At 45.0% G+C, this 144,179-nt stretch overlaps 1 protein-coding gene across 1 annotated transcript; it reads left to right on the top strand.

The window, feature by feature from the left end:
* The first annotated feature begins 37,766 nt into the window (after positions 1-37,766).
* NCMAP (non-compact myelin associated protein) lies at positions 37,767-109,646 on the top strand. The gene is made up of 4 exons (XM_088460577.1): positions 37,767-38,117; positions 103,918-104,007; positions 106,683-106,767; positions 107,776-109,646. Exons 2-4 carry the CDS (start codon positions 103,923-103,925, stop codon positions 107,915-107,917), a joined length of 312 nt encoding a protein of 103 aa, XP_088316703.1. The 5' UTR covers positions 37,767-38,117; positions 103,918-103,922; the 3' UTR covers positions 107,918-109,646.
* The last annotated feature ends 34,533 nt before the right edge of the window (positions 109,647-144,179 follow it).

Raw genomic sequence — 144,179 nt, 5'->3', positions numbered from 1 at the left:
GTCACTTACCGTCAGGTGTCTTCCCCAGCGCTGATATTGCCTCCTGTAACTGCCGGTATCTGCTTCTCCTCACTGGAGAGGCAGGAAGTGCTTGTTGTCATTTTCAAGTTTGTTGATCAAGTTTTTACAAAATAAAAAACTCACTGCTGCAGCTGCATCAGGCCGGGATGGTGAGTCACAAACAGGGCTGTCAGGGGAAAGGGGTCTCAGCTGTTACCGCAGAGGCAGTGGCGTCACAAGGCGGGTGCGGGGGGTGCGGCCCGCACCCGGGTGTCACCCGCCGAGGGGTGACACCAAGGTGCAGGATCCCCCTCAGAGACAGGAGCCGGGTGCTGCACTATAGCATTAAGTGCAGCACTCGGCTCCTGTCAGTGAGGGAGCCGGCACTGCCCATGCCCGCACCTCCTGCACCCCCCGCCGGCACCACCCCATTAATACCTAATGTATCATTTTGTTAACCACGGCCACGGGCCGGGTTCGCGCCGCGAGGCCACGCCCCTCCCGAAGGCCCGATATGAGAGGCCACGCCCCCGACACAACCCCTCCGACGACCACGCCCCCATTTCGGCAGGTGCCGCGCGCATGGCGTCCCTCCCCGCACCGGGTGTCACCGTGGGGAGGGACGCCACTGCGCAGAGGGAGTGACTTAAGCTGGGTACACACTGAGCAATGTGTACCCAGCCGAAATGTCGGCCCGACAGACCGACATATCGGATCTGTGGTACACATCAGAACGAGGTAATAAATGACGGACTTATGCCTCGTTCAGTCCTTCATTACCTGAAATGGGACCACTTGCGATATTGTCCAGTTGGACGTGCAGCACGGCTGACCGAATGATGTCACAAGCGCCCGCGGAAGTGCGCATATTGGCCATACACACTGAGCGATGCGGCCGAAATGTCTGATGGCACATGGATGCTACACCTCTGCGTCCGCGGGAACAGGATCTGGGGTGTAAGGAGGGGGGGCCCTGTCAGTTAATTTGTACTGGGCCCAGGCTTGGACTGGGCTGCCGGGGAATCAGGTCATTCCCCGGTGGGCCCCACTATGTTGTGGCCATGCCCCTTTCTGTGAGGGGGTGGGGCTTAGCAGGGCACGAACGGGGTTTACACTGCTGGGTTAACAACTATGCAGCAGGAGTGCCACTGCTCCAGACTGCTGTGCCCTTCCAATTCAGCCCCCGGCAGTCCTAAGTCTCACCCATGGCCAATTATGCCCTGTCCACTCGCGGGAGGCCGAAGCTCCTACTGTTTACCCCCCACAGTCTTCCATCTGCAAATGAGCTGGCAGTTGGAGACTTCAGTTGGCTCTAAAATTATGAAAAAAATATGGACATGGGTCATCCGAGCAGAGTAATACAGAATACCACATGCATCCCCACAGGTAATTGTAATATCTTATGCTGCACTCTGCCCGCTCTGTGTGAGATTTCTCTGGGGCTGTGTGTGTGTATGTGTATACATATATACAGTCAGGTCCATAAATATTGGGACATTGACAGAATTTTCATATTTTGGCCTCTATTTACCACCACAATGGTTTTGAAATGAAACAAACAAGATGTGCTTTAACTGCAGACTTTCAGATTTAATTTGAGGGTAATTACATCCAAATCGGGTGAACGGTGTAGGAATTACAACAGTTTCAATATGTGCCTCCCATTTTCTAAGGGGCCAAAAGTAATGGGACTATCAACTCAAAAACTATTTCATGGACAGGTGTGGGCTATTCCCTCGTTATTTCATTATCAATTAAGCAGGTAAAAGGTCTGGAGTTGATTCTAGGTGTGACATTTGCATTTGGAATCAGTTGCTGTCAACTCTCAATATGAGATCCAAAGAGCTGTCACTATCAGTGAAGCAAGCCATCATTAGGCTGAAAAATCAAAACAAACCCATCAGAGAGATAGCAAAAACATTAGGTGCGGCCAAATCAACTGTTTGGAACATTCTTAAAAAGAAAGAATGCACCGGACAGCTCAGCAACACCAAAAGACCCGGAAGACCACGGAAAACAACTGTGGTGGATGACAAAAGAATTATTTCCCTGGTGAAGAAAAATCCCTTCACAACAGTTGGCCAAATCAAGAACACTCTCCAGGAGGTAGATGTATATGTGTCAAAGTCAACAATCAAGAGAAGACTTCACAAGAGTGAATATAGAGGGTTCACCACAAGATGCAAACCATTGGTGAGCCACACAAACAGGAAGACCAGATTAGAGTTTGCCAAACAACATCTAAAAAAGCCATTACAGTTCTGGAACAACATCCTATGGACAGATGAGACAAAGATCAACTTGTACCAGAGTGATGGGAAGAGAAGAGAAGGAAAGGAACTGCTCATGATCCAAAACATACCAACTCATCAGTGAAGCATGGTGGTGGTAGTGTCGTGGCATGGGCATACATGGCTGCCAATGGAACTGGTTCCCTTGTATTTATTGATGATGTGACTGCTGACAAAAGCAGCAGAATGAATTCTGAAGTGTTTCGGGCAATATTATATGCTCATATTCAGTCAAATGCTTCAGAACTCATTGGACGGCGCTTCACAGTGCAGATGGACAATGACCCGAAGCATACTGCAAAAGCAATCAAAGAGTTTTTTAAGGCTAAAAAGTTGAATGTTATGCAATGGCCAAGTCAATCCCCTGACCTGAATCCGATTGAGCATGCATTTCACTTGATGAAGACAAAACTGAAGGGAAAATGCCCCAAGAACAAGCAGGAACTGAAGACATTTGCAGTAGAGGCCTGGCAGAGCATCACCAGGGATGAAACCCAGCATCTGGTGATGTCTATGCGTTCCAGACTTCAGGCTGTAATTGCCTGCAAAGGATTTGCAACAAAGTATTAAAAAGTGAAAGGTAGATTTAGGATTGTTTAGTTTGTCCCATTACTTTTGGCCCCTTAAAAAGTGGGAGGCACATATAGAAACCGTTGTAATTCCTACACCGTTCACCTGATTTGGATGTAATTACCCTCAAATTAAATCTGAAAGTCTGCAGTTAAATCACATCTTGTTTGTTTAATTTCAAAGCCATTGTGGTGGTGAATAGAGCCCAAAATATGAAAATTCTGTCAATGTCCCAATATTTATGGACCTGACTTTAGTTTATATATATATAGATATAGATATATATATATATATATAATATATATATACACTGACCACCCTCCCACTACTCACAAAGGGCCTAATCAATGAATTTTATCATTCACAACAAGTGATAAAACTTCCTGTATATGATAATGGTTCTCCAGCCTATCAGCTCCTAACTGTCATCTGTTTGAATGAGTTTTATCACTTGTTGTGAATTATAACAGCCGCTGAAGTATGATTTTGTGCTACACAGAACACAGAATCAGCGGCAGCCAGCACAGTCTCTGAAGCGCTGAAAGTTACTGACTTGTGTTTAAATCATACATGCCTACTCTCCCGGGAATCGCGGGAGGCTCCCGATTTTTCGGGTAACCCCCCGCGATCCCGGAGGAGTAGGCATATCTCCCACATCCCGCCCACTTCCTAGTGAAGTGGGCAGGATGGGGAGATTTTACCTGAAATTATCGTGTCCGTCGGGAAGGGGCGGGGCTAAATTAGGCAAATCGCGTCATTTAGCCCCGACCCCTCCTCACGGACCCGCGAATCACGGGGTTTTCTGTAAAGGGGCAGGGCCTAATGCCGTCTATTGTCTGGCCCCGCCCCCCGAAGAGGAGAGCAGCAGGTCCCCTCCTGCTGCTCCCGGAAAGCTGCCCAGCAATGTAGGTAAGTATGGTTTAAATAGATTGCATATTTTCAATAAATCATTCCACGCAGCAGCATCATGGGACACTTGTGGGTAGAGGGTCTGATTAAGCCCAGATCGCAATTGCAATAGTGTTCGCAGATCGAGCAATTGTTATCCACTGCGAATGCGTAGTGTTTTTCTGACCACTCCTCCATCACCACCCCCAAACTTCATTGCTGTGCGCATGCGCTGCGATCGCACTGCGATTATGCATGCAGAGTGGAGTTCATCGCAGATCGAGTAACAGGCAGTCAGCGTTTGGGAGTGGTAATGGAGGAGTGGCCAGAAAAACACAGGCATGTCTGTCTGTTTGAACACTTTTGCATGGGCGTTCATAAATTAGCCACTGCAACGGCATACGCAGCTTCTGTACTCATTGCGTGTGACGAGGCTCTCAGTTTTTGTGGCAGGTCAGAGCTGTTGTCAATGTGCGTGGCGGACTGATTGTACCGATATTTGCGCAGAAGTGTGAAGTTGTACAGATGTGTGAAAGCAGAAGTGGGCGTCTTTATGCTGGCTGAGTTGTGGTAGGTATTAGCATTTTTTCCACAGCTGCGTTGCGTACGAATTTATAGCAATCGCAATTTCGCTCCGCACTGAATCAGGCGCAGAGTCCAGAAGAAGGCGGAAGGAACAGAACAGACACAGGTGGCAGAGAAAAACCAGTGTCTCAAGTTTAATTAGAGTTGAATACTAAGGTAATTATTAAGACCTGCCCAGTACATACAAATATTCCACTTTCAAATTTCTCATACTCAGTATTATTGTTATTGAAATAAGAATTGACAACACAATGTATAATTTTGGGCTATTTTGACTTTTATTGTGTCAACTCTTTCTTTGTGATACCAAGCTGTCAATTCAGAAGTCTATGGGGTTAATCCAATTATACGCGATGTACTCGCTGGTGATGCGACCTTGCCAACTGAAGCACTGCTGCAGGGGCATTTCTAGAGAGGAGGGGGCCTGTGTGCAGTCTCCGACACGGGCCCCCTCCTCTCCGCCCGGCGGCCAGCAGCGCACTGAGCTGTGCGCGGCCAGCGATGGAGTTATAGACTCTGGGCACTAGAGTGTTCCCAGTGTCTATAATGAATGCACGTCACTGGGAAAATGGCCACGGCGGCCATTTTCCCTGTACTGCGCATGCGTAAACGACGTTTTACAGCGCCGGACCCCCATACCGACGTGGGACTCCGGAGAGGTAAGTAATATTATGGGTGCAGGTTGTGCGGTGCGGGGCCCCCCTGGACCCAGGGGCCCGTGTTCCCCGCACACCCTGCTCCCATTATAGATACGCCCCTGCACTGCTGGCTGCAGTCGCATCACATGTAACATCGCCAGTTAAGGGGTTAATATCCGTGCTGTGCTTTAAGCTTAAGCTGCTTATCCACTAGGTGAGAAAAATGAGCGACTGAACGATTACGACATCGTAATCATTCACTTGCTCATTAATCGTTCATTAATCGTGCAGTTAAATGTCGGAAACAACCAGCGATGCACGCTCCCGCTGGTCGTTTTCAACATCTATCATCACCTCAACATGCAGGCCGATAACGTCAGGTTGTGCATGTTCAGGGGTAAGGGAGGGTCCCTGCACTGAACGACATATCGGTTAGTGTGGGCACATGGGCCCTCATTCAGAGCCACTCGCTAGCGGCAGTACGCTCGTTCCGAGCGATGTTCGCACATCTGCGCATGCGTACGGATCGTTATACGCATGCGCGAACCAGTCAGTGCGGCCGAAATTCATGTGCTCGCAATATAGCGAATGCCTGCTATTTTGAGTGACAGAATGAGGCGTATGTGGGTGGTAACAGGGGAAGGTGCTTGAAAACGGGGAGTGGAGATCAGAACGCAGGCGTGCTTAAAGGTCAAAACGGGCGTTTTATGGGTGTGTATAATTAATACAGCAGCGTCATTGACCACGTCACTGGGTTATTTTATAGCCAGAACTGCTCGCAAGATTGTGGTAGCAAAAACCAACCACAAGAATAGCGAGCAGTTCATACGCTGGTCGATGTACTCGATTAATCTAATAAATAGCGGACATGACGTATGGTGCGAGCGGCCAGGGGGCGTTTTTAACAAATAAACGAGCGTATGTTTTGCTCGCTCGTTCAGACTTAGAGGTGTGAACAGACTGCAATTTGCGAACGGCAATCGTTCATCACCCCTTGTTTTTGAACGAACGACCGCAAATAGCGAACGGCTCTGAATCAGGCCCATTATCCACTGCACAGGGTGATGAACGATTGCACGATTACAGTGTTGTTATCGTACAGTCGTTCCACTCTCGTGTAGTGGATACACACATTTAGTGTCCTGAAACCCTTTGACTGTGACTTCTACTCTATCTGTGGGCTGCAGCTGCCTGCATCAGTTTATGATTCTATGTCAGTGTCCAAGGGTTGGTATAACGATATTATAAGACAATGGGCTCTATTTACTACAATCCGCATATTGAATGCGGATTGTAGTGTGATATTACCGAGTGAATTCGCATTGCGAATTCAGGAAATATCACAGGGATTTACTATAAATCCCTTGCAGGGACAGAGCTTGCGATAAAGCTCTGTCCCTGCAGATCCCATCCGCACTCTAGTCGTGGTATTTTTGGAAAAAATACCGCGACTAAGAGCCCGCGCATGCGCCGACCCACCGTCGCTGCTACCCCCCACGACGCTAAGCCCCACCCCCCGCGATCGCCGACCCCGCAACCTCCCCCTCACTTCATTACACTTACCTGCATCCTCCTGGCCTCCGGTGATCTTCTCCGGGCTTCCCGATCAGGTGATCTCCCATACTGCACTGGGACCCGATCACCTGATGACCGGGCCGCAGTGCACTATGGGAGACCAGCTGACCGGAGAGGAGCCATCACCGGAGGCCCGATCACCGGTCCCTGGATTCAGGTAAGTAAAAAAAAAATGTTTCAATTTTTTTTTTCTTTTTTTTACAGCAATCAGCTTGCGGTCTGTTTAGACCACATTGCTGATTACTGGTACCGGCTCCCGCCTCTGCTCTCCCCGTTAGAGCAGAGTTGGAGCCCGGTAACCGGGGGAGACCCTGGATAACGCCACCTCCAGGTGGCGTTATTATCACAGGGCTTCCCCCGGTATTTTTTTACAATTTATTTTTAGTAACTCTGGTCGGATCACATTTCCCATTACAATTATGGGAAATGCGATCTGCTTTACTAAAAATAAGTGATACTTAGGGCTTGGAGTAGAATTTTACTAATTCTACTCCAATTGCCCTGTAATAACTACAGGTGAAACTAAAATAATGTGAAAAGGGTGTGAAAACACCCTTTTTCACTTTATTTTAGTAAAAATTTTAATAAATAGAGCCCTATAAGAGGCATAGTTATCACAATCCGCATCTCAGATTGTGTGTAATTGAATCTGCTCCTATAAATTAAAGTAGTTGAAGGTAGGCGCAAGCTATACCCCCCCATGGCACACACCACACACCCTGTGCTGACCACACCCAAACAGCACTGGTCACGCTCCCACATCAGTCACACCTCCACACAATAGGCCCTTAATAAATGTCAGCTCCAGGCCCATGTGTACCTTAATTTGGCACTGATCAGGACAACCCTTTCTCTTGTATTTTAGGACTATCGGTCTATCGCAAGTTAACTCCTCCTTCATCTATTTGCACTAACACCCACTTTGGCAGATGGTTCCACACCTTCAGCGGGGCCCTACTATTGCAATTAGTTATTAGCCCTTCATGCCCCAGTACAACACTGACTGGGCCCCACAATTATAATGGCAGCCCTGGTTGGAACAATGTGCACTATATTTCAATAGCTTCTGGCAGATTATATATCTATAATATATAATATACATATATGTATGTGTATGCTGGTTTAACTAGAAAACATATTTAAAAAATATAATGGAGGGGTGAACTTGCCGTGTGCACAGGGTTATGCTATAGCAGCCAATTATAAATATGTTCTGGATTGGATAGGGAATGGTAGTAATTTAGCACATAGGGAATTGGATCAAGCCTTTAGTCCTGAATGCAATTTGGTCAGTTTATTGCATACATCATCACGTCACATTGCCTCTGCTATTAAACTTAATCCTCTTTTGAAAACTCCCTGTTCTGCTTGGCGACTTCTCTCACACATGGGGTCTTTGTTTAAACCAATTTTTTCTGATATTACTTTTCAAGGTGATGTTTCTGATAAGATATTTCGTGACTGGCATCTCCGGGCCCTTAGTTTGGTGTATCAATTTCTAGACGAAGATTGTTCTACCATATTACCTTTATCTACTATTAAAGAGCGTTACCCCAATATTCACTTTCCATTGTATGCATATTTTCAAGTACGAAGTTATATTTTAAAATTATAATTTAAAATTATTGACCAGTCGGATAAAACTAATACTTTGGATGCTATTGTGAGGAGTGGGATGGGCAGGCCATGTTCTACTTCTGTACTTTATGATTATACACGAAGACGGTTAGACCTTTCCAAAATTGATACAGGCTTGGCCAAATGGAAAGATGCATTTCCAGAATTAACGCTCCAATATGTCATTACGTCCTGCACTACACTAAAAAAACAATTGGTCTCTTCCAAATATGCAGAGATGCATTATAAAATATTACACAGAGCATATTATACACCAAAACTTCGACACTTAACAGGAGTATCAGACAACTCTAATTGTTTTAAGTGCTTAAGCCCCAATGCTGATATCATACATTGTTTGTGGTCCTGTGAAATTGTTCAGACATTTTGGAAAGAAGTTCAGTCCTACATAAATAATATATTACATATTTCTTTTAAGATATCTATGGCGTGGGCACTGTGGAATCATTATTCTCCCACAACCCACCTGAGAATATCGAGGGGAAAACACTTGCTATTAGCTAGAGTTGCAGGAACAGCAAAAAAAACGATCTTGTGACAGTGGATCGATTCTAATTCTATTTCTTTAACACTTATGTTACCAAAATTAATGTATCTTTATCAGATGGACTGGGTGGCAAGCTCGCTTGATATTGAAAATAGTGCAAAAAGTTTTTTTGAGATATGGCTCCCATATATTTGCACCTTACCACCATCTACCAAAGAAAGGATACGTAAATTAGTAAATATGACCACTTGGTAAAATACGGAGATACTTGAAAAGGGCCACCCACCATTCTGACGGCAAATCTTACTATTTATAGAATTTACATTATATGGAATGGAGGTATTTGAGGTGTTGTGCAGGATTGTTTATGTGTCCTTCAACCACTATTTGATCTATGTCATGTTCTGGGTACTACCTTTATAGGTTACTGGCTACTAAGTGGAGAATCTGTCTTTTATTGTATGTCACACATCTTTTCTTTTCTTAATGTTACTATGTCATTGAATTATTATATTCTTGTATGCTATGTGGAGAAGTGTATTCTCTGTTTAAATTGTATAATAAAAATATTATTAAAAAAATATATATATTTACATTTTGATGGTTTATTCAAACGCTAACATACCAAAATGTAAACAAAACCTAATTTAAAAACAAATAACAGTCGATTAAACATAATTTACAAAAGTATAGAATATCATTTTATTTTATAAACTTTTTTTAACAATAAGTGGAAGATTATTAAAGTGTGGTTTTATCAAACTGCATTATTTTTGCTATTTCTAAAGCTAGGTACACTCTATAAGATTATCTGTCCAACCTGACTGGTTGGAAGGAAAATTTGGTAATGTATGGAATGACAATACACTATTTCTTCCCAAACACTGGAAAACAGACAAAAATTGGCGTTTAGACAAATTGATTAAATCCGTTTGATGTAACCAATTTGTCCGAACTACCGTATTTGTCCGTTTTCCTAACATGTTACATCTGATGGATCCCTAATATTTGTGGGTACCCCTGGAAAATGGCTGTTTTTGACGGATATCCTGCAATTATTGTTTAATAAATATGCCCCTTAATCTGGTCTTCATTCTTTTTAATCGGGCATATTTCTTGTCTGTTTTATTTTACTCTTTTATGTTGGAAAGGAAATATATCCTTCAAGGATGGACATTATGGGGCCAATCAGGGGCGGGCTGGGCCGGGGGGCAGGGTGCAATCTTAACACTCTGGGGCCGCAGGCAGCCTGTGGTCAAACACCACCCACACATTGTTGGCGGCTGGGAAGCTGGCATGGGATGTTCCCCGGCCGCTCGTGTTGTATCACGCTACATTAAATTAGCAGGGGCGGTGGATGTGTATCTGTATTAAAGGCTGCTGCGCTGTGGCAGCCCAGGCAGGCCTTGCTTTCTCTTAACCAGCAGCAGCGTCGGGCTAGCAGCCAGCCCCTGCTGCTCGCTGAGATCCCTCCCACTGCCGTTGGTGGAGGAAGTGGCCTGTACACAGGCGGCGGCTTGCGCCCTCTATAGTCACCAGTTTGGGTGGTCCGTCCCCTTACTGTTGTCAGACATTCAGGCTATGCCCCCTCCTCACCTTGGACGGCCCGTGACGAGCAGCATGGAAGGCCGGGGAGCACCACCACATCCTGTGCATCTTCTTTGTCCTTGACTAGTGATGGGAGTGGCCACATGTGGGAGGGCTGTCAGGCTTCTGTCCCGATTTCCTCAGTGCGGTGGTCCCGGTACCCAGTGCTGAGGTAAGATGGCGGATGCTTCTGCCGGTGTCTGCAGGCACCGCGGTTACCGGCCCCGACCCTCGCCGCGCCACCACAGTAACCTGCACCATCACCAGGCCCTCTCCTGCCCTGTTCCCATAGGGAAACTGAAGGGGTTCTATACCTTTCCATAGGAGTGACTGTGCAGTCACCGTGTCCTGGGCATTGGCTGATCTCCTACCACACTCCAGCCTCCCTGCCTGAGGTGATGATTATTATGTGATGGGGCAGGACTATGATACCCTGTGGGAGGGAAGGGAGATGGGGCAGGTTACCCTATGTGAGGGAAGGGAGACCTGCCAAGTTACCCTATGGGAGGAAGGGGAGACAGGGCAGGTTACCCTATGGGAGGGAAGGGAGATGGGGCAGGTTACCCTATGGGAGGGAAGGGAGATGGGGCAGGTTACCCTATGGGAGGGAAGGGAGATGGGGCAGGTTACCCTATGGAATGGAAAGGAGACAGGGCAAGTTACCCTATGGGAGGGAAAGGAGATGGTGAAGGTTACCCTATGGGAGAGAAGGGAGACGGTGCAGGATACCCTAGGGGAGGGAAGGGAGATGGGACAGGTTTCACTATGGGGACGAATGGAGATGGGGCAGGTTACCCAATGGGAGGGAAGGGAGACGGTGCAGGATACCCTATGGGAGGGAAGGGAGATGGGACAGGTTACCCTATGAGAGGGAAGGGAGATGGGGCAGGTTACCCTATGTGAGGGAAGGGAGATGTGGCAAGTTACCCTATGGGAGGGAAGGGAGATGGGGCAGGTTACCCTATGGGAGGGAACGGAGATGGGGCAAGTTACCCTATGGGAGGAAAGGGTGATGGGGCAGCTTACCCTATGAGAGGGAAGGGAGATGGGCAGGTTACCTTATGGGAAGGAAGGGAGATGGGAAACACTTGTTCAGAGGTACCGGGAGCGGAGCCTGAGCGTCTGATATCAGTAAGGGCAGGCCATGCACCATGGAGTTGTGGGTAGGGGTGGCTGCCTCTCCCAGCAGCAGAGCCTGTTTGAGACCTGAGCCCTTACAATTTTTGCTATGGGATCCTCAAAATTCTAGTTACACCCCTGCCTAAGGTTAGTACTTCATGGAAAACAGTGGGGGTGGTAGAGAGAACTGGGCTACAGAGGTGTGTGTGGTTCTCTGTGTGAGGTTTCCATTCCAGCAAAAGAAGAGCAATATCTGGTGGTGCTAATTGGGAAGTCCTTAATAATTGGTAGCAGGAAAGTACTTTATTTGTCAGATGAACCCAACATGATATATGAATATCTAAAAGTTAACTTTTTAATAGGTATGCATTCAATAATGGAGGTCACACTTGCATTGTTCCTATCTGGCTGCTATTTCACTTATGTGGTATGATAAACACCATATAACTTACCAAATACTGTATACTGTCCCTGTGACTTACCGGCATATTAGAGGAATCTTTCACATTTATAAAAGAGTGCTTCGGGAAATCTGTCAGTTTGCATGCACACAGTGTCAGTTTCCGGAGCTGGCCAGGGGCTGCAGGCGAGGAATCGTGAAATATCTCTCCTGCAAATAAGCCTCCATGGCATAGAGCGGTTTACACTGTCTGAGGATGGTGTGAACCAAAGGGGCCAAATTTCCGAAATGGTACATAAGAGTAAGATCATAGTCCTCATTGATAATAATGAGGACTACGGTCTGCAGTGTTAATAAGCCTTCTGCAGGAGACTTCTGTAAAATTTCCTGCATTAGGCTATTAGTCCATAGCAGAAATTTATAGGCAGGTGCAAGTGGACGTGATGGTGGACTGTCTGGAACCACCTACTGTGCTAATGTGCACAGAGGTCCAGAAAGTGGGCGTCTCAGGGCTTGCACATTCTGGTTCAGGTATGTGCAGCGGAGGAAGACTGAAACTAGCATTTGCATATTATTGCTGGTACGACGCCACATTCCAACGCAAGTGCGACACAGCAGTCTCCACCTCTGGATTAGGCCCAATATATTTTTCCTTTTTCCGAATTGTACTCTTACACCATAAGTGAACTATATATGGTTAGTGAAACCCTTGAGAAGCTCCACTTTGTGATACCAAATTTAATTATGTTACTGTGACACCTATGCTTATGATGTGAAATGATAGTGCTTACCTATTTAAAGATGTGACGTTCATGTGTGTGCTGAGAGAGAAGAGGACAGAGAGAAACGGGGGTGCTGGGTGGTCTAAGTGTAAAGAGATGGGAAGAGCTAAGCAGCTGTGGGGCAAAGCAGCCAGGTTCCTTTATATACACACACACGTAATAAGTCTTTTTGGGTTAAGCAACACTAGGCCTCGTTTTTTTAAAAAATGTATAAATATTTATTGTACTGAAAACCCCCATAAAAGAATGGGCCGTTACATATGGGCCAGTGCTCTGGATTGCCCCCGCAGGCTAAAAGTTGCCAGCCAGCCCCTGGGGCCAATTCAATTAAATGCAATGTACTGCCAAACATCATATATGTCTATTACTTCATCAACATTGCAAGTTTTCCTGTGCATCTATGGGATGTATCACGTTTAATTATATTCTCTAAGACTTTGTTATAAACCATCTGGGTCTAGTGTGAGGGTGGCTTAATTTACAGTACTGATAGTAACACTGACAAATTGTGATTGGTTTTACCTTACTGTCTTATGCTAATGCAGGAATCCACTGATGTATGCCATCTGTGTGTATGCATGTGGGGGTCTATCCTGCCCACTGATTTTACGTCCACAGCCGCAGCCATCATCATTAGTATCTGGACTTCCACCCACCCCATGCTGGGAGCAACCCCCACCTCCCAGAGGCTGCAGTCACCTCGCACCCTCCTAAGGTGTGAGCAGTAATCTGCATAAAGTAGCAGCATCCCCGGCACTTTAAACAGTACAGGTTATTAGCGGATTGTTAATTGAAAAGTCAAATGGTGTCAGCAACATAGCGTATAATAATAAGTAGTGCAATCTAATACTGGGCCTGATTCAGACCTGGTCGCAAGCGCTGAGCGCTCGCAACCGGGTCGATGTTTGCCCACTGGTCATGCGCGCAATGGAGCCGGCTCCGTCGCTCCGGGTCTCGCACCAAAGGGGGCGAGCTGTCGATGGTGATTGACGATGGGGGCGGCACCACTGACATCACCAGTGATGTCAGTGGGAGAGCTTCCAGCTCTATTAGAGCCAGAAGCTCTCTGGGGCTTGCGGCCACGAGACCCTACCACAAGGGTCTCATCGCAAGCCCGATGGTCGCGATGGTCTTGACCATCGCGACCATCAACCTGGCCGCTCGCAATAGCTGTGGGTGGTCACCCACAGCTATGCGAGCGGCCAGGATACCGAACAAAAAAAAACAAAAACGCCCTGATTCAGAGCTAGCGCTCGTTCAGAGCATCCGGCTCTGAATCAGACCCTCTGTCCATAAGTCTGCTAAACATCTGAGCATCAGTAGCAAGGGTCAGGCAGAAGCAATTCCAAGTGTCTGCGACATGTACGGGTAAACAGAGCGAATGGAAACCTTATAGCCAGTTCGGGAGTCACTGGAGTAGGCTGGTGTAGTGATTATCAGTAAGCTAAACAACTCAGGCTAGAAAATCACCTACCATTGTGTGCTAGGTCCGGACATCTTTTATACCCCATGTAGACAGGAAAAAGTTGCAAGAGACTGTAAGCAGCTTTGTGCAAGTGAAGTCTACTCTCACTGTATAAGTATTTCTTGTCTTCAGCCTGTGGGCAATATTATAATCATGCTTACCTACTTTGCAGGGCACCTTTCCGGGAGCCACCGGAGAGGACCTGCTGCTCTCATCTTCGGGGGCAGGGCCAGACTATAGCCATCATTAGGCCCCACCCCATTACAGGAAAATGTGTGTCCGTGAGGAGGAGGCAGGGCTAAATGAGGTGAATCACATTATTTAACCCCGCCCCCTTCCTACTGACCTGCTAATTTCTCAGAAAATCTCCCCATCCTGCCCACTTCACTCTTTCGGGAGTGCAGGGGGGTTACTCGAAAAATCGGGAGCCTCTCGAGAGAGTAGGCAAGTATGATTATAATTTATTTGCGAGCTAAATCACCCTGCCAGCCTAGCAAAGTAAGGGGTAAGCTATTTGAAGTTGCTGACCGGACCAATTTAATCCACATATTTAATCCATTGGGGGAGATGTATTATAGAGGCAACTAACGTGCCACTATATTGCTTCTTGCTTCGCCTCTTTACCGAGGCAAAGCTGGAAGCACTAACGATGAGATGTAAGAACATCTCATCGGCCGGAGCGGGGGAGCATTAACTCCCCCCTCCGGCGATCCCCGCTAGAGACCACAGCACATCAGCCTAGTGATGTGTCTCAGTCCCGGCCGGCCCCACTGAGCATGCGCTGGATCTCGCAAGTTTCGGGAGATTCCCGCGTTCAGCCCTGGAGCCGGTAGCCACCTCAGCAGGGACAGCGCTGTCCCTGCTGTGGGGATAGGGCATCACCAGGCTGTAGCAGTCGATAGTGACAGCTACAGCGAGAGGAACGGTCAGGCGATCTGACCGTTCATACATGGCCCAGGCTATCGGCGCTGCTAGCTGCTATCTACAAGATAATGATGCATAGCACCCCTGTCATTTACCGCCAAACCCCCCTATCATACATTGGGGAGAAGCAGTATCAGTGCACATAACGTGCGCTGATACCACTTCAGCGCTTCTTACATCTCCCCCATTGTCTCCTGGACTGAACAGCCTTAAGGTGGGTACACACTATAGCGATATATCTGCAGATCGAGTGATCTGCAGATATATCTGCAGATGATGGTCGTTCATACCCACTGAACGACCATCATCTGCATGCTGCAGCGGGTCGGGCCGATCCTGGGGGCGGGTATGGGAATGGCCTAATTGCAAAACTCGTGGCCACGCCCCCTTCAGAAAAAAACACGCACAAAAAACCCTGAAAAAAACAATTGGGTAGTGGCACTGCGAGCTGGGGAGAGATGCGCTGTGTGCCCCTCAGCCCGGCACATAGCCAATGGGGGGCGCGATCAGCATGATTGCTCCCCCCCTTTGGCATAGGAGACTCTCCAGCTGCTGCAGCCTCGGACAGTCTTCCAGTGCAGCCCAGCACACAGCAGCGTGTGCTAGGCTGCTGATGGATGGGGAGCGGTGTCGGACCCGGGTAATTAGTACCCGCTCGCGGCTCCCCCCCCTCTCGGCGCCCCTGTGCACAAGCGATTGGCTGATTGCCCGTACACACTTGCCGATGGACAGATGTGTCTGCAGACGTATGCAATATGTCTGTGGACACATATCGTCTACACCGGCCGACGGGGGCACGATATATTGGCTGATCAATTGATCGGCCAATATATCGGCCAGTGTGTACCCAGCATTACTCTTGCTAATGTTATCATAAAAGTTAATAACAAAAGATTTCTCTCTGCATGTTTTAAAAGGTCTATTAGACTTAATAATCTTGATAATCTTATCACATTGAAACTTCATGAAGCTTAGTTTCCATGACAGCTTCCCCAACTTTAAATTTTATTTTTCTCAAAATCAATTCTAAACCAATTACAGAGGCCCTGATTCAGAGCCGGACGCTCTGACAGAGCGCTCGCTCTGAATCAGGGCGTCTTTTTTTTTTCTTCTATGGAGCGGCCTCCTGGCCGCTCGTATTGCTATGGGTTGTTGCCACTCACAGCTAATGCGAGCGGCCAGGATGATGGTCGCGATGGTCAAGACCATCGCGACCATCGGGCTTGCGACGAGACCCTTGTGGTAGGGTCTCGTGGCCGCAAGCCGCAGAGAGCTTTCGGCTCTAGCAGAGCCGAAAGCTCTCCCACTGACATCACTTGTGATGTCAGTGGGGCCGCCCCGAGATGGTAGGCGTTCTCATGGGAACGCCTCCGTCTGGGCAGCCACCCCCCTGGCCCGCCCACCAAAGGGGGCGTGCTGTCACTCAACATCGACAGCACGCCCCCTTTGGTGCGAGACCCGGAGCGACGGATTGCCCGTCGCTATCCGGGTCTCGCACATACGCACGATGGAGCCGGCTCCCTCGTGCGCTTGCGCTCTGGGCCACCATCGACCCGGTTGCGAGCGCTCAGCGATTGCGACCGGGTCTGAATCAGGCCCAGAGTACTTGATTTTTCTTGGGGTTTAGTTTTTATCAAGAAAACTCAAACCTTTTAAAATTTCCTTCATTCTTTAATTTTTCCAAAAATAAAAAGTCAACCGAATTTAAATGAAAAGTCAATGAGTATCATATTCATACTTGCCTAGCTTTTGTTTCTCCCTCCCTAGAAAGTGGGCAGAATGTGGGAGAAGTGCCTACCCTTCCATGGGTGCGGGGGTTACCCGAAAAATCGGAAGCCTCTTGCCAATGCCGAGAGGGTAGGCATGTATGATTCATATTCCATTCCTTAACAAAGTTCTCACTATTCAGGCTAAGGGGCCTATTTACTTTGCAGTGGGTTTATCAAAACCCTCGTTTTATATAGATATTGCCTGCTAGAGTTAAAAGGGCAAAAATACTAAATGCAAAACAAGCCTGATCTGGAAGCGAAGCCGTGAGTTGTTACTCACAGCTCTGCTGCAAAGGCCCATGGGAGGTGTGGCCATCTTGGCCCGTAGACAGAATGAGCTGCTATGCAGAAGCTCATTCAAGAGCCAGGCGGATGCGGATCCCAGTCACATGACCGGGCTGGCCATCCGCTGCGCTGCCCGATCGGAGAGCTCTGATCGTGGCAGCACGCTGGGGAGAGAGCGGGTAGCAGCGCCGGCTCCTGGGTTGACTGACATTGCGGTAGGTGGGAGCGGCGGCTAGCAACAGGCGGCGGAGGGTGGGGGGGGACAGAAAGACAGAGCCCTGGAATGCCACTAGCATTCTGAGTCGCCCCTAGGCATTTGCTTATAATGCCTATGCCTAACGATATCGTTATCGTTCATATCGTGCATTTTTCAGTGCCTCCAACCCACCAACGACCTGCGATGCGCGGGCACATATGGACGATAAAAATATCATCCATCGACGTGCATGCAGGCCAACCTGGTCGATATCGACCAGGTTACTATAGGGACCCACGATCATTGATTGCGGGTCGCTGGCTGTCGTTGGTGGGTTTGTGGTGTGCTGGATGATCGATATTGATCATCCAGCACACTCTGGAGATCGTTCAGCGATATCGTTATCGCTGAAGGTCGTCCCGTGTGTATGTACCATTAAAGCTGTTCAGTTTGCTACATAAGTGTCAGATCATAGCCAGTGGCGTAGGGAGTTTGGTTCCACTGAATCGCGAGCTTCAGGCGCCGTAGTTGCCAGAGGGCGCCCTGAAGTCGGACTCCAGAGCAGCTGTCAAGTAGCTGACAGCCTGCCTGGTACGCAGCAGAGACTCCGTGGTCAGAGGAGCTTGTGCTCAGGCCTGATTGGTGGAGCTCAGCACATGTTCATCTGACCCCAGCAGGGGGCGGGACTACAGCAGCATGTCGATAAGGAAGAAGCTGCAGGGTCCACATTAAGGTGAGAGAAGTAACCCAGTTATGTTTATCACCCTCCCTGCCTGTATGTGTGTATCACACTTGCCATCTCTCTCTCATTGTCAGGGAGACTCCCTGAAATAGCAGCAATCTACCTGTCTCCCTGAAGAGTATAGCAATCTCCCTGATTCCACCTTGCCATTATGAAGCTGTTATATAAAAAAAAAACAGAGATAAATACATTCAAATGGGATCATTAGTATCATTTCACTGCATTGGTTATAAGGCACAATGGGCCTGATTCAGACCCACTCGCGAGCGGCTGTCCGCTCGCAAGTGGGTCGATGTTCTGGACTGAGCATGCGCACGACGGAGGGAGCTCCGTCGTGCGCATGCGCCAGACGCGACGAGCGAAGGAAAGTCCTTCGCTCGTTGTGTCTGATCAAAAGGGGCGTGCTGTCGATGTTGATTGACAGCACACCCCCTTTGGTGGGCGTGCCGGGGGCGTGCCTCCCTGACGGGGGCGTTCCCACGGGAACGCCTCCCGTCAGAAGCCGGCCCACTGACATCACTAGTGATGTCAGTGGGAGTGATTTTGGCTCTGATAGAGCCAAAATCACTCTGGAGCTTGCGGTTGAAAACCTCAACCGCAGGCTCCGGCTCGCAATTTCGATGGTCGCGATGGTCACGACCATCGCGGCCATCAAAATGCACGCTCGTATAGCCTGTGGGTGGTGACCCACAGCTATACAAGCGTCCAGGAGGACGCTCCATTTTCATGGAGCCCGGCCCTCATTCAGAGCGTGCGCTCTGCTCAGAGCGTACGGCTCTGAATGAGGGCCAATGATCCCTATGGCTACTTGTATTTTCTGAAAAGTTCTATTGTGTTTTCATAAAAAAAAAAATAGACTTTACTAACTGCTTTGGGGCTCGTTTACATTAGGATATAATATTAGAATATTATTGTAGCAGTACATGCCCACCGCAGCGCTCATAAGTGTTGCTATCACAATCTCCCTGAAATGCTTTTTTCAAAAGTAGGCAAGTATGGTTGTGTATGTGTGACCCTTCCTGCCTGTATGTGTGTGTGTATGTATGTATGTGACCCTGCCTGTTTGTGTATGTACTGTATGTATGAATGTGTGACCCTGCCTGTACAGTATGTGTATGTATGACCCTGCCTGTCTGTATGTACAGTGCATCTGGAAAGTATTCACAGCGCTTCACTTTTTCCACATTTTGTTATGTTACAGCCTTATTCCAAAATGGAATAAATTATTTTTTGTCCTCAAAATTCTACACACAATACCCCATAATGACAACATCTAAAAAGTTTTTTTGAGATTTTTGCAAATTTAAGAAATCACATGTACATAAGTCTTCACAGCCTTTGTCATGAAGCTCAAAATTGAGCTCAGGTGCATCCTGTTTCCACTGATCACCCTTGAGATGTTCCTACCGCTTAATTGGAGTCCACCTGTGGTAAATTCAGTTGATTGGACATGATTTTGAAAGGCATACACCTGTCTATATAAGGTCATACACTTGACAGTGCATGCCAGAGCACAAACCAAGCATGAAGTCCAAGGAATTGTCTGTAGACCTCCGAGACAGGATTCTCTCGAGGCACAAATCTGGGGAAGGGTACAGAAAAATATCTGCTGCTTTGAAGATCCCAATGAGAACAGTGGCCTCCATCATCCGTAAATGGAAGAAGTTTGGAACCACCAGGACTCTTCCTAGAGTTGGCCAACCGTCTAAACTGAGCAATCGGGGGGAGAAGGGTCCTAGTCTGGGAGGTGACCAAGAACCTGATGGTCACTCTGTCAGAGCTACAGCATTCCTCTGTGGAAAGAGGAGAACCGTCCAGAAGAACAACCATCTCTGCAGCAATCCACCAATCAGGCCTGTATGGTAGAGTGGCCAGACGAAAGCCACTCCTTAGTAAAAAGCACATGGCAGCTCGCCTGGAGTTTGCCAAAATGCACCTGAAGGACTCTCAGACCATGAGAAACAAAATTCTCTGGTCTGATGAGACACAGATTGAACTCTTGGGCGTGAATGCCAGGCGTTATGTTTGGAGGAAACCAAGCACTGCTCATCACCGGGCCAATACCATCCCTACAGTGAAGCATGGTGGTGGCAGCATCATGCTGTGGGGATGTTTTTCAGCGGCAGGAACTGGGAGACTAGTCAGAATAGAGGGAAAGATGGATTCAGCAATGTACAGAGACATCCAGGATGAAAACCTGCTCCAGAGCGCTCTTGACCTCAGCCTGGGGCAACGGTTCATCTTTCAGCAGGACAACGACCCTAAGCACACAGCCAAGATGTCAACGGAGTGGCTTCAGGACAACTCTGTTAATGTCCTTGAGTGGCCCAGCCAGAGCCCAGACTTGAATCCGATTGAACATCTCTGGAGAGATCTGAAAATGACTGTGCACCAACGCTTCCTATCCGACCTGATGGACCTTAAGAGGTGCTGCTAAAAGGAAAGGGCGAAACTGCCCAAAGATAGGTGTGCCAAGCTTGTGGCATCATATTCAAAAAGACTTGAGGCTGTAATTGCTGCCAAAGGTGCATCAACAAAGTATTGAGCAAAGGCTGTGAATACTTATGTACATATGATTTCTTAGTTGTTGTTTTTAAATTAAATTTGAAAAAAATCTCAAAAAAACTTTTTACAATTTGTCATTATGGGGTATTGTGTGTAGAATTTTGAGGACAAAATTAATTTATTCCATTTTGGAATAAGGCTGTAACATAACAAAATGTTGAAAAAGTGAATAGCTGTGAAAACTCTCTGGATGCACTGTATATATTTACATACATATATATATATATATATATATATATATATATATATGTATGTGTGATCCTGCCTGTATGTGTGACCCTGTCTGCCTAAATGTATGAATGCATGTGTGATTCTGCCTGTATGTGTATGTTTGTATGTATACATGTATGTAAGTATATATGTATGACCCTGCCTGTATGTATGACCCTGCCATGTATGTATGTGTATATATATATAGCGGTTATATTATATAGCACACACTTTTTTGGGGGGGGCGCGGTAGCGCGCTCGTGCTCCTGGCACCCTGGCCCCATGCTGCACCTCTGATCATAGTCTCCATTTATGATAATGGGGACTGTTATCTGCAGTGCAGAACAACCCCGGGGGCCCCACTCCCAAACGCCCCCAAAATAATTATTGCTACATAATATTAGCAGTGCACCCACTCTGGGTCATATAATTACAAATTAGTGTACAAGCACCTGTGGTATGTCATTAAGCTGATTTGAGCAACTACCATATTTTTTGTTTACAGCCTACAAAATGTAAGGTAAAAGCTGATTGGTTGGTGATTTATATTTCACAATTTTCTCTCTCATCAAGCTTTGATACATAGCCCTTAATCCTGTATTATCCAACCAATAATCTAGTGAAATTACCTCCCTTTGTATCTACAGGCAAATCTCTGAATCTATCAGGAACATTATTGCATTTTATTTACATGTTTTCTTCATATCAGATACACGGAAAGCCATGATAGTACAACTCTGGGAAATCGACTTAGGCTCTACAAACTCAATCATAATTTGCAATTGGTGAATTAACCATAAACCAATATATACATTAAACCAATATATAAAATTCAAATATTAACAGGTCATGCTGCTATTACTATAAAATGTAATTTTGTACACTAAAAGTAATAGCATTGCTCTTCTGTTTCTTCAAGTGTAATATCTTAAACATACATTAATAGCATTACACATATTTAATGATTATAGAATTTTGAAAGTGACCCAATAATGATGACGGGTATCCAAATAGAGCAGCTGCACTGAGGACCTGATTCAGACACGCTCACTTGATGCGTATGCAAATTCAGCAAGGCAGGCAATCGCATGGTAAGGCATTAGTACACCCACTATGTCTTGCCGTGCGATCGCATTGTGTATGCAGACGCCCACCAGCCTGTCTTAATACTCCCCCCTTGCGCACATCATCTCCAGGAAGTGTATGCAACCATCGGTAACATCGATTACCATCGGATGAGATTGCAGCAATTGTGGTTGACCATGCCCTGCCGCAAGCACTGCGAGAGCTTCAGTGTAAATTTCAGCCAAGTGACGTGTACTATGGCGCTGCCTCTTAATTATGCATGCCTCTGAAACGGCGTTGGGACACTCAGGCACACTTGCGTTCGCACCTCCATTCCCCTGTTTCTAGCGGCCAGCCCCTATCACCACCCACAAACATCTTCTCCTGTCACTCACTCTGCTGGGCAGTCTATGCGCAGCGAGCGAATGCTTTCCGATCTCTCGCAGTGGTTTGCGCACTGCGATGTGTACGCATGCACACAATGCGAACCATCGGCAGCTACGCATCTTAGCGAGCGGGTCTGAATCAGGTCCTAAGTTCCTCCAAGATCTTCAGCTTCCTTGTGTTTTATTACTTTCTTTTCATGTGAGAAACTGTCTCCAAAAGGTGCAATCAAAACGTTTTATTTGAAACCTCAGCGTAAAGTAAAATAATCACATACAGATCAATAGCAGGTTCTCATCAATATATAGAATATATAGGTGATGTAGTCAGGATCCCACGGTCAGCAGCATCCTGATGGTCACAATCCTGACAGATTCTGATGGTAAATATTAGGGTTAGGCACCAGGGGGAGGGTTAGGCTGTGGGAGGGGTGGGTTAGGGTTAGGCTGCGGGAGGCGTGGGTTAGGGTTAGGCTGCAGAAGGGGCGGGTCAGGGTTAAGATTTGGGTTAAAATACTTACCAAAATTTATTGGGATTTTGATTGTCGGAGTCCTGACTGTCAGGATCCCGTACCCAACCCATATATAGAGCTTCTACAGTACACACCATCGTTGAAGTGGGCCTGTAAACAAAGGGCCTGATTCAGAGCCGGACGCAATTAGCGCTCGCTCGTCCAGAAAATAGGGGTGGCTATTCAAATGAACCGTTCGCTCTTTGCGGTCTGTTCACGCCTCTAGGTCTGAACGAGCAAACAAAACTTGCAGTCGTTTTTTGGAAAACTACGCCCCCTGGCCGCTCGCATCCTACGTCATGTCCGCTATTTATTAGATTAATCGAGTACATCGACCAGCGTATGAACTGCTCGCTATTCTTGTGGTTGGTTTTTGCTACCACAATTTTGCGAGCAGTTCTGGCTAAAAAATAACCCAGTGACGTGGTCAACGACGCTCCTGTATTAATTATGCACACCCTTAAAACGCCCGTTTTGACCTTTAAGCACGCCTGCGTTCGGATCTCCACTCCCCGTTTTCAAGCACCTTCCCCTGTTACCACCCACATACGCCTCCTCCTGTCACTCAAAATAGCAGGCATTCACTGTTTAGTGAACAAACGAATTTTGGCCGCACTGACTGGTTCGCGTATGCGTATAACGATCCGTACGCATGCGCAGTTGGGCAAACATCGCTCGGAGCGAACGAGCGGCTCTGAATCAGGCCCTAAGTTTCTACCATAGCTTCAATTGTAATCACTGTGACTATTTAATTTCCACTCCCATCACTGAATGTATGTTTAGGTGTATACAGAGCTATTTATATTTTTGTGTGAGATTGTTGTTTTGTGTGCGTATGTATACTAACACTGCCTACCCATTGTTACCGAATGATTAGTAATTTTATCCAATGATACTGATTCGACGATTAAAGTAATATGTGGATGAGGTCTCTCTCACCTGGTTGTCAGTAAGATCAGTCAGTCTGTCTGCTTAGAGCGTGCAGGCAGTGTGGTGACCACCCCTTAGTCCTTTCCTGCACTGGGGTCCTCCAGAGAATGCCAATCACAAGCTCTGCCCACCAGATTACACGAGGACTTGTAAATTATCTCTGTAATGGCTTCCTAATGAGGAGAAAGTATTGGTGTGTGTGTGTGTGGCCTAATTTACTCGGAGGATCTCAGGGAACATTTCAGTGAAAACCCAATCAAAATCGGTACAGTATTTCTCGAGTTTATTGCAAACATACATACAAACTAACGATTGTAGATAGACAGATAGATAGATAGATAGATATGAGATAGATAGATATGAGAAAGACAGATAGATAGATAGATAGATAGATAGATAGATAGATAGATAGATAGATAGATAGATAGATAGATAGATAGATATGAGATAGATAGATATGAGATAGATAGATAGATAGATAGATAGATAGATAGATAGATAGATAGATAGATAGATAGATAGATATGAGATAGATAGATATGAGATAGATAGATAAATAGATATGAGATACATAGATAGATAGATAGATAGATAGATAGATAGATAGATAGATAGATAGATAGATAGATAGATAGATAGATAGATATAGATGCATCACAGTGGCTTTGAAATGAAACAAACAAGATGTGCTTTAACTGCAGAGTTTCAGATTTAATTTGAGGGTAATTATATCCAAATCAGGTGAACAGTGTAGGAATTACAACGGTTTCTATATGTGCCTCCCACTTTTTAAGGGACCAAAAGTAATGGGACAAACTAAACAATCCTAAATCTATCTTTCACTTTTTAATACTTTGTTGCAAATCCTTTGCAGGCAATTACAGCCTGAAGTCTGGAAAGCATAGACATCACCAGACGCTGGGTTTCATCTCTGGTGATGCTCTGCCAGGCCTCTACTGCAAATGTCTTCAGTTCCTGCTTGTTCTTGGGGCATTTTCCCTTCAGTTTTGTCTTCATCAAGTGAAATGCATGCTCAATCGGATTCAGGTCAGGGGATTGACCTGGCCATTGCATAATATTCCACTTTTTAGCCTTAAAAATCTCTTTGGTTGCTTTTGCAGTATGCTTCGGGTCATTGTCCATCTGCACTGTGAAGCGCCGTCCAATGAGTTCTGAAGCATTTGACTGAATATGAGCATATAATATTGCCCGAAACACTTCAGAATTCATTCTGCTGCTTTTGTCAGCAGTCACATCATCAATAAATACAAGGGAACCAGTTCCATTGGCAGCCATACATGCCCACGCCATGACACTACCACCACCATGCTTCACTGATGAGGTGGTATGTTTTGGATCATGAGCAGTTCCTTTCCTTCTCCATACTCTTCTCTTCCCATCACTCTGGTACAAGTTGATCTTTGTCTCATCTGTCCATAGGATGTTGTTCCAGAACTGTAATGGCTTTTTTAGATGTTGTTTGGCAAACTCTAATCTGGTCTTCCTGTTTTTGTGGCTCACCAATGGTTTACATCTTGTGGTGAACCCTCTATATTCACTCTTGTGAAGTCTTCTCTTGATTGTTGACTTTGACACATATACACCTACCTCCTGGAGAGTGTTCTTGATTTAGCCAACTGTTGTGAAGAGGTTTTTCTTCACCAGGGAAATAATTCTTCTGTCATCCACCACAGTTGTTTTCCATGGTCTTCCGGGTCTTTTGGTGTTGCTGAGCTCTCCGGTGCGTTCTTTCTTTTTAAGAATGTTCCAAACAGTTGATTTGGCCACACCTAATGTTTTTGCTATCTCTCTGATGGGTTTGTTTTGATTTTTCAGCCTAATGATGGCTTGCTTCACTGGTAGTGACAGCTCTTTGGATCTCATATTGAAAGTCAACAGCAAATGATTCCAAATGCAAATGTCACACCTAGAATCAACTCCAGACCTTTTACCTGCTTAATTGATAATGAAATAATGAGGGAATAGCCCACACCTGTCCATGAAATAGCTTTTCAGTTGATAGTCCCATTACTTTTGGCCCCTTAAAAAGTGGGAGGCACATATAGAAACCGTTGTAATTCCTAACCGTTCACCTGATTTGGATGTAATTACCCTCAAATTAAATCTGAAAGTCTGCAGTTAAAGCACATCTTTTTTGTTTCATGTCAAAGCCATTGTGGTGGTGAATAGAGGCCAAAATATGAAAATTCTGTCAATGTCCCAATATTTATGCACCTGACTGTAGATTGATATGAGATAGATAGATAGATAGATAGATAGATAGACAGATAGGTAAATAGATAGTTATGAGGTAGATAGATAGATAAATAGTTATGAGATAGATAAAACGATAGATAGATAGATAGATAGATAGATAGATAGATAGATAGATAGATAGATAGATATGAGATAGATAGATAGATAGACAGATATGAGATAGATAGATAGATAGATAGATAGATAGATATGAGATAGATAGATATGAGATATATAAATAGATAAATAAATAGATGCAAGATAGATAGATAGATAGATAGATAGATAGATAGATAGATAGATAGATAGATAGATAGAAATCTTTTTCAATTTTACAAAGTGGAAAAATACAACATTTTAAGTGTAATTTTAGGTTTCTCTTATTTATTTGTTGGTACCCTTTTAAAGAATTTACATTCCCCTATCCACAGATTTTGGAACTAAATATTTTTTTTCACAGAATCCTTGAATAGTGTTCTTACTAAGGGCCTGATTCAGCAAGGATCACAACTGGGAATACGCACACGATCCCAGAGGTTATGCAGACCCATTGCAGAGTGATTGACAGGAAGTTGATGGTAAAGGGGGGGTGGTCGTGCGAACACAGACGTGCCAGTGAGTTTCAACGCCATTGCATGGGCATGCATAAATTATCCACTGCGTGGCCATACGCAGACTGAGGTCTCATAGCGTGCGTGGCTGTTAGAAATTTCTGAGTGAGGTCAGGGCTTGTGCAAGTGTGGGTATGGGTCCGATGTTACTCGATGTTACCGATGGTTTTGCTATTCTGCTTAGTATTACGGATGTGCGTATGCTAAAGTGGGCATCCTTATGTAGTGCTGAGTTTGCATTGCTATCGCAGTTGAACTGCGTGCGTACGAAGTATTGCGATCGAAGCTGATTCAGGCCCTAAATTAGTAGGCAATCTGCTTATTAGTTAGGGCTGCAGACAGCTCTGAATAAAGAAAATGTTGTACATACTGTAGAGAGAATATACAACGGGCCTTTGATCCTTCACATCAATCTAGCCAGCTGCAATGGGATTCTCACAAGATTAAATTTCCAAACTATTGCCAGATACACTTTCTGGGGCAGTTCCAAACAAGCCAAAGGTTAAACACAGATAACGAGAAAAGGAGTTCACAGGAGCTTTGGCTCAGAGACTAGGTCAAAAATTGTCAATGTGCTGCTGAAAGCTGCTTTACAGATGTGCCCACATACAAGCCTCCGTGCACTACAAGTCGCGTCACACATAACGCGGGAGTTCAGTGTGACTCGGTAGCGCTAAGCGTCTTTTTGTGTGTCTTTTTACCTTCAATGCGTCTTATTCGCACAATGATGAGACTAGATAGCACAAGCAGCTTCTGCTGATTAAAATTATATGCAGCATGCCCATATTCTGTGTGTGACCGCAAAATGCTACGTTACAGTGTTACAGCCACTGACACTGTAATGGTGCATACACACGGTCAGACTTGCTAGATCAACGATGAATGATGAACGATTTGAACGATTTTACAAATGATCTCATGAACGATGAACGATTTCTGACAGTATTTAAGTGAATGAACGTCCAAATCTGGCTGCAAACAGTCGATTTCAGATATCGGTATCTGACATGCGGGCACGCGCATCGTTCGTCGATGCATGTCAAACATGTCAAGGATATGAACGATGTAACGATTTTTAGAATCGTTATCGTTCATATCTTCCAGAAAATCTGACCGTGTGTACCCTCCATAACATAGCGTTTCGCATGCAAATACACCGGCATTCGCTCACAGACCAGAGGCATGCTGCATATCATTTTAATCAGAAGAAGCTGCTTGTGCTATCTAGTCGCATAGTTGTGCAAATAAAATGCATTTCAAGGTAAAAAGAGCACAAAAAGACGCCCGGCACTACCGAGTCACGCCACGGCATGGTGTGACTAGAAAGGCTGTTTACTGCGGAAGGAGGCTAGATGTATGTGGACCCATCTGTATCTAGGCCTGAGGTTAGGACAGCAAGCATCAGGTGTTTTAGATCATTGCATTCAGAGACATCCAGCTCTGCACCAGTATAACAGTCCTGTAGTGGTGTCATTAATTTTCCTGCATCTATGTCAAGCTGGGTACACATTAGACGACTTGTGTACCCAGCGATGCAACCGGTGACCCCCCCAACGACAGGCCGACATATCGGGCGGGCGGTACACACTAGACGATCCGGTGCCCCTACCGCATTCTACTGCATGGTGTCGTCAGCCGCATCGTCAGGTTGAGTTGTATGTAGTGACGGCCTGACAATATGGCTGATGACCAAATGGGAGTGCGCAACATCTGACATAGTGGGTACACACTAGACGATTTTGAACAAGTTGCCATTCCGATCTGTCATTTAATAAATCGTCTAAAGCCACTTCCAGTAAAGCCAGTGCACGGACTCACTGAAGGTTGTAGACTTTAATGGGGGAGGGGGGGGGGGTGGCACTGGTTATAGCCCTCCCAGTTGACAAGTTATTAGGAGCCCAGGATATCTTCTATATTATATTTCGACTGTCCTTGCACTTATACTGTTGATGGTGCTCATGTGAGACTTTAGTGAAGAATGTGCAGGTTTGAGTAAAGTTACATGAAATACAGTATGTATAGTAGGTGTATTAATTGAACAGAGTGAGATAATATATGTTGAACATTTACATTGGAAGTTCTTAATGACTTGAAATGCCGTAGATCAGGGCCGGCAACAGAAATCATGTAGCCCGGTACAACCATGGAGCCCCGTACACCCTTACAGTGTCTGTTCATGCCCTCACAGTGTCTCTCCATGCCTCCACAGTGTTCTTCCATGCCCCCACAGTGTTCCTCCATTGCCTCACAGTGTCCATCCATACTCCACACTTACCTTATTCTATGTCTGCCTGACACACCTCCTCTGCTTGGGTGTCTTTCAGTGGTGCGTCACGCATGACTGCGCTGCAACAAACAAAAAAAAAACTTTACTGCCGGACGAACCCCAAACCACTGCTTGCGTTGCTGCCAGGGGCTGGCTGGCAACTTGTGACGGAAAAATAATATGTGTGTATGTCCTGCTGGGACCTTACCTGCTCTGCCGACCTTGGCAGACTCAGGGCTATCCTCTGCGCTGGCTTGACTCCGCCGCCTACCTGATTCTCGGCATACTTAACCCAAACAGTATGGGGGCTGGTATTAGCTCATTTGTCTATATATATATATATATATATATATATTTATATAGTGTTCACTCTAGCTTCGGGGGCAGGCAGAGTGTGGCCATTGAAAAGGGGGCGTGTCTATAAGACGCGTCACCCTTTTCATCACTCTTGGGGGCGTGCCCAGACCATGCAGACACACCGGGCAGCCCCCAAGTGCTGCTGACAGGGTCACCGCACATTTTCCCTTCCGCGGGACACTGCAACCCGCGGGTGAGGACGGCACCCGCAGGCTTTTTTTTGTCCTGAAGGAGGGCAGGGCGCCACGTCCTGCTAAAACAGACTAGCGGGAACGCTAGATATATATATATGTATATATAGACCAGGTATTTCCTTAGGAGCTATTCAAGCCCCATAGAAAATAAATAGGCGGCACTGCGTTTGTAGAAAATAAATTTGTATCAAACGAGTAACATGGTCTGTATGCTAACAGAGGGAAGGCATCCACTCAACTATACATCGATACTGCGAGTGCCAAACTAAAAGCAACTTATAAATATATATATATATATATATATATCATCAATTAGACAAACTGCACACACTTCACCAGATAAGAGCACAACAGTGCCAGGCACATACAAAATGTTGCAAAGTAATAAATATATATTTTACTCACAAACATAGACATGTGCTCCCCATCCCACACTGTGCTTCCATATCCTGTGCTCCCCAATCTAACACTACTCTCTCATACCTCATCCCACAATGTGCTCTCCTATCCCCCACTGTGCTCACCCATCTAACACTACTCTCTCATACCTCATCCCACAATGTGCTCTCCTATCCCCCACTGTGCTCACCCATCACCCATCCAACACTGTGCCCTCCCATCCCTATCCCAGACTGTGACTGTGCTCTTCCATCCCCCATCCCATACTATGCTCTCCCATCCCCCATTAAACACTGTGCTCTCCTATCTCCCACTGTGCTCCCCAACCCTATACCACATTTTGTGTTCCCCCCAGTCTGCACTTACATACAAGGCCTGCCAGTAAAGAAAGAGCCCTGGGTAGTCTCTTGTGTTCTTCACCGAATCAGAGAGAGTCCTGTTCACTGGCAGCTGACTCCTCTGAGTCTGACTACAGTCTGCTGTGATGCTGGAGGTTGCTGCCTTTGCCACACACACTCACTATTCTGCAGGCAGCTGCAGTGCTGCTGACTGCTGCTGGGCGGGACTGGAGAGACAGATCTCTACTTGAATCTCTCCAGTGATCCGAGGAGACAGTTTAACTTACATCAGGCTCCTCAGATCACTGGCTGTGAGACCAAAGGAGTCATCAGGCAGCAGCCCACCCCCACCCCAGTGCTGAGCTTCTCCAAGCCCCGGCGGCAGTGACAGAGACAGTAAAAGACAGGGCCAGCCCTGCAATAACATGTTTGAGCACTGCAGCTGCAATTAGCTAGCGGCCCACATGGCTTAAATTCTGCTGGCCCAGATGGCAGATGGCACCTGACCCTGACCCTGGCCTAAGCCACTAGACTTGCTGCTGCAGTAGTCAGCAGGGGCCCCGTACAGCCTACACCTTGCTGATCACTGCAGCAGCAGGGCAGGCAGCGGTTACACTCCGCGGCCCCCTGGGACAGTGGTACCCCTAGGACCCCGCTGTTGCTGAGCATTGCTTAATATAAAATATAGATATCCAACAGTTAAGGCATAGTGATACTGCCTCAAGACAAAGGGCTCTGTTCTATTAGCAGGAAGCTCTCTGGGGCTTGCGACGGACGAGACCCTACCACAAGGGTCTCGTCACAGGCCCGATGGTCGCGACCATCACCTGGCCGCCCGCAAAAGCTGTAGGTGGTCATCCACAGCTTAGCGAGCGGCCAGGAGGCCGCAACAACAACAAAAAAAAAATGCCTTGATTCAGAGTCAGCGCTCTTAAAGAGCGTCCGGCTCTGAATCAGGCCTAAAGACGCTTTATGTAATTTCTAGGTAGGGAGAAACAATCTGGCTTTACATACATCAGACACCCATCTACTTGTTTAATGATTTCATGGTAGTATTTAAGAAACTCAGGAAATAAGTGACACTTCCTTGTAGCTGTTTTGGTAAGACCCATAATAATCTATGGTGGCAGGAATAATTCCTTTAGGAAGAATGCATACCTCCCAACTCAGGGCCGCAACTAGGGGGGGGCTGGAGGTGCACGTGCACCGGGTGCACCGCTGCACCCGGCGTCAGTGTCCTCGAGCCCGGCGCTGCAGAGAGGCTCCAAGCCGGACGCCCGCTGAGATGTTATTACCAGCAGGCGCCCGGATCCTTCTCTTCAGTGATGCGGTGTAGCCGCAGCCGGAGGCTGGAGTTCTCTCCTGAACTCCAGCTTCCGGCTCTCCCAAGGGGCACTATGGGAGAGACATCATGATGTCTCCCCCATAGTTCCGAGGAGCAGCTGGGCGGAACGGATGTGACGCTGGATGCAGGAGCAGGGTTCAAGGTATTTTTTTTTTAATAAGCTGCACTACAGGGGCATTATTATGGGGGCATGGACATTACCACATGGGCATTACTATGGGGCATGGCGAATACAGGGGCATTACTGTATAGGCCCTATAGAGGCATTACTATTGGGGCATGGGCACTACAGGGGCATTACTATGGGGGCATGAGCACTACAGGAGCATTACTGTATGGGCACTATAGGGGTATTACTATGGGGGCATGGGCACTACAGGGGCATTACTTTGAGAGCATGGGCACTACAGGGGGATTATTATGGGGGCATGGGCATTTCCACAGGGGCATTACTATGGGGGCATAAGCACAACAGAGGCATTACCACAGGTACATTACTGTGGTGGCACTACAGGGGCACTACTATGGGAGCATGGGCACTACAGGGGCATTGCTATGAAAGCATGGGCTCTACAGGGGCATTACCACAAGGGCATTAATATGGGAGCATGGGCACTACAGGGGCATTACTGTGTGGTGGGCACTACAGGGGCATTACTTTATGGTGGGCACTACAGGGGCAATACTATCTGGGTATTAACATATGGGCATTACTAAGGGGGCATTACAATATGGGCACTACTACAGGGGCATTACTATATGGGCACTACTATAGGGGCATTACCTCAGGGGGCATTACTATAGGGGCACTGATGCAGAGGGGAATTACCAGGGGGGCGCCAAATTACTGTCTTGCCCCTGGTGACAAAAATCCTAGTTTCGGCCCTGCCCAACTGTCCAGACTTCAGCAGGACAGTCCCGTTTTACAGGCACTGTTCTGCTGTCCCACCCGTGGGCTGCAGTGTTCCGCGGGCGGGGGGAGGTTGGGGAGGACATGCTAACACCGCTGCTCTGCACAGCTGAGCAGCGGTGAATGGATGACGTGCGCATCCATCTATACTTGCAGGTAGAGCCGTAACTAGACTTTTTGGTGCCCTGTGCCAGAGAGAGCATTGGCGCCCCCCCTATTTTTTAAATAGGGCCATAAAATAGTGCACCTGAAAAAGGGCCATGGCCTCAAGGGAAAGGGCCAGGGAAGAGATAGGAGAGGCCAGGAGATGCTGGGGATAAAAGAAGAGGAAGCTACAAGTGAGAATAATAATAAACAGGAAAAATGACAGGCCCAAACAGCTCCCCTTGCCCTGCGGTGCCCTGTGCCATGGCACTGGTTGCACCACCCTAGTTATGGCCCTGCTTGCAGGCTCTGGAAGAGGCTTGTCCAGCAGCTCCCGGAGCGCTAAGCTAGCCCCCAGCATGACGAATATGGGTGCGTGGCTCGCGGGAACGGCATTTTCTGTGAGGCCACGCCCATATTGATAGGCCATGCCCCCTATTCATCAGGGCACGATCAAATGTCCCTCCTCAGCAGGATGAAATGTTGGGAGGTATGAGAATGTGTTCTGGTGAAGGGAGGGCTTCTGAAATGTTATCCTCATAATATGTCATATTAGATACTATACAACTCTAGAATATTTTCATGACAAGCTGTCTCAGTTAGGCTTATTTTCCAGTCTGCATTAGGAAATACTGTGTAGATGTATTATAGCGGCTCTTAACGTGCCACTATAACGCTTCCTGCTTCGCCTCTTTACCGAGGCGAAGCAGGAAGCACTAACGATGAGATGTATGAACATATGATCGGCCGGAGAGGGGAAGCGTTAACTCCTCCTTCCGGCGCTACCCGTTAGAGACCACAGCGCATCAGCCTAGTGCTGATGCACTGTGTGTCAGTCCCGGCCGGCTCCACTGAGCATGCGCGGTATCTCTCAAGTATCGCGAGATCCCCGCGCACAGCATGGAGCCGGTAGCCATCGCAGCAAGGACAGCGCTGTCCCTGCTGTGGAGATAGGGCAGCGCCAGGCTGTAGCTGTCGATAGCAACAGCTACAGCGGGCAGAACGGTCAGGCAATATGACCGTTCATACATGGCCCAGGCTAACGGCGCTGCTATCTTGTATATAGCAGCGCCGATAATGACAGGGGCACATGCTTGTTTGACACAATCTGTAAGGTCAGCTCCAGGAAGAAACCTTTTTATTTGGACAGCTCAAGTGAATGTAAATCTATCTACAGTATTTGTGAAAACTTTGCATACACAGGGGTCTATTCCGCAATGATTTTGTTACATAAAAAATACGGAAACTATGATTTCCGTATTTTTTATGTAACTCTCCTATTCAGCTATGGGATAATGGAGATAACGCAATTATCTTCTCCATTGATTCCCATCTCGCTGAGTACCGCACTGTAGGGATCAGCCATTGATCTCTACAGTGCTTTAACACTTTTTGCTATTTAGCAAAGCAAAAAGTGTTAAATCGCTCGATAAATATTTCCTTTATATAACGCCATTTCAGAATGGCGTTATATGAAGAAAATACTTAAATATCCCGAAAACTGCAGGGACAGAGGGAAATATTCCCATAAGTCCCTGCAGTATCTTGCAAGCCCGCCAAGTCGCCGTGCCTGCTTTCCGGTGATCGGCGGCAGGTAAGTCACTCAAGAGCCTTTTAAACCTCCCAAAATTGATTGTTATGTGTATACACACTTTTTACTAGCCTCTATACATGTATATTTATGTGCAATTATATATAACATTTATATATAAATGGTAAATATAAAAGCACATAAATATACATGTATACAGGCTAGTATAAAGCCTGTATACACATATCGATCAGTTTCAGCTGTACTTACCCGTCGGCGGTCAACGCAAGCAGGGACGGAGACTGTTCCCGAGTGCATGACTGAGCATGCGCAGAGGAATAAACAGAAGGGATTGTTTTCGGAATCCCAAAAACAATGCCTTCTGTGACATCGCAGGGACAGCGTGTTACCGCAACCGCTGTCCCTGCTCAAAATATTGCTGCATAGCTTCCATATTTTATCATAATTGAACAACTCTTGTGACGATGTTGCCCGATAATATTCTGGGCAACATCGTCACTGTCGCTGAATAGACCCCACAGCATTAGTTGCAGTATTTACTACTGCCTGATAGATACTGTGTAGGAGCTGCAAACCCTTAATGATTACAGTTACCTATAGAGGAATACAAGTTGTAATATGTACATGTAAATGCATTTTGCTATTTAACCATAATAATCATAACCATTTATTGTCTGCATATTTTGGAAGAATCTTACTTATGACTGAATTAGTGTTTTCTATCTATTGAGCTTCAGCATTTTATTGCAGCCTGATTGGGAGCAGTATATATCCATTCACCAGACATATTACAGTAGGGTGGTTTTTGGTGATCCTACAACCAGCATTATAATGACATACCTCCCAACTTTCCCTCATTCAGCAAGACTGTCCCGCTGTCCCACCCACGGACCGCAGTGTCCCGTGGTGGGGGGGAAGTTGGGGGAAGCATACACCGCTGCTCTGCTATGCAGAGCAGCGGGTAAGCAGAAGGAGAATAGATACCGTGTGCATGCACACAGCATCTGTTCTCTAGTGTAGAGAGAGGTTGGGGGCTGCCCAGCATCTCAGAGAGTGGTGGGTACGCCCTCACATTGATAGAAACGGTGGTGCCGTGAAGCTCCGCCCCGTTTATGATAGCCCCCTTTTTACAAGGAGCGACCTGTCCCTCCTTGCAAAACGAGAATGTTGGGCGGTATGTAATTGGATTGTTTAGCAAATCTACATACACAGGGCCTGATACATTACGGATCGCAATTACAACCACGTACGCAGATCGGTCGATAGTGTGTTCTGCACATGCATCGCAGTGCCCGTGTGTTAGTTAGCATTGCGATTGCTCTGCGATCACTTCCGCAGAAAGAAAGCCATCACAGAGTGAGTGATGGAAGGTCAGCATTTGGGGGTGACATGGGAGTGGTCGTAAAAATGCAGGCGTGCCTGTCCGTTTGAACGCCATTGCATGGGCGTGCATAAATTAGCCACTGCAACGGCATACGCAGCTTGAGTACTTACTGTGTGCAATGAGGTTAGGAATTCTGAATAAAGTCAGACCTGCTGTAAATGTGCGTGAGGGGCCAATGTTACTCGCTGTTAACGATGTATACGCAGGATTGTAAGGTATTACGGATGTGAGATAGCGGTAGTGGGTGTCTCTATGCTGGCAGTGTAACGGCTTTGCGATTGCATTCATTAGCATAGGTGTCAGGCACCCCCTTGCTGCATTTGCGATCCCAGCATTGCGACCGACATTGGAGAATGGAATCACCATCTCAACCAATGGTCGCTATGGTTGCTCCTTTGGTCAAGCTGAGATAGCTGAAGCTTCCAGCCGCCTGACCTAGTGCTGGTCACGTAAGAGGCCAGGATATGCGTCCATCGATGCAGACCCTGGCCTTGTTTCTCCCGGAAAATGGGGGCGACACACTCGTTTCCGGGAACAGTGACCAGCCACGCTCAGCTCCCCAAATGACACAGCATGGTGGGACAGAGATAGTGATAACTGTTGTCCCTGTGTGTTACATACCTGGAATTTTGAAGCAGTTTTGCACATGCGCACAGTGCCAGTTACTGGAGGCTGCAAGACAGGGATCGTAAAAACAGGGCCGGCTCTAGGGGTGTCTTCGACCTGAGCGGGCGAACAGGGGTGCCACCCGTAGAGGGCGCACCCTTCCCCAGCATCCTGCTGCTCCACCCGCGGGCCGAAGTGGCCCTACGGGTGGTCAAATCGGGGGGTTGGGGATCCCCACCGCCGCAGCTGTGCGACGGTGCCGGGACCCCGGAGTCTGAATGGATGCTGCGTGCATACGCGCGGCATCCATTCAGTGCCGTGAGAGGGCTGGGGGAAGTCCAGCTAGTGAGGCTCCCCCCAGCCTGATGTTATTTGGAGGCATGCCATGCAGGCACGCCCCTCAGATAATGTCACATCAGGAGGCGTGGCCTATGGTAATTAGGACATGCCCCCAATTTCACAGAGCACTCAGCCGACACAGGACGCTATTAGCCCTGGAGCCGGCCCTGAGTATGAACCATCTCCTGCAAATATAGGGCCTGATTCAGAGCCGTTCGCTATTTGCGGTCGTTCGTTCAAAAACAAGGGGTGGCTATTCAAATGATCCGTTCGCAAATTGCAGTCTGTTCACACCTCTAAGTCTGAACGAGCGAGCAAAACATACGCTCGTTTATTTGTTAAAAACGCCCCCTGGCCGCTCGCACCATACGTCATGTCCGCTATTTATTAGATTAATCGAGTACATCGACCAGCGTATGAACTGCTCGCTATTCTTGTGGTTGGTTTTTGCTACCACAATCTTGCGAGCAGTTCTGGCTATAAAATAACCCAGTGACGTGGTCAATGACGCTGCTGTATTAATTATGCACACCCATAAAACGCCCGTTTTGACCTTTAAGCACGCCTGCGTTCTGATCTCCACTCCCCGTTTTCAAGCACCTTCCCCTGTTACCACCCACATACGCCTCATTCTGTCACTCAAAATAGCAGGCATTCGCTATATTGCGAGCACATGAATTTCGGCCGCACTGACTGGTTCGCGCATGCGTATAACGATCCGTACGCATGCGCAGATGTGCGAACATCGCTCGGAACGAGCGTACTGCCGCTAGCGAGTGGCTCTGAATGAGGGCCATACATCCGTAAGCATGAAGCGGTTTATAGCATCTAAGGCTGGTGTAAACCAGCAGGGACAAACTCCAAAAAGCTTTGCATTTCTGAGTTTGGTACATAGTAGTAAGATCGTAGTCCCTATTGTTAACAATGGGAACTACGATCTTCTGCACCAATTAACCTTCTGCAGGAGATTTTTGTTCTGTTTTAGCGTTGATACATAAAGTTATGCAGAACCTGCAGTACAGAGTAATTTCGTTTTTTACTCCTAGCTGTTATTTTTAACAGTTTTCTTGGTATTCGTGTTTTTTTTGTTTTCTAAACCATGCTGGCTTATAAATCTGTGATTCTAATAAACACGATTCTATTTTTAATTCCGAAACAGTAGAGGTACTTGTTCAACCACTAGCCTGGAATTCTGCTGAACAAAATACAAATGCCAGAAATATCACAGTTTTATAGGAACAAAGCAGCATATTTATGATGTCACCTATTGTAGCAACTAAGATCTTTCGTGATGAAATATATAAACTCCTGTCTGCACAGTGAAGCAAGTAAACAGCACACATGTTAGTGACATTCGTGTCAGTGTAGCAATGTCAGAGTAAGCGGCACGGGGTGGGTCCGTGTGCTTGATGGCAATTACCCAGAGGGAGGTGGGAGTAGAATCAGCCGTCTGTCTGCAGCTACTGATTTACAGAACACACACCGGACAGGAGAGAAGGAGGAGGAGAGAGAGAGATTATTACAGAACAAAAAAAAGTCACAGTGCACCTGAACAAGGAGTGGTCGAGCCTGAAAAACAGGATCAACTTATAGTTTCAATATGGCGTTCTAACATACTGTAGTGGTAAAGCACTTCTAGATCTAGGATCTTGTACTTATATTCAGGGACTACTCTCATCCACGTAAGGGCTGAGCACTGGGGATCATCATGTTGAAAAGGAAGAAGTCGTGTTGAGTGGAAGCAAAAAATAATCTCTCCTTCTATAGAGAGAGGTGGGGAAATCAATACGCCTGCTAGCTGGAAGTGGAGGTAAGTTATATTCTGTACTTGTACTATTCATACTGTACTTATGTATGTAGCCTGCAGTAATTAGTATAGAGAACTTCAATGACTTTGTTAGACAAGCTAAATAGTAATATCTACTCATTACTCCTGAGACCACGGTGCCTGCTACACTGTAAACATGTCTTTACATCAAAGCTTCCTGGCTATTGTCTAGGGACATGTCCAGTCTTTCATCACTGTCTTATTACTATGAGGTTTTATGAGTACAGAACATTGAGATAGTAATTCACTGTAATGAATGGGTTGTACACATCACCCATGTATCTCCCATTCTGTGAGGCTGTACACATCACCCATGTATCCCATTATATGGAGAAAGTTACTAGTCTAGATAGTTGTCATTTAAAAATATGAATGACATAACGTTATAATAATTTATCACTGTGTGCATTGTAAAAATAATAATAGTAATAATTTGTTTTATCTAATAACCATATTGTTCAAATGTTTTTTACTTATTTAAAGACAAAAAAATGTATACTCATTTTTGTTTTTAATGCATGTTATTGTATATTATTTAAATACCAGTAATCCATTAGGCCTGAGACAATTGTGCTGTACATTTGTGATGTACTGCACCTGTTTAATTCTGCTCTCAGAATTGTTGGCTTAGCAAGTAAAGCTCATTTGGAAGAGGGTCCATACAGGAGCAGAGGCTATATTATTGGCTTTGTGCCTTTCCACAATCTTAATATACATATCACTGTGACATCGGATAATGAATTCAGATTTAGGGGTCTATGTACTAATAATCACAGTACTGCCACGATTATAATGTATCCAACTTGCAGGGGATATTTTCATTTTTAATGAAAATATCCTTCTATGTACCAAGGGGAACTCGCAGGGACGCGATTGCGGTAACCGCTGTCCCTGCGAGTTATATCCCCGACAAATTGTGGAAGTCTTTAACAGCAGTAAAAGACTCCCCCCGGGGAAGCTGTCACTGCGCATACACACAGCGCCAGCTTCAAGAACCTGCTGGGGGCTGCGGAAGAGAGATCTCAAGATCTCTCCTGCTCCTGAAGCCTCCATAGGCTAACATTAGTTTACACTATCTGAAGATGGTATAAACTACCGTGGCTAAACTCCGAAAAGCTTCGCTTTTTGTCCTATCTTGTCTGTTGTTTTGTGTTTCTGCCTAGGACTATTAGCGATGAGGCATACAGTTCTGGCTTTTATGCATGTGCAGTTGGATTTTATGCATGATGGACAGATCACATCTATAAGGACCTAGGATTTAGGAGCAACTGTCTCGTAGGAGTATAAAATTGCTAAAACAAGATTTTTTTCCCTTTGTTTGCTGAGGATTGATTAAATGAGGTACAAGCATACACTTCACTGATCTTCTTACTTTGCGCACAGGTGCGGAGAGAACCATGATTTGTCACTGTAAACTCAATCTCCGCACACAAGATCCTTTAGCTGGTGCTGCAGCAAAAAAAAAAATACTGTATGTAATATTACAAATTTGACACTTGAAATAAAGACTGTTATACCCCTTTTACACTTGCTCCAATAACCCGTTTTTTTGCACGTGAATGCGCAGCAACCCAGGTTACTGTGCAGTGTGAAAGGGCCAGGTTGAAATAAGCCGGGTCGAGTGACCCAGCATTTCAACCCTGGTCACGAGAAGGATTAAACGCATGTTTGCAGTGTGAACGTGTAACCTGGGGCGATGCGAGTCCCGTTCTCTGCATAGGCAGAGCCAGTGCTCGGAGATGAGATAATATCCAAGCGCCGGCTCATCAAGTGATGCAGATGACGTAATTGACCCGTCATTAATGCTGGGTCAGGCTGCCTGCCTGTAAGGGGTCTCAACCGGGTCACACCCAATGGGCGCGTGAACATAATCCCAGGTGCGACTCGGCAGTCAGATAAAAAAGAGGTATTACATTTTCCCTTTTACAAGCAGAACATATGCAGAATTCTGGACCTCATTCAGAGGCGGTCGTTAGTTGCAAGCGGTCGCTCTGAATCAGGGCAGCCGCTTGCATCCTGAACGACCGCCTCCTTGTCGATCGCTAAACTGTGGGTTAACACCCACAGCTCTAGCGACCGACATGGGTGATGGTCGTGATGGTCAAGACCATCGCGACCATCGGGGCTTACGACCAGACTCTAAGGTTGGGTCTGGGCACTCGTAAGCCCCAGGGAGCTTCCTGCTCTGATCGAGCAGGAAGCTACCCACTGACATCAGCAATGATGTCAGTGGGGCCGCCCCCACACGGCAAGTGTTCCGGCGGGAACGCCTCAGTTTGGGCAGGCATGCCCCCTGCCCGCCTCCCAAACGGGGCGAGGCGGGCAGGGGGCGACAGCTCGCCCCGTCTGCTGCGAGACCCCTAGCGACGGAGCGTCCGCCGCTAGCCGGGTCTCGCGCATGCACACAACGGAGCCGGCTCCGTCGTGCGCATGCCCAGTGGGGCAACATCGAGTCGGTTGCGAGCGCTCAGCGCTTGTGACCGACTCTGAATTACCCCCTCTGTCTTGAATATGTATATCTGCACTCTTATGCGGTATGCAGTCGGGACAGCCGGCATCCCGACTGTTTTATCCCGGTGAGGGTTAAATGACAGGCATCTAAATCTAGACTCCTGTCATTTTACCGACGCTGGGAGACCGGCGCCCAGCATCCCGATCGAAGAGATGCCGGGCTCGGACAGCTGCGGGGGGGGGTTAGGTGAGGAGCTCCCAGTGGGGACCTAGGGTTAGACATCCCCCCGGGAGGTTAGGGTTAGGCTAGGGGGAGGGAGGGTTAGGGTTAGGCACCCCCAGGGGGGGACTTAGGGCTAGGCATCCCCCGGGGGATAGGCAGGTTTAGGCAGCGGGGAAGGAGGGGTTAGGTTTAGGCACTTAGAGGGGGGGTTAGGTACTGGGGGGGGGAGTTAGGGTTAGGCACCCCAAAGGGAGTGTTAGGGGAGGGAATTAAGTTAGTTAGTACTTACCTTTAGATGATCAGGATTTCCACTGCTGCAGGCCTCCTGGTGTCGGGATGTCCGGCGGTAAATCATACCGATTCCCTCTTATGGAGATGTGGGCACAATGGCACTAATGGCAGGTACACACTAGACGATATGTTGTCCGATCTGGCCGAATCGGACACCATACCAGGCACATCGTCTAGTGTGTATCCTCAAATTTCACAGCATCATTAGCGGGGGCAATTTATTATTATTATTATCCTTTATTTATATGGCGCCACAAGGGTTCCGCAGTGCCTTACAATGTACATAAACAAATGAGCACACAAGAAAACAGTTATTAACAGTACAAACAATGCAGGAAAGATACATGATTAATACATTGCTGCATAACACTTAGATAACCAGCATGGTGTCGGCAACCTAGGGTGGGGTACTGTTGTATATTAAAGTATAATCAAGTGAAGGAGAAGCACATGAGGGAAGAGGGCCCTGCTCGATAACCCCTGTATATTTTAGCTATTGTGTCCTTAAGGCCTTGTAGTGGATACAGGGAGGTTAGCCTCTCTATTCGCGGATGAGTGAACGGACTCTTAGGGGCAAATTTACTAAGAATCGAGTCTGATCGAGTATTTTTTTTCAACTCGATTAGCGGCTTCTAAATATAGCGGCAGCTATATGTAAAGGGGCCTCTGATTGGCTACCGGGCCGTGGGATATCCCGAAGAGGCCCGTCTCCTGTCATTCACAAAGGGCACGATTCTATTCAACGCCATGTAAAAAGCGCCGGGAGATAGCTCCCGGAGCTATTCAATTCATCGCGATGTTAGGTTGGGGAAGGCTCGTTCTCGCGCCTTAAACAGGGTGTTTAGGCGCGATAACGGGCATTCCACGACCTAACTTCCAGGCGCGAGGCTGTTTTCCAGGCACGAAGGGCAGAAAACAGCCTCGCGCCGGGACTTTTGTCGTATTTCTTCTCTCATCCCCGGAGGGAACAGAACAGCTGGCAACAGGTAAGTATGTGTGAGTGAGGTAGTTATACTTTCTACGGTGTGTGAGTGTTGTGTTTTTTTTTTAAATTTTACAGCGGAAGTTCTGGTGCCGGCCGCCTGCTGGCATTTGTAGTTCCACAAGTGACAAAGGGCAGACCTGCTGGCACCTGTAGTTCCACGGTAAAAAACAATAGTTTCTTACTATTTACAATACTATGGTTGCGGGGAAGAGACCTGGGCTTTAGACTAAGCCTGGGGTGTCGGGAGAGGGGGGGCCCCTTTATTGGGGAGGTCCCCACCTCCCCTGAGTTCCCCGGCTTGGGCTGACCGTCTTGGGGTGCGAATGCTTTGGCTGGGGTGACCCGGTGATAGGGTCCCCTGGCTGTGGCATTACACCCCAGCCGGATTTGAGCTTAGTGCTGGTTTTAAATATAGGGGGAACCCTACGCAATTTTTCCCCCCCTATTTTTAAACCAGGACAGGCTCAGCAGCCAGGTGCTGGTTCCTAAAATATGGGGGCACCATATTAATTTTTCTCCCTTTATTTTTAGCTCCAGGACTGGCTGAGCAGCCTGGGGCTGGTTATGCTTTTGGAGGAGAGGACCCTACGTCATTATTTTTTTTTTTAAATAACCCTTTTTAGACTATTTACAGGCAGAAACATACATGGATCACACTGATCTGTGTATGTTTCTGCAGAACTCTCAGCTCACAGGCAGGTGAATTGATTTCACGAATTTTGACAGGAGTTTTGTCCGTTCTCATGAGAGTTTAGAAACTCTCATCTTGGTAATGTCCCGAATCCTATCTTCACTAGTGAAAAGTTACTTGAGTTTGCCGACAGTGAAGTGAAGAGAGTTTGCTAACTCTCCAGACTTTTCCTGTAGCAAAGGAGATTTCTTTCCCAAGTTTGACATTGACATTAATTTGCGAGTGGAAAAAATGTCTAAACTCTCCAGAGAATGCTAAATCGACCAAACTCGAATCTTAGTAAATTTACCCCTAACTACCATTAATCTGTGCCTTTATGTAGGTTTTGGGCTTTTTTTTTTTAGGGAAAATTGGTTTCCAAGAACAATTTTGTGTTCAGTGTCAATAAATATCCCTTAGAACATAACCTCACATTTCACAAAGGATTTTTATATGCAGGATGTGGTTTTCAAGAGTATCACACAGTTCACTTTATATCCCTTGCCATACAAGCTGTATTCCCACATTGACGCTGCCCCCTCCTCAGTTGGTCCTTACCTAATGAAAAACATGTTTCCTATAAAGATCTTCAGATGAATTGAGAGGCTTCTATAGGTTAAGGAAAATGGTTTGGGCATAATCAAAATCATTGCCAGCTGACAGATCTCTGGTCTATAAATGCCATTTTTAAGAGTGGTTATATTAAATGTACCCTCATGCCGAGATTAGAACCCTGCAGTATTGAGATTTTAACAACTGATGTAATTTATTTTCGTTTCAGAAATGTCGATGTTAGTATACGTGTACATATTGATGTTTTTTTCCTTGGTTGTAAATCTACTGTAAAAGCACTTTGATCCCAAGTGTTGCTATTGTGCAACAATAAAGATAAAACAAAATGGTTGCCTACTGTAGATCTGGAACTGCGCAGACACATTTAAAACTGCTCATTAGAATCTGTGAATTATAAGCTAAGCATGCCTAATATTGCTGTATTAGTGATATGTATGTTTTTCGTTTAATACAAAAGGAATGCAGAAAATATGACTTATTGTAATGTAGATGGATGAAAGTTCTTGGACTCAATTCTCCCTGCTTCACCTTCATCCTAAAAGTTTCCTTATCAGTGTATTTATTGCTTATATAAAGTCTCATTTAACTCCCAAATCTATCTGTTTGATTAAACATTTATAACCGCATTGAACCTATATAATATTAGGATACATTTGTACTCTTTGGGGTATATTTACCAAAGTGAGAGTTTCTAGAAGTGGAGATGTTGCCCATAGCAACCAATCAATTTCTACTTAAAACTTAATTAGCACCTTCTAGAACAGGGGTGGGGAACCTTTTTTTCTGGCAAGAGCCATTTGGTTATTTATAAAATCATTTGCGGGCCCGGTGCAGGCCACGCCCCCTCCACATGATGTCACATGGCCGGGCAGGGCCACAATCAACGGTTATTACAGCAACCGGCGCATGCTGGGGATGTTCCAGGGAGCTATAAAGGTAGTGGTGTGACCGTCTGAAGTGTCTTTGGAAGCTCCAGGCGGCACTGCTGCATAGATTTTGGCTGCAGGGTGCCATTCTAGGCAGAATCGATATGTAATGCCGGCTGTCGGGATGCCTCCTGTCAGAATACCGTCAGCAGCATCGCAACGGTTGGTATCCCGATGAGTCGGGTAAGTACACTTACCCTCACCACTTCTGCTCCTAACCCTCCCTTTTTGTAGCCTAACCCTCCCACCCTAAGCCTAACCCTCCACGTTAGTGCTTAAAACTGTCTCCCCCCTTCGTGCCTAAACCTAACCCTCCCTCTTTAGTGCCTAACCCTACCCCCCCCCTAGTGGTGCCTAGCCCTCCCCCCCAATACCTAACGCTAACTCCACTAAGCTACCTAAACCTAACCTTCCCCTCTGTGGCTAACAGCTAAGGGCGCCCCGGACTTAACTCATTCGGGCAGGTGTCCTTCTGGATTCCGGTGTCGGGATTAGGCATCGCGGCCACCAGTCTCATAACTACATCCCCTTCTAGGCACCCTGCTAGCCAGATAAGGCTAGCAGAAAAAAACCTCCTAGCGTTATTGATTTTCGAGTCCCGTCTGCGGTAGCCTTGGCAGGGCCAGACCAAGTGATTTCGCGGGCATTATACGGTCCATGGGCCGGACGTTCCCCACCCATGTTCTAGAAAATATTTGCTAGAATCTTATTGGTTGCTATGGGCAACTTCTAAAAACTATCACTTTATCTTTGTTTAGAACAATTTCATATTGCACCTTCTAACATTTCAGTATGGACTTCTAGGCATACAACCTTACATAAAACACAAAAATGTTTTGTTTTGTTGTAGTAATATAGCTTAATACAGTGGTTCCCAAACTTCGCTGTTTGTGGCACCCTTAAGGGTAAATTTACTAAGAATCGTGTCTGGCTGAGTTAGTATTCCCGTGAGAGTTTCCCCTGATTTTCAAACACGGAGATTTACTAATGGCAAACACTAATCTATCTGCAAAACACGGCTGAAAACACAAACAGAAGTCAATACACCATTGGCCAAACTCGCAAGTACTTTCCATAGACTGCAACACACAGGGATTTACCAAGATTCGGAAATGGCGCAAACTCGGGACAAAATAGAACTTTCAAATAGACCACCTCCTTAGCAGCGTGTTTAGCAGAGCATGCACAGATCAGCGTGATCTGTGCAGTGGTTCTGAGTGTTCTACAGTAATAAAAGGGTTAATTTAAAAACAAAGTGGTGTGGGGTCCCCCCCACAAGAGCATAACCAGCCCTGGACCTCTGAGCCCGGGCTGGTAGAGGAAAATCGTGGAGGAAAACAGACGTGGGGTTCCCCCTATTTCCCTCTATTCAGCAACAGGCGGAACTAGCCGGTGTGGTAATAGCACAGCAGAGACACACACAGAGTGGAGTCTACCTGCCAAACCATTATCCAGCCCCAATCTGGTCTGTCCAGAGCTGACAATCCTCGGAAAGTGGGGAGCCCCACAAAAATGGGGACCCCTCTCACGAGCATCAACCAGTAGCCCAGGGCTCTTCCCTGCACTCCTGGAGGTGGTGGGTGCAGGAGTAATGTTATAAAGATTAATATTGATTTGCACAGTGGGACTACTGTACATGTCCCAGACAGCCTGTCCTATGGCACTTGTAGAACTACACCATTACCCTGCACCCACCACTTCAGGGGTACAGGGACGAGCCCTGGGCAGTTAATGCTCGGGAAGGGGATCCCCATTTTCATGAGGTCCCCACTTTCCCAAGTTTGCCAGCCCTGGACTAACCCTGTGGGGTCCCCCTGCCGTAATGTAAACCAGCTCTAAACGACTGTTTTTCGCGGCACCCCTAAGCCAAGGGGCAGATTCAATTAGCTCTGAGGTTCTGTTGGCACTTCTCACGCTAATGTAACACTAGCAAAAGCAAGCAAGGTTCTCTTACAATAATAACCTTTTGTGTGCATAAGACATACATACATACTGTACATACATACACATACAGGCAGGGTCACACATACATACATACATACATACATACATACATACATACACACAGGCATGGTCACACATAGACACATACTGTACATCCATACACACGGACAGTGAGTGTCACACCTACATGGGAGAGTCACACATAGACACAACCAGACAGACAGACTGCCATACCTCTCACCTTGATGTGGATCCAGCAGCATCTCCTTCCTCCATTCTACCAGGACATGCTGCTGTAGTCCAGCCCTCTGCTATGGTCAGAGGAGCTCCGCCAATAAGGGCTCAGGGCACGCTCCACTGACCCCAGAGTCTGACCATAGAGCAGCAGGAAGGAAGGTCTGGAGTTGCTGCTGTGTATCCCAGCCCCAATCGGCCCTTCCCTAATGCAGATCTCCCAAAACCGGGAGAAGCACATGACCCCAGAGACTGGCTAGGGTAGAACTCATTGTTCTCCCTACAGTCTAATAAAAAAAAATGTTATAAAAAAAAGTCCTGTGACAGGCGGGTTTCCATGGCTACGTGAACTGTTTTATGGATAATCCGACCCTGCATAGCACCTCTCTAAGTGCACTGTGGCACTCCAGGATGCCGTACCACACCCAATGCCAATGTTCACGTAGTTGTGTGATTTTTTTGCAACTTTGCATGTGTGAATATTGTTAAAAAAAAACCAATACGGCTCATCTGTTACTCAGAGTCTACACACAAAGGTGCTGTTTCCATGAAGTCTCATGGTATGTTGTGGGAAAGTGATGGGCTTTCCTGGGGTCGGTGACTGGGAGTTGGCTAGTAATGCATGGAATAATGATCTTTTCAGTGGGCGTGTTATGAGAGTGTCACAGACCCACATCCACAGGCATAGGAGGCCATAGCCAGATGGAGAAACATTGCCGACATTGTGAATGTAGACAGCTGATTTTAGGGTTAGAGATAGGGTAAGGCTGTGGTTAGGGTTGGACTGTTGTCAGGGTTAGTTAAGACAACTATAGAAAACCGCATGGTCAATATGCAGACTTTCGACATTCTGGCAATGTCGACATAGGACATGTCGACCTCCTATCCATGTCGACCTTCCGAATGAGTTCAGAAAGGCACTGTCCTGCTAAAATCGGGATGGCTGGAAGGTATGCGATTATTATATATTTGTTAACTGTTGATCTGTGAAGTTTCTGTGATCATCTAGTCGTGAATACAGTGATAATGTTTCCATGGCAGGCTTTTTTTCTGGTAACATCAGTGTAACTTGCCATATTGTTGTTTGACATAGGTGTCAGCTGATAAGGTGAGCATCCATGTGTGTGACCAAATTGCACAATGATCCACCTGCTTAAGTTGATCCCCCATAATAATCTGTATATTTAAGATGAATTATAATGTTACACTATTAAATAATTGTTGAATGTACATGCAAACATGGAAGCACTTTTCCTGAACAACCAAAGAGAAAACTGATTACATGTTGATCTCTCTCTTACCCCTTTTCCACTGATTTGAAAATCCTGGGTTATTGCGTATGAACACTCAACAACACAGGATTTTTGTCAGTGGAAATGGCTCCACCCGGGTCCAGTCACCCGGTAATCCTTCCTGGGCACCTAGCAGGGTTTACACAGGAAGGACCTGGGTGAGCTGCAGCGTAAACGAGTAACCTGGGTCCCGTTTACAGGGGATCGGTATGATTTACCGCCGGCCGCATGGAAGCCTGGCAGTGAAGATCCCGACAGGTAAGTATATTTTCTATTTACTAACCTAGCCTCCCCCCCCTAACTCTCCCTTAGGGGTGCCTAACCCTTTCCTCCCCCCCAAGTGCCTAACCCTAACCTCCCTCCCAAGTGCCTAACCCTAACCCCCCTCTAAGTGCCTAAACCTAACCCCCCTTCCCTGCAGCCTAACCCTAAGTCTCCCGGGGGGGTGACTAACCCTAACCCCCCCCTTCCCCTAGCCTAACCCTAACCTCCCGGGGGGGTGCCTAACCCTAAGTCCCCCACCTGGGAGCCCCTAACCAAGCCTCTCCCCCCGTGGCTGTCCGCACATGGCTTACCTTCGATCGGTAAGCTGGGTGTCGGGTTCCCGGCATAGGTCTAATAACAGGCTTCGGGATTTCGACGCCTGTCATTAGACACTTGCCGGGATTAGACAGTCGGGAAGCCAGCGGGCGGGATTTCATCCATTGGCTTCCCGACTGCTTCCCGTTTACAGCACGGGGAGAGACATGTCTTCTCCAAGCGCCAGCACTGCACCTGTGTGCAGTGTGAACGGCACCGAACCAGGGATAACCCAGATCGATGCTACAGTGGAGTACATAAAGGGGTCTGTCCTGGGTCTGACCCGGTTTGGAACTGTGTTCCAAATCCCATGTCAGACACGGGACTTTGGTGGAAATGTGGTATAATTCAGTTGTGCTATATTTTTGCTAATTATTTTTATTATCATAGAATTGCATGTGACAATATATATTGTGCTTTATAATATATTTATATTTTATATTCTTCTTTTATGGAATCAAGCTTATTTCATTTAGAGGCCTATTCCTCATCCTAAAAGGGCCTGTTAAAAAAGCGTAAACGCTAATTTCTGCATGTTTTAAGAAAGGCCCATGCGTTATTAAGGGCCCTATAGGGCCGCCTAGAGTTCAGAAAACTGAACGTGTGCATGCTGGGCAACGCACTGATTCCTGAAGCTCTGCTCCTTCCTATGGGAAGGAGGTCTAGGTTTGCGAAAAGGGATCCGTGCGGATCCCTCCATCACCTCTGCACTGAATGCCCAGCAGCAGTGCACATGAGTGAAGTCGGGTAATGTGGGGGCAGCTGCCCCTACACCAGTACTGAATTGCTCCAGTATTTAAGTATCCAACACCGCAACTTGTAGCGATTTGGATGTTTATTCAATAGGCCCCTTAATGTATCAGATAATATCATCACTTGTTTTTTTGCGCTATACATACTCTGGGCTGTATAAAGCTTTTGAAACAATTGTGTGTATGGGGATTTATTTGAATGCTCTGTGTAACCAGTAAAATCTCCATTAGATATGTAATACTTGTGAATACACCCTAGTATATAATCTTGTTAAGAGATGATAATGTAGCTTAATCTAGTTTAACAACCGTAAGAAGGACAAAGATTGCATGTCCTTAGTATACCACTTTTGTATGATATATTGGGCTTTTATTAGCAAATCATTGTTACAGCTTAATTTCTACTGTTTCTATTATTTTTTTATACTAAGACTTTTGCAATTAAAAATATATTCCTAAAGTTATTTTATGAACACAAATAATGGATAAATCCAGGTTTAACATAAATTGCTCTCACAAACCATTACCTACCTTTACCTCTAGTTACAGCTAATATTGGGGGTGTCTCACAGGTGGATGCAGTTGCAGTAGCAGCTGTGACTTTTATCACAGCCGCTATTATGTCTTTGCTAATGCCATAGCCAAAGGGCGTCCTATTGTGACGCTCACCAGCAGCGGCGCCAATCCGCTGATGTGCATACAAAGACACACTATTGGCGTCTCATCGACTGCACCATCAGACATTGCACCATTGAATGTCCAAGTGACCATGGCCGTCAGAGTCAGTGCAACTGCGTCTAGACACTGACATGCCCGCAACTGTTAGCCGTCCCCGGTGACGTGCGGTGAGGTCAATGGCTGGGGAGGCACATGTATAAAAACTCTGGGGCATCACGAGAGTATGGTAGGGGAGGGAGCGTAAGGCTCTGCCCTCCCGACTGCATGTCCCTGGCCGCCCCCCAGTTACCCCCAGTAACACCCAGCAAAATTGCATAGTTCTCCATGCAATTTCAATCTGCATCTCTCGGAGGTCAACATCGAGATGCATGCTCAGATATAAAACAATGGGGGACACGCATGTGCAGTGAAGTCGTGTTTAGGGTGTCAGCTCTGGAACTGATCCAGAGCTGAGAGCAGAGTTAGAAATGTCTTCCCTGCACAGGCCCCACCCTCACAGGCCCGTGTTTGTCCGAGATGAAACACTGGTAGGAACGATCGTACACAGGTTTGTTATAAAAGAAATTAAGAAATTTACTAAGCTCCCGTGTTTGACGGGATTGTGTTTTCCAATGGTGTACAGTATGTGATCGTTCCTGACCATTTCCTCTAGCCCAACACTCCTGAACAAGCAGCCTGCACATATCAGTGAGATACGTGCAGGCTGCTTGTGTGTATTAATGTTATTAATAAAGGGTTACTTTAATTATAAAACCGCGTGGGGTCCCCCCAAAAATGCTGATTGGCCGTGAACCGCGTGGCTGTAACAGCCGCATGGCTGTGGCATTACACTCCGGCTAGTTTTAAAAATACGGGGAGCCCCTACACATTTTGTCCCCTGTATTTTTAGAACCAGGACTAACTACCGGAGCCGGTTATGCTTTTGGGGGGGAACCCCACGCCATTTTTTTTCTTAAATTTAAACTTTATTTTATTAATTAGTGGCAGAAACATACACGGATCACACTGATCTGTGTATGTTTCTGCAATACACGCTGCTCAGGAGGGGGTCTATTTAAAACTTCTATTTTTTAACCGAGTTTGCTTAAATTACACCTGTGTTTATAATCATGATTCTTGGTAAATTCCCGTGTTGTATTCCTGTCTATGGAAAGTGGTACCATGTTTAGACAATGGTGTATTCTTTTCTATTTGTATTTACGGGTGCATTTTAACTTCGGATTCCGGTGTGTTCACCTATGAAAATACAGAAAATACATCCGTTTTTGCCATAATAAATTTCCGCGTTTGAAAAAAATCTGATTCACAGCATCCTGATTCAGAGGAATATAATGTTGGGAGTTATGTTTTAATGCACACTGCAACCCCGGGATGTTTGGGCCCACTACCTGTAAACACCAGTGACAATATTAGCATGTTACTAGCTTGATTTTTACCTATAGTAATTTCTTTTGCTTAAAGCAAGTTGTGGTTACTTGTGTTCAGCTGCCTCTAGGATCTATTTACAAGTCCAAAAGTCCATTATACCCAGAAACCAAGCAAAACCAACAGGCACTGTACAGCATATGCCCTAGACATGTATTCGCTCATAACACCTTTCCCTACTAACAAGCTTGCCAATATCACCACGCCTAAGTATGGAAAGACATGCCACCATAAGCGCCTCATGTAATCACTCATTGCGCTCTCAAGCCATAAGAATAATGGAGGGCTTGGATGAGCCAGGAGTGGCTTAAACTAGAAGGCTGGGGGCTGGCTTGGGTGATCACATGCAGTCAGTTAACCAATTACACAGTTAGGGGTGTGTTTTTTTGCATGCAGAGTTTATTTAAGTTTTGGTTTGCAGGCTTTAGGCCTCTTTCCTGAAGAAAATGTAACCGCCCGCCCTTCCCTAGTGCTTGTTTGTTGTTAGCTATTGTTTTGGGCATGAAAGTAAGGCTTATCATCAGCCCGGGTGCAGTTGGTGTATTGGATGCACTCACCTTCTAGTAATTGTGGAAAAATACTGTACCACCTTTACAGGGGCAGTTTGGCCATCTCCTGATGGGATTGGGAGAGTTGAAGGTTTGTATTTAGTACCCAAGTGTTTGGTTTTTGCATCCATTGGGCGGACACCGCCCGCAATGCAGTGTTGTTTTGCATTGTCGGGCTGCTCTGTGTAGGGTCCGTCCTTTCTAGCCACCATACAATATTTTAAAATTAAAATGAAATTCTTCAAATAAATAGCTGTCCTTTTTACTTCCATTTCTGTCTCCGTGTGTTGATTTTAGATAAGTTTTGGTTATGTATGATGACTACACACCCACGACACACCACAACCGTTACTAGGTTTATCCTGAATCCATTGAGCTATCAGGTGCACCTCCAATGACAAGTCTATTGCCACAAATCTGAATGCAATGTATACACATTTTTTCATTGTGTTTCATTTTGGAAGAAATATAGCACTTATGAGCGTTGTGCTGTATTTTGGCATGAATAGTGCTTCATTTTTCTTATTCATTTCTCTCCACTTCCTTCTGTGGTAAGTGATAATAGATGTATTTACTGTACCCAAGATTTATTGTAACAAATGAGTCCCGAGTATGTTGGCAGAGTTCCTGTGTGATAACAGTCACAGGGCCATAAGGGATGATGTAATAAATTAATCAGAGCTGTCTGAAAGAGTTTCATTGTGTAATTCAGTCAGCAAAGGTCTGTTGCAATTCCTGGTGTAGAGAGCAGAAACGTGTAAACTTTTTTTCATAGGGTGCTGCATTTCATCCATAAGTAACAGTAGACAACTGAGGAACATTAATACCCAGTGTTGCTGTGGAAGTAGCCTATTCACAGTTTATGCACCCCCTTTCTACTCATTGCTGAACAGGCTTTTACTAAAGCTGGGTACACATTACGATTACGGATAGGCCATCCTAACTGACATGTGCCTGCCCAGTTGTGATGTCAGTTAGGAGGATTTGGAGGGGACAGTAGGGAAACAAGCCGGTGACTCCAAAGATGCAAGTAAAATAACATTAAGGAGAAAAGGAATGAAAGATGAGACTTAAAACAAATGTTTAAACTGAAAGGGAAAGCAGTAAAGTGAGAAAGAGGTAACATTACACTAATGATCGAAAAATGGAAAAAGCTGTTGTGCAAACAAGTTATAAGTGAAAACTTGTATTACAGACTCAGAAAAGGGAGGTTCCTCAGAGGTTGGCCTTAACGTCTATTCATAAGGATATCATCCAGTTCAGCCCGCGCTGCATGCTGACTACGCTTCTTTAGCATGCTGACCTTTCCCTCTGTATACTGGCCATGCACCTTCCACCAGAGGTACGAGAGGGCATAAGAGGCACTGTAGTTTGTGCTTGCTCTGGGCGCCATGGCTCAGTTGCTTTCTGTACTGTATAACAGTCGCTGGGTGCTCTCTGTAGTAGGTTGTGCGTCACCAGATCCGACGCAGACCCTGAAAAGGCGCAGCCTAGAATAAAGTGTGACTTATCGGGAAATTCCAATCACTCTAGAGGCGTGCCCAGGATTCCCGGAGATGCTGGGCTGCCCCCGGAGACTAGTGCCTGCACTTTCGGGTGTCACAGTGCAGCACCCGAGTCCTTTCACTGAGGAGAAACCAACATTTTGGTGTTACCCCCTCCGAGGGTGACACCAGGTGCGGCCCACACCCCCATAGTATCGCCACTGGCTAAAGCGCCTTGCAAACGTATTCACCCCCTTTGCATTTTTCATGGTTTGTTGCCTCAGAACCTGGAATTAAAATGGATTGTTTGAAGGTGTGCATCATTTAATTCACAGAACATGCCTACAAATGTGTAGTTGTGTTTTTTTTATATTGTGAATCAAACAACATGTAGGACAACATAACAGAAAACTTCAGTGTGCATAACTATTCACCCCCCTAAAGTCAGTACTTTGTCGAGCCACCTTTTGCGGCAATTACAGCTACAAGTCGCTTTGGATAAGTCTATGAGCTTGCCACATCTTGCCCCTGGGATTTTTGTCCATTCCTCAAGGCAAAACTGCTCCAGCTCCTTCATGTTGGATGATTTCCGCTTGTGAACAGCAATCTTCAAGTCTGACCACATTTTCTTAAGTGGATTGAGGTCTGGGCTTTGTCTAGGCCATTCCAACACATTTAAATGTTTCCCCTTAAACCACTCGAGTGTTGCTTTAGCAGTATGCTTCGGGTCATTGTCCTGCTGGAAGGGGAACCTCCATCCCAGTCTCAAATCACAGGCAGACTGAAACAGGTTTTGCTCAAGAATATCCCTGTATTTAGCACCATCCATCTTTTCCTCGACTCAAATCAGTTTCCCAGTCCCTGCTGCTGAAAAACATCCCCACAGCATGATGCTGCCACCACCATGTTTCACTGTGGTGACGGTGTTCTTGGGGTGATGGGATATGTTGGTTTTGCTCATCTGACCAGAGCACCTTCCTCCATACATTTGGGGAGTCGCCCACATGCCTTTTGGCAAACTCAAATCGTGTCTTATGTTTATCACTAAGTAATGGCTTTTTTCTGGCCACTCTTCCATAAAGCCCAGCTCTATGGAGTGTACGGCTTATTGTGGTCACATGCACAGATACACCAGTCTCTGCTGTGGAACTCTGCATCTCCTTCGGGGTTACCTTTGGTCTCCTTGCTGCCTCTCTGATTAATCCCCTCCTTGCCCGGTCTGTGAGTTTTGGTGGGCGGCCCTCTCTTGGCAGTTTGTTGTGGTACCATGTTCTTTCCATTTGATGATGATGGATTTGATGTTGCTCCAGGGGATCATCAAAGATTTGGATATATTTTTATAACCCAACCCAGATGTGTACTTCTCAACATATTTGTACCTGACTTGTTTGGAGAGCTAATTGGTCTTCATGGTGTGATGCCTCTTGCTTAGTGGCTCTAGGGCCTTTCAGAAAAGGTGTGTTTATACTGACAGATCATGTGACTCTTAGATTTCACACAGGTGGACTTCATTTCACTAATTATGTGACTTCTGAAGTTAATTGGTTGCACCAGAACTTTTGAGGGGCTTCATAGCAAAGGGGGTGATTACATATGCACATGCCAATTTTCTGAATTTTATTTATAAAGTTTCTTTTTTATATGTATATTTTTCTCATTCACTTCACCAAATTAGACTATTTTGTGCAGATCCATCACATAAAATTCAGATAAAAAAATAAATAAATTACAGGTTGTAATGTACCAAAAAAAGCTAAAAAGCCAAGGGGGTGAATACTTTTGCAAGGCACTGTATATTATGTTTGCACTATTGTACTTGGGTACATGTTAAATAAATATGCCTTTTATGATGGAATTCATCTGACTGCCCTTTAATATTTACCACTTACTTGTAGCGCTCTCCTTTATGATGGCACTTTGCTCTTAAATGCCACAGACCTCCATAAGTCTTAATCGAGCTGTAATGTTATCTATAGCTCTAAAAGCCATGGAATGTACATTGCTTCGAAATCCACATAAGAATGAGATTATTAGCTGTTGTACTTCTAAAGACACTCATATCTAAGAAAAGTCCATCTATCCACATAAGTGCAAAGATCAGTCTTGCTTTGCTTTGTTAATATTCCCTGAGCAGATTCTGCAAGCTGCTCATACAAAGTCAGATTGAGTAAAACATGAACATATGTGTGTTCAGTTCAGCCCCCACATAGATGAACGTATTGAACACATAACATGGGTCCCAAGTAGCACTTCTCAAATTTTCTGCCAGTCATTTTTGACTAATACGTGTAGCAATTTGTGGCTAATTTGTTCTTTTAAAATTACCAAATCACAGACCAAAATGACTGTGTGTGTGCTACTTAATACTAAAATAAAAAGTATGAAAAGTATTTTTTCTTCAGCATGTATACAGTATATTGAAAGGGGCAAAACATCTATGTATTGTTTGGTTCTTGGTGGTGTTTTAGAGCTCACTACTATTGCAAGCATTGGCTTCTTGTTAAATAGTTTAGTAGTTGGGGTGACGCTGAATTTAACAGTTGGTCTGGTAAGGTGCTCATGGCTATCTACATATTGCAGATCTTATTGTATATGTTTTATCATTGCTTATCTAACTGAGACTATGAAATTTACAATCCAGATACATTTGCAGAAAACAATGTGGGAAGTTAATATACAAGCTGGATATCTGTGCATATCTCATAGGAGCCATTACCACTGGGCACTGCAAATTAGAGCTGATTGTTGTGACTCATTAACCTGGTTGGATTTTGTACAGAGTCTAAACAGCAAACAGAAATTATGGCATCACAAATGGAAAGTGTATGATTATAGTGCAGGTCATGCACCATGGAAGGCTTAGAAAGTTCATCTACTTATCTATTTACAGCAGAATCTTTCAGAACGTGTAGAGTGCAGCAAGTCGCAAATACATTAATTAGCTTTTGCGTACATGTAAAAGAGACAGTTAGCTAAAGGTGGGTACATACTGGCAGATATTTTGGCCGATCAATTGTGTGCGTCGGCCAGAGGGCCTGATTCAGAGCCGCTCGCTCTGACAGAGCGCTCGCTCTGAATCAGGGCCGGGCTTTTTTTTTTTGGAACGGCCTCTTGGCCGCTCACATAGCTGTGGGTGACCACCCACAGCTATTGCGAGCGGCCAGGATGATGGTCGCGATGGTCAAGACCATCGCGACCATCGGGCTTGTGACGAGACCCTTGTGGTAGGGTCTCGTTCATCGCAAGCCCCAGAGAGCTTTCGGCTCTAACAGAGCCAGAAGCTCTCCACTGACATCACTCGTGATGTCAGTGGGGCCGCCCCCAAACGGCAAGCGTTCCCTCAGGAACGCCTCCGTTTGGGCAGCCACCCCCCCCGGCCCGCCCACCAGAGGGGGCGAGCTGTCACTCAATATCGACAGCTCGCCCCCTTTGGTGCGAGACCCGGAGCGACGGATTGTCGCTGTGGGCCACCATCTACCCGGTTGCAAGCGCTCAGCTGAATCAGGCCCAGTGTGTACAGACGATATGTCTGTGAACGACGTCTTTCACAGACCTATCGCGTCGGCTGTGCTGCACAGCCGATGCCCAATATGTCTGCAGACATATTGGGCATCGTGTTGTGTGTATGGCCGACCTGTCGACCATACTATTGGTTGGCCGTTCGGTGCCTTATCATGATTGGCCGGGTTATGCAAAGCCACTCCTGAGTCCTCGTCGTGGGAGCTGCAGTTTGCGTCAGCTTGGGATCATCCAGACCGGTGCCTCTGACAGGTGAGTTTGCGGTTGCACAGCCAGCAGGGGGACCGGACAATGTGGGAGGGTTGGTTACGTGCGATCCCCGGCCAGCGGAAGGGTGACATGTGGAGGCGTGGGTGGCTTTAGTGCTTTGTGGGGAAGCTACCTGCCTCCGACTGTGACTGCCAGGCTGTCACTGGAGGACAGCCCCTAAAAGCTAGCCGCAGCTTGTGCTTGTGTGGCTGGCTGCTCTGACAGTGTGCCGCCCATCCAACTCCCCGCTCCGCTGTCTCTCGCTCCCCGCACAGGACAGCCCCTCATACTGCGCACTGTGCACCTAGCTAGTAAAACAGCTGGGGAGGCGCTAATTGCCCACAGCCCACCCCTAACCTAGCTGATCCCTGGATCTCATCTTTACTGCTGGGGCCTTTTAATTGTTGGGCTTCCCCCCTCCCTACCACTACTTTTGTTGCCACTGGCTCCTACACTTCCCCCTGCTTCCATATATCTTCCCCTGCGACACCCTGACAGCGGTGAGTGCACTCTGTTAAAGTATTAACCCCCTTACTGCCAGAGCGTGCACAGGTTCTGCACATACATTCTGCACACACACATACATACTGCACACATGCCCATTGTACACATGCCCACTGCCTACTTACATACTGCCCACATACATACTGCCCATATACATACTGTCCACATACATACTGCACAGATGCCCTTTGTACACATACATATTGCACACATGTCCACTGCCCACATACATACTACAAATGCCCATTGTACCCATACATACTGCCCACATACATGCTGTAGTTATACATACTGCTCACATACCCATTGCACACATACATTTTTATTAAATTGTATTTTATTTTTTTTCCGTTAATCGTTTCCTTTTATGCTCTTAAGCTGGGTACACACTGATAGATATATCGCCTGTTCCATTGAACGGGCGATATATCTATAGTGCATCGCCATGTGTGTATAGCAGATGCGGCTGTGAACAATGTCGTTCACAGACCTAACCGATCTGCTGTGCAGCACATATCGGACATCTGCTGGTGTGTACGGGTGAACCGCAGATCGCTTATACACATATGCTTCAGGGACCCAGTGGTGATTGACAGCTCACCTGGGCGGGCAAATTAAATGCCCGCCCACTTGAGCTGTCTAGCCTGGCACAACGGGGTATACACTTACCAATCGTCAGGTTGGCGGGTCGACTGTCTGGCCGATTCGTCTACCTAGTGTTTACCCAGCTTTATTGCAAAGCTATGTAATGATTATTTTATTTTTAAAGACAATCCAGCAGTTTCTACCAGTGGCATAACAAGGGCGTGGTGAGCTGGTTACATTCCCTGGGTGCCAGAATGAGTGCATGGCTTGGTGGACATTACGAGACTCTAGCTTCCTACCAAGTACCGCATTATGCCCAAATTTCATAGTGCATGTGATAGGACAGCTCTCCCACACAGGACCTGCAAACAGTGTTTTAATGTGTAATAATAATGGCTGCTGCTATATTTCCCTTGTAAAGGCGTTCAAACGCACTGACATGCCTGCGTTTCGCGGACCACCCAGCCGTCAACACCCCAAACGGTAATTTCCTGTCAATCACTCTGCGATGGGTGTGCGTGGTCACTGTGATCACAGTGTGATCGCATTCTAGCCTTCGCACACTGCGATGCGATGCAACAATCGGCCGTCTGCGTAATCGCAGTTGCGATCCGTAAGGAATCTGGCCCTATGACACAGGTGCTGATACAGCAGCAGAGGATAACAGGAGAATAGAGAGCTTATTTCCTTTCCCTGTAGGCTCTTCAATAGGCAAGCCCACTATTTAAATTGCCACTGTGTACGGAGTAAAAGATTATTTGGCCAATGTCCTCACACCAGATATATCTTCAGATGACAGTGACGGTTGTTCAGTGTGTATGAACAACCATCATCTGCAGATATATCTTTCAGGTGTGTACCCAGGTTAAGACTTTGGGACTCATTTATCATTAAATATTTGAGGGTTATTCCTTGAAAACAACTGATTTTTGGGGTACCAGCAAATATTAGGGATCCCCCAGATGTACATTGGAGGGATTGTAGATATTCATTTTTGTCCACAAATGCAGCCCCCTGCACATCCCAGTAGGATAACGTCATCACCTATGGGCTACTCTATCACTCTGTTGGCCCCTGGGGACGCATGCACTGCCCGACAGCTGCACATGTGCATTGACTGCGGGGGTTTTGAACCAATGTGATAGCATTACACTGTCACACTGCTTCCAGCTCTTCCCCAGCACAGGCTCTGATCGGAGCCCATCGCCTGGCAAGAGATCATTGTTAAATTCACTTGAAAATATTCATTTTCACATTGCGAATTTATGTGAAAAATATTTATCACAACCGAATTAAAAATGCCCATTTATTCTGATTTCTCAGCAAGAGCGCCAGCATGTACATGGAGTATTTTATTGAACTCTTATCTCATAAGTCTGATGGTGCGTTTACATGAGTATTAACAGAACATTATATCATGTTGCATTCTGTATAAGAAGAAACAGAAGGAAATCTCTGATACTAATTCAGGCACTGAGGTTATTATACCTGAACGACGATGGCTGATATTGAGACAAAAGGCAGTGTAATTAAATCGAGAGAGAAATAGTGAGGATATGTGGGATTATAGTCAGGGTTCACCTTCCTGATCGGGAGGTTGTATTGTCCAGGGGTAGAGTGTTGAACCACTGCTAGTGTATTGAAGGGAAACGGTCAGTGTTGCACTCTGGAGGGGCGGCGCCCCGTGCCCTCCGGTCCGACAACTTACCCTTTCTTTCTGGACGCCGTACCTCCAGAGCGCAACACCCGGAACTATTTGCATTATCTTAATACCTGCTTAATCAGATCTCATATGAACCCTAGCCACTCACTTTCCGACTAGATAACTGTAGGAAACAGAGTGACTGGCCGTTTACCTTCAATACACTAACAGTGGTTCAACACTCTACCCCTGGACAATACAACCTCCGATCAGGAAGATGAACCCTGACTATAATCCCACATATCCTCACTATTTCTCTCTCCCCCTCCCCTCTCCCGTTTGCATTTTCCCACACACTGCAGATATAATAGGGATAAGATAGCATTGTGACTATCCTGGAACCTATAATTTATCTGCTATTTATCTACCCATATGTATTTTTAATAAATACCTTTGACATAACACTCTGGTTATTAGTGTACATCTCCATGTGAGCAAGATTTTCCAATACCCATAAAAGCGCAGGTATTTGAGATTTATTATTATTTATGGTGTACAATAGGGGAATTGGGATAGACCACTGAATACCAGCAGCTGTTACATCAGATCAAGTGTGCGCAGGTTCTAACGACTACTTATATGCTTCTTCTGTCTTCTCCAGGGCACTCCTTTTCAGGTTCTTGATGTTCCTTTCTCTGTGCAAGGCTCCTCTTCAGTCATCTGCCATTACAGAGCCTCCTGCTATCTTCTCTCAATAGTGCAGCACATCTGACATTCTCTGGGGCACATTCTCCTCTCACAGCACAGCTCCCCAGGCTCTCCCCTCACTGCACAGCACCCCTCAACCATCACACCACAGCACCTCTCTCCCAGCACAGCATCTCTCACCCAGCACCCATCTCATGGCACAGCATGTCAGCATCCCTAACCCAGCATCCCTCTCCCAGCATAGCACCCAGTACTCCTCACCCAGCACAGCTTGTCAGCACCCATTTCCCAGCACAGCTTGTCAGCACTCCTCACGCAGCATAGCTGGTCAGCACCCATTTCCCAGCACAGCATTTCAGCACCCCTTACCCAGCACACCACCCCTCACCCAGTCCCCCTCTCCCAGACAAGCATGCCAGCACCCCTTAACCAGCACAGTTCTCCCAGCACAGCACCCCTCTCACCGCACAGCATGCCAGCACCCATCTTCCAGCATGACATACCTGGCACCCATTTCCTAGCACAGAATGTCAGCACCCCTCACCCAGCATCCCTATCCCGGCACAGCATGTCAGCACCCCTCACCCAGCACCATAAGCCCTACATTTGTCAGTCAGTGCAGCGTGCTGGTCCTGGACTCCGCAAAGGCCCATGGGAGGAGGAGCTGCTGCAGCTGAATATGCGCAGTAGCCCTCCAATGGCCATTTTACTTGCTGTCTGCTGCCCACTCAATGCTCTTCGCTACCACTGCTGGCTGCCAGCCCGCTGCATTCCGAGCTGCCCGATCGGAGATGAGCTCCGATCATTGCAGCCAGAGCTGCACCACAGTCTGCCATAGGTGACTATGGATGAGGGGAGTGTCTGAGTCAGAGCTCAAATCTCCCATCTTCTACATACTTGTACAAGCTCTTACTCTACAGCAGTATTGTGGTGAAAGAGGTATCCGAGTGCTGCACTGCTGCCATATGGGTGGTCTGTTGAAAGCATTGGTGATGTTAATCAGTGGGAGCTACTGTACAAGGGAGAGATGAGAGTGTTGGGTAGGAGTGATGGATGCAGGGAGGGAGCGATGTTAAGGAGTGTGTGGGACTACAGTACATGTAGGCACCACTCATTGTTACAAATCAACATGGTGATGGACCTTTGCATCAATGTAGTGAGTCACCATGTAGGCATAGGTCAACCCCAGATCCGGGAGAGAGGTGTGTGAAGCAGGAACAATGAGTCGCATCTCATAACGATGTGGGGTGGAGGCTCAGTGTTTGTACAGCCCAGGAAAGAGCCACAGATCATCTTCATTGACCATTGTACATATTCAATGTTTCTGTTTTTAAACGGATGGTCTTGAGCCTTGTAAAACCAATATTTTAAGTTGTTCAGAGAAAATTTGTCTTTTGTTCAGTTAATGCTGCAATGATCAAATTGATTTACCCGGAATTGTAATGCAAGTGATGAGTATAGACGTATCCACGGTCCTTTATTACTCACACAATGACAGCATGTACATTGAATGTGTGACCATTTATATTATGCAATGATAATTGATTTAATGTTGTGTAAACCTGGTATGTAACAATGAAGCATAAAATGTAACAACAGAAAAGAACTTACAAATCCAGCTAGTCTGCTTTTTTTTTTTTTTTTTGTATTTTATATTTTAGATCATATTCTTAAAACAAGCCATGTGTTTGTCCTAGGAATTCTTTAACTCGGGTACTTCTTGAGTCTCATCCACAAGTGCGTGGAGGTTTAGTCCATGGATAAATCACCTTTTCTGTTAAAATGTTGCTCATTTCTTGTGGCAGGGGAAGAAACCTGGAATACATCGGCATAAATTGGCAGAGGTCGCATTGGCTTTCCTGATGTAGCTGCTTTTCAGCACTCTGGACCTCATTCAGAGACGGTCGAAGCGGCCGCACGGTTGTACGCCACCGATGTTCGCTATACTGTGCATGCATAAAGTACGCAATGCACGTGCGGAATCTAGCCGCTACGATCAGAAATTACTCTCTCCTTGAACACAGCCAGGTCGGTAGTTTGAGTGACAGAATGAGGCGTTTGTGGGTGGTAACGGGAAGGTGCTTGAAAACGGGGGAGTGGAGATCCGAACGCAGGCGTGCCTCATTATGCGAACGGCGTTTTATGGGAGTGCATACGGATTATGGGAGTGCATAATTAACAAAGTAGCGTCATGACACATGTGACATGGGAGGTTTTTACACTGACATGATCGTAGAGCTTAAGAGAGGGTATGGTCAACCTTAAGCTCTACGACCGATGGTCTCGATTAATCCTTATATGCCCGGAGATGACGTGCAATGCGTACGAGAAGGGGGCGTATTTTTTTGTCTTCCGACCGCTTCCTCCCCTTGGTCGGCCAGCTACCGATCCGAACTTAGGGACGCAACTTGCGAGCGAATAATTTGAATATCCGGTCCCTTTTCCCATACGACCGTGCGGCTGCTTCGACCGACTCTGAATGAGGTCCTCTGATCTATTCCGGTACACTTTGGGTTGGCTACTGCATCTACCTAATTTTGTAAACTTGGATTTAGTTTACTCCTATTCCCCTGTGGCTTTATTACAGTCACATAGATCCAGGTTCATACCGGCAATATTGCAGAATGTTATATTTCGGTATACATATTATACTTGGCTCCACATTAGCAAAACACATCAAAGACCCCACTTAGTACCCAAAATATATGAGTATAGAGTAACCCGAATTTTCTACCAGGCCTATCTAATGTCAACTATGGCCCTGATTCAGACCCACTCGCGAGCGGCTGTCCGCTCGCAAGTGGGTTGATGTTCTGCACTGAGCATGCGCACGACGGAGGGAGCTCCGTCGTGCGCATGCGCCAGACGCGACGAGCGAAGGAAAGTCCTTCGCTCGTTGTGTCTGATCAAAGGGGGTGTGCTGTCGATGTTGATTGACAGCACGCCCCCTTTGGTGGGCGTGCCAGGGGCGTGCCTCCCTGACGGGGACGTTCCCACGGGAACGCCTCCCATCAGAAGCCGGCCCACTGACATCACTAGTGATGTTAGTGGGAGTGATTTTGGCTCTGATAGAGCCAAAATCACTCCGGAGCTTGCGGTTGAAAACCTCAACCGCAGGCTCCGGCTCGCAGTTTCGATGGTCGCGATGGTCACGACCATCGCGGCCATCAAACTGCACGCTCGTATAGGCTGTGGGTGGTGACCCACAGCTATACGAGCGTCCAGGAGGACGCTCCATTTTTATGGAGGGCGGCCCTCATTCAGAGCGTGCGCTCTGCTCAGAGCGTACGGCTCTGAATGAGGGCCTATGTGCTCTAAAGAGACAAAAGTATAGCCTGGATCAGAGACGTGTTTGTCCCTGGGTTAACTCTATACACATTCCAACAGCTTAAAGAGAAATTTAAGTTGCCGCAATTCCACTTTTTTTTTATGTTTCTCCAGCTTAGACACTCAGCCATAACTTTGACCTCCAGTACTGTCAGATTACCAGATGCCTACATGTTAGACGATCTGCTGTAATTTTTACAAACAAATAAATATAAGATACAATTCTTATGAGGATCTCATTCAGGTAGTGCACTTATATGGTCCAAGACCTGTGAAGCATGGGGCTCATTGATCCCTGGTTTGACTGGCTCTGATGTCTTATTGAAATATCAGAATAAAACCTTGAAATATTTGTATTCCTCTACTTTACAAAAGGTACATATAAGGCTATATATCACGCTCTCAGAGGAAACTCTTTGTACCCAAATGAGTCGGGTTCCTGCTTGGAATGTAAACAAGGTGATTCTACTTTCCACCACTGTTTTGGACAGTACAAAAAAATGAACCATTTTTGGAATAAGGTCCTGGCATACAGTATATGATGATGATTACCGTGCAGAGTCTCCCTAACAATCTGTTAGCCATGTTGTTCTGTAACTTTGACAATTGGATTCCTGGGACCTGCACGCATTCTGTTCTTAAACTAATTATCCCTTTTGACATTCGCATCACCGAGTAATGCTTCACAAGTGGATATCTCCCTCCCCACCTTCACTGACCAAAGTAAAACAAAACCACCTAGACATTTTAGATTTTGAGAGAAGCTCTACATTCCCTGGCATTGAAAGAGTTTTGCAATTTTTTTTAGTAAATGGGGCTATTTGTTAAGAAACGTTGTTTTTCTTTATTGAAAAAAAAAATTATTCCTCATCTTACATTTTAATCTTCCTCATTTTTATGTGTCTTTTGGTTCTTCAGTATAAATCCATTTATTTGTTTAAATACTGCCTTCTTGGACTCTACTAATACTGTTGATTTATTTTAATGGTACACACTCTTAAGCTCTTTCCTGATAAATTTTGTTATGTGACTGGTGTGCCAACAAAAATCTCCTGCTTAATAGAGAGTAGAGATAAATTGTATACCGCTCAATATGCCATCTAAAATGCCTGATGCCCTGCTCCACACACAAAGCCATAACCCGAATCTTAAAAGGTAATACCAGCTACAGTTGCTATCAGATATAATTAGCATTTTACATAAATTCACAATAAAACAATAAAAAAAAAAAAAATAAAGACTCTACTACATACCCTCCATCTTCCCTTACATGCATTTATTCTGAAATGTGGTACAAATCTTGCAAAATTTAATTATTTACTTAAAAGTAGAATAATTGATTTTAAGAGCATTATAGAAAACTAATATGTTTTTTTACCACTTTAATAACAAAAGTGGAAGTTGTCAGTTTACTGTTCCATTCAGATATCTCAGTATTTCTACTGTTGAATAACAGACATCAATTGCCTATACCAACAGATTATTCAGTTTGAATAGGGGTGATTTTTTTCCTTGGGAAGCATAAACTTGATTTACAGGTAAAATATGTTGCTAGCTTGTTTACACTGTTACTGATTGTTCTAGAGAAATGTAAGAATTCTAGTCATCTCTCAAATTTTTAAGATAAATTACTTTCGGCTTTGAAAATGAATATTCAAGATTCAGTGGCTTCTGGTTGTCAGTGGTGTTTTAATTCTCCTTGCACCCATCTCAGATCAACTACTTAGAAATCACTCTCCAAAGATAAGGCTCAATTATTTAATCTTAACTTATTGTCCCTCTTGCTGCAGTTAAAGAAAAAATGGTTAATCCAGGTATTTTCTTGGCTGTTGGAAATCAGTCTAATTAAGATGAATATATTACCTATGGTTTTCTATGTTCTACAGTCTGTTCTTAAAGAATGGTTCTTGGCTTTGTCTGGGGAAGTAAGAGACAAAGGGGTAGACATGAAATGACATAGGTACAAACATAGTTGGGTTACATTTGCTCTAATTTCTAGGTTATTATAAAGAAATAATTGTCAGTAAGGTATTAGAATGGTTAATATGGTGCAAAATAATGGATGACAATAGAGAACACATATGCACAGACTCCAGGCTACATCTTAGCTTGGCTCTTCAAAATTCCATGAATCTTCTACCCTACAAAAGGGGCTCACTTTAGACTGTTTAAGGTGACATCATTTCCTCAATGTTGTTTATTCTCACTTCCACTAGTTATAATGAGGACTTCCCCCAAGCTGCAGAGGCCTGGACCTGGGTGGGAATTCAGGATATGGGCCAGCAGTTGGGCAAAGGAGATTAAGGATATTCTGCACTCATTTCTGCCTACATATCATGAACATTGGTCGTACTTTGCATTTTTTGTCTTGCACAGATTGTTAAATCCGATTCAAGAGGAACCTGGCATTTTTTTGAGGCACTGTATACTTCCTCTCCAGCTCCAAAACACCTTATCTCTAATTATTTTATGTTACTATTGGAGAATCTTCCATTCCTATGCACATTTTCTAATAGACCCTTGGTAGACTGCGAATACGTTAAAATATTTAAATAAATTCATCCCTGTTAACTAAGTATTCAGAAGTGCAGCCCATATGTCAAATCATTATCTAAATTGTACAGGACACCAAGGGCAGAATTAATTTTTTTTTGCTGGCAGCTGTCCCCACTTCACGCCCGACAGAGCTATTCAATTGTTTGGCACGAACAGCTGCCGGCATTTCATCTCACACGCCTCAGGGGTGGTGAAAGTGGCCCAAATGGAACTTTTCGCCCAGCACTTTAGTCGGGTTTAGCCGTTTTACGCGGGTAAACCCGACCTCTTTGGGCACGATTGGCGCGCTATTATGAATCAATTGAATATCGCCCCGCGATCTCCCTTCACTTTAGATGGGAGATAAAACAATTGAATACCGCCCCAAATGTCACGCCATATATGGGTGTATGTTGAAAGTGGCTACTCTGCTGTAGATTTCACACACATTTAAAAAAAAAAAAAAATTCTTCATGTGAACAAAATCAGGAACTGAAGATGGCATAAAGCAGTGAGGAACGTTTGCTTTTTCGGTTGTCATTATGTGAGCCACTTCTCTCCAGTTTCACAGTGTCCCCTCTATCTCAGCACCGGGATGTAGTTAAAATACCACCGGACGGGATTCTGGCTCCCGATATACCGAAGCTGGAATCCTGTCCGCCGGCAAAATGCAGACGCCGCTATCCCAAATGGGATCAGGATACAGGCGTTGGAATCTTGAACCCCCGGACAGCGGAGAGTATGGTACATACCTGGGGATGGGGGAGGTTAGGATTAGGCACCCCCAGGGGGACTTAGGGTTAGGCAACCCCCAGGGTGGGTTAGGGTGCGGGGAGCGGGGGTTAGGGTTAGGCACCACTGTGGGGTGTTTAGGGTAAGGCACCACTAATGGACTGTTAGGTAGGGAGAGGGGGAGGGTTAGGGTACTTATCTCTCCTGTCGGGATCTTCACAGTCCGATTTCCGGCGTCAGTATTTGAACTGGCGGATATTGTGCTGCCGGTATATCATACCCATTCCTCAGCACTAATCTGCAATATAATAAAACCTCTGAATGCTTCTTGCTCATCATCCTGTTGACGTTGTAATGGTGCATATATGATGGGAGTGTTCCAAACTGATTGTATTTTGGAAAACAAGGCAAACAGTCATTAAACTGTGATGGTGCTGACAGACCCCAATTTCTAGTTCCACTCTCTTTCCAGGAACCCCATTGCTAAATATAATATATTTCTCCTAAAGCATGTGAGTAATTCTGCTAAAAGCAGTGATTCCTGTCTATTGTAGATCCCCGTCCCCTCACTCTATCAAGGAATGGTTTGATCATATAGATTTTTGTGTCAGACAAGTTTACAGTGGAGGCATTGGATAGATTTCCAAAATTTTCAACCATCTGGCTTCAGTGGCTGACGATCAGAAATACTTCTGCATAGAAAACAAAAAGACCTCAATAGGAGTAAGTTTCACATAACTTTGATTTTGAATACAGGTTGAGTCACCTACAGTCAGGTGCATAAATATTGGGACATTGACAGAATTTTCATATGTTGGCCTCTATTCACCACCACAATGGCTTTGAAATGAAACAAACAAGATGTGCTTTAACTGCAGACTTTCAGATTTAATTTGAGGGTAATTGCATCCAAATCAGGTGAACGGTGTAGGAATTACAACGGTTTCTATATGTGCCTCCCACTTTTTAAGGGGCCAAAAGTAATGGGACAAACTAAACAATCCTAAATCTAACTTTCACTTTTTAATACTTTGTTGCAAATCCTTTGTAGGCAGTTACAGCCTGAAGTCTGGAACGCATAGACATCACCAGACGCTGGGTTTCATCCCTGGTGATGCTCTGCCAGGCCTCTACTGAAATGTCTTCAGTTCCTGCTTGTTTTTGGGGCATTTTCCCTTCAGTTTTGTCTTCATCAAGTGAAATGCATGCTCAATCAGATTCAGGTCAGGGGATTGACTTGGCCGTTGCATAGCATTCCACTTTTTAGCCTTAAAAATCTCTTTGGTTGCTTTTGCAGTATGCTTTGGGTCATTGTCCATCTGCACTGTGAAGCGCCGTCCAGTTCTGAAGCATTTGACTGAATATGAGCATATAATGTTGCCCGAAATACTTCAGAATTAATTCTGCTGCTTTTGTCAGCAGTCACATCATCAATAAATACAAGGGAACCAGTTCCATTGGCAGCCATACATGCCCACGCCATGACACTACCACCACCATGCTTCACTGATGAGGTGGTATGTTTTGGATCATGAGCAGTTCCTTTCCTTCTCCATACTCTTCTCTTCCCATCACTCTGGTACAAGTTGATCTTTGTCTCATCTGTCCATAGGATGTTGTTCCAGAATTGTAATGGCTTTTTTAGATGTTGTTTGGCAAACTCTAATCTGGTCTTCCTGTTTTTGAGGCTCACCAATGGTTTACATCTTGTGGTGAACCCTCTATATTCACTCTTGTGAAGTCTTCTCTTGATTGTTGACTTTGACACATATACACCTACCTCCTGGAGAGTGTTCTTGATTTAGCCAACTGTTGTGAAGAGGTTTTTCTTCACCAGGGAAATAATTCTTCTGTCATCCACCACAGTTGTTTTCCATGGTCTTCCGGGTCTTTTGGTGTTGCTGAGCTCTCCGGTGCGTTCTTTCTTTTTAAGAATGTTCCAAAAAGTTGATTTGGCCACACCTAATGTTTTTGCTATCTCTCTGATGGGTTTGTTTTGATTTTTCAGCCTAATGATGGCTTGCTTCACTGTTAGAGACAGCACTTTGGATCTCATATTGAGAGTCGTCAGCAACTGATTCCAAATGCAAATGTCACACCTAGAATCAACTCCAGACCTTTTACTTGCTTAATTGATAATGAAATAAGGAGGGAATAGCCCACACCTGTCCATGAAATAGCTTTTGAGTTGATAGTCCCATTACTTTTGGCCCCTTAAAAAGTGGTAGGCATATATAGAAACCGTTGTAATTCCTACACCATTCACCTGATTTGGATGTAATTACCCTCAAATTAAATCTGAAAGTCTGCAGTTAAAGCACATCTTGTTTGTTTCATTTGTGGTGGTGAATAGAGGCCAAAATATTAAAATTCTGTCAATGTCCCAATATTTATGCACCTGACTGTATATCCAAATATTCCGAAATGCAGAATATTCCGAAATACAGATTTTTTTTTTAGCATGACTGAGATAGTGACACATTTGCTTTTTGATGGTTCAATGTACACAAACTTTGTCTAAGGCACAAAATGATTAAAAATAAAGTATAAAATGACCTATAGGCTGTGTGTATATGAAACATAAATGAATTTCATGCATGTACAGAAACTTTGTTTGATCCACAAAATAACTGGAAACACTGTATAAAATTACCTGCAGGCTGTGTGTATAAGGTGTATATGAAACATAAATGCATTCTGTGTTTAGATTTAGTTCCCATTTCCAAGATATTTCATTATTGAATGCAAATATTCCAAAATACAGAATATTCCGATATCCAGAATACCCCTGGTCCCAAGCATTTTGGATATGGGAGACTCAACCTGTATCTAACACATTTGCAGGAGATTCGTATCATATTGCTGGGAAAATTCTACTCAAGTTCCCTCCACCCCACCCTCCTTTTTCCCCAATACTTTCCTTATATCTGTTGTTCATATTTTGTGTTTTGAGTTCTCCAAAAATAAGGAAGAAAAGCAAAACACAAATACTGGTGTTCAGAATGTTTTATGATGATTTATCTTTTGTACTGTTCAGAATTTGAAAATATATACGTTAAAAAAAGAATATTGCCAAAATAAGGAATCCTAGATCAATAAAATGTAAAGATAAACCTGACTTTTCTATTTATCTTACCAAATGCGCTACCAGGCTGTGCCAGATAATTAAAGGTATGACATAAACCTCTTCATACGTTATTCTTGATAATGTTTAAAAAAAAAGAAAAACAGTCTCATGCCACTTTCATATATACGACCGGGAATTACCCTGCTCAGACCCGGGATTTTCTCCTGTGCAAAATCCCGGGTTTTTGGTCGGGACACCCTTTCACACTACACCTGAGACCTGGGGAATTCCCGGGTCGACCCCTTTCAGACATAAACAGGGTTTTGTAGTGTTTTTCACAGTTTTTTCATTTAAAGTGGACTCTTTGCTGGCACACAATAATGAGGTCATGCAAAGGTCCATGCCAGAGTGTTTGCCCACTGTCATTTCCATCCTGCTCCCTCCAATTAGCTGCAGCCTGTAACGGACATGTAGCTGGGCCAAAATGCCAGAAGTATATAAACAATAAACCTTTCTACTGCAACTGATGTAAAGTATACAGAGGGTCCTCAGAAACTTGTAATTGCGCATTTGATTGATATCATTGAGGAACAGTTGAGTGTTGCATGTGAGATTAGGGGGTAGAGTACGCAAGACCAGAAGATTGAGGAGTTGTACTGTCTCATTTTGGTCCAGACTCCAGTCCTCTATGTAATCACAGGTTTGTCTAAGGCACATCATTTACATAGAGAGGCGTGTCCTGGTGTGTCCCCTCTCTCTCTGTGTGTACATAGAGCAGCCATAGCCGGCCAATCAGAAGCTACTAGGTGCAGCCCGGGAGTAAAATCCCGGATTGCACCATTCAGACATGAGCAGGTTTGTCTTCCCGGGACCTAATTCCTGGGAAATACCTTGGTCAATTGCAGAGGCTGCAACCCGGGAACATACTCCCAGGTTGGTGCCTTTCAGATGTACGCAAGACCCAGGAATTTTGTCCGAGGCAGACCAAAAACCCTGGAACTCAGTATGTCTAAAAGGGGTATTATACTAATAAGAATTATTTTAGAATGATAAGAGTAATACTACTCACACATCCATGGTATGCTGAAGGTGAACTGCAATCTACAGATGTGTCCACATACATCTAGTCTCCTTGCGCGCTAAACAGCCCTTCTAGTCGCGACATGCCATGGCGTTACTTGGCAGCACTGAGCGTCTTTTTGTGCAACTTTTTACCTTCAAATGCATCTTATTCACATAGCAATGCGAATAGTTAGCACAAGCAGCTTCTGCTGATTAAAATGATATGCAGCATGCCTATATTCTGTGATCGACTGCCGATGTAACTGCATGTGAAACGCTACATTATAGAGTCAGCGGCTGTAACAGTGTAACGCAGCATTTCGCATGCAGATACACCGGCATCATAATGTGCATTTTTCATATTATTGTATCAATTTGTGTTTTATTTTTTACGTTGACATTGAGCAGATGATGTAGATCAGAATGACATACAATATTACATGACTTTACGTAAATTTACAGAACAAATTTGGGACCTTTCTAAAGAGAGGCCTCTATTTTTTGTGAAAATATTACAGGGAGGCGATTCTTTGCCAAATCAGAGAGAGTATTCATTATTTAAACAGTACTCCGCAGCTGTATTCAATTGCTGGGTGTCTTTCACAGCCCACTTGTAAAAAAATTCAGGAAATCTGATACAAACATAATACAAAAATGTTTTCCTGCCCTGCAAACAAACTTGTGCCTTCAGTAGCAACATCTTTTACATCCTCAGTTAAGCATAACAGTGTCCTATTCACAAGCTTTTTATATACAAAAAGTTTTTCAGCCATATATACTGATGTGAGATAAGAGCGTTGTAACACTTAGGATTTTCAGTTACATAAGCATTATTTCTGCTGGTTTAATTCAATATCTATTAGTAGAATTGGAAGGTGGTTTCTTTAAATTAACAAAGTGTCTTTTCAGGCACTAATTAATATTTTTTAACATGTTACTAAAGTCACAGGGAAAAGCAAATCTGCACTAAGGTAAAGTAGCAACCAGGTACTTGCTTTTATTGTCTAACATGCACCCATCCGATAGAGCCAATTTGCTAATAGGTTACTAATAATTTATTGAACTGTGGGCCGGATTCTGACCCGGTCGCAAGTGCTGTGCGCTCGCAACCGGGTCGATGGTGGGGCAGTGCGCACGGACTCCATCGTGCTCATGCGCGAGACCCGGATAGCGACGGGCAATCCGTCGCTCCGGGTCTCGTACCAAGGGGGGGCGTGCTGTCGATGTTGAGTGACAGCACGCCCCCTTTGGTGGGCGGGCCGTGGGAGTGGCTGCCCAAACGGAGGCGTTCCCATGTGAACGCCTCCGTTTGGGAACGACCTCACTGACATCACGAGTGATGTCAGTGGGAGAGATTTCGGCTCTGTTAAGCTCTGGGGCTTGCGGCCACGAGACCCTACCACAAGGGTCTCGTCGCAAGCCCGATGGTCGCAATGGTCTTGACCATCGCAACCATCTTCCAGCCGCTCGCTATAGCTGTGGGTGGTCACCCACAGCTATGCGAGCGGCCAGGAGGCCGTACTAAAAAAAAATTAGCCTGGCCCTGATTCAGAGTGAGCGCTCTGTCAGAGCGTCCGGCTCTGAATCAGGGCCTGTGCACCTGAATGCAAAATTGCCAAATAACATAGTGGTGCCTCACAAATATTTCCTTATACAGTGGCTACTTAGGAAGATCTTGTTGGAGGATTGTTATGCATTAAAGGTTTTTTTGTTGTTTAATGGGCATATGTATCAAAGCTTGATGTGAGGTAAAATTGTGAGATATATATCACCAACCAATCAGCTTCTAACTTACATTTTGCAGGCTGTGTTTAAGAAATGATAGTTTGGAGCTGATTGGTTGTGATATATATTTCACCATTTTATCTCACATCAAGCTTCGATACATATGCCCCTAAGTCTTTTATAGTGCAGATTACAGATTGTACATGTTCAGTGCTCCAGCTTTATTGGAAAATGAGGACACTCCTTACATGTTTTTTTTTTCTTCTTTGCAATCACATTTATATTAAGGGCCTGATTCAGATATGGACGGTAATGCACAGCTGCGGTTGTGCATTACCGTAGAAACAAAATGTAATTGCAGCAGGAGGTGTCTATAGGAAATAGACACCTCCTACATTGCATTTGCGATCATTGCAATGGACGCTGCCATTGGTCGCAGTGGTTGCTCCTTTGGCCAGGCTGCGTAAACTGAGAGTAACTCAGCCCAGGCCGGTTCCTGGCAGCTTGAGAAGATCTTATTGTGTAAAATTGCACACTTTGAGGGTCGGGGCAATTTATTATTGCTAAGAAATTAACGTGGAGCACAATAGAAATAGCGAAACCGTACTTTGCATATGCTTTTATAAAGATTAACAATTGAATAACTGAAAGAAAATTGAAACGTTAGCGATTTCAAGGGAGACTTTGGTGCTTTGGCCATGACGATGGTGCATTGTAGGAACATGGACGGACTGTCCAAACTTTGCTTAGAGCACTGTACATAGGGCCTGATTCAGCAAGGATCGCAACTGCAATTACGCACGCAATAACCCAATTGTCACGATCTGCGCATGCGTGCGCAAACACTCTACTGCGATGGGGACTGCGATTGCAGTGACTGTACAGACCCATCGCAGAGTAATTGACAAGAAGTACCGTTTGGGGGTGGTGATGGGTGGTGGTCGGAGAAACGCAGGCGTGCCAGTGCGTTTGTACACCGTGATAGAGGCATGCATAAATTATCCACTGCGATACCATACGCAGCTTGTGTACTCACTGCGTGCGACAAGGTTAGCAATTCCTGAGTAAGGTCAGACCTTGTGCAAGTGTGCGTGAGGCTGCGATGGTACTCTATGTTAGCGATGGTTTTTCAGTCTTGCTAAGTATTAAGGATGTGTATAAGGTAAAGTGGGCGTCCTTATGTTGTGCTGCAACGACATAGCGATCACAATGAATTAGCATACTATCGCAATGAGACTGTGTGCGTATTCGCTAATGCATTCGCAGTTTCGATCCTTGCTGAATCAGGCCCATAGATCAAACAATAACACCCTGGTGCATAAAATGGCCAATTTGTTCGATGCCCTTTAAGTCCTTTACATTGCAATTCCCTTGCAAGAGAGAAAGTGAGACGTGTAATAAAAGCACTGCCAACTCTCTACCTCCTCATTAAATGTCATTTTAATTCGAGATTTTCTACAGTACTTTTTAAGACACATTTATTGTATTTATTTCAAGTCACATATTTGTCATGGTTTATTACTACTGTACCACTTCTCCAATTATACTTGGCCAATGTGGCAGAGCAGTTACCGTGTCTGTGCAGGCATTTGTCCAGACATTAAAATCATTTTGTCTTGCACAGTGCCAAGCCTCAAACACCTTCAACATTGCTACATGTCTGGTAAAACAGATTGTGTAAATAACATGTCATTACATCTGAATTACAATTGCAAGTACTATGTATGCAGAACAAGTGGAGATGTGTATTAATCCGTTTTCACATTCAATTAGCCGTCACCTATTGTACTTTACGCCACATTCGCCTGTTTGGAATGCGAATTTGCAGCATGCGCGTCCCCGCTTTTCGCCCTATTCTATTACAGAACAGGCGAAAACGCAAATTTGGCGAATGCATAACAGATGGAAAGTAATGAATAGACTGGGGGAATCAGTCTGTACCCCAAAATAAGATGCACTGACACTGGAAATCATTACAGATGTGTACTATTAGCCCTAATAAACGTACTTTGTGTCCTTAAGTTGTGCTAAAAGCTTTCTAGAAGCATATTTGTAAAAGTGATGAAGAATGATAGAAAACAGTATTTTTTGGTTAAAATAAATAGTCCAGTCAAATTTGCGGTGCCTGAAAATGGGTGCTAGCATATTCTAGTGTCTCTAAAGTGCACTTTAAAAAAAAGAAAAAGTGAAAAATCCACCTGCTGCATGCACCTGCAATCCTAAAAACACCTGCCCCATCCAAACAGCCCCCCAAGAAACCTATTTTGCTAGTTTTTATCCTTGTCCCCCCACTTTTTTCATTTTCGCCCCAGAAATTACATGTCTTTTTTGGGGTGTTCTGAGGTAATTTATGTTTTTGTGGAGGGGGGCTGATTTGTCCTTATGGGGGGGGTCCAAAGGGTTCTGAATCAATTCCGCACATTTGTACCCCAAACTAGAGATTTTGCACTTTTTTGCACCTGCCATTCAGTGGAGAAACTTTTCCGCCTGTTTCAGTGCATTGATTATTCGCTTAGGTGACAACGTCCTGGAATTGAATTTGGAGATAAGATGCAAACAGGCGAAAAGCTAAACCTTGTTCGCCGATTTTGGCTTTTTGCGTCTAATTTCATCCGTCCCTAAGAGAGTGAATACATATGTTTTGCTAACAAGTAAAAACATTTATGTGCATCTTTTAGTGATAATAAATAGGTAGGAAAAAAACAGTATTTAGGCTAGTATTTCCTTTCAAAATCTATTATTAAGGCCTCCATGGGCCTCAAACAGTCAAATCAATCTGGTAATGCAAAATTGTGTTGTTTTGTTTACTTTACCTAAATAGTTGGATTCCTTAAAGAAAAATATATTTGTTTACTCAAACAAGATAAAATGTATTTGTTATAACAATTATTATTATCATTTATTTATATGGCACCACAAATGTTCCGCAGCGCCTTACAAAGTACATAAACAAATTGTAGACAAGCGACTTACAGAACAATACAATACAGGACCAGGACATGGATAATATATATTGCTACATTAGCGACCATGACACCCACATAAGCAACAGAGCATAAAGCAAGCAACCAAGTGTTAGGTGCCCTAGTGGTGAGTAAGAAGTAGATGAAACTAAAGTAGGGAGAAGCACAAGAGGGTAGAGGGCCCTGCTCGTAAGAGCTTACATTCTCAATTTAACTAAGAATAAAAAGTGGAAGGCACCTAGAAGACCTGTAAGCCTAACATTCCCCATCCCACCCCTTGCCTGGGTATCGTTGTGAAATGTTGGAGAAGAGTACATTTCTCATGTCTTCCTGATTCTATGATCTCCCTAAGCAGTCACTATTCTTGTTCACATTTCTCATAGCCCTCTGTGCGGTACCAGATATTGTAGTCATGTGAGTAACTATAAGATGCAGTACATGTTGCAGTTATATCTGCTGTACTCTAGGCGATTGCCCATAGTTTGAGAAAAAAAAAAGAGACTGAGAAGGTGTCTGCCTCCTGAGGCCAATGGAGCTTTGTTCTCATTGTGAACTTTGCATACAAAAAGAGAGAGAATGTAATAGAAAGACGTCAGCAGAAAAAATACCTGTCCGCATATGTGCATTCCATTGTGTGATTTTATATATATATATATTTATTTATTTTTTTCTGGAAAAATAGGTTCAGGAACCGTGGGTGGAGCTGCAGCATAACAGTTCTATATATTATAAATATATATATATATATATATTTATTAGTATTTATAAAAGAAGGCACTCAAAATGGCATTTAAAACAGAACTTATGGAAAATACATTTTGGCCCGGGACATTACGTCATTGCTGAAGTGAGGTTCAGGAACTGAGTTCCTGCAGAAAAATAGCACTGTGTGTATATATAACAGGGCCGGTGCTAGGGGGTTCAGCGCCCCCAGCAAGCTATAAATTTGAGCCCTTCTCACCTCCGTCATGGACAGGCAGCTGTCTCTCTCTCTCCTCCTGGCATTGCGGTGCACAGCTGAGGCAGCGCCTCCATTGCTCCTCATCTTGGGCACAGCACACCACACAGAGAGAGAGCTGGTGTGCATTCACGGTGTGACGTCCTCGCGTACGTCACGTATGTAAAGTTTAACAAGGCAGGAGAACAAACTGGATCCTCTTGCTCTGGGGCGGGCAATGCCAGGCAATGGAATCAGTTCCAGACCTGGTCAGCCACAGTCATAAATTACAATTCAGGCGGATCAGCGATCTTGCTAATGGGTGGTCTGGAGTATGCGGCTGCCCCGGTCCAACCTCGGACCAACCCTTAGTTTTGCCTTGCCAGGTCCACCCATGGCACTGCTGCACTGGCTGCCTCAGCTTGCCTGTTACAGGTGCAGCATTCCAGCGAGTGCAGCTGGAAAAGCGATGAGAAAACAAATAGCGGGCTTGCCCCCACCAGAAAACAAGCAGCCTCCCGCAATGCTTACCCAGCGGACGGCATTGTGCTGGCCGTGTATATGTATGTACTGTATATATGTATACATATATATGTGTGTGTGTGTGTGTGTGTATATGTGTGTGTATCTTATATATATATATTATTGGAGATGCAAAAAATAGGGTGACAGCGACCTCTGGTGTCCCAAGCCCGTAAAATTATGACTGAGAAGTGTGTTAAAAATGTAACATCAGTATTTTTTAATAAAAAAAAAAATCAGGCATAAAATATATTACATAAAATATCACTGTAAAAGTAGGGTAGAAGTAGGGGGAATAATAAAAAGTAACTAAAATCAGACACTGCTGCACTGCTAGTCAAATAAAATGGCACTTTAAGTAAAAGGAGTGAGATGCTTATCTTTCTATCTGACGAAATGCACTGGGCCTTCCCAGACTGCACCTTTCTTGAAAGATAAGCTCCTTACTCCCATCTTTTACTTCTTATATTTTTTATTTTTCTTAAAGTGCTGTGTTATTTGACTACCAGTGCAGCAGTGTCTAATTTTAATGCTGAGTCCTTCTAAATTATGTGATAAAGACTGCTGTAATGCAGCGCTTTCTACAACCTTCATATAAAATATATATATATATATATATATATATATATATAAATATATGATAATCCACAATATTTAGATTTCAATAGATCAACAAGTAATAGTGTATTGGTCGACGAGCGTTTCAGGGCCGAAGTCCTGTCTTCAGGACCACATCTAATAAAAAAAAAACATACAAGTGATGTTTAAACACTTACCCCCATACGTACCTCACAGCTAAAATTCCAGCCCGTCCTCCATCGCCATCAAGGTACCGCCCACCAGACGCACATCACCGCCGCACTTCCAGGAAAGTCAGTCCCCACTGTCATAGGAACAACCGAGTGCGTTCCACCGACCCGGAAGTCTGTGCTTCACAGCTGCAAGCTAGCTGTACTCCTTGGCTGATGGACCTATAGACAGAGAGGGAGCTGCATATAAAACACAACAAGCAATAACCCAAATACTATAAGAGATGTAAACACATAATCCAAATCTACAATGCACAAAACCTATTTAAATCTTATATTAATCCTACTCAAAAGAGGCTCACATATAATCATGTAAGAATAATATAGGAAAAGATTAACCATTTAAAAAAGAAAATAGTACTGAAGATAATACACATATTCTTACAGAAGGCTGTTCCAGTTGATTTTTTCATTTAGTCCATTGAAAGCAATAGTATCTAGTCTCGTAATCCATCTAGATTCTTTGATGAGCAGCACTTTAGCCCTGTCTCCCTGTCTTAGCACTGGCACATGGTCAATCATGCAAAGTAATACCTCAAAGACGCCAAACTGTGTTCCAACTCTTGAAAGTGTTTGGCAACTGGCTGATCTATCGACCTCCCTGCCAGTGCCAACCTAATGGCTGACCTGTGCGCAGCCATTCTTTCATTGAATTTGAAGGTGGTTTGACCCACATAAATTACAGGGACACAAGATGATATCATAGGGAGAGCCATTCAACCTACAGCCAATGTGTATAGGGAACCCCCGGGATGCTACAGATGTAGCAATTGCACTACACGCTTATTTAACCACGTGCAAATCATTCAAACATCCGCATGGCAATAAGATTTTTGACTTCAGGCATGTGTTAACCTGTTTGACTAAATTTGTTGTGTAAATCATCGTTCTCGGAAGTGCGGCGGTGTTGTGCGTCTGGTGGGCGGTACCTTGAGGGAGGACGGGCTGGCACTTTAGCTGTGAGGGACATATGAGGGTAAGTGTTTTAATATCACTTGTATGCTTTTTATGTATAAATGTGGTCCTGAAGACGAGGCTTCGGCCCTGAAACGTTTGTCGACCGAAACACTATTACTTGTGATCTTTTGAAATCTCTGGGTGCCGTTTTTCCTTGGATTGGATATATATATATATATATATATACACACACACACCGAACAAACTGGCGGCACTTACGGTATCCCTTATGACCAGCTGAGGCTCGAAACGTTGGAGTTAATATACACATACTTCTGTTTATACAAGCCACGTGAGTGCCGCCAGTTTGTACGGTATCTGTTTCAGACCCAACAGAGTTGTTGGAAGGCACCAGCGCACTACACTCCATTCTCTTACGAGTGCAGGGACCACCTGGAATTATATATATATATATATATATATATATATATATATATATACATACACATATATACATACATACAGTACATATATTCTGAGTGTATATATATATATATATAAATAAATCCCAAAATGGCTGCCACTCCTTTAGAAAAAAACAGCTTGCGCCGCGGGTGCCCTTCCACAGATAATCGATATAAACAGTCTCCCTGAGGAACGGATTTAATATAATGGAATGTCGGATTTAACCTTTATATTGAACTCCTTCTGAATTGCTGCAGCCCGACCTGCAGCAGTTCAGAAGGAGACTGCCTTTACTTAAGAGCAGGATTGTTTTCTGGGTATTGATTTTTATTAAACTCACTACTTTTAAGAAAATTATTGATGCCTGTGTGAGATCGTGGGATCGTATACTTAAAGAAACCTTTTGGGAAACGAAACAAGGTGGTCCATTGGTGAGTACATTTCCACTAATCGGGAAGTGTTAGGAAGGAGGAGAAAAATCTGGTGGATGTGCGAATGAAGATGCTAAAGAAACCTTTCAGGGAACGTTATATATTATTTGATGGTGAGTTCTATCCATATTGGAATCCGGGTGAAGAAAAAAGCTGCTGATTAAAATTGGAAAAGGACTATGTATAGAAGGGTTGATGAGTCTTGGTGGACAGCGCTTGTGGACTTTTTCAAATTGTTTTCAGGGCACTTCGGTCAATAATTGACTATCTGAGCAACCTTATGGTTTTGCGGACTGGTTGAGGGAACTGAGACGCTGGAGCTATTTTTATGGCGTGCGGGCTCGCAGTCTGCGACACCCCTCAAAAACGGTCGCAACAATCCTGCCACTTCCGCTACCTCCCATAAATGCTCCCTGACTGTCAATCATGCTGCGTCCGAATCCTTGCTGTGACCGCTGACGCAGTGTGACTCATATGCGTACGCAGATCACCAATAATCACAGCTGCGAAAAGCATTGGCAATGTGTCCATCTATGAGTGTTCTGAATACAAATTGTTGGATAGGCTACAAATTCACAAATCTCAGAGAAGCATGCTGAACAGAAATTGCCAAACAATAGAGGTATCTCTGGCTGGCGGGATTGCTCAGACTCCATGCAGTTTGTGCTATCTGTCAGGCCAAACCACAGTTAAGAGGTACATTAAACATATAATTAATATTTATTTAAGGGGCAGAAACAATTAATTTATTAATTGTTAATAAATAATAATTCATATTTATGGAGACAGCTATTTAATTTTTTATTGGGGCAAATCAATAATAATTAGTAAAAAAATTGCATTTAACCACTTAACTGACGGTTTTTCCAGTAAAATCGGTCAGAAATTGACGGGTCTGCAGGAATCTCAGGGAGGTCAGAGGAGATCTGTTCTGCATATTCTGTAGAAAAAATTTTCTCTTCAAAAACACTTTGGGATGGTGCAGTCGCACCTTATCAGCTGAAGCACAGCTGGCTGCATTCGCATCCCATATGATCACGTTAGATAAGTGGTTAAATTACGCCGTCATAAATATTATGGGGCCAAATTTTACATAAATTAAATAAGGGGGACAATAATATTTTCTGTTTATTGTAACCATATTAATTAATTATGAAAGCATATGCATGCTGACACTTGTAGTGTCATCATATTAATTAATATGGCCCCTTTTAACATGAAAATATCATTGGCACCCTTATTTAATTTATAAATAGTATTTGCTCTGGGCTGGTGCTCTGAATAAACACGACTTGGCTATGACACAAATACGTCATTTACATGCCTCCATTGACCCTTTCACAGGTCACTGTAACAGCCAAAATAAAATAACAATAATGAGGATAGTATTACAAGGTGGACGATAGTATTACACCCTGGACTCAATGGATAATTATGGAAAGGAATTTAATATCCCTGGGTATGGGATTAGAGAAGGATTTGTAAATGGGGATGATAAAAGCTCTTTTATGTGCTTGGCAGGAGCACACAGACTTTTTGCCAGAGTTACACTGTAATGCTGGCATCTTTTAACATGTAAATGGTTTCAGTAGCAAAGAAGTTCCCAAAAACAAAGGTATCAGATATTAATTAATTTAAACTCCGAACATGCCAGCAATCCTAGGACTAAAGAGTTCATACTCTAAAATCCTTTTCATCATGGCAAAGCCATTTTACCTAGCTACAGTGTGACTAGAGATGAGCAGCGTTTTCAAAACTGCTCTGCAGAATATAATTTTTTGTATGTTTTTGTGGCAGGATTTGGACAGCACAAAAGTTCACCTATCATACTTTTTAGCCATGATCATTATTATTAATATAATAATAATTATTACTATTATTGACCTTTATTTAAGGGTCCGCAGCACCTTACAGGGTTCATATACAGTTTACAGTATATGTGCACATTCTTAAAGCTTTGTAGGTGACAATTGCCAATATAGTTATAATGTCAAAGCAAACATCAAAAACACATCTAATAAATAATATCAACTTGGATTACAACACTGTATATCTAAAGGCCCCCATACATCAGCAATCAGAAAACCACAATTGGAGAATTTGAAGATTTGTTGCTCGATTTTAGGATTTCCCAATCTAGCAATCTGTGCCCATACATTACAGATGTTTTCAGTGATTTGCAGATCGATTGCAGCAAACACAGATCTGCCAGTCTTGAAAGGCCCATCCTTTTACTAGTAACGGTCTGCAAGTCTGCTGATCATGTCCATACACAAGCAATCTACAGCCCCAAACGATCTGTGAAATCCAACATGTTGGACAATCTGATTTAACAATTCCAATCACTTTTTGGTTGCAATCTGTGATCTGTGATGCTCATACATTGCAGATATTTATACACAATTATCTGCAAAATGCAGAATTGCCACAATCGATTGCTGGTGTATGGGGGCCTATACTTATTATTACTGTCATGTTTTACTGACTTGTATTTTTCCTTAATGACTTCATGCTCTTTATATCTGTATATTATAAAGCTTAAAATATGTATCCTTTACGCAGTGCAGCACATTGAGGGGATCACAACACAAACAAATGACATCAAATGACAATCCTATATTTAAACTGGAAAATCTGTATAATTGCTAGTATTAAGCATTTATACAATGCATTGAGGGTTTATGTTGGGTGAAGTAGTAAATATAAAGGCATGCCTTATATTCTTAAACACAAACCTTGTGTACTCTTTATACTACCAATTAGATTGTGTTTGGGATCCCCATCTCCATGTATGTGGGGTGATTATTGAACCCAAAAATGCAGTTGGCAGCAGACACACATTTTGACAATGCTATTTGGCTGGTCAATGCGTTGCATAGATAGAAAGGTGAATGCAAAATGGCCCTCATGTGTGCCCAAATTACAGTTCAATCCATGTATGTGGGCAGCGTTAGTGCATTTTAAATAAGGCTTTTATCAATGGCCAAGGAGACAGAAGGGCGGCTGCTGCCATTAGGCTAACCTAGGCAGTCGCATAGGGTTGCAGTGGTTAGGGGCTGACTGACTTTATGTCATGGTGTGTCAGTGTGCTGGGAGCATGACACTGGGCTGTGACTCAGCCAGTCCAAGGAGCAGAAGATACTGTCTCTACTTCCCGACTTCTAAGGTGTGACACAGTTGAGATGAGATTGACATCACCAAGGGAGAAGGGGCTCTGTCTAGGGCATATGCACATAGCTTTTCTGGCACTGGGGCAAAGTAATACATTGCATCGTTCTAGTGACCAATAAATGAATACAATTCAGGGGGGACCTCAAAGTACAAGAAATCAATTTTGCTTAGCTATATTCATGGGTTGGTACCAGGGCTGTGGAGTCAGTACATCAAACCTTCAACTTCAACCCCTATTTTTTTACAAGTCCGACTCCACAGCCCCAGTTGGCATGTACAAGGGATTTTTATTAATATTGCTCAGGTAGAAATCTGTACTATAACCATATCAGCCAATGAGAAATTAGATTTTATTTATTATAAATTAGGCAATGAAAAAAAATACCCAATTGGCTGTTATGGATAAGATTTATAACTGAGCAGTATTATGTAAGTAAATAACACTATTTATATCTAAATTTTTTGCTGTCCTCCCATAAAAAATTATTGCGTTTTCATACTTAAGCCTGAGTCCCTGCGAAAAACAAAACAAAAACATTGCTGCTAAAGTGACTGAAGGAAAGCATATCGTCATGGTAGACGTGGTCAATAATATTTAAATCAGTTACTGTACTTGACATGACATCAATATTGTGTTTCCATTGTTCTGCAGCTGAAACCAACTTGCGTGAAATGACAAACAGATACATGGTATTAGCAGAACTGCAGAGCCAAGCGGCCGGATGTTTAATCAAACATTTGCATCCTTAGAGTAATTGAGCAAGACAGAAAGAAAATGAACCCTTTCCTTGACTTGCACGCCATGGACTGCTAGGAATAGCGAGGACTGAAAACAACTCATGGCCCTAAATAGTTATTTAGTTAAATATTATTAACAGTCCTGTGAATGATTTCTAGATGTAAAATAATACCTTTTATGACCGGGATAAGTGATGGATTAAGACCTTCTTAGTGTCTAAGCTATACTATCACAACCAATAACCTGATATTACTTATTACAATGCTCTAGTTAGGGTCACCAGCTGATAACACAATTATATTCCACCAACAAAATGTTTGGATCATACGATAGCTGTTAGATGTTAGCACAGTAGCATATTCTTGTAGATGTCATGGATGGCTAATAATAACTGTGGGTATAGGAAATTAACCCACAGGTTCCAATGATCCCATGACTGGTAGTATTTGAAGCACTGTATTTTGGTTGCTGTATGTTCCACTGGGATCATAGGAACCCCACACCCACACACCCTTACGTCAACTTTAAGCAAGGTCTCGTTAGCAATGCATATAAAATATGATCATATTTGGCATGCTGTGTCAATGTGGCGTATAATGTAATGCCAGTTGGTAACCAGCCCTAGGCTGTTGTCACACAGACACCTTTGAGTACATCATTTCTATAGTCAGGAAATACTCTACGGTCTGAAGAGTTCAGGTTCTCCTATATTTATACAAAAGGTTCAGTGATAAATATTGGTTCCAGGAGAAAATATGGATGGACAAACTGTTTTGTTTGTAATAGAATATAAAACGACAGGCTTTATACACACCTTTATCTGGAGTATAATGCCATATGGGAAACTCACATAATCTTTAGTGGAAACACTTTTGAACATATGGACCAAACTTGTGGCTTTAGGATTTATTGTGCACCTGTACCTTTACAGTATGTAGATTGCAGGAAGCTGATAGTGAAAAAAACAATTGTAGACTTTAGGCGTTTATTGCTCATTATACATAACAAAATGCATGAAATGACATATCAGTAACAGAATGTTCAGCAGAAGAATTTTAAACATTTGCATATTACTGAACTTCATCAAAACATTGTCAACCAGTCATTTTCTGCCTTAAGGGTAAGATGTCACAATCTCTTTTCTTGTTGGATCTATATATAATATGAGTCAACCAGTGCATATTGTGCATAAAATACTTACCATTTGATGTTGAATGACATATATAAGTAGTTCATGAGTTTTAATTATAAGCTTCCTTGACCTGAGACTTTGTTAAATAGTTTGAATGTTTATGCCTAAGTAAACCTGGCTTAATCACACTTTTAAATAATATTATTGGTGGGAAGTTTGGATTTAACATGGTTCCAAGCAGTGCTTTTTTCTATTAAAAAAAAAAGTGCCAGGATGTGGGCCATCTGTTGTGATTTGGGGTGGGTGCTGGATTTATAGGTTTCATTTGATTGCTGTACTCCTGTCCAGTGGTCACGGCTTGTGTAAATAGGTTTGTTAGAGATTCCTTTACTTTGGCTAATGGTAACAGGCAGGGGTGTACACACACTCCCTACCTATATGGCATTGCCATTGAGCCATTAGCTTGAGCTATCTGTGTGTCTTCCGTTATCTGTGGGGGCTTATAGTCTCGGGCCACAAGGAAAAACTTGAGCTTTATTATTATTACATTTTATTTATAGGGCGCCACAAGAGGTCCGCAGCGCCGTACATACAGTAAAGGGTACACAGAACATTACATTACAATACAGTAACCAACTTATAAACAGAGCACAAGTAACAATTAGCAACACAATTCTCCATACACAATACAGCTGGGAAGGTGAAGGCTGTCATAGAAGTGCTAGAGAAGAAGGCTGTGAGACAGTGGGGAGGAGGACCCTGCTCCTAGGAGCTTACAATCTAGGGGAGAGGGGAGACGGACAGATGACATGAGGCAAGAGTGTGTAGAGGGGGACCTGAGTGCAGGAAGTAGGCGAGGTAGAGATGGCTGAGGCAGGGGGGACAGAGACTTGGTGACGGTTATGTGGTGCAGGGGTATGCTTTGATGAACAGGTGCTTTTTCAGTGCACGTTTGAAGCTCTGCAAGGTCGGGGTGAGCCTAATCGAGCGAGGGAGCTCATTCCAGTGAAGGGGGGCTGCACGAGCAAAATCTTGGATATGTGCATGAGATGAAGTAACCAGGGTGGAGGAGAGGTAACAGTCATTGGCAGACCGAAGTGAGCGGGAGGGAGTATGTAAGGGAATGAGGTTTGAGATGTAGGGAGCAGTAGAGTTAGAGAGGGCCTTGTATGTGAAGGTGAGGAGTTTGAAGAGGTTTCTGTAGGGGAATGGGAGCCAGTGCAGGTTTTGGCATAGGGGAGCAGTAGAAGTGGAACGGCGGGAGAGGAAGATAAGTCTAGCTGCCGCATTGAGATCAGACTGGAGGGGAGCAAGATGGCAACGTGGGAGGCCAGTAAGGAGAAGGTTGCAGTAGTCAAGCCGAGAAATGATTAGTGACTGAGAGGAAAGGCCTAATACGAGCGATGTTGCGTAGCTGGAGCCAACAAGATTGAGCCAGAGATTGAATGTGAGGTGTGAAGGAGAGGGTGGAATCAAGGGGGACACCCAAGCAGCGAAGTTGGGGGACAGGGGAGATGATTGTGTTGTCAACAGTGATAGTGAGATTGGTTGGAGTGGAGACTCTATTAGGGGGAAAGATGATGAGTTCGGTTTTGTCCATGTTGAGCCTCAGAGAGCTTGGACATCCAGGAAGAGATGGCGGAGAGGCAACTGGTTACCTGAGAGAGGACAGTAGGGGAGAGTTCAGGAGAGGAGAGGTATAGTTGTGTGTCATCGGCATAGAGGTTGTATTGGATGCCAAAGGAGCTGATGAGTTCTCCTAGTTTAGAAGTGTACAGGGAGAAGATACTAATAAAGGGATACTTTATTAGTATGATATATTGTTGTTTTTGTCAGACATGCGGTGCCCCTGATGTCTTTTTTGGCAATGGTGGATACTCTTGTGTCTTTTTCGGGAATACGGATTAACTGGGATACTGTGGTTTTCCCTGGCCGGCTATGTTGCAGTCCTATAGCTTTCCTCTACATTGGTGCTTGCAATTTAAGTACTTAGGAATTCAGGTTACACATACTGCTACTGATTATGTTTCCCTAAATATACTACCTCAGTTAGATTATTTTAGGCTCTGTATGGCAAATGCTTCCCCTATCGGTTATGGGTCGGGTAAACCTGGTGAAGATGTTCATACAGCCAAAATTGTTATGTTTTAAAACATTCTCCGGATTTACATTCCATTTTCCTTACTTTCATCTATAGCCCACATTATGACATAATTTCTTTGGGGGAATAAGCGTGCTAGTGTCGCATTTAAAGATTTATGTAAGCCCCGAGGTGGGGGAGTTCATTGTCCCCAAATTTTAGTGCAAGCTCATAATGTTTGGCAGTCTGCGCCTAGGATTTTGGGTGACTCCTTAATTGATCCTTGTCCCCTACTGTGGGGTAATCCTACTTATTCAGAACTCTTGACTGTAGGGGGTAAATTTACTAAGAAATATGTTCGGCCAAGTTTGCATTTGCATGCGAGTTTCACCCAAAATTGCAACTTTGAGATTTGCTAAAGGCACATCTGTATGAAACGCGAATGCAAAACACGACTTAACAGGGCAATAGATTGCAATAGACCATCTGACAATTTTCACAGACAGGAATACAACTCACTAATTTATTAAGAATCATGCTGGTAAATACAATAGAACACTGACAAAACCCGCAGCAGAACATACGAAATCAATATTCCTGCTTGTTAGTGTGTTATTCTGAAGCACTGCACAGATGAGTCAGATTTGTGCAGGCTTCTGTGTAGTACAGTAATGAAAGTGTTAAAAGATAGAAAAAGAAAACGGTGAGCCTGTTCTGGTACTGGAAAATCAAGGTGAAAAAACAGCATGGGATCCCCATGTTTTTCCAGTAACCAGCACTGGGTCAACCAGCCGGGGGGGTAATAGTAGCGGGACTCAGTGTAGAGTCCATCTGCCATCACTTACCCAACCCCAAACTGGTCACCTCTGGCCTGGAACTCCTCTGGAAGTGGGGACAACCCATTAAAGAGGAACCCCCTCCCGGTGAACTTATTATACACAGGGCAGTGGGTGCAGGGTTAATATTTGAAATATAGTTACAAATAATGTTAGTTACAGTGGAATTACAGATCTCAGAAACCCTGCCGCGGCATGCCACCACTTGCAGAACCACTAATGCCAGCATGCCCAGACAGTCCCCGGTGGCGCTGTACCCCCAATGTAAAGCAAATTTTTAAAAAAAGACAGGATACAAAGACAGGATATAAAAAAGACTCAGAATACATACTTATCTCCTTCCTGGAGGTGGTTGGTTCCCTTCTCCAGGTAGAAGTCCGAAGTCTTCTTAAAACAAACAATTGTTATCTCCCAAGCCCACGGATATGCTGTACTGTCTATACAGTACAACGTCCAGAAATAACAGTTCCTACGTGGTTTCCTGCACTATGGGCCTGATTGGCTGTGAGGGGTCTGACTCTTAGCAAATCAGCAGACGCTGACATAGAAACTGTTCCATGATTGCTGAGAGCGGTCTGACTCTTAGCCAGTCAAGCGCATAGTGCAATAAAAATACTCAAATAAAAAGAAAAAATTTGGGTACTCGCCTTTGAAGATCTGATAGCCAGAGTCCAGGTCTATAAAGTACTATAACTGGAATGGAGGAGTCTGGTGATACAAGTTCCTGGCAAGAGTGGTAATATATACCAGTAGACAGGAGAAAAACGTTCTGATTCTGGAATAAAAAAAAAGTCGGTAGTCTGTACCATCAGCACAAATAAAAGACAAAAAAGGCAAAGATGAAACATCTGAATCAAAAACAGGGAAAGTAATAGGACAATAAAGAAATGATTCGCAGTCAAGAAGGAACAATTGTGGTGTTAATGTTCCACACCACCAAAAGTACTCTTTAATTACTTTTTAAAAAATATATTACAGATATAGAATGAAATTAAGCTGGTGTTCACATATGTCTTATGATAAATATGGCTACCCAAAATGCTGCCATAAATTACTGTATATTGTTTTATCTTGATTTTACACTTCACCAGTAATAATGATAATTCTAATCAGATACAATTAGAGCAATATGGCATATTATATACTGAATGGGCATATGCCTACAAGTGAGTCCAGGTGAAATTTGGAGTAACATTCCAAAGTATAGTAAATTAGTCAATATGGTGTTGAAGGTATAGTTCTGTAAATAAGAGACTACGGGGCATATTTACTAAAGTGCAGGTTTTTAGAAGTGGAGATGTTGCCCATAGCAGTAGATGAGCAGAATCGGATTGGGACCGATGATGCTGAATTGATAAGTAGCGCCGGTTTAAAATCCAGTGATGCTGAATTGAAGAGCAGGGTTGGTTTGAGACCGATGTTGATGAATTGAAGAATTGGATCGGTTTGAGATCGATGTTGATGAATTGAAGAACCAGATCGGTTTGAGACCGATGTTAGGAGATATCGGATGGGACCGATGTTAGGAGATATCGGATGGGACCGATGATTGGCTGTATCAGCTGGAACCGATGGAGGTTCCAGCTGATATGAACATCGGTTCCAGCTGATATGAACACGTCTGTGGTAAAACCAGACTTGAGTGAGAGTTTGAATTGGAAAAAGGTCCTGTGCAAAATGCCTTAGCCTGTTTAGGTGGCATGCTACACCTTGAGCTTCCAACAAACAGCCTCTCGGCCAGAACGCCAGGTGACATCTCTTCGCTGACTTGGGGTACCTTAAACCCACAGTGTACATGTACATCTACACTTTACCTTAGCCAATAGGTTGGGCTAGGTAACATTGATGGCAGTTTCTTATCCCTATTGAGTGGAGCCGTAAAGTTATTTAATGTCTGCTAATTTCAGAAATCTTAAGCAATTTCTAGAGAATTAAGGATTTTGGACATTTATACTAGTTGTAGGAAAGTTCTGTAAACTAACCTCCCTCCCCCAATATTATTAAAGGCATGGATTTCACTTACCTTGGTACAGTCTGACTGAATGTTATGAGTCTTGCGGTCTTCTGTCGTTTCATAATTCAGCAAAATCTGCATCCTTAGTAATCACATGGTGAATCATAAGTGTGCAAATGCAAACAGATCTTACATAGAAAAGCACTGAAATATGCTTCGCTGGGTAGAGTATGTGCTCCTCACAAACAATGGCTCACTTCATCATGGGGATAAACATTTATCCTGATAAACAGCCAGAAGTTAAGGTGCTAAAGTTTATCTTGCAAACTTTTCATGCAAATAAAAGTTTGACTTATTTGGTCTAAAATATGGATTTGTAAAAAAAAAAAAAAAAAATGTAATGTATTTTCATTCTACAGTAATAAGTGGTAATGGTAAATGTAAATCTAAGATGTAATGTAGTGTCCTCCCGTATCGTCCCGTTGGGATGTCTGTTATGGGGCAAATTCTTTCTGTGCATGTGCAGAACAGATCTTCTGCTCTTGCCCCTGGGAGTGATGTCATGGTCTCTGACCGTGACATCACTCCCAAAATTGTACCCCACAATGTTATACAAAGGGCACTCTGGGGCACATGTGCTGAAAACTAAAAGTGCAAGGTTCCCCACCCCGGCACAAATATACTGATCTCTGCGTGTGCAGTGATCAGCTGCAGCAGGGAGGACTAATAATCAGTACTCCCTGCCCCATGTTCCACTGCAATCTGTAATATAGAGGTGGGGGAGGGGTGATGGCATGGGGGAGCGGGTAATGCAGGAGGGATAATATATTGCCACATTGTAGTAGGGGACAGGGTGAGAAAAAGTGATGTTGACCCTTGGGAGGGTGTGGTTATTATACACACATATATATTGTGACACATGGGCAGGAGTTCTAAAACAGTGGGGGCATATGAGTTGGGGGATGTACTGAGGATCCATCACCTCTAGAGAGGTGGGTATTGTAGGGATCTGTTGCTGCTGGGGGTATCTATAGACATTGGGGAGTGGGAAGTAATTTTGCAATGGGGGCCTATGATTATATTCTAGGATTAATTAAATATAAAATACAACAATTTCTGAGTGTGTTAGATGTTCACTCACTATTTTTGTTTACATTTGTATACCCCAATTGAGAATAGAATTATTTGTAAACATTTTGTGTTAACTTACTGCTGCAATTAAGTTAAAAAGAAGATAAAAATGACTAGCTTCTATAAAGCATTAAGGGTTAAATGTTTTACAAAGAACAACATTGCTGCATCAATGTCAAAGAAAAAGTAATAGTTTGGTCTGCCACCAAGTTCTATTGTAATAAGTAGTGAATGTTAGCGCTGTCACTATTACTTTCTAAAACTGTAGAAGTTTGTTGATCTAACTTTCTAATGAGAAATGATGGGCAATTTACTATCTAGATGTCAAATAATCTGTTGATGACGACTGAAGTGTCGATCCTGGAGGGAAATTCTCTATAATTGGACATTGTAACAAGGAAAATACACACATGTGCAAAAGCACTCTCTGGGGTATACGTAATAGCCTGCAGACTACAGGCAATCTGCGAGTCCTGTGCCAGACTGCCCACTGTTTTAAAATAGCAGTCATTTAAAAGGCAATCCAGGTTGGTTTTGCCTTTTAAGTGACTGTTACTTTAAAACATTGAGCTGTCACACACAGGACTTGCCGATGCCTGCAGTCCGCAGGCTATTACATACTGTATACCCCTCTGTCTTCTAAACAATCATTATGTGTTTCCTGCAGACTTGGATAGCTACCTGTCCAAGTCATATTTGTAAATTCAAAAACTCCAGTGAACTTGAATTTAAAGTGAAGATAAAAGGTCTTTGTACACACAGAATGTAACCCAGTTCACTTCTAAATAGTCCATTTCCTCTTATAGGTCTGATTGTACTTGCCAACATAGAATAAATAAAGTCTACAGTCAAGTCTCTGGTGTGAAGTTAAAGCAATGGGTAGACATGGGAAAGAGTGAGAGAGGGGATACAACTGACATTATATTACATGAGTACAGAATAGTACAAACAAGTTAAGTTTCACATAAATTCGGAATGATAGTTTGCAATTTGCATAATTATATAGGGAAGACAGAGGGGAGCGGACCCTGCTCGCACAAGTTTATAAACTATAGGTGATATGGGTGGACCCAAGGAGAAACAGACAGAGTAGAAGCATGCAAATAATACATCTAAGCTTTTGTACTTGTGTATTACATTATTAAGTATATAGAATCTTTCAATAGAGGCAAAGGCTAATTTGTTAAGTAGAAATCCTATTTCAAGAATAAATATTATGCAAAATAATTTCTGCAGCTCTACTTTAAATCTAGTAAACCTACACTATACAATAGGCCAGTGGTAATGCAGAGCAAGATCTCATATCCTATCAATAATACATGTCATCTTGTAATATAACAGTGATAATGATCATTGCCAGACATCATTTCAAGAACAATATAACATGTCAGTGATTATACTCAATAAGATCGCAATAATACCTAGATATAAGTGATCTGTCCACCCAGTAAGATGTAATATGTTGATGACAATGTGCAGCAAGGTCTTGTTATTGTTCAGATCTGAAGAAAAATCTGACCATGTGTATGCACCATAAGATGCCTAAGATAATGCCCAGCAATATGAGATGCTGCTAACAATGCACAGCTGGGTGGATCACAGTTGGCCTCACTTGATACCATTCAAACCAACTTCCCCTCCCTGCACCTGAGACTCTGAATATCTTCAGATTAGTCACTTCATTCAGTCGCTGCCCCAGACTTTCCTTTCGTCTGTTAACTTCATTTGAAACAAATCTGTCTCTGTGACCCCCTTGGATGTGGCATGATTTCCCTCCTCTGTAATATGCATTTGAGAACATCTTCGGGCTCTCAATATAGACAGGAGTTGGAATTTTGGGCCCGATTCAGACCCGCTCGCTAGGCTGTGTTCGCTCGTGTCTGCCTATAGTTCACAATGGGCCTGATTCAGACCCACTCGCGAGCGGCTGTCCGCTCGCAAGTGGGTCGATGTTATGGACTGAGCATGCGCACGACGGAGGGAGCTCCGTCGTGCGCATGCGCCAGACGCGACGAGCGAAGGAAAGTCCTTCGCTCGTTGTGTCCGATCAAAGGGGGCGTGCTGTCAATGTTGATTGACAGCACGCCCCCTTTGGTGGGCGTGCCGGGGGCGTGCCTCCCTGACGGGGGCGTTCCCACGGGAACGCCTCCCGTCAGAAGCCGGCCCACTAGTGATGTCAGTGGGAGTGATTTTGGCTCTGATAGAGCCAAAATCACTCCGGAGCTTGCGGTTGAAAACCTCAACCGCAGGCTCCGGCTCGCAAATTCGATGGTCGCGATGGTCTCGACCATCGCGACCATCACAATGCACGCTCGTATAGCCTGTGGGTGGTGACCCACAGCTATACGAGCGTCCAGGAGGACGCTCCATGAAAATGGAGCCCGGCCCTCATTCAGAGCGTGCGCTCTGCTCAGAGCGTACGGCTCTGAATGAGGGCCTATGTGCGAATGCGTATGCATTGCAGTGTGCGAACTTGTCCATGCGTTCGCTCTCTGCACATAGATAGCTCGCTAGACTGAGTGACAGGACAAGCCGTTTGTGGGTGGTAACGGGTTGGTCGGTGGAAACGGGGGAGTGGTGGTGCGAACGCAGGCATGTCTGAGCGTCTCAACGCCGTTTAAGAGACGTGCATAATTAATACGGAGCGTCAAAGTACACGTCACTTGGTTCAATTTCACACTGAAGCACTCGCAGTGCTTGCGGTAGGGTATGGTCAACCACAAGTGCTGTGTTCGCTTCCGATGGTACTCGATGTTACCGACGGTTGCATACACTTCCTGGAGATGATGTGCATAAGTGGGCATCTTAAGACAGGCTAGTGGGCATCTAAATACACACTGCGATTGCACGCCAAGACATAGTGGGTGTGCTAATGCCTTGCTGTGCCATCACGGGATTTGCATACTTTGGCTGCGCATGAACGCATCTAGCAAGCGGGTCTGAATCGGGCCCTTTGTTCTCCCTCTGATCAAGTCGTCTGGCATGAGGTCAGGGAGAGAGTATCCTGCTCTTAGAATTCCACGCTCATTAAGGGAAAAGCTTATATACATACTTATACAGCAATCAACCTCGTCCCTTTTACACACAAATTTAACAGACTGGAATCTTTATTTTTAAGAATGGGAATCCACCCAAACAAAAAACAATAATAGTGAAATATCGTAATTAAATAAGTATTCATCCTCCTTGGTCAATACTTAGTTGAAGCTCGGATAGTTTGGATGGATCTCACTTAATTTTGAATTCCAGTATGGAGTTACATTTACATTAATCCTGTGTGTAATGCTGTACAGATTTTAAGTAAAACAGACATACATAAATCAAAATGAACCAGAACGGAGAACAAGGGTACCTATTGCACTTAATTTACTACAAGTCATCATTGGCGAGTACTTGCATCTGCCCTACATTAAGTGCAAAAGATATGCCTCCTAATATGGACTTAAGTGCTACATTTTGGCACACTTTCTGACCTATGCCTGCATGGGAACTCCCATTCCATTCACACCCCTGTTCTGCATCTCTAGGATGTAAGTGTATATGTGATCAAAATGGGTATGACTCTGCTTTCTTATACCTATGTGCACACACTTTATGGCAATGTGCAGTGCAAGATACGCCATGCAGCGCCGCATCAGGCCCACAATGCTTTACTTTACCCACTAATTGCCTGGTTGATTTTGTACCCACTTAGGGGTGCCAGGCTGAAATAAGGCTGTCTTTGGGCAAATCAGTCACCTGACATGGTAAAAGTGCTGAACTTTACCCTGCAATCCTCACATTGATTTATCTTATTTTCATCCAAGATTAAGATGAAGGGCAGCTTTTATGACCGGAGAAATAATGGGTCACATAATAGGTATTTGACTACTGCAAACAATAGATAGACGGCGCTAATCTAACATAGCATAGCCTAAATAGCCTAAATAGGATCAATCCTAAAAAACATATATCAAACATATATTAGACATGTATTGTACACGAATAAACAAAGAAATACGTTATAAATATAAATATAGCAACCGGTAGGTAATGATCTCCAATTCCCTGTAATACAGGGTGCCAAAGCTCCTTTGCAGATCAGATAATAAACTGTGCACAGTGTAGACTCCACATACAGTGGTAGAAAAAATGTTCCCAGTAATTGTGACACTGTGTAACAAACAGGCCACAGATTGATATTTATAGCAACATTGATATCAAAGCGCAGTACAAGTGCGCTAGACTTCAAAGTGGAGCATATGCTGATGGTCGAGCAGTGCTTGATCTGTAATAGGTGTAAATATAGGGGATCAACAGTACTCACTATCCTCCAATAAACAGGCCACTCCGGTAGTGATGAATAAAGAGCAGCCTCCGTGACCACCACCTGTGTACTAGGCAATGGAACGAATGTCCGACGAGGTCTCCTTCTCTCTGAACCGCTCCGGCGGTCAGTAGTGTGCGGCATCCGTAATCGTGGCGGCTTCCTTGAGCGGTGAATGAAGCAGGGACTGAACCCTCCTGGGTACTGATCCCGTGATGCAGATCACCTGTGTTGCTCACATGTAACTCAGCAAGCCGCTATAGATCAGCCAGCGTGTGAACCGCTGGAGGGGGAAGGAAGGACAGGCAGAAATCTCACACTGCAGCGTGCAGTACAGGATGGAGTCTCACCATCGGATAACACAACTGTGTCCTCAACGCGTTTCTCCGCACCTGGCGGCTTTCTCAAGAGGCGGATGTATAACACTTTCATTCTCCTATACTCCACCAGGATCCTACTACCTCACTGCTAATCCTTCCTCCCACCCCCCTCTCCATGTCACTTCACCCCACATCCATCCACATATCATTAAGCTCCCTTCCTGCCCACCTTCTACTGGCTCCCCTTCTAGCACTGGAGATCGCACCATCGCTACACTCTATTCAGCTCAGTCCCCCAAATCAATCTCACCTCCACGCTACAGCAACCCTGATAATCTCATTCAAATCTCTCCAACAAACTTTGTCTCTCTATCCTGTGCCCTCTGGAATGCCAGGTCAGTCTGTAATAAACTGGTCCCAACCCATGACCTTTTCATCTCCAACTCCCTGAATCTCCTAGCCATTACTGAAACCTGGATTTTACCCTCTGATACCACTTCTCCTGCAGCTCTCTCCACTGGGGGCCTCACCTTTTCCCACACCCCACGACCTGGGGGTCGCCATGGTGGTGGTGTTGGGGTCCTTCTATCTCCTGGTTACTCATACCAACTCATTCCCTCTGAACCATCCCATACATTCTCTACATTTGAAGTCCATGCTTTATGCCTCTTCCACCCAGTACACCTCCGAGTAGCGGTCATTTACCGTCCCCCTGGCCCTCCCTCCAAGTTCCTTGACAACTTTGCTTCCTGGCTCCCTCACTTTCTCTCCTCAGACCTTCCCTCCATTATCCTAGGTGACTTCAATATTCCAATTGATATCCCCACAGAATCCTCTGCCTCCAAACTCCTCACCCTCACATCTTCCTCTCTCCTTCTGCTTGCTCCCATTTTGCCCACCTCATTAACCTCTCCCTCTCATCAGGCACTGTTCCTTCTGCATTCAAGCATGCCCCATTCTTAAAAAACCTACCCTTGATCCTAACCTTCTTTCTAACTACCGACCCATCTCTCTCCTCCCTTTTGCCTCCAAACTCCTTGAGCAGATTGTCTACAAACGCTTTACCGCTTTTCTTTCCTCCCACTCCCTCCTTGACCCTTTTCAGTCTGGCTTCCGTTCTCTCCACTCCACTGAAACTGCCCTCACAAAATTCAGCAACGACCTCCTTGCTGCCAAATCAAAGGGCCACTACTCTCTTTTGACCTCCATTATCTTCTCTATGCTGATGATACTCAAATCTACCTTTCCTCCCCTGATCTCTCCCCCTTTCTTCTGACTCGTATCTCCAACTGTCTCTCTGTTGTCTCTTCCTGGATGTCCCAGCCATTTCTTAAACTTAATATGGCTAAGACAGAGCTGATCGTCTTCCCACATAACCTCACCTCCCACTATTGCTTTATCAATTGATGGAATAACTATCTCATCTAGTCCCAAGGTGCGCTGTCTTGGAGCTATTCGGACTCATCCCTCTCCTTCAAACCACATATCCAGAACCTCTCTTAGTCCTGTTGTTTCCATCTCAAAAATATTTCTAAGATCAGACCCTATCTCACCCAGGATGCTACAAAAACCCTCATACACTCACTGGTCATCTCCAGAATGGACTACTGTAACCTCCTCTTATCTGGCTCCCCAAATCCCATCTCTCTCCTCTCCAGTCCATCCTTAATGCTGCTGCACGGCTTATCTTCCTCTCCAAACGCTCTACATCTGCCTCCCCTCTCCTACAAGCCCTCCACTGGCTCCCCTTCCCTTTTAGAACCCAATTTAAGATTCTCACGCTTGCTTACAAAGCCCTCACCCAATCTACCCCCATATACATCTCTGATCTCATCTCCCTTAACTCTCCTCTCCGCTCTCTTCGTTCAACTAATGCACGCCGCCTTTCATGCCAGCTGATTATTTCCTCCCACTCCCGCCTCCAAGATTTTGCCGCACTGCTCCCCACCTCTGGAACTCTCGCCCTCTCCCCATCAGACTCTCCACCTATTTGCAATCCTTCAAACGGGCTCTCAAGACCCACTACTTCATCAAAGCCTTCCAGCTATCATTCTAACTCCCTGCTACATGCTCCTTCCTCCCCATCTACCCCATCTGTGTCACCCCTGTTTGTCTTCCCCTCCCTTTTAGAATGTAAGCTCTTACGAGCAGGGCTCTCTACCCTCTTGTGCTTCTCCCTACTTTAGTTTCATCTACTTCTTACTCACCACTAGGGCACCTAACACTTGGTTGCTTATGTTCTGTTAAATTATATCTTATGTTTTTTAATTTTCGTGACGTTATCAAAAATTATAAACATATTGATCAAGCATATATGAAACACGGGCAAATGTCAGATCACAGCTTGCTGGAAATCTCCTACTCTACCCTAACTATCTGCTACCATTAACACTATCTGGTCCACCTATAGATTAGAATGCATTACGTCAGTTATTCATGACACCCCAGACCACTTTATTAAAGTATGGTCCTATTGGACAAGTCATTTTGAGGCTGAACCTCCTCTAACCACTATATAGCCTCGATCTTCCCATACTAAGAGCTGATGGTACTTCTCCTTTTTTTCTTCTATACCCTCTCAGATTGACCGATTATTTGCCCAACAATGTTAACCCTCAAATGCTGCTATTCACTTGAATCTACATTAACTCCTGCGCTTTAATACCTTGATGTATCATTGTAATTAGTATAATAGAGGCAAACATACTCACTTGTTTACTTTTGTTATGTCGTAGTTCTCTTTGTAAAGTTTTGCATTGGTTCTTCTATATCTACCACATAACATTTTCTGTAATGCTATTTCAATAAAAAAAAAAAAAAAAATGTATAAAAATGTAACATTATGCCTTGATATTTCCACAAATCCTGTACTTCAGTTAGTTGGCATATGACAGCAGATATTGCAGCTTAAAGAAGACTGAGAACAGCCAATAGCAGTATGATTCATTTGCCGTGGTATTTTGTGATACGCTCGCATAAGTGTCAGTAAACTGCAACAATAAAACTAGATATTAATTGAATGCATACAATTTAAAAAAAAGTAATTTTAATGACAACATTTCTGTAAAGGCACTGGGGGCCTCATTCAGAGGCGGTCGGAGGATGCAAGCGGTCGCTCAGAAACTGGGCGGCCACTTGCATCCTGACCGGCCGCCTCTGTTTCGGTCGCTAGGCTGTGGGTTAACACCCACAGCTCTAACAACCGCTCGGGTGATGGTCGCGATGGTCAGAGACCATCGCGACCATCGGGGCTTACGACAAGACCCTAGGGTAGGGTCTCACTTGTCGTAAGCCCCGGAGAGCTTCTGGCTCTCCACTGACATCACTAGTGATGTTAGTGGGGCCTCCCCCAAACGGCAGGCGTTCCCATGGGAACGCCTCCGTTTGGGCTGCCACCCCCCCGGCCCACCTTCCAATCGACAGCTCGCCCCCTTTGGAAAGAGACCCGATACGACCGGCGCTGTCGGTCGTAGCGGGTCTCACGCATGCACACGAGGGAGCCGGCTCCCTCGTGCGCATGCGCACTGGCAAAACATCGAGGCGGTCGTAGACCGTACAGCCGCCTCTGAATAAGGTCCTATGTTCCTAATCATCTGTACAAATAGGAAGTGAATGTTAAATAGGAAAACAAAAAATTACCTTTTATAGGTAGCCAGGAGAAAATGTAATATGAGATTTAAAGGAGACATTGAGGAAATTGTGTATTATTTATTGGATGTAAAAACATCAAGCCATGTTTGCACAAGGGAAACGCAGACATGAAGTGTTTTATGGCCTCTGTTTCTTTACCAGTGTGTGTGTTCTAATACAGAGCCTCATTGTATGTTATTGAGCAAATATAATGAGCTTTTTATGGAGACCGGCAATGCACCATAGACCTGCAAGCAGCACATCAGACTTTCAAGGGCTTTTTCCCTAAGAAAATGATAGCTCATTAGAACTCCTGGAGAAGACATCCTTGTTGAGCATTATAGCTCATAATCCAGGACGTGATTTACTTTTCATGAAGGAAGAACCTTATGGGTTCTACAAACATTGTATTTATTTTTCTCTCGTAGCTTAACTATAAAGTATACTTGGCCCTTGACAAAGGGCCCCTGATTTTGTTGAATTGCCTGTCATCACCTACCAACATGCAACAAAAGCCAGTGAAGCAGCAGTATTGCTCATGTTGTTGCAGCAAATTACATGAATAAAAGTATCCAAATTTACCAACCCTACTAATACTGAGAATAAATGAGACCTCCAATTACTAATGGTGTCGTACATTACATGCGCACCTTGGGCCTCATTCAGAGATGGACAGATTTGCAGAGTCGCACACAAGCTGCTATGCAAATCCGTCCATCTCCAATGCAAATACAGAAGAAGGTGTCAGACACCTCCCTGCTGCATTTGCGATCCCAGCACGGACGTTGCAGGCTAGGATCACCCTCGCGTCCAATGGTTGCTCCTTTGGTCAGGGTGTTGGAGCTGAAGCTTCCCGCAAACTGACCGGGTGCTGGTCACGTAAGAGGCCAGGAATCTGCATCCATCAATGCAGACCCTTGCCTCGTCTCTCCCTGAAAACCGACTCTCACCCCCGTTTCCGGGAACGGTGACCAGGGACGCCCCCCAAACAACTTGGGGGGGGGGTCTGCGAGCGAGTTCGCAGGACCTGTTCTGCACATGCTTTTGTGCTAAATAAAGCCCTATCTATATTCCCCAACTGATCATAAGATGATCTGCAAACATGTACATTCTGCTGAAAGCTACTTTTAAACGTATCTACTCTTCAGCAGCACTAAGGCTGGGTACACACTGACACAAAAACCTGCAATGTGATGCCCAAATCTGCAAGATCTGGTGAACAACTGCTCGATATATTGTTCACCTGCACCATTCACCTTCCTTGTATCGGCAGCTGGGTCACTCGATCGGTCATGCATTCACGGGTGACGGAACAACCCTGATGTCGCCACGCGCATAGTGCATACACACTGGACGATATATCGGTCCAATTCGGCATATTGTCCGAGAAATTGCCTTGTGTGTACCCAGCCTAAGGGTTATCTGTTTTACAGAGAACTAACTGTACATTGTTGCAACAAAGAAAAAAAATAGGCTGCTTAGCAAGTTCTATTGCAGGAAGGGTATAAGATAGAATTCAGGGATTTAAAACGGGATGCAGTCAAGAAGCCGGCGGTCGAAATGCCGACCGCCGTCTTCCCAACTTTCAAATCCCAGCAGGGGACTAATGACAGGCATCGAAATCTCGACGCCTGTCATTATACCTACGCCAGGAGCCCAATGCCCTGCATACCGAATGAAGGTGCGCCGGGTGCGGACAGCCACAGGGGGGAGGGTTAGGTTAGGGGCTCCTGGGGGGGACTTAGGGTTAGGCACCCCCCCACGAGGGTTAGGCTAGGTAAAGGGAGGGTTAGGGGTAGGCACCCTCGGGGGGGAGGTTAGGGTTAGCCACCCTCCTCCCCAAGGGTTAGGTTTAGGCACTTACGGGGGGAGGTTAGGGTTAGGCTCTTTGAGGGAGGTTAGGCACCCCTAAGGGAGGGTTAGGGATAGTCAGAAACTTACCTTTGTCGGGATCCTGCTGTTCTGCTTTCCGGTGTCGGTATAACATCCGCCAGGTTAACATCCGGCGCTATTTCATACCAATTCTTTTAAAACAAGGCATTTTGATTTGACTGGTTCTGAAAAATTTACAAGTTTCAATGATTCACATATCTATCAGCTTGCAAATCGGTCCAGATTCACCTGAATTTGGGACCAGGTTTGTCAGCGAGTGATTAGTCTTGTTATCACTCGTTACTAATTTTAAATGGTGCTCCAACCAATCAGCTACTATCTGTCATTTGTTTGACAAATTACAGGAGCTGATTGGTTGGAGCACCATTTAAGATTAGTAACGAATGGTAACAAGACTATCACTGATTGATAAATCTGGGCCTTGGTAAGTTGTCTCAAGTACAGGCAGTATTGAGAGTAAAAACCTTGTTCTTCTTGGATTGTTTTATGGAAAATGTCTGTGAAAGCTGTTGTGATTGTGACTTATCAGTAGCCTGGCATCTAACTATACTAATTCATACTCCCTAAAAAATTGGTGATCTCCCTTCGGAGTACCAATCTCCTTGAGTCCATACCAGGTGTGCAGCTGAACACAGTGATGATCTCATCACTTTCTGCCCACCAGGGAGGAAACACTGGGGAGAAGAATGAGGATGTGTGCTACAACATATATACTGTATAAAAATGCCAAATGACAGTCATGTCTCAGACATGTGCATTGGGAGGAGTTGGGGCCTGCCCCCAGCTGCTCTCACTGCTGCGACGGAGACATCACAGAGGAGAGGAGAACTTGGCACATGTATAGCAGGTTAGGATTTGAGACAGAGTTGGGGGACGGAAGCAGGTCCAAAACTACTAGTGCTCTATGCGTACATATTAAATTAGTTTGTGCACACATGCTATATATACATCCATCATTCTCTGACAGCCCTATATTGACCCACAATATATTGGAGGTCAATAGATATGTATAGCATTGTTTCCATTGTACGATTTCACCATATCCTCATATAACCCCTTTTTATATAATTCAGTACTTTTTGAACAGTTTAAAAAACTTTAAAAACTGTTCCCTATTGTAATACACCTAAAATAACTGTCAAACCTTGCCATTACCTGTCATTTTATAGACCACTAAACACAGAAGATGAAGTTTTCATAGATGAATTATTGAGGTAAAATACGTTTTTCAGTTTTACGAAGAGATTCAAGATCTGGCTAACAAGTTTCAGCGTATACTACCCCTGGTGTAGTGTAGAACAAATATTGCTGAAAACACCTAAATGGCCATGTAACATATCTTCTACCTCATCTTCAAAAGAGTGTAACAAATCTTAGAAACAGGCGTCTGAGTTTCTGGTCAGTCACTGGCCAGACCACTTTGTATCATACATGCCTACTTTTAGTTTCTCCCAGAGGGGAGAAGCATCTGATGGATGCTGGGGCGTAATGCCGTGATTCGTGAGTCTAAGAAGAGGTGGCGGGGCCAAATCTCATAGAATCGCTTCATATTAGCCCCGACCCCTCGTCATATACCCGCAAACACGGCATTATGCTTCCCGTCCCTCCCATTCATTAGGAAGTGAGTGTGACTCTTCTAAAATTCAGGAATCTCCCAGACATTTCTGAAGAGTAGGTAAGAATGCTTTGCATGAATCCATCCATCCACACAGGGCGTTTTTGCACAGCACGTCACCAAAGCTGTAACAAACTTTGCCGGATAAGTTAAGTGGCTCTACTTGCTCTTTAAAGGAAACTTGTGACAAAATATAAACCACATCCTTCAGGAAGTATAATAGCATACAAGTTGTCTATATTCAATCTACAGGTTAATTATATAGACCCCCTCCCTGGTGAAAAATGTTATTGTGCGATCACAACGTCATAAGAAACTCTAGTAACCCTTTTGCTGCAAAAACAAAATGATGGGCTAAATTGGCAAATATTTGCAGATATAATTCCTATCCCATTTATATTCCTTTTCTACATACACTCAGTGGATGTTTTACCCTAATGCTCCTGCCATCTCTACTGGCTAACTAACTCTAGTTCTCTTTGTGTTATAAACCCAGCATCATTAGATTTGAATTGAACAGCATAAATAGATAGCAGAGGGAGTCGTCATTAAAAAGGAGGCCTTACTAGGCCTCACTGTCTCCCGAAGATGGCTACAGGAGTGGTACACTCCGCTAGAGCATGTCTGCCAACACTGCCCATTTTGAGGTGTGGTCTTGCAATAATATGGACATGGTTTGGGAGGTTCTAAATGTGTTTGGACAGTTCTGGGCATGGTTTGGGAGGATCATGGAAGAAGCGTACAGTATATGTGTCCCCATTTTTCTTTTGTTGGGAGATGTATTAGAGAGTATACTTAGCGATACATTCCTTGAAACGCTTTGGCAAATTTGAATCCTAAAAACATTACTCTTGTAGGACTAAGGAGGATAGTCATCCCTGAGTCACGTAATAGGATTATCCATAGGACAAGGCAGTTTCAGGGATTGGGGAAAAGAGGCTTTCTAGAACATGCAGGTGAAGGGGTTATGCCAGTTTTCAGTGAACATTATATTTTGTTCTTAGTAACAGATGGAAATATTACTGTGCATATGTTTATGGTATGATAATAGTATGTACTTGCTAATAACAACACATGTAGATGTTACATTTTGTTTGCAGATGTGTTTTCAGATCTTTGTGTTACTAATACATTTCTAGTAGTCCTATGATATTGTTCTCAGAAGGAAGTACTGTAGCTTGTTATTTGCCATAGCCTACAAAATATATTTCAAGGTTATCTCTACTTTTTTCCCTACACAGTTGTCATGGCAACGATACCTCTATTACTGAATACAACACTATCGCCGGTAAATACAACGACAAAGTCAAAGGAACAGATTCTTTATCAGAGTGAGTACAGTATATTTGTGAAATTGGCATGAAGTTTTTTTGTCATCAAAGTGAAGTTAAATACAGCATACCTCCCAACATGACCCTCTCCAGGAGGGACACAATGCTCTGGTCCTGGACTTCCCTGGTAAGAGGCGGGGCTGCAGCGCAGTTCAAAATTCAAATAGGGGAGCCACACCAACTGTCCTTTCACATGCTGCCAAACATCACTGCTGGGACTCACTGGCAGTTGGTGTGACTCCCCTATTTGAATTTTGGACTGTACTGCAGACCTACTGGGGGGCATCTACTAGACGATTTTATCCCTGTCCAACCTCTTAACGATTTTCCCTTGAAGTTTCCCTTGAAATATGATCTTCCACTCTGAACAATTTGCAAAAGATTTGCAAACGATTTGCAAAAGATCTAACAATAAACTATGTTGTTTTAATCTGTGATTGAGAGCTTTCAACTATAGTGGGCAGATAGTGGTTCATCGTTTGATCGTTCAGCGTGAACGATGTGTAAACGATTTGTAAGCAATCAAGTGAAATTGACCTGCATGTTCAGTCGATGGAGGAGACGATCAAACGACCAGCGGGAGCGCGCGTCGTACATCGTTAGAAACAATTACTGCACGATTTGCGAACGATGTTTGAACGATTATCGAACGATTTTATCATTATCGTTCAATCGTTCAACTTTATCGTCTAGTGGATACCCCCCTTACCTCTGGAGCCACCACCAATCATAAATAATCAGGGAAGTCCAGGACCAGAGGTATGAATACAGTATGAAGGAAAAAAACTTCCCCAGACTAATGTGAAATATTAATCTTCAAACTGTAATAAGTACTTAGTAGATTTTTGGCTAGGCTAGATTAAACCTGTTTAGTAGTTAATTTATTGGTGCTAGAAGGGATAGAAACAGTACTGGTCATATGAAACCTATCAGTGGTATCGCTACCAGATTGCTAATGTGCATAGGGGCGTTTTAAGTGCCCATGTGCATACTCAGTACAGGCCTCCTCTCTGGCAGCGCAGTAGATTCTGTCTTGGTGCCAGAATCTTCTCCGCACACGCGGGTCTCTGGGAAAATGTCTCCCGCGCCTTATTCCCAGGAACATCTCTACTGCGCATGCGCAAGTCACCGGTCAACTGTTGCCACCATTTTTCCTGTGATTTTTGCTGCTATGTAGTGCCAGCCCAGCGCTGCAGAGCAGCATTCTGGAGGATGTGGAGAGGGAAGTATAACTATATAAGGGTGCAGGGTGTGTGGTGTGGGCCCCCCTGGACCCAGGGGCCTGTGTGGACCGCACACCCTACCCCCATTATAGATATTCCCTTGCTTGTGCATCACCAGCCAGGAGAGGGGAAAACAGCTAGTGTAAGCTCAGCAGCAAATTGAATACCTGCTCAGTATGTGCAGGGCCTGATTCAGAGATATACGCTAATGTTATGTTAGTTGCGAATGTGTACTCAGTGGCGATAATATGGCTCACAACACTTTTTATGAAAAATTACCTATGCACCAATGTTCATAAATGTCTCCATTTTTATGTATAGATGTGTTACACTAGGTTGTCAGTCACTGTAATTGTTTTCAATTCCATTTTGTCTGTGTTTCCCCACTTTTGAAACTGTTATATAGGCGATAGCAAAGCTCCATTCAAATGGTGGCCTGAACAAGTTGATTGTATGAACTTTGTTTATTTTTAGATGCATGTTTGTTACCACCATATTTCCATTTCCATTTGATAGTTGTCTTACATAGCTATATTGTTTTGCTGATATACCTTTTGTCCTTTCATTGTCCATGTCTCTGCAACCTTCTGTTGCTTCGATTACCCTCCTTACAACATGGCACTTCCTGCTCTCTTCTCACTCATGTCTAAAACATGGCACTTCCTGCTCTCTTCTCACTCATGTCTAAAACATGGCACTTCCTGCTCTCTTCTCACTCATGTCTAAAACATGGCACTTGCTCTCTTCTCACTCATGTCTAAAACATGGCACTTCCTGCTCTCTTCTCACTCATGTCTAAAACATGGCACTTCCTGCTCTCTTCTCACTCATGTCTAAAACATGGCACTTCCTGCTCTCTTCTCACTCATGTCTAAAACATGGCACTTCCTGCTCTCTTCTCACTCATGTCTAAAACATGGCACTTCCTGCTCTCTTCTCACTCATGTCTAAAACATGGCACTTGCTCTCTTCTCACTCATGTCTAAAACATGGCACTTCCTGCTCTCTTCTCACTCATGTCTAAAACATGGCACTTGCTGCTCTCTTCTCACTCATGTCTAAAACATGGCACTTGCTCTCTTCTCACTCATGTCTAAAACATGGCACTTGCTGCTCTCTTCTCACTCATGTCTAAAACATGGCACTTGCTGCTATGAGCATTTTAAAGATATTGTCTACAGGTCGGTCTTCCCCCACAGTAGATGAATATTGATGTACTAAAATATAAAGAAAGGTTATAAATCAAACTTGTTTTTAATCTTGCCCATCGTGTCAATACCATCTGCAAAGCAACCCTTCAGTAAGGCTAATCAAAGACAAAAAATATAAAACCCTGTCACTGGGCAATGCTTCTCTCGGCTACAATCATTTTAAGTGTTAAATGAATATCACAGCATGTATATGTTGTCTGCTATAGACTGCTTACCTGCTTTACTTCCATTTATCTTTCAGGTGCTGGTGCAATAGTTGCTGCTATTGTGGTGGGCGTAATTATCATATTTTCACTGGTGCTTGTTGTCCTCAAGATGTACAACAGGTAATTAATATTTAGATCAGTGAGGTCGAAGTATCTACATACATAGAGCCACATTAATGATATAAGTATATACTTGTGAACTGAAAATTGTGGTCAAAAACAGTATCAGACAATAAAAATGTACTACTGTTACTATTGTTTACCATACTTACCAAAATCAAGAAAATAGTTGAATTGCAGAACATTGTTTCCCCGTGTATTAGGTAAGTGGTTTCATAAAGATGTGTCTCTTTCAAGTGAATTGCTGGACCAAACTGATCTTAGTTAGAGAAATGTAATTAATTCAATAAAAAAAGCCTTTTCCTAACAGTTTAATTCTAACTAATACAGTATCTAGCCCAAGTTCTAAATCTGAACCTATCCCAAAGTTTAGCCTAATGGTGGGAACACACTAGACTATATGTTGCCCGATTTGGCGGATCGGGCCAACATATTGTCCACCTTGGCCAGTGTGTACCCACTATGAACGACACTGCGCGCTCTCGCAGGGTTGTTCATCGCATCAACAGATTGAGCCTTCATGCAGCTCAATCTGTCAATCACCAGATCGTGCGGTGTCAAACGACCGCACAATATGTCATCCATCGCATCATTTGTCAGCCGGGTACACACATCATCTAAAGTGTACCCGGCTTTAGAGATATCATGAGCCCACAACTCAATCCAAGTTAAGGTCCTAAACATAAACCTAACTCAAAGTGTAAAAGTGTTCCAATCGTGATAGAATCTGAAATTATAGAAATGCAAGTACTTTGCTTTTTGGGAAAACTTGATACACTCTGCTTTAGTCATAGAGATGTCACTGACATCTTGTGATTTGCAAAGTGGTGTAGGGGTTATCTGGGATCCATTAAATCACAACTGAATTTTTGTGGTTTGTTGTTTAATGGATCCTTAAATATAGAATATTAAACAATTAGCCTTTAGTATTTAAGTTGAATCACCTGACCTATGACTTATAATTGTAATAAATGTATTTTGATGCATATGTTATTCTTAATGTGACAGGCGCAAACGGACGGAGAGGGAATTGGGAATGAAAAGCACCAAAACCACAAATACACCAAGCACACGAGCGCACAACAGTTCCATCAGCCAGCCAACGTCTTTAACATCTGTCCCACCCGATATCCACCTTGAGAATCGATGACTAATGATGATCCGTGCTTCGGGAAAATGAAGTTGAGCCTTTATTTGGATGACGATTTAAGTTAGTTTGTGACATTGATTTATAATCCCAAGAACTGGATTTAAACACAGATTCAGAATGTGAGAAAATGGCTCCGTTTTTTAAGATTGGCCATCCCTGTATTAACCGCCATCCTGGAATCAGTAAATTGATACTTTCTTAGCTATCAACCGTTAAATAGAAAATCAAGAATGCCACAGTGACAATACCTGGTGTGTACATATTATGGCAATGGACAGCCTCATTGCGCCAAAATGTCTCTTTTTCTGTTAAGTGTTTTGTTTTTAGGCAAATCAAGGGAAATGTAGCAAGTGTGCCTGACTCACTGGTTAGTTAGACTGAGGCACATTTCTCAAAACATGACGGACTTCCTGATGGCTTATATGTATATTTATATTTATATATAGAAAGAATGGTTTTTTTGTGGATAGTTGGACAATTTCTTTTAATCTGTTGTCACCCAACCTTTCATTCCCCTGTACCCATTCATGGGAATAACTGTGTGTGTTTTGAACAGAAAAGCAAGCTAAGCAATATCACCAATATAAATGTATTACCCGGGTATCTGAGCAGCATCTCAGGGATGTGAGTAATAACATGTCACAGAAGTGACCAAATCATGGAGCTCACCTCCCTCACTGTAGTATGTCTGTTGAAGATACTGGTATTATTGTGTGACTGTATCATGGATAAATGAGACCAATGCATTTAGGCAGGGCAGTGCCACTGTCCCACCAACCAGCGTGCCTATACCCACTTGCAGGAAGCTGTAAGGGTGGGGGAAGGGGGGACATCACCATAGTGAATAGGTGCTGTGCTCACCAAATATAAGCTGGGGGTTGGCTATAGCACTGGTTGACATTGACCACACCTGACATTCCGTGACCATGGCCCCAACTTGGCCTGACCACACTCCTTTTGATATTGATTATCTCCGCCACAATGCTGGAGGTACGTGTGTGTACATAGTTTGGGGGGTGGGGGCATAATTAATTTACAGTAATGTTTTCATTTGTAGTTTGTATGCATTTCACAAATGTGACTGATATGATTATTATGATATCACTTTTACAGATTAAAAATAGGGATTGTACAATCCTCAGCATTCCTACTGTTGCAGTACTAAATCACCCACAATGCTTTGCAAACCGTACTAAGGATCTTGGGAGATAAAAATTAACAACATCATCCATCTTTCTTTCTGAGTAATATTGTTTTTAGAAATGTTGCACATCAAAGTGTTTTTTAATGTTTTTAACAGATACAGGTGTCATACAGACAGACACAACCGCACAGCACAGCACTTTGCTTATTGATAAACTCAAACATGAAGAATGTAGTCTAGCCTTATACCTAGGTAAAATGGCACCTGTTTCCAACATTCATCTGGAAAACACTGATATGTACAGGGTAGACTGGAGCAAATAGTTCCATTAGCCAAAATGAGCTTTGTTAACTGATTAACACATTCGTTGCTTGAACATTTAGATGTCCTGAAAAGCAGCTCTAGCATTGAATGGGTTAAACTCAGGGACTTTCTACAAAGCCCAAAGCGGTTTGATTTTTGATTTGTTAGTCTTTCCGTTTGTTATTAGATAACAATGCTGCTTTCATCCTTTTTGTATACTGATGTAAAATGCTGTACATTACATCAAATGCTCAGTGGTTGCAATAAAGTTCTTCCAGAGTATTCCACAGTGTCAAGTGTATGTAAATGTGTGGTTCCAATGCGAGTAACAGTACACAAAAGTACTGTAGGGGAGAGGAGACACAGAATGGCAGGGTGGGTAAAGAGGGTTATATAGAAGTTTTACATATAAGAAGTTTGGGAAATGGGTAAAGAATAGTGACTGAAACTGTGTTTAAGTAAGAGATAAATAGCTGTAAATCCTAAAAGCAAGCAGCAGTTTAATACATATCTGCACTCAAAACAAATTTTAAAAAAATACCTGCAAAATACGGATGAGGAAGGTAAACCTTCCTCATCTAAAAGTATCTAAAAGCTTTAGGGAATAATCAATACAAATATTAATGGAAGGCAGTAATACTGTTTTAAAAAAATGGTTCCATGTTAATGTCTGATAGGAAGTGGAAAGGTTACACCAGCCCGAGAATAGAGGTAATGAGATCGTATGCCTCCGTCACACTCCCCTCCATCATATGTCCCAGTTATTTTCCAATATCACAAGTTAGGGATTGGAATGACAAAGAGTAACATCCTAGAGTTAGGTGAGGTAGGAGCCATATTACTCCTCACTTGCAGACACGAGCAGTACTTGAACAGCATAGGCATTCTTGGGTGGGACTAAGTATAGCCATTTAACAAAGGCGGAATGTATCACATATCACAATAAGATTTTATGCATACCATTGTTTTATTAATGCCTACATGCATGCTTACTTACCTTTCGAGACAGCTTTTCTAATGTCGCCGGGACAGCTTTTCCAATGTAAAGCTGTCCCAATGATGTACTGACTTTCAGATTTATGTCCTGGTAGCCCTAATTTGCATGTGTGGCCCTTGGCCAGTGCATGCACCAGTTGCGGGAGGATGGAGTGGTAACCTTCTGATCTCTCTCAAGGGACTTCTTACGATAAGAAGCCCATAGGTTTCTATAAGCAACAATCTGTAGATGGCGTTGCCTATCAGACTCAAGCTCTAAAAAGTTAGGCATATGGGCATACCACAGTCCCACAGAATCCTATGAGGCTTGCTGTGCCGCGGGTCCGCAGCAGATATTGGAAATATCTTTTTAATACTTATGGTGGATCAGTTTTCGGAGGTTTTACCACATTTTTAGTAATGATACATCCTGCCACAGCTGATGCAAGGCTTATGAACAAGGCAGGTATCGGATAGTGCTGTGGCAGCCAGATAAACATCCAAAATAACAAAAAACTAAAACCGCATGGGAGTGGTAACTTCATTGCTGCAAATGATACAATTCGAAATTTGAGGACTTTCTGCAAAATAGACCCAAAATGGTCCATTTTACGAATGTAACTTCTAATCATTAGTTTAATGTACTCTAGCAGCTAGAGTATGCCCAGAGTATGTCTAACTTCCAAGTGTAATTTCTCTGGTCCTCACAGTCTAGTCATATCCCTGACATCACCAGCAGGAAAAGCTATTAGCAGTTGTGGCTTCAAGCTCAATGATGTGGTTTGTGACAGCTATGTATAGTTTACCGCCTGCCCCTTAAATGTGAAGACTCAGCAGTAAAGCTGGGTACACACTTGTTCAATCTGCTTTCAATCCAACCCCAGACCGATCAGTTGGTCTGTGATTGGATGTGTGTCCTCTCACCTGCCCGATTCTTTCACCTGATTCTGGCTGCCTGTTTGGGTAAAAGATTTTTAGAGTTACCAGTTACATATACTCCACTAGAGCGAATGTATCAACAAATAATGAAAGAAAATATTGTGGATAAAGGTAATGCTGAAACATGACTTTCATTTAGTGTAAAGAAACTGTGCCTGCAGTGACCAGTGCTATGCTGCCTTAAAGTAAAACCTACTACAGCCAAGAAAGTGTTTATGGCTGAAAGCAGAGGAACAACAGACAGTGCAGCCATTGGAATCTTTCGTGGCCCCAGATTCAGGATCTACTCTTCTTGATTAAATAAATGAGGCCGAAGGGGGATCAGGATACTGACGTCGGCATCCCGGCCGCCGGAATCCCAAACAAAGGATCCGGGGTAAGTATGCGTGCTACCCCCGGGAAAGGGTTAGGTTTAGGGACCCTAGGGGGAAATTAGTGTTAGGCACCCCCCGCCTGCGAGGAGGGGGGGTTAGGGTTAGGCACCACCAGGGGAGGTTAGGTTTAGGCACAACCCCCGGGAGAATTAGGTTTAGGGTGCAGAAATGGGGGGTTAGGGTTAGGCATCACCGGGGAGAGGTTAACATTAGGTTACCCCCAGGGAGGTTAGGGTTAGGCCCCCCCCCAGGGAGGGTAAAGGTTAGGGGGGGGAGCGTTAGATTACTTACCTCTGCTGTCAGGATTCTGCATGCACCTTCGGGCTTCCAGCGGCCGGTATTTCATACCCAACCCATTGTGAGTGCAAAGAATAAATTAAATAAAAGCGCTGTCAAGAGCAGTTAATCCAAGCGGCTGCAAAAGGATGTAGTTGGTCTCCTGATTAAATGAATGTGAAAAGCAAAAGTGCAGCGCTAAATGTGGGATAAAAAAAAACACATTTAATAATAAATTAAAATGAAGAATAATCCAACAATTCCACTAAATAATACATTAAGCCATAGATGATTGATTGAGCATAGGCACAAAAAACAATCATAGATCGACATGCATGTCTCACATGAGCTTCTAAAATGGAAACACCCTCATTAGGCACAGGCTATGATGCACCAATTCAAATTGAAAAGTAAGTCCCGTTCAAAAGATATTGCTATTCCCCGTCAATAGGGTACACTCCCATAAGAGGATGAAAGAGTATAAACAGGATACAGTCAATCCGATCATCCAAATGGAACAGTAATAAATAGTTACCATTAACCACAGTTAAGTCGTTTCCAAGGTGAACCGGATCCCACAGTAAGAATACACTTGAGAATGATTGGCTGTGTGCATTGGGACCAGCACACAACAAGACAGTAAGGGATGCACAGAATCCAAACTAGAGCAGGTGATCTCTGTGGGTAAAGGTTGCCGGTAATCACATCTGTTGGAGTGCTTGATATCCGCACAAAGTATGTAGTCCTGTGGTAGGTGGAATACTGCTGTGTGGGAATTCCAATGGACTGCAATGATGTAGTTAAAGAGTCCTGCTGCCTAGATGGGGTGTCACACCAACGCGTTTCCCTGCCGGATTGGCAGTTTTTTCAAGGTGATAGAGTAGATCTCTATAAGCTCATAAATAGTGCCATTCATTAAGACTAAAAGTAATACTGCTGTGCTCAATCAATCAATTTAAAAATCAAAACACACACTCGTGCGTTCTTACAGCAAATTATGCACATGTCCTATGCTTATACACATATAGTATAGTGGGAGGCAGACCCTAAACTGCATAAATGAAAAATAGAAACTTAAAAGAACAAACTTACTGATTTACAGTTATATTTGAAAGTTATGGTCCCGTTCATCATTTTCCACGTGACAAGTAAGTGTCACATGCTGAGACAGGAATACAACACAAACCCGACCCGGAGCGTCGCGCCCTCTGACGTTGCGTTCCAAGCCTCAATTTGGACTAGACACCATAATACAGGGTTTCTACTTCAGGGTCCATAGGGGGTCCACAGGGTTGACCTTGGGGTATAGCTGGATCTGGATCCATGGGCACCACGCAGTTAAAGCTTTGCTGCTCCCAGGATGCACTTGGGTCCGTCCTCCTCTATACCCCGGCCACAGGCACCTCAGTTTTAGTTGGTGCCCGGCCGGAGTCGGGTTACCCTGCGCAGTGGGGCTGCATAAGCAGCCCCTAAGCTTTATTCTTTATTTAAAAAAAAAAAAAAAAAAAAAGATTTTATTTTTACTGTCTTCAGAGCGGCAGCATCAGACTGTCCATCTGGACGTCTATGCTGCCGCTCCAACAGCCCCGCTGGTGCTGCGACGCCGGTACTGATCCGGGGATCGCAGCGGGACCCCGGAGTAAGTGCTAGCTTGGCTCCGGGACCACCCAAGGACTGCTGCCGGACTGAAGGGGCCAGGTAAGCCGCGTGCAGCGCTGTCAGCTGTCTCTGGGGACAGACCGGTGGCGCTAGTAGCGGCGGCGGGCTCCCCCTCTTCAGGCATACCCGCGTGTCCGCTGGCCCCCGGGGTGTAAGTACCGGCGGGGAACCGGCTTCCCCGGGGGTTTAGTACTAGCAGGGGAGGCATCCTTCCCTGCTTCAGCGCTTCTCCCCTCAGCCCAGCGCGCCTTCTCTCATGTGTGCTGGCGTCGCTGGGCTGTTATCTCCTGGCCACTCCTCCCCAGTGCTCTCCGGCGGCCATCTTCAGGCAGCATCGCAGAGCTCCCAGGCAGGCTTCCAGTGGACCAGTCCCCCTGCGTACCTCTCCCCTGATCAGGACAGTGTTCGCAGCGCTATAGCCCTCCCAGACACTGAATCTGGGAGGTTGATTGTAGCGGAAGGTGCAGTGAGTATAACTTCTCTGCATGGTATGTGACTTTTGCTAGTGCTGCTGTCTGTGCTTATTTTCTACTTACTGTCAGCTTTTTACCTATCCCTTTCCTTCTCCTACGGCCCGCAGGTGCGTGGGGGAGGGGTGTTCTTTCTGTGTACCTCACTTATATAAATCTACGTATTTGTGAGGTCCGTCACATACTGCGGTGTGCTCCTCAGTACCATATTGTGGGCTGTTTGGGTTGCATACTTGGGAGTGCGTGGGTGTTATACGCCTTACCTCGTTTCGGTGAGACACTTTTTTTGCAAAAAAGTTTGTGTCATGTCTGATGAGGGGAATGAGCGCTCCGAGGCTCCTGTGTTGTTTTCCTGCCGACGCTGTTCGGCAGGGGTTGACGGGGCAGAATTGTCTGAGGACGGTCTGTGCGGGCGGTGCCAGTTGGTACCTGGACCCTCTAAACCCCCGGTGGCGCAGGATCCTCCGTGGGCAATGTTTACGCAAGTGCTGGCGTCAATCGCGGACCGACTTGCGGTCCCGACTGCGGCCCCTTCTAGGGCGTTGCCCCAGCCTACCATGCCCCGTTCCCCGGGTGTGACTCGTCTGGTGCAGTCTCCTCCCGGGTCTCAGACTGTGGGTCTTTTTGCGGGTTTGCCGGTATACGTGCAAACCCCCACGGTGCCGCAGCAGTCGATGGTACCTTTTCAGGGGTATCCTCAGGCAGTACCCCCGCCTTGGGTGGACGTCCTCTCCAGCTCTGTTCAGAGTCTGGCGGCTTCGTCATCGGCTTTTCAACATATGTTGCACAGTGATTTGCCCCCACGGGCGTCCAAGCGTTCCGTTCCGGCTTCACTGGCGGCTCAGTTCACGGACACGGACGTGTCTTCGGATGACGGGGAGATCCATGAAGACTCTGACTCGGATGCCGGGGCCCAGGAGATGGAGGCTAAGTCTTCCATTAATGTGCCGGCATTGGTTAGGGCGGTGCGGGCCATCCTTCACATTGAGGAGGATGTGCCCGCCCCCAGGTCAAAATACCCAAATTTTAAAAAGGCCAAGGTAGCTTCGACGGTTTTTCCCCTGTCCGATCAATTGACGGATCATATGGCAGGGGCCTGGCAGTTGCCCAGCAAGAGGTTCCAACCGCAGAAGCGGTTGGCTTCGAACTATCCATTTCCGGAGGCTCATTGCAGGGTGGGAAACTCCTCCAGCGGTGGATTCCCACGTTACCCGCTTAATTAAAAGCGCTACGCTGCCTTTGCCGTCGATCTCCTCCCTGAAGGATCCCACGGACAGGAAGGTGGAGACTTGTTTGAAGTCTATTTACTCTCTCTCGGGGGCGGTGGCCCGTCCGTCCACGGCCATCTCTTGGGTGGCTAAGGCCATCGAGAGCTGGGCCAATGCTTTGGAGGATACCTTTCCGGAAGATGCTCCGGAGATCCAGAGAGCATTGATAGGTCAAATGAGGGATGCGGCTTCCTACATTGGGGAAGCATCGTTAGACGCAAGCCTGCTAACCTCTCGGGTGTCGGCTGCAGCTGTGTCGGCGCGTCGGTCCTTGTGGCTGAGGTCTTGGAGAGCTGACGCGGACTCCAAAAAGGGACTGGAGGCCTTACCTTTTAATGGGGAGTTGCTTTTTGGTCCAGACTTGGACAAAATTGTGGACACTCTGGCTAAGTCTAAATCAGCCTTCCTCCCTTCGGCTTCTGCTCCTACCAAGGTACGGAGCTCTGCTTTTCGGTCCTTTCGGGTTCAGGGCAAGGCAAAAGGTCAGTCCTTCCCGAGGCAGTCGACAACCAAGGCCGCTTCTAAGCCCAAGAAGCAGCCCTGGAGTGCCAGGCGCTCTTCTTCCAAGCAGGAAGATAAACCTTCTGCCTGATGGGACAGGCCTCCCTCTGGGGGACCCCAGAGTGGGAGGCCGACTTCTTCTATTTGCCCAGTGCTGGCACAATACCACCACGGATGCCTGGGTTCGAGAAGTGGTCTCCCAGAGGTACGCCCTGTCTTTTCGGCACAGACCGCCCCACCAGTTTTTCTGCACGAGTCCTTCTCAGGATACGACGAAGTCTTTACAGATTCAGGAAGCTATAGAGTCCTTGCTGACAGCAGGGGTCATTGTTCCCGTTCCTCAATTACAACGAGGGACGGGGTTCTATTCTTCTCTGTTTCTGGTGCGGAAACCCAATGGCTCTCATCGCCCTATCCTCAACTTGAAGTCTCTGAACAAATTCCTCAGAGTTCCCAAGTTCAGGATGGAAACGTTACGTTCCATCATTCTGGCGATGGAACCGGGGGATTACATGGTGTCCCTGGATATCCAGGACGCCTACCTCCATGTTCCGATAGCACCTTCGCACCAGCGGTATCTGAGGTTCGCTATCCTTCAACACCATTACCAGTTCCGGGCGCTACCCTTTGGTCTCTCCACGGCACCGAGGGTGTTCACGAAGATTATGGCGGTCATGGCCGCACATCTTCGGAACCAGAATGTACGGCTACTACCGTATCTGGACGACCTCCTGTTGCTGGCGAGTTCCCCGGAGGTACTGCTTCATCATCTCCACTTGACGGTCGCTTGCCTGCAAGCGCACGGGTGGCTGATAAATTGGAAAAAGTCCTCCCTGATTCCATCTCAGCGGATGGTTCATTTGGGAGCCCTGCTAGATTCTCGGCAGCAAAGGATCTTCCTGACCCCGGAGAAGGTCTCCTCCCTGCAGCTGAGGATACACAGTTGCCTGAGCAGTTGCCGCCTGTCGGTCCATTCGGCTATGAGGGTTTTGGGCTCCATGGTGTCAACATTCGACATGGTGGAATTTGCCCAGTTCCATTCCCGGCCTCTGCAGGGGCTGATTCTATCGGAATGGAACGGGTTACCTCACCGGATCCGCTCTCAGTTGCTGGTGTTGTCCCCGGAGGTTCGGCAGTCTTTGGCTTGGTGGCTTCAGACAGCTCATCTGGTCGAGGGGCGTCCCTTTTGGATCCCGGACTGGGTCCTGCTCACGACGGATGCCAGTCTTCGGGGTTGGGGGGCAGTGACCAGCTCGTTGTCACTTCAGGGTCGTTGGTCTGCGGAAGAAGCTCTTCTTCCCATCAACATTCTGGAACTGCGGGCGGTTTATCGGGCCCTGCAGTCGTCCGGTCCCGCTCTTTACGGACGGCCGGTTCAGGTGCAGTCCGACAACGCCACCACGGTGGCGTATATCAACCACCAAGGAGGAACTCGAAGTCGGGCAGCAATGTCGGAGGTGTCTCGCATCCTTGCTTGGGCGGAGTGTCACATTCCAGCGATCTCGGCAGTCTTCATTCCCGGAGTCCTCAATTGGGAGGCGGACTTCCTCAGCCGTCACGACGTGCATCCCGGGGAATGGTCGCTTCACCCAGAGGTGTTTCAGCTACTCGTGGACAGGTGGGGGCTGCCGGAGCTGGACTTGATGGCCTCCCGTCACAATCACAAGTTGCCCGTTTACGGGTCAAGGACAAGAGACGCAGGCGCCAGTCTGGTAGACGCGCTGTCGGTGAAATGGACGTTTCACCTGGCTTATCTGTTTCCTCCGATATCCTTACTTCCTCGGGTTCTGCGGAAATTCAAGCAGGACGGCGGCACGCTCGTGCTGGTTGCTCCGGCGTGGCCCAGACGTCCTTGGTACTCCGATCTGAGGTGTCTCTCCATCGACGCTCCGTACCTTCTTCCTCAGCGTCGGGACCTGTTGTCTCAAGGGCCCTGCCTTTACCCGGATCTGGGTCGGCTGTCTTTGACGGCGTGGCTCTTGAGACAGCCGTCTTGAGGTCTAGGGGTTTCTCCAGTTCAGTCATTGGTACCATGCTTAGGGCACGCAAGCCTGCCTCCGCACGGATTTACCACAGGGTGTGGCGCACTTACTTTCAGTGGTGTGAATCCAGAAACTATGATCCTCAGGTGTTCCGGGTTTCCAGAATCTTGGAGTTCCTTCAATCAGGTTTGGACCTCGGCTTACGCCTGGCCTCTCTGAAGGTTCATGTGTCTGCATTGTCCGTGTGGTTTCAGCGACGGATTGCTACACTACCGGATGTTCACACCTTTTTCCAGGGTGTTCTCAGGATACAGCCTCCCTTCGTGCCTCCTGTGGCTCCTTGGGACTTGGCGGTGGTGCTACGGGTCTTGCAGGGTCATCTTTTGGAGCCTCTTGAGGCGGTGGACCTCAAGTGGCTGACGTTCAAGACCGTTTTTCTCCTAGCAATTGCTTCTGCCAGGAGGGTGTCAGAGTTGGGGGCGCTTTCCTGTCGCCCTTCTTTTCTGATTTTTCATCAGGACAGAGCGGTGCTCCGCACTCGTCCTGAGTTTTTGCCCAAAGTGGTCTCGAAGTTCCACATTAATCAGGAACTTGTTGTGCCAGCTTTTCAGTCGCCTGATCTTTCAGCTGGTGAGGCTTCCTTAGATGTAGTCCGGGCACTTAGAATCTATGTGGATCGGACTGCTTCGGTTAGGAAGTCGGATTCTTTGTTTGTCCTCTTCGGTTTTCACAAGAGGGGTTGGCCTGCCAACAAGCAAACGTTAGCCCGTTGGCTTCGTTCCGTTATTTGTGAGGCTTATGCACAGGAGGGTTTACCTGTGCCAGCCTCTGTTAAGGCTCATTCCACTCGTTCTGTGGGTCCCTCTTGGGCTGCTAGACGTGGCGCCTCCGCTGTTCAGCTGTGTAAGGCGGCCACTTGGTCTTCAATTCAAACGTTTTTGAGGTTCTATGCGTTTGACACCTTCGCCTCTCAGAATGCATCCTTCGGGCGCCGGGTACTCCTTTCAGCACAGGAGCGTCCCCGCCCTTAGTTGAACTGCTTTGGGACATCCCCAAGGTCAACCCTGTGGACCCCCTATGGACCCTAAAGTAGAAAACAAGAGATATGGTAAGAACTTACCTTTGTTATCTCTGTTTCTACGAAGTCCATAGGGTCCACAGGGCGCCCGCCCTGACGCACCTGACTTCAAATGGGCTGTGTGGCTGGTCACCGGTTTTCCGTCTCCCATTTCTGTGAGTATGGTTTCTTGTGTGTTCCAGTCTTCCTTCTCTCTGTTTAGTCTCCTCCTCCGGCCATAGCTGCTTACCAACTGAGGTGCCTGTGGCCGGGGCGGGGTATAGAGGAGGACGGACCCAAGTGCATCCTGGGAGCAGCAAAGCTTTAACTGCGTGGTGCCCATGGATCCAGATCCAGCTATACCCCAAGGTCAACCCTGTGGACCCTATGGACTTCGTAGAAACAGAGATAACAAAGGTAAGTTCTTACCATATCTCTTGTTTTGTATCTATTAAGAAACTATGGTTAAGGATTGATCACTCATTGTTATGTGGAGCGTATAATAACGCTGCGTTCTAAATCTTAAATTCAGATTATTTGATAAACAGAATGGTTATCAGTCAAAACGCATCTGTTAACAAAGTGTATTATACGGCGCTAACTAGTAGCGGTGAAAGTTTACACTGCCGGGTTTGACTCGGTAGTGTAACTGCATGTGTGTACTGAGGGCCTGATTCAGACCCACTCGCGAGCGCTGAGCGCTCGCAAGCAGGTTGATGTTGGAGCCGGCTCCGTCGTGCGCATGCGCGAGACCCGCATAGCAACGGGCAAGCCGTCGCTATGGGTCTCGCACCAAAGGGGGCGTGCTGTCGATGGTGAGTGACAGCACGCCCCCTTTGGTGGGCGTGCCGGGGGCGTGGCTGGCCAGACGGAGATGTTCCCATGGGAACGCCTACCGTCTGGGGCCGGCCCCACTGACATCACTTGTGATCACAAGTGATGTCAGTGGGAGTGCTTTCGGCTCTGATAGAGCCAAAATCACTCCAGGGCTTGAGATGAACGAGACCCGATGGTCGCGATGGTCTTGACCATCGCGACCATCTTTTTGGCCGCTCGCTATAGCTGTGGGTGGTCACCCACAGCTATGCAAGCGGCCTGGAGGCTGCTCTAAAAAAGAGAAGGAGGGCACTGATTCAGAGCGAGCGCTCGGAAAAGAGCGTCCGGCTCTGAATCAGGCCCTGAGTTCACTCATGCGCATAATGAGGGCAGGAGGGGGAGGAGAGATCCAAACAGAACCCTCTTTACTAGGGTTGCTGAACGCACTGGAATCAGAGGGTGCATCCCAGTGTCCCGAACATTGTGTTTTCGACACCCTAGTCTCCCGGTTTCGGAGGGGAGAGGCTGTGGCAGCACTGGACTTAATTTAATTTTTATTTTTTCAAGGGGCACAGAGTGGGCGGAAGTGACCACAGCCATGCAGAAAGTGGACAGGTGGAAGAAGATGGCAGGGCCGGGTCAGGTGACACGTTAGCGTACCCATGGTCCCCGGCAGTCAGCTGCTATGACGTCATGACATCAACTGCAGCCGACTGTTACTGTCTTCCCACCTGCCACCGTGACCATTCTGACGTAGGCAGCAGAACTGGAAGGATCACTCCTTTGCAGCCCCAGCGGAGATGCCATTCTGTGCTCAGTCTAGCTACTCTAGCAGCAGCAGAGAAAGGTATCAAACTCCTTCTCTCTCAGACAGTGTGACAGTCTCCCAGAGGACCCAGCAGTGAAAGAGGGATCACACATCGTACTTATCCTATCTCTCTCTCAGACAGAGTGACAGTCTCCAAGAAAACCAGCAGTGAAAGGGGGATCACACATCACACTCCTTCTCTCTCTCAGTGTCAGTCCATCAGAGAAATATACTACACTATACACTAACTTGATACACACATTATTGTTATTTATGTTGACGAGCCTGATTCCTGCAATCAGCAGAAGCTACAAACACTACTGATACACACACATTATTGTGATTTAAGCAAACTTGCCAACTCTCCCTGATTGTCAGGGAAACTCCCTGAAATAGTAGCAATCTCCCTGTCTCACATTTTACACAACAGTATTCAAAAGGCCAGTGATGTGTTACCAGTGGATGTAAAAACAATTGTATGTAAGATATTTTCATATATATACTGTCCATGTGGCAAGTCTACAAGAGTTTTTGCTGATGTACAGTACAAATACATTTTACGACATTCAAAAACAAGGTGGTGGTTGTTGCCTCCAGCAATTGACAAGATAATAATATCCATGTTTAATGCTCTGAAATCTTACTTCTTTTCCCAAGCAATGTGTACCAAAATCCTGAAAATGTCTTGGCGTCCAGCACTTCCATGTTGTGGCTATCGATGAGCGGGTCCGGTTCTCAGAGAACCGGACCCACCCGAACTTCCAGAGCCGAGGCGAGAACCGAGCTAGACTCGGGTTTTCCCCCCGTGACTCGGATCTCAAAACGAGACAAAACGTCATCCTCCCGCTGTCGGATTCTCGCAGGTTTTGGAGTCTATAAAGGTCCCGGTGATCGGCTCCATTCTCACTCCAGGTGTGGAAGGTGAACTGAACAGACATGTTGCTGTCACTGTCTGTGTCAGTGTGTTGACCAACTTGTCCTGTCGGGTTCTGGGGCTGAATGCTGCTGCTGTGTTGTCCATAAAGGGGCTGGGACTGCAGTATATAAAGGGGGGCTTCAGTGGGTGCTGCAGCTGCTGTGTCACTTGTCCTGTCAATCAAAGGGCTACTGCTGTGTTATTATACATAAGGGCTGCTGTTGTCCTGTCCATCAAGGGGCTAGGGCTGCAGTCCATAAAGGGGTGCTGTGTTGTCCAAGGGGGGTGCTCTGTCAATCGGGTGCTCTTCCCCAGTGTAAAAAAATAAACAAAAGTGCGTTTTATTTTTTGTGCGTTAGCAACTTAGCTGTGCTATTATTGTATGGTGACACTGCCACAGTTTATCGTCCACGTATTTGTGACTCTGCAGGTGGTCTGTCCGCACTTAGCAGGGGTGCTTTGTTCATCAAAAAGGGGTGCTGTCTGTGTTTTTCATCAAGGGACTGCTGCCTCATTCAGGGGTGCTCTTCCCCAGTGTGAAAAAAATAAAAGTGAAGTTAAATTAATAATATCAATATCAATCCACAAAAAAAATACAGCGATATTTTTTTGTGTGTGTGAGCGTTAGCAACTTAGCTGCGCTATTATTGTACGGTGACACTGCCACAGTTTATCCCCATATTTGTGATTCTGCAGGTGGTCTGTCCGCACTCGCAGGGGTGCTTTATTGTCCATCAAAAAGGGGTGCTGTCTGTGTTGTTCATCAAGGGGCTGCTGCCTCATTCAGGGGTGCTGTTCCCCAGTGACAAGAAACATATTGTTCAGTGACACTGCCGGTCAGACCGCAGTATAAGTTTGTTTTTTATGGAGGATGATCAAATAAGGGGAGAGCAGGAACCACATACCAGTCTTGCAGCTGACGGTCTTGCATCGTCATGATGACGATGCAAGGCCGTCAACGTCATCTACGAAGGCCGATGCCCAAGGACTTAAGTCAAAATCAAAAAAGCAATGTTTTACAGTGTTACAGAAAAATAAAATAAAAGCTAAGTTAGCTGCAGAGAAACAAAAAATTGGCAATATGCCCTTTACTACACGACGTGGCAAGGAAAGGATAAGGCCTTTGGCTTTATTTATATCTGTGGTTCTTCATCTTATGATGATGTAAGCCCTTCTCCCTGTAAAAGTGTCAAAAAAAAAAATCACTATGGCACATGAACCAACTGTGTGCACAGAAAAGTCACAGATCCCCGAGGAGAGTCCAAGTGTGTCCGCGGTTGCATGTGTGAGCCTGGCCTTTCTAATACTGTACTTGAGGAGGTTCCTCCTTCCACCATTTGTGTGCCCTCTGCAAATGTGGGGATGAGCAGCACAAGTCAACATGCTGACGTAGAAATCGAGGATGCTTCTGTAGAATTGCACCAGGAGGATGAGGAGGATATTTCTGTAGTTGGCACTAACAAGCATGATGAGGATGTTGATGATGATAATGTTGATGATGATAATGTTGATGCCGAGGATGTTGTTTGTGTAAACCAGGCAACAGTTGTTGCCCATGGTATGAAAAAGCCCATTGTTGTCATGCCGGGGCAAAAGACAAAAAAATCCACTTCTCATGTGTGGAATTATTTCCACCCAAATCCGGACAACAGTTGTCAAGCCATTTGTAACGTTTGCCAAGCAAGAGTGAGTAGAGGTAACGACCATAACCATCTAGGAACCTCCTCCCTATTACATCACTTGCAGCGCATTCATCAAATTCAAAAGTGTTTTTCAAATTCAGTAACTTTGCCTAAAAAACATAACAATCAGTCCAGGTCACCTAGCTGCTCCCTTCTCTCTGTTATATCCAAGCATCTGCAATCTCCACCACCAACACCTGCATCATCATCAACATCCTCAATCGTGATCGGAAATAGTGCTGCATCCAATTTCATAAGAATGAATGACTCCTCTCCTAACCGTGATTCCTCAGAAGGATCCTTGAGTGCTACGCCTGTTGTGAGTGGATCTTCATCCCAGAAGGGTACCAGGACGAAGACTACTTTTGGTAGTTTAACAAAACAGTAGACTGTCAAACAATCCTTTGCATGGGGGAACAAGTATAATAGCAGTCACCCAGTTGCACAGCGGATTACTGATGCCATAACAGCTATGCTGATATTAGATGTGCGTCCAGTATCCGCCATTAATGCAGTGGGTTTTAGACAGTTAATTGAGGTCCTGTGTCCCCGCTACCATGTCCCTTCTAGATTCCACTTCACTAGAACAGCAATTCCCAGTCTGTACAAGGACATTAAAAGCCTTATTAGTGTCCTCCGAAATGCTGTTGTGTCCACTGTCCACTTAACCACAGATATGTGGACAAGTGGTCTGCTAACACGCATCAAATGATCTCAATGAGTGTTCCACTCCTCAGTAGTAGTTCTAGTAGTAGGAAAAATAATTATTATTTTGATAAGTAGCAGAAATTATGAAAAGAAGGAATCAGTAATGTCATGCATCTGCTTTCAAATCTCATTGCCTCCAGACATTGTGTAGAGGAGACTTTGATGAGAGTACATATAAAGAGAAATACTGATCCCCTTTAAATAGTGCTTCTGCTGTCGGTCTAACTGTGCCCGGCTCCTGCAGGCCAGTACCGATGAGAGCACGAAAAAAGTAAATAGATTCCACCTAAAGTCTGAGATAATCCACAATTGTATATAGTCAATATCAAATAATAATGATCAAGTGATCTCTAGTACTTTACTGGCAGCTTCTTCGTATTGACACACCAGGTTTGTTGATTAATTAGATCAGGGGTCTTCAAACTTGGCCCTCCAGATGCTGTGGAACTACACATCCCAGAATGCACTGCACATAGTTTTAGCATGCTGTTATATCAAAAAGGTGGCAGTGCATGCTGGGATGTGTAGTTCCACAGCAGCTGGAGGGCCAAGTTTGAAGACCCCTGAATTAGACTGTATCCCACAGTGTAACATACATACAATAGATAATGATAGGGTCATGAGTAACAGGGAAAAATCCAACAAATATCTATTATTTCATACACTAGATTTACTAATGGGTATAATGAAGTACCTGATCTTAACTCAGCAATCAGAGTAACATACATATATCATTACACTAGCATGTCGCATATAGCAGTGTGACATACATCAAGAATTGTAAAGTAGGGTAATAAGTAACAAGGAAAATTATGCCAGTACCCTATTATCGACACAGTAGATCTGCTTGAAGGTATATTACCTGGTCTTATCTCAGTAATCAAAGTAACATACATTTGTATCATAATAATAGCCTGTTATTTGCATTGTCTCACAGATAAGAACCATATAGGTCACGTCACAAAAAATCTGAAAGTAGTGTAACACCTAATAAGCTGAAATAATATGAATGTCTGTGTGAAAAGACAATGTAGGTAACCCTGTATAATCTGATCCTTCCAGTGTAGGTGAGAGGAAAGCGCTCACCCACTAGTATCACAGCAGAGTCGCGGCAGCTGTTGATGACTGCACGTGTAGATGCAAAGCATTACCTGATCTGCAGTGAGGGAGTGAGAGTAACCTGGTAAGTAGAAGACCCGCTGTGCGCACAGCGGGAATCACTGCCTCTGTCAGTGTATTCAGCGATATCGTTTCACCTATCTGGCTTGTTCACGGCCGTGGTGAACAAGCCACACTATTACACTACTTTCAGATTTTTTATGACGTGACCTGTATGGTTCTTATCTGTGTGCAAATAACAGGCTATTATTATGCTACAAATGTATGTTACTTTGATTACTGAGATAAGACCAGGTAATATACCTTCAAGCAGATCTACTGTGTCGATAATAGGGTACTGGCATAATTTTTCCTTGTTACTTATTACCTTACTTTACAATTCATTTTATGTATGTCACACTGCTATATGCGACATACTAGTGTAATGGTATATGTATGTTACTCTGATTGCTGAGTTAAGATCAGGTACTTCATTATACCCATTAGTAAATCTAGTGTTACTCATGACCCTATCATTATCTATTGTATGTATGTTACACTGTGGAATACAGTAATCAACAAACCTGGTGTGTCAATACGAAGAAGCTGCCAGTAAAGTACTAGAGATCACTTGATCATTATTATTTGATATTGACTATATACAATTGTGGATTATCTCAGACTTTAGGTGGAATCTATTTACTTTTTTCGCGCTCTCATCGGTACTGGCCTGCAGGAGCCGGGCACAGTTAGACCGACAGCAGAAGCACTATTTAAAGGGGATCAGTATTTCTCTTTATATGTACTCTCATCAAAGTCTCCTCTACACAATGTCTGGAGGCAATGAGATTTGAAAGCAGATGCGTGACATTACTGATTCCCTCTTTTCATAATATCTGCTACTTATCTTAATAATAATTCTTTTTCCTACTACTATAACTACTACTGAGGAGTGGAACACTCATTGAGATCATTTGATGCGTGTTAGCAGATGACTTAACAGCAGTATCTTACTCCTCAGACTTAGCAGTTCTCATACTTGTCTTTTTGCTGATCTATTTCTATAAAAGCACACCACCAAAATGAATAAAGTCTGTTTGATTCCCAAAATAAATGTACTTTACTTATGTACAATAGTTATATACTTTTCTCCCTCTATTACTAATGCGGTGAATAACACGATCTCAATATCCTCAGGGTCTCAATACCACATATGATGAAACTTATTCACGACCACTTAGTGTGAGGATTATAGGATCATTCAGTGTAATACATTTATATATATATTATGTATGTATGTTCTACGTTGTACTTGTCTATTTGTGCTGTTTTGTTTTAGTGTTGCTGATATTTGTTGATATACAATATTAAAATATTATCTTTTAACAGATGTAATAAGGTTGTGCCCCCAACAAAAAGAGTTTTCTTTTCTTTCTTTGTGCTAGAGGAGCACCACCAACTTTATTTGCTGATGGCATATACTTAATAAATATTTGCATATTGATGTAAGATTTTTGACCCTCTGCCTCATGTTTTGAGATTTTGGCTAATATGACAGTCTAAAGCCTGTGCGGAGACACTGTTTCTTTTTCGACGACTATGTGGACAAGTGGGACAGGGCAAACTAAAGATTACATGACTGTGACAGCCCACTGGGTAGGTGTATTGCCTTCAACAATGCAAACAGCAGCAGCATCTAACAAATGCCAGCTCATTCAGAGGCAGGCTACTCTGTGTATCACTGGTTTCACTAAGAGGCATACCGCTGAGAAACTCTTAGTAAAACTCAGGGAAATCATTGCAAAATGGCAATGACAATGCCACCAATATTGTGCGAGCATTACATCTGGGCGAATTCGAACACGTCCCATGTTTTACTCACTAAATTAATTTTGTGGTGCAACATTATTTTTTAAATTACAGGTGCATGCAGGAGATGCTCTCGGTGGCCCGAAAGATTTCGGGACATTTTCAACATTCAGCAAGTAATGTTGAATTTGCCCTGCCATCAGTTGAAGCAAGAGGTAGTAACTAGGTGGAATTCTACCCTATATATATGCTTCAGCAGATGGAGGAGCAGCAAAAGGCCATCCAAGGCTACATAACGGCCTATGACATAGGGAAAGGAGCAGGAATGCACCTTAGTCAAGTGCAGTAGAGAATAATTTCCATGCTGTGCAAAGTTCTCAAACCCTTTGAACTTGCCAAATGTGAAGTGAGTTCAGACACTGCCAGCTTGAGTCAGGTAATTCCCCTAATTAGACTTTTGCAAAAGCAGCTGGAGAAAAGAGGAGCTGAAACGGAGTGATTCCGCTAGTATGTCGGACTTGTATATCAAGCCCTTCATTCGCTTTGCCAAGATCCAAGGATTGTCAATCTCTTGAAATAAGATCACTATATTTTGGTGACCATACTTGATCCTAGGTTTACAGTAAGTCATGCCTTGTGTCTTTCTTTCCGACAGACATAAATCCGAAAAGATGCAAAGAGCTATTGGTGAAAAAATTGTCAGCTCAAGGGGCACGTGACACGGCAGCATCTCCTCCTTCAGTTTCTGCTGCTGCCATGAAAAACCTACATTTTCCTAAGATACCCACTGCTGGTGATGCAGATCAGTCAGCAAAACCTAATGACATCTGGTTGTGTCTGAAACAACTGCCTACAATGAGTGACATGCCTACCATGACTTTGTTTGCTATGGTCACCATTCAGAGAATGGTGGATGATTATTTTAGGGATAGCATCCAAATAGGCATGTCAGACAGTCCGTTTCACTATTAGCAGGAAAAAGAGGCAATTTGGAGTCCCTTACACAAACTGGCTTTGCTTTACTTAAGTAGCCCACCCTCCAGTGTGTACTCTGAAAGAGTTTTCAGCGCAGCCGGGAACCTTGTCAGTGATCGGCATAAGAGGTTACTTCCCCAAAATGTGGAAAAGATGATGTTCATCAAAATGAATTACAAATTTCACGAGGAAGAACTTTACCGGCAATTACAGTGCATCCGGAAAGTATTCACAGCGCTTCACTTTTTCCACAATTTGATATGTTACAGTCTTATTCCAAAATGGAATAAATTCATTTTTGTCCTCAAAATTCTACACACAATACCCCATAATGACAACGTGTAAAAAGTTTTTTTGAGATTTTTGCAAATTTAATATAAAAAAAACAACTAAGAAATCACATGTACATAAGTATTCACAGCCTTTGCTCAATACTTTGTTGAGGCACCTTTGGCAGCAATTACAGCCTCAAGTCTTTTTGAATATGATGCCACAAGCTTGGCACACCTATCTTTGGGCAGTTTCACCCATTCCTCTTTGAAGCACCTCTCAAGCTCCATCAGGTTGCATGGGAAGCGTCGGTGCACAGTCATTTTCAGATCTCTCCAGAGATGTTCAATCGGATTCACGTCTGGGCTCTGGCCGGGCCACTCAAGGACATTCACAGAGTTGTCCTGAAGCCACTCTTTTGATATCTTGGCTGTGTGCTTAGGGTCATTGCCCTGCTGAAAGATGAACCGTTGCCCCAGTCTGAGGTCAAGAGCGCTCTGGAGCAGGTTTTCATCCAGGATGGGTTTTTTTTATAAAATTTGCAAAAATCTCAAAAAAACTTTTTACACGTTGTCATTATGGGGTATTATGTGTCGAATTTTGAGGACAAAAATGAATTTATTCAATTTTGGAATAAGGCTGTAACATAACAAAATGTGGAAAAAGTGAAGCGTTGTGAATACTTTTCGGATGTACTGTAAGTAGGTGGATTCCAGCAGGGACAAATTAATATTGTGTGATTAAGAGGATGTACAGACTGATGGGGATGATGATGATGACATCTGATCTTACCTATGTTGTAAAGCCAGTTTGTGTATGGGATCATTGCCACCAATGTCCATAGTGCATTGGCAGCTTGTTTTGTGGGGGTCCAAACAACCAATCATTTCAGCCACAAGTGTCAGTCCCTATCGCTAAAGTAATTGGTTTGTTAAACTGAGAATGTCCTGTTTCATATATACAACACAAGGGTGGGTGGGAGGGCCCAAGGCCAATTCCATCTTGCACCTCTTTTCTTTGCATTATGTGCTGTTTGGGGCACTGCTGCCGGACATTTTTAATTTTATGGTTTATGAATGTCCAGAAATTGTAATGGCCACAGACAGCATCTCCTGTATGCCCCTGGGCAAATATGAGCAGCAGCACAGAGAATCTTCCTGCCAGGATATGTGCAATAAAGTGCAAATACATTTAATACAAAAATTAGTTGTGTACAGTATATTGGTCACATACATACGTATTTACATGATACATACAGTTCGTATAGCAGGCTGAGGTAACCTGAAGCACGCCACCTTTCAGTAGGCCCAGCAAACATCACAGATGCTGGGAGTTCTAGTTCAGTTGGAGAACTACAGGCTGCTTTCCTCTGATGTAAACAGCAAGTCGTGATCCCATTATCCCTATCAACCTCCCTGAGTGCAAAGTAAACCTCTATTTACAGTATGTTCTAGCAGCACCTCCACAATCAAGGCCACTTCATTTTTATTAGGAGGTATAAAAAATTTAAAAACCTCCTCCAGTATCAAAGATGTCTTTTATTAACTGAAACTTGATCCTAGATTGAACTTCCCTCATAATTTTTTTTAAGAATCAAAACATTAAAATAAATAAATTAAAAACGAATCAGTCTTTCCCTCCTTTCCTTGTCTTCAGTCCATAAACATATTCCAACTCTGTCGGGCCTCTGACCTAGTTAAGGAAAACATTCTTGGTTTTTAAACTTCCTAGGGGTCGTATAGTTTATTGAACTGACATCCTGTCTACCACTGCAATGCCACTCTGTGCTATGTTGGAAGCTGAACTGCCACATGTTAGTGCTGCCCACTGCTGTCGCTTAGCTTAGTCAGCCAGCTAGCTTGATGCAACCTTTTGGCCCTAAACTAGATGAAAAAAATCAATATTGTGAGGTGGTCAAAATTGACTGGAAATTACTGGAAATAAATTTTATTGAGTTTAATAATACTGTAGGAATAAAAACAGGCCCAAATTATGTGATTTTAGCTGTTTCTATGATTTAAAAAAAAAAAAAAAAAAAAATACAGAACCAAAACATGCAAGGAGAGGTTTTGGCAAAACAAAATCCAGAGCCAAAACACAAGGAGATACAGATCCAAAACCAAAACACGGGGGTCGACGCACAACCCTAGTTGTGGCTTACATTCCTACAGTGCCAATCTCAAAGTGTTCCGCAATTGCAATAAGCAAATTGGGAACGAGAAAATGACAGCTATATAAGCCATTCTCAACAACCTTTGTGACCGAAAAGAAGAACATTTTCTGCCCATAGAAACCCACTCACTACTACAACAATTGCACGATGAGGGGGATTTATCCAAAGAATGTTTTCATAGCCAGTGTGACAAGTTTTACAATGTCTGAACTACAGTATATTGAAAAGTGGGTAGCTCTACATCCTACAGAAAAATTAGCCAATTTTTCCTAGTTTGGGCTAATCTCAAAGGAAAACATGAGTTGGTCTGGTGCTAGATCATTAGCAGTTGTTCATCATGTTTCTTCATTAATATTGGTGAAGAACAATATTTTGACCAGTATAAAATAGTTGAGAGGCGTCTTAAATCATACTTACCGACATTCTGGCAGCCCCAGCTTCATGATGCTGATATTACTGGCATTGTAGAACAGGGGTTGGGGCTACGGTGACACAATTCAGCATTGATCGCCTCCCCCTCCTGGACCACCCACTTTCACGGGGGGGAGGGGGGGGGGGTCGGCCACCCAGAAGAGTTGCCTACCCTTGCAGGGGCTGGGAGCGGCAACCCGATTTTCAGGAGGCTCTCGGCAGTCACAAGAAAATAGGCAAGTATATTAAATTGGGAGAAATGAACTTCTAAGTCAATAGCCAGTCTATCCTCAGAAGATAAATGGGATCATCTTTTCAAAACATTAATTGAGGAAGGAATTGATGTTTCAGTGTTTTCATCTTTGGTGGAATTTCTATTCTCACTTCCAGCAACAAAAGGTGCATACACACGGTCAGATTTTTCTTCTGATCTGTACGATTTTAAAAATCGTTCATATCTGAAGGAAAATCTGATATATCTGACATGTTTGTCAGATGAACGATGAATGATGCGCGTTCCCGCTTGTCAGATAACGATATCTGACATCTGATGTGTTTGCAGTCAGATTTGGACATCGTTCAAATCGTTGGTAAAAATCGTTCAGTCGTTCATCTAACACATCTGACCATGTGTATGCACCATTACTCTTCAGTGGAACGTGTATTCTCACTATGGACAGGTGAGAGAAACAGATTAGACATTGATACAGTCGGAGCCAGTCTAATAGTGAAACTCATTTTGTACAACTATCCTGTGTACAGTTTTACCACAAGAACAAAAAAATGCTGCAACAAATCCATAGTTCATGCAAATAGTCCTATTCTCAAAAACAAAATGAAAGAGAGGGTTCAGGAATTCATCATCTACATCATAGTCATACATGCCTACCCTCCTGGTTTTTGCGGGAGGCTCCCGATTTTTCGGGTAACCCTCCACACCCCTGGAAGGGTAGGCACTTCTCCCGCATTCTTCCCACTTCCTTGTGAAGTGAGCGGAATGGGGAGAATTTCCGCAGCGATCGCAGGTTCCCGTGTAGGGGACGAGGCTTAATGACGCGATTCTCCATGAATCGCATCATTTAGCCCCGCCCCCTATTTAAATTTAAGCCAACCATGGCAATTTACCATGAAGGGGGTGGGGCTTAATAACGCAAACCATCAGCCCCGCCCCCGTCACAGCCCACCAGCTTCTCCTACCAGGGCTTCTCCTGGGGAGGAGAAGCCAAAGGTAGGCAACTATGAACATAGGCCAGTATAAAGTACAATTCCCTCCTGCAGGTTCTTTAGAATGATAGTCCCTTTATAAGTAGTTCTTCTTTCTTTTTCCACATGTGGAAAAAGAAAGAAGAACTACTTATATAAAGGGACTTTCATTCTAAAGAACCTGCAGGAGGGAATTATACTTTATACTGGCCTAGGAGGAAGTGCTGGGACTTTATTGTTTATGTTTTTACAGATACACACACGCTGACACAGATACATACACACTGACACAGATACACACACGCTGACACAGATACACACATGCTAACACAGATACACTGACACAAATACACACACACACTGACAGATACATACACACGGACACAGATACGCACACACGGACACAGATACGCACACACGGACACAGATACGCACACACGTTGACACAGATACACAGGCATTGACACAGATACACAGGCATTGACACAGATACACACACAATGACACAGAAACACACATGCTGACACAGATACACACATGCTGACACAGATATACACACACACTGGCACAGATACACACATGCTGACACAGATACAAACACAATGACACAGAAACACACTTGCTGACACAGATACACACACGCTGACACAGACACACACATGCTGACACAGACACACACCCTGACACAGACACACACATGCTGACACAGATATACACACACACTGGCACAGATATACACACACACTGGCACAGATACACACATGCTGACACAGATACAAACACAATGACACAGAAACACACTTGCTGACACAGATACACACACGCTGACACAGACACACACATGCTGACACAGATACACACACCCTGACAAAGCCTACACAAATACATATGCACTTATTTGCTACAAATGCAGCAAGCCTGAGACAAATAAATGCAACAAGTGCAAAAGTCATCCCCTCCCCCGCCCCGCCCCCCCCGGCGGAAGCTTCCACCCCCCCACCCCTCTGTCTGCACCTTCCACCCCCCATCGGCACCATCCACCCCCCACAGACATTACACACTAATACTCACCTGTGGTGCAGCTCCAGAACGCTGGGGAAGGAGTAATCACACTGAAAGGTGTTACTCGGTGCCGACGGCAGCTCTCAGGATTAGCCTGCAGAATGATAGAGGACTGCCTTGGAGGGGCTGCGCGCTTCTGCTGCAGCTCCCCCTACAGTCAGCCCCAGCAAGTCATTCACTACAGTAGTCGATCTCTTCGGTCAGGGCGCAATGATGGCATGGTGGCGGGGGGTAGGGAGCGGGGTGCGGGTATGAAGCTCTGGCTGGCAGCGACCGCCTTTGCTGGGCCTGCCATGGCGCCCAGGGCACAAGCCCCGCTCGACCCCCCCCCTTAGTTATGCCACTGATGCTGGCACTATATAAGTAAATGTTAATAACTAATAAATAAACTGTCCAAGTCCATTGTACCAAATAGGAAGAGCAGCAGGATGATGGTGATGAGCACTACAACACTGGAGGTTATGAAATAATCAGATTATATATTCTTATACTGGTTACCAGAATGTGCTTTGTATTGTACACTGGTCATCAGAATGAGCTTTGCTTTAGACACTACCAGCATGGGCCCTACTTTGTATACTATAATTGCTACCTAATCAGTCCCCGCTTTGCATGTTGACTTCTATAGCATTTTTCTCTCTGTAAATGGTCTCTGTTTTGTCCAATTTCCACAAATGCTATGGTCTCTAATTTCTTTGCTTGCTGTTAGAAACAACTGTTTTAAATACCTTAACAATGGGGATTACTTTAGATATTCCACCAATGTTGGGCTCTGCTATGTATACTTGTCATCAAAGAATATTCTATGTTGCGGGTGTAGTAGGTATGCGGACGGCGGTTCAAATCCCGGCAGCGGAAACCCGGCTGAGGTTAAGATCCTGATCGCTAATTAAGGTAGGTACCGCTAAACTAATTCCCTACCCTAACCCTCCCTTAGGGGTGCCTAACCTGTCCCCCAAGTGCCTAACGCTAACCCCTCTCTAAGTGCCTAAACCTAACCCCCCCTTCCCCATAGCCTAAACCTAAGTCTCCCGGGGGGTGCCTAACCCTAACCTTCCCCCGGGGGTGCCTAACTGTAACCCTCCCTTCCCCTAGCCTAACCCTAAGTAGCCCATATTCATTTGCCACAATTGCCAGATGGCCAGACTGGCCATGTATATGCCCATGGTATAGCCTCTGGTTTGTGTGATTATCTCCAGAATGTGTCAAGTAAATGGAGTTGCATGATACCAGAATGGACTCTGCTTTGTATAAGTACACAGCAATGAATGCAGTTATGGTTCTTAGGTTATTACCATCAATTATGCGTAGAAGTGTCAGTGCTGAAATTGCTTAATGATAGAAATGACCACTCAGTTGATTTTCAAGCTGCATTATTTATATGCTGTCTTGTGGTTAAAAAACAACATGAAGCAAAAACTGCTATTGTTTTAAAACACATATACATTGAAATTTCCAGCACTAAAGTAGATGAGTGAGACAAATTTAATATACAGAACATATCAGAAAATAGCTGAAAGCTTACTAAGCTATTATGAATTTAGGAATGTGTATGAAAAATTATTTTAATAGTAAGCAAAAAGTGTTTCCTAAATATAATAATTATAGTGGGCAAAACAATACTAGTGGAAGGAGTTGTGTAGAAAAAAAATAAGTGTAGTAAAAGAGCAGCAACCTGCTTTTCAACGGTGAGCTGTACAGTACCTCAAAACCACGGTATTTACTAAAGGCCATTTTGATTTTTTAAACTGAGCCCGTCAGTTTCCATATGACCAGTCGCGTCACAATAGTTTTGTAGTGCTGAACGAATCTCTTGGAGAACATCCATTTTTATTTGGTTAGCAGCCAACATGGTCATGATCGTACTAGCCAATCAAAAAGACTATTCTAACGCACTGACAAATGGAAGGTGTAAACGAGTGGCATAAGTTCATCCTGGGGGCAAGTTATAATTTGGTAGCCCCCCCTGTATCATATTATAAAATGTATACAGGGGTAAAATCATGTGAGATAAAACATACAATAATATCCAGTGGGACCACTGATTTACAATTCAGTAAAAATCCAAACGTAAAACCCTAATTCATCAATGATAAAAGTAATGTAAAAAATGTTTTCATATAAATAGGCAGCATAATCACTCTGCTCAGTACAACCCTCCTGATTCATATATGCACACTTGTTCCAATATTAATTTATTTTTTCTGATTAAGACTTCATTACATGAACAATAAAAAGCATAAAAATATATAATATGTCTGCAAACAAGCACATTTATCTTTAAAACAACAGAACATTTAAAATTATTATAACAAAATAGCAGACATTCAGTTTCATTCAGTTCACTTTAGCTCAAAGTTGGCGTTCATACTGCGTGGCCAGTGGCGGATCCAGGGGGGGGGGCCATTGGATTGATCGCCCCCCCCTAACACAGTCCGTCCTTTATCATCTCTCTCCTCTGCATCATTCACAGGAGAGAGATGACAAAGGCTGTGCTGTGATAGGAGCTGTGTAAGCGTGCTCCCGCCTCCCAGTCAGGGGGTGTGTCACTGACAGGCTGTCACCCGGGAGCCGGGAAGGAAGAGATCACAGCCGGCTCCTTGCACCCTTCTGCTGCAGCAGGATTGGCCGGAGACTCATCCCTGCACACTGAGCTGGATTAAGGGGGCAAGTAACATCGGGCCCCCCTTGACCTGTGTGGGAAGCTTTTATATTTTTGCCCCAACGTCACGCAGCTGCATTGTTGCTATCATTGGGGCCATCAGTGCTACAGCGCTGCTGCTGTCCTTCACACACTGCCACCAATGGGCTGCGGTGAGGATGCCTATTCCCTCCTCTCCCGCCAAGACTCCGCCCCTTATCCTCCATGAAACCCATTCTGTCATCTACCCTATGTCTGTGCTTCTCCTCCACTCCCCTAGTCTCCACCCCGTCCTCTCCTCTCCCTGTCTGTGTGTCTGTCTCTCTCTCCTTCCTTGGAGCTCCGCAGTGTGCTGAAAGCAAACAGCCTACTTCCTGCTCAGGTAAGTATATGGGGAGGTGTGGGGGGCATATTAATGCAGTCTGGGGATGGGTGTATTAATGCTATCTCTAGGGACAATGTTAGTGGGATGGTTGTGTAATAATATGGGTGGTATATTAAAGCTATGTGGGTAGTGGGTGGGGGTGTAGTATAGGTGGGTGGGGTTGTAGTATAATATTGGCGGGGTATATTACTGCTATCTGGGTGGTGGGGTGGGGGTGTAGTAATATTATAAGGGGAATATGACTGCTATCTGGGTGGTGTAATATTATAGGGGGTATATTACTGTTATCTGGGTGGGTGGTGGGGGTGTAGTAATATTATAGGGCGTATAGTACTGCTATCTGGGTGGTGGGGTGTAGTAATAATGTGCCTGATACAGAGGTGGATCGATCTTCAGTAGCAACTGCAACAAATTTGCAGCCACCACTACGTCTTTATGCTAATACTGCAGTTCGTGGGCATCCTTTCGAGCCACCCACCAGCTACGCACAAAGATGCACCACCGATCTAACATCGGCTGCACCATAGGGCATTAGAGCAACCCTATGATAGCTCAGAATGTCCGTTGAATCATGGATGCCAATGCAAGTGGAGCTGCATCTTTCGATGTAGTTCCTAACACAGACACGCCCACCGTAATTAGCCACCCCCCTAATCACTGCCCAGCTATTGAATACTGAAATTGCATGGATCTCCATGCAATTCCAAAATGCATCCCCCGCAGTAACCATCGGGACGCCCGAGCAGTGCGACTCTGACACATGTACAGAAGTAAAATATTGGGCTCTTGCATCCAATGTTTTACTAGTGCCCACCTATGAATCAGGTCCTCTATGTGGGGTGTGGGGTACAGTAATAGCATCTGGGGGCAAATTGATGTTGTACCTATACATTTTATATATATATATATATATATATATATATATATATATATATATATATATTAGAAGATGCGCTTGAATAAAACTATGCACTGTAGCACAAACATTTAAATGTTACTTGAGTCCAGCAAGAAAGAAACACTGGAATAAATCCTAGTGTAAAAGATATATAGTAACACCAGGTCCTTAGTCTGTTAATCCAGAGACGGCAGCTCTCCTTTTTAATGACCAGAGTCCGGATCCAATAAATCTGTTAATATATAATAAAAGAAGAGCGCTCCATGGTGCAAAATAAACGTTGGTTTAATGAAGCATCTATTGCTAATATGACATACACATTATCATTAAAAACATCATTAAAAACAGTGTGGGCTGGTTACCACATGGTTTGATAAAAAATACTCCACCGGATATCTCTGTGTACTGTCTGGGAGGTCCGCCGGGCTCACACACCCTGCCGCCGGATACTGCTGACAGACCGCTGCAGGTCGGACCTCGTGCGTTCCCATTCAGAGGCACAGAGCTCCAGGGGTCCGTGTGGTGAACGTCACTGAAGCCCCGCCAGCAGCTAGCAAGGCACCGATCGCACAGTCATGTATAAAGTAGGGGTGAGCGGGTTCGGATTTCTGAAATCCGAACCCCCCCCGAGCCCTCCCAATCCGAGGCCGATCCGAGTCAGGCTCGACTTTTCCCGCCTGACTCGGATCTGAAATCGAGGCAAAACGTCATCATCCCGCCTTCCGGGTCTCGCGGGTTTTGGATCCTATATAAGGTACCCGCGTCGGCGCCATTTTCTCACTCGGCTGTGGACAGTGAAGAGGGAGGGTGGGAGTTAGGGCTGGTTGGGCTGTGTAGTGTAGTGTTGTAGTGTAGTGTATTGCAGTGTAGTGTTGTGCTGTGCAGTGCTGCGCTGTGCTGCTGTTGTCCATAGGGGCTGTGTCCACTCCAAAAGTCCTGTGCAGTGTCCCAGTCCTAAAGGGGTGCTGTAGTGTTGTCCAGGGGGTGCTCTGTCCGTCAGGGGTGCTCCCCCCAAGTGCTAAAAAAAAAATATTTTTTCTGTGTTTGTGAATTGTGTGCACTGTGGCTGCACGTGCATCAACAAAGGAGCAGCGCCAAGTGTGCTCCTGTGTCCCATAAGTAAAAGGCCGGCTGGCTTGTCCGTTAAAGGGTGCTGTAACCCCCAAACAAAATAAAAAAATATTTTCTGTGTTTGTGAATTGTGTGCGCAGTAGCCGCACGTGCATCAACAAAGTAGTTCCAAGCGTGCACCTGTGTCATAAGTAAAGGGCCGGCTGGCTTGTCCGTTAAAGGGTGCTGTAACCCCCAAAGTACACTCCAAACAAAATAAAAAAATATTTTCTGTGTTTGTGAATTGTGTGCGCAGTAGCCGCACGTGCATCAACAAAGTAGTGCCAAGTGTGCGCCTGTGTCATAAGTAAAGGGCCGGCAGGATTGACCGCTAAAGGGTGCTGTAACCCCCAAAGTACACTCCAAACAAAATAAAAAAATATTTTCTGTGTTTGTGAATTGTGTGCACTGTGGCTGCATGTGCATCAACAAAGGAGCAGCGCCAAGCGTGCGCCAGTGTCCCATAAGTAAAGGGCCGGCTGGCTCATTTCTTAAAGGGTGGTGTAACCCAAAAAGTGCACTAGTCTCCAACAAAAATGAAAAATTATTTTCTGTGTTTGTGTGCGCCTTAGCCGCACGTATATATCAATATACCATAAATGGAGGACCAAACTTTCTCCGATAAAAATAAAATAGGGAAAGATCAAGAACCACTTCCTCCTAGTGCTGAAGCTGCTGCCACTAGTCATGACATAGACGATAACATGCCATCAAAGTCGTCTGCCAAGGCCGATGCCCAATGTCATAGTAGAGGACACATACAATCCCAAATGACAAAGTTCAGGAAAATGACCTTGAAAAAAACATTTAAATCATCTGAAGAGAAACGTAAACTTGCCAATATGCCATTTACGACACGGAGTGGCAAGGAATGGCTAAGGTCTTTCCCTATGTTCATGACTAGTGGTTCAGCTTCATATGACGATGGAAGCCCTCCTCCCACTAAAAAAATCAAACGAATTAAGCTGGCAAAAGCACAGCGAAGAACTGTGCGTTCTAAGAAGATATCACAAATCCCCAAGGAGAGTCCAAGTGTGGTGGTGGTTGCGATGCCTGACCTTCCCAGCACTGGACGGGAAGAGGTGGCTCTTTCCACCATTTGCACGCCCCCTGCAAGTGCTGAAAGGAGCACCCACAGTCCACTTGCTGATATGCAAATTGAAGATGTCACTGTTGAAATACAACAGGATGAGGATACTGGTGTAGCTGGCGCTGAGGAGGAAGTTGGCAAGAAGGATTCTGATGGTGATGTGGTTTGTTTAAATCAGTCTCCAGGGGAGACAGTTGTTGTCCGTGGGATGAAAAAGCCCATCACGGTCATGCCTGGGCAGAAGACCAAACATTCCACCTCTTTGGTCTGGCAATATTTCTATCCAAATCCGGACAACAACTGTCTTGCCATATGTACCATATGTAAAGGTGGAATAAGTAGGGTTAGGGACGTAACCACCTAAGAACATCCTCCCTTATACGGCACCTGCAGCGCGTTCATAAAAAGTTACTGTCAAGTTCAGAAACTTTGGCTAAGACCGTAAGCAGTCCAGGGACACCTAAATCCCGTTGTCCTGTTGTATCCAAGCGCCTGCAAACCACACCGTCAACTCCCTCCTCGTCAATTTCCTACTTAGTCAGGATCGGAAGTAGTCCTGCAGGCCATGTCACTGGCATGACTGACTCTCCTATCCGGGATTCCTCCGGAGGATCCTGCATTGCTACGCCTCCTGCTGCCGCTGCTGCTGCTGCTGGGAGTCGTTCATCATCCCAGAGAGGAAGTAGGAACACCACTACTTTTACTAAACAATTGACCCTCCAACAGTCCTTAGCGAGGAGGATGAAGTACGACAGCAGTCATCCTGAAGCAAAACGTATAACTGAGGCCTTGACTGCTATGTTGGTGTTAGACGTGCGTCCGGTATCCGCCATTAGTGCAGTGGGATTTAGACAATTGATGGAGGTAGTGTGTCCCCGGTTCCAAATCCCGTCTAGATTCCATTTCACTAGGCAGGCGATACCGAGACTTTACAGAAACATCAGAAAAAGTGTCCTCAGTGTCCTGAAAAATGACGTTGTACCCAATGTCCACTTAACCACGGACATGTGGACAAGTGGAACAGGGCAGACTACGGACTATATGACTGTGACAGCCCACTGGGTAGATGTATCACCTTACGCAGCAACAGCAGCAGCGTCACCAGTAGCAGCATCTCAGAAACGCCAGCTCGTTCCAAGGCAGGCTACGCTGTGTATCACCGGTTTCAGTAAGAGGCACACCGCCGACAACCTCTTAGAGAAACTGAGGGAAATCATTGCCCAGTGGCTTACCCCACTTAGACTCTCCTGGGGATTTGTGATATCTGACAACGCCACCAATATTGTGCGGGCATTACATCTGGGCAAATTCCAGCACGTCCCATGTTTTGCTCACACAATAACTTGGTGGTGCAGATTTTTCTGAAAAGCGACAGGGGCGTGCAGGAGACGCTTTGGGTGGCCCGAAAAATTTCTGGCCACTTTCGCCATTCAGCGACTGCGTGCCGAAGACTGGAGCGCCAGCAAACACTCTTGAACCTGCCCCGCCATCATCTGAAGCAAGAGGTTGTGACGCGGTGGAACTCAACCCTCTATATGCTTCAGAGGATGGAGGAGCAGCAAAAGGCCATTCAAGCCTATACATCCACCTATGACATAGGCAAAGGAGGGGGTATGCACCTTACTCAAGCGCAGTGGAGAATGATTTCCGTGTTGTGCAAGGTTCTCCAGCCCTTCGAACTTGTCACACGTGAAGTCAGTTCCGACACTGCCAGCTTGAGTCAGGGCATTCCCCTCATCAGGCTTTTGCAGAAGCAGCTGGAGAAAGTGAAGGAGGAGCTAAGACGGAGCGATTCTGCTCGGCATGTGGGACTTGTGGATGAAGCCCTTCATTCGCTTTGCCAGGATTCCAGGGTGGTCAATCTGTTGAAATCAGACCACTACATTTTGGCCACCGTGCTCGATCCTAGGTTTAAAGCCTATGTGGTATCTCTCTTTCCGGCCGACACAAGCCTGCAGAGGTGCAAAGACCTGCTGGTGAACACACTGTCAGCTGAAGCGGAACGTGACACGTCAACAGCTCCTTCATTTTCTCCCGCAACTGGGGCTGCCAGGAAAAAACTTAGGTATCCTAAGCAACCCGCTGGCGGTGATGCAGGGCAGGCAGGACCAAGTTTGGACATCTGGTCCGGACTGAAGGACCTGGCAACAATTTCTGACATGTCTACTGTCACTACATATGATACTGTCACCATTGACAGAATGGTGGAGGATTACATCGGTGACAGCATCCAAGTAGGCATGTCAGACAGTCCATACCTGTACTGGCAGGAAAAAGAGGCAATTTGGAGGCCCCTGTACAAACTGGCTCTATTTTACCTGAGTTGTCCCCCGTCCAGTGTGTACTCCGAAAGAGTGTTTAGTGCAGCCGGGAACCTTGTCAGCGAAAGGTGTAGGAGGTTGCTTCCACAAAATGTGGAGAAGATGATGTTCATAAAAATGAATTATCAACTCTTCCAGGGAGACCAGCCTCCAGAACATACAGAGGGACCTGTGGTGGTGGATTCCAGTGGGGACGAGTTAATACTCTGTGAGGATGAGGATGTACACAACACTGAAGAGGGTGAGGAATCGGTGGATGAGGGGGATGAGGACGACATCTTGCCTCCGTAGAGCCAGTTTGTGCAGGGACAGATTAATTGCCAGCTTGTTTTGTGGGGGCCCAAACGAACCAATCATTTCAGCCACAGTTGTGTGGCAGACCCTAGTGCTGAAATGATTGCTTTGTTAAAGTGTGCATGTCCTGTTTATACAACATAAGGGTGGGTGGGCCCAAGGACAATTCCATCTTGCACCTCTTTTTTTTCTTTGCAGTATGTACAGTTTGGGGCCTAGTTTTTCAAACTGCCATCCTGTCTGCCACTGCAGTATCACTCCTAGATGGTTCACGTGTTTGTGCCACCCACTCGTGTCGCTTAGCATAGTCATCCAGCTACCTCAGTGCAACCTTTTGGACATAAAAACACTATTGTGAGGTGTTCAGAATAGACTGGAAATTGTGGAAATTAAGGTTATTGAGGTTAATAATAGCATAGGAGCATAAAAACCCACAAATTCTGTGATTTTAGCTGTTTTTATGCTTTTTAAAAAAAAAAAAATACAGATCCAAAACACAAAACCCAGAACCCAAAACACCGAAGGGTGGTTTTGGCAAAACCAATCCAGATCCAAAACCAAAACACAAAACATGAAAAGTGGCCGGTGCACGCCCCTAGTATAAAGCCTGTGCAGCGCCCCCTGTGCATTAAAGGAGGGATCCCTCCTTTAATGCACAGGGGGCGCTGCAGAGGCTTTATACATGACTGTGCGATCGGTGCCTTGCTAGCTGCTGGTGGGGCTTCAGTGACGTTCACCACACGGACCCCCGGAGCTCTGTGCCTCTGAACGGGAACGCACGAGGTCCAACCTGCAGCGGTCTGTCAGCAGTATCCGGCGGCAGGGTGTGTGAGCCCGGCGTACCTCCAAGACAGTGCCCAGAGATATCCGGTGGAGTATTTTTTATCAAACGACGTGGTAACCAGCTCACACTGTTTTTAATGAGGTACGAGCGGTACCATGTGTATGTCATATTAGCAATAGATGCTTCATTAAACCAACGTTTATTTTGCACCATGGAGTGCTCTTCTTTTATTATATATTAACAGATATATATCTATATATATATATATCTATATATATCTATATATATCTATATATATATATATATATATACATACACACACACACACACACACACACACACACACACACACACACACACATACACATACACATATATATATATATATATATATATATATACACACTTATACACAGCCTGTGGTTGGCCCAGTGGCGTAACTAGGGCAGGGCGGGCGGGGTTCGTGCCCTGGGCGCTGTTGGACCGGCGGCGCGCCGCCGGCCACGTTACCGGCCCGCCCGCCCTAGTTAGCCAGTGTAGCGCCGACCGCAATGAGTGCGGTCAGCGCTACACATTTACACAGGACCGGCGCTAGGCTTCCAGCGCCGGTCCTGTGCTGCACGCCTGAGCCCGTTCCCTCCCCCAGGAGGCGGGCTCAGGCTGTGCATAACACACGCATCGCCGCCAGCGATGCGTGTTAAACAGCAGCCAATGAGAGTCAGATAGACTCTCATTGACTGCTGCAGCACCCACTGCAAGAGCCGGACTTCCGTCCGGCTCCTGCAGTGGGTAATGGGACTGACGTCATGACGTCATGACGTCTGTCCCATAATGCTGAGCGCGCCCGCCCGGGCGGGAGCGGCGTCGCGATCAGGACCAGGAGCAGAGATTCAGGTAAGTATATTTTTATATATATATATTTATTTTTTTTGTAACCTATCTGCACAACGGGGGAGGGGGGTGGCTACTACCGGGGGGACCTCTACTGGGGGAGGGGTGGCTACTACTGGGGGCACCATTGGGAGCACCTACTCTACTGGGGACTACTACTTGGGGGGGAACTACCACTGGGGGCATTATGAAAGGGGCCTACTAGAGGCACTGCACTCGGGGGACCACTACTGGGGGCAATAATAGGAAGGGCCACTACAGGGGGCACTGGATAGGGGGTGCCTACAGGGTGCCTGCATAAGGGGACCACTACTGGGAAAACTGCATGGGGGGGGGGGACTACTGCTGGGGGCACTATATAAAGGGCACTGCATAGGGGGGGACTACTACTGGGGGCACCATATAAAGGGCACTGCATAAGGGGATACTGCTACTGGGCGCACTGCATTGTGGGGACTGCTACTGGGGGCACTGCATAAGGGGAACACTACGTGGGGCACTGCATTTGGGGGGGCCACTACTGGGGGTACTGTATAAGGGGCACTACTATGGGCCTGCATAAGAGGGACCACAACTGCATACTGGGGGTACTGTATAAGGGGTACAGGTGCATATGGATAGGAATGTTCAGCGTGAAAATAAAGTGGTGTGTCATGTTGACACGCCCCATTTTTAAGTGACCACGCCCATTTTTTCCCGCGCGCACGCCTTCGGCGCGCACATATCGGTTTGTTGGGGGGGGGGGGGTCCGTTTTCGAATTTGCCCTGGGCTCCAAATACCCTAGTTACGCCACTGGGTTGGCTGGCAACTTTCATCCTGGGGGGAAAGCATAAGCATGTGGCCCCAGCTGGGTCATCTGTAAATGGCTTGCGCTCGTGCCCTAATTTTCGTGACGTGTCCTACTTATTCTCCCCATGTCACATATACCCTCCTGTCATTTTCTCCTTGTCGCAGGTGCCCCAACCTCC

Source organism: Taudactylus pleione, unplaced genomic scaffold (assembly GCF_031769625.1).
Source record: "Taudactylus pleione unplaced genomic scaffold, aTauple2 ptg000007l, whole genome shotgun sequence".
In the NCBI taxonomy this organism is placed as follows: Eukaryota; Metazoa; Chordata; class Amphibia; order Anura; family Myobatrachidae; genus Taudactylus; species Taudactylus pleione.
This window is presented reverse-complemented; position numbering and strand designations above follow the sequence as displayed.

What these genes read in the sequence shown, in the direction of transcription:
- NCMAP (XM_088460577.1), top strand. Translation starts at nt 103,923, where the DNA reads ATGGCAACGATACCTCTATTACTGAATACAACACTATCGCCGGTAAAT. An exon ending in GGAACAGATTCTTTATCAGA is followed by an intron (nt 104,008 to 106,682) that starts GTGAGTACAGTA and finishes TTTATCTTTCAG; the next exon opens with GTGCTGGTGCAATAGTTGCT. An exon ending in GTCCTCAAGATGTACAACAG is followed by an intron (nt 106,768 to 107,775) that starts GTAATTAATATT and finishes TTAATGTGACAG; the next exon opens with GCGCAAACGGACGGAGAGGG.